Source organism: Salvelinus fontinalis, chromosome 32 (genome assembly GCF_029448725.1).
Source record: "Salvelinus fontinalis isolate EN_2023a chromosome 32, ASM2944872v1, whole genome shotgun sequence".
NCBI classification, from domain to species: Eukaryota; Metazoa; Chordata; class Actinopteri; order Salmoniformes; family Salmonidae; genus Salvelinus; species Salvelinus fontinalis.
The window spans coordinates 43,933,950-44,060,303 of NC_074696.1; the positions used below are offsets into that span (position 1 = coordinate 43,933,950).

The 126,354-nt window shown below is 42.3% G+C and overlaps 5 protein-coding genes and 3 long non-coding RNA genes across 12 annotated transcripts in view; 6 read left to right on the top strand and 2 right to left on the bottom strand.

Moving 5' to 3' along the window:
• LOC129831423 (uncharacterized) overlaps positions 1–1,213 on the bottom strand; it is a 2,088-nt gene extending 875 nt beyond the window's left edge. The window contains exons 1-2 of the long non-coding RNA XR_008755716.1: positions 576–1,213; positions 410–479 (exon numbers count right to left, since the gene is read on the bottom strand). This is a non-coding gene — a long non-coding RNA (uncharacterized LOC129831423). The remainder of the gene's footprint in view (positions 1–409; positions 480–575) is intronic.
• A 15,346-nt stretch (positions 1,214–16,559) lies between these two features.
• On the bottom strand, positions 16,560–40,168 carry LOC129831424 (cyclin-dependent kinases regulatory subunit 1). The gene is made up of 4 exons (XM_055894803.1): positions 39,975–40,168; positions 37,943–38,010; positions 37,670–37,797; positions 16,560–17,345 (listed from the first exon to the last, which is right to left on the bottom strand). The coding sequence occupies exons 2-4, from the start codon at positions 37,999–38,001 to the stop codon at positions 17,302–17,304; spliced, it is 231 nt and encodes a 76-aa protein (XP_055750778.1). The 5' UTR covers positions 38,002–38,010; positions 39,975–40,168; the 3' UTR covers positions 16,560–17,301.
• Positions 40,169–41,043: 875 nt separating this feature from the next.
• On the top strand, positions 41,044–45,284 carry LOC129831425 (uncharacterized). The gene is made up of 2 exons (XR_008755717.1): positions 41,044–43,037; positions 44,981–45,284. It is a non-coding gene; the product is annotated as an uncharacterized LOC129831425 (long non-coding RNA).
• Positions 45,285–51,890: 6,606 nt separating this feature from the next.
• Positions 51,891–84,556, top strand: LOC129831427 (pre-B-cell leukemia transcription factor-interacting protein 1-like). 3 transcript variants are annotated; one of them, XM_055894804.1, is made up of 10 exons: positions 51,891–52,153; positions 54,612–54,720; positions 67,499–67,580; positions 67,733–67,815; positions 67,993–68,605; positions 69,343–69,552; positions 77,190–77,227; positions 78,167–78,259; positions 79,557–79,737; positions 80,901–84,556. In XM_055894804.1, exons 2-10 carry the CDS (start codon positions 54,649–54,651, stop codon positions 82,013–82,015), a joined length of 2,487 nt encoding a protein of 828 aa, XP_055750779.1. In that variant the 5' UTR covers positions 51,891–52,153; positions 54,612–54,648; the 3' UTR covers positions 82,016–84,556. The 3 variants fall into 3 exon arrangements, with proteins under 3 accessions (XP_055750779.1, XP_055750781.1, XP_055750780.1); XM_055894806.1 differs by having other exon boundaries at positions 51,892–52,153; positions 67,733–67,806; XM_055894805.1 differs by lacking the exon at positions 51,891–52,153 and adding an exon at positions 52,280–52,395.
• LOC129831429 (uncharacterized) lies at positions 54,727–65,671 on the top strand. The gene is made up of 3 exons (XR_008755718.1): positions 54,727–61,267; positions 61,451–61,513; positions 61,739–65,671. It is a non-coding gene; the product is annotated as an uncharacterized LOC129831429 (long non-coding RNA).
• A 2,286-nt stretch (positions 84,557–86,842) lies between the features above and the next one.
• On the top strand, positions 86,843–88,189 carry LOC129831428 (protein S100-A11-like). Its single transcript, XM_055894807.1, has 3 exons — positions 86,843–86,951; positions 87,159–87,314; positions 87,871–88,189. Exons 2-3 carry the CDS (start codon positions 87,186–87,188, stop codon positions 87,997–87,999), a joined length of 258 nt encoding a protein of 85 aa, XP_055750782.1. The 5' UTR covers positions 86,843–86,951; positions 87,159–87,185; the 3' UTR covers positions 88,000–88,189.
• Positions 88,190–89,396: 1,207 nt separating this feature from the next.
• On the top strand, positions 89,397–105,896 carry LOC129831430 (uncharacterized). Of its 2 annotated transcripts, XM_055894809.1 has the most exons (4): positions 89,397–89,577; positions 89,664–89,809; positions 100,684–100,818; positions 103,917–105,896. In XM_055894809.1, exons 3-4 carry the CDS (start codon positions 100,699–100,701, stop codon positions 104,304–104,306), a joined length of 510 nt encoding a protein of 169 aa, XP_055750784.1. In that variant the 5' UTR covers positions 89,397–89,577; positions 89,664–89,809; positions 100,684–100,698; the 3' UTR covers positions 104,307–105,896. The 2 variants fall into 2 exon arrangements, with proteins under 2 accessions (XP_055750784.1, XP_055750783.1); XM_055894808.1 differs by lacking the exon at positions 89,664–89,809 and having other exon boundaries at positions 89,399–89,577.
• A 4,150-nt stretch (positions 105,897–110,046) lies between these two features.
• LOC129831431 (protein S100-A1-like) lies at positions 110,047–114,806 on the top strand. Of its 2 annotated transcripts, XM_055894810.1 has the most exons (4): positions 110,047–110,205; positions 113,345–113,393; positions 113,734–113,887; positions 114,069–114,806. In XM_055894810.1, the coding sequence occupies exons 2-4, from the start codon at positions 113,380–113,382 to the stop codon at positions 114,273–114,275; spliced, it is 375 nt and encodes a 124-aa protein (XP_055750785.1). In that variant the 5' UTR covers positions 110,047–110,205; positions 113,345–113,379; the 3' UTR covers positions 114,276–114,806. The 2 variants fall into 2 exon arrangements, with proteins under 2 accessions (XP_055750785.1, XP_055750786.1); XM_055894811.1 differs by lacking the exon at positions 113,345–113,393 and having other exon boundaries at positions 110,050–110,205.
• Positions 114,807–126,354: the final 11,548 nt, after the last annotated feature.

Sequence of the window (126,354 nt, forward strand, 5' to 3'; positions counted from 1 at the left end):
ATTGTAACATAATTAGTTCTGAGGCATAATGTTATGTAATATACCTCAATACATTCAGTACATAATAGGCATTTGCCCCCAGCAGAGTCACAAAGATGGTCTAGAAGACACTGTTGCAAATTGTGCAAATTAAATGCAGGTTGTGAAAATTAGACTAATACTTTGTATGAACAATTCATTGCCAAGAAATGAAATCTTGCATCAACTTTTTTTGTGTGTGGAATCAACCTTTTTTGGGGTGAATTTGGGGGTCTTTGGCGGTGGTGGGGGTTGGTTATGAGCCGCGTTAGACTCCTCAGAGTCGGTCTGATCAAATTTAGGATTTCGCCTGAGAAAGACAGCAAACATTGCGTTTTCAGAGCAGTAGTGTAGTGTTTACATTCCTTTTATTTCAAACACTAAATCTTACTTTCTCTTTCTTTGGTGAGACACTGGCTCTGTTTCCAGGCTTGAGCAGTCATGGGCTTTCTCATATGAATCTGAAAACATCACGAAACAGGAGCTTATCAGTTCATCTGTAAATGTCTGCAAACGAGACATTTAGTATCTTAATATTCAGTAATTAAAGTACTCACTCCTTGTCTCCAGTAATTTCATTGAATACACCTCCCATGTATCAATGTCTGGCCGTTCCTGCGACATCACTGCCTTCCTTAACCTCTCTTGGCTCTTGTATGGAGGCCAATAACACAGCTAAACTGTCATCTTCATTCGGGAAATTAACCACATCAAACATGGTACTGTGAACAAAAAAGCAAATAAGGGCACTCAATTACAGTTGAAGTCGGAAGTTTACATACACCTTAGACAAATACATTCATACTCAGTTTTTCACAATTCCTGACATTTAATCATAGTAAAAATTCCCTGTCAGTTAGGATCACCACTTTATTTTAAGAATGTGAAATGTCAGAATAATAGTAGAGAGAATGATTTATTTCAGCTTTTCTTTCTTTTATCGCATTCCCAGTGGGTCAGAAGTTTACATACACTCAATTAGTATTTGGTAGCATTGCCTTTTAAATTGTTTAACTTCCTGACTGATGTCTTGAGATGTTGCTTCAATATATCCACATAATTTTCCTGCCTCATGATGCCATCTATTTTGTGAAGTGCACCAGTCCCTCCTGCAGCAAAGCACCCCGACAACATGATGCTGCCAACCCCGTGCTTGACGGTTGGGATGGTGTTCTTCGGCTTGCAAGCGTCACCCTTTTTCCTCCAAACATAACGATGGTCATTATGGCCAAACAGTTCTATTTCTGTTTCATCAAACCAGAGGACATTTCTCCAAAAAGTACGATCTTTGTCCCCATGTGCAGTTGCGTCCCGTAGTCTGGCTTTTCTTATGGTGGTTTTGGAGCAGTGGCTTCTTCCTTGCTGAGCGGCCTTTCAGGTTATGTCAATATAGGACTCGTTTTACTGTGGATATAGATACTTTTGTACCCGTTTCCTCCAGCATCTTCACAAGGTCCTTTGCTGTTGTTTTGGGATTGATTTGCACTTTTCACACCAAAGTACGTTCCTCTCTAGGAGACAGAACACGTCTCCTTCCTGAGCGATATGACGGCTGCGTGGTCCCATGGTGTTTATACTTGCGTACTACTGTTTGTACAGATGAACGTGGTACGTTCAGACGTTTGGAAATTGCTCCCAAGGATGAACCAGACTTGTGGAGGGCTACAATTTTTTTCTGAGGTCTTGGCTGATTTCTTTTGATTTTCCCATGATGTCAAGCAAAGAGGCACTGAGTTTGAAGGTAGGCCTTGAAATACATCCACAGGTACACCTCCAATTGACTCAAATTATGTCAATTAGCCTGTCAGAAGTTTCTAAAGCCATGACATCATTTTCTGGAATTCTCCAAGCTGTTTAAAGGCACAGTCAACTTTGTGTATGTAAACTTCTGACCCACATGAATTGTGATACAGTGAATTATAAGTGAAATAATCTGTCTGTAAACAATTGTTGGAAAAATGACTTGTGTCATGCACAAAGTAGATGTCCTAACCAACTTGCCAAAACTATAGTCTGTTAACAAGAAATTTGTGGAGTGGTTGAAAAACGAGTTTTAATGACTCCAACCTAAGTGTATGTAAACTTCCGACTTCAACTGTAGATTAGTTTACTCAAACATTTCACAATAATAACATATAATTGTAGGAGTTTAAGAAAATCCTTTCAAGTAAATAATAACGTTTCCGTAATGTCTTTTACTGATCATTTACCTTGAAAAGAGATAACGTAAAATATTTTTAAAAATGTGTGCTTTGCATCCTACAAATGGAGTAATGGCATCCCAGCAAAGCCCTCTTTGCACGGGAGCAGAACAAACTTCCGTAGCGCATTTGTGGCTCGAGTGAAAAGAAGTTCGTCCTTCAATCCAGAGAGATGGAAAATATCAAGCAGCGATGACGGCAGGGGATATGCGAAAAGGTCTGTCTTGTTCCTAAATGTTTTGTACACTATCAAAATATCTCAATGTTCCTCTACCAGAAGCTTTTTGCATTAGGACAACCTCCTTATTCCTCAACTGGACATAGTTATTTCCAGTGGACATCTGTACGGAGAAGTGAGTGAACTGCATTTTTTAAATACTGCTCTTTCACTGTTAGACCATTTGGGACTGGGCCATTGTCATGCTGCTATAGTAGTGTTTTCTCTGCATCTGACTGTGTTGCTCTCATGGCCTCTCTTTCTGACAGCCTCCGTATAACCTGCTCTAAAGGCTTGCTTGGTTTTCTTATCATTCTTCTTAACTGGCCAAGAAAATTCCTGAAGGGGAAGCAAGAGATATTGTCAAGAACACCAAATGCGTGTTCTTCATGACTGAGATGGGTTAGGCAATACATGTTATATGTTATGTTTTCCTTCCCATACAGGCAGCTGCAGTGGTCCACAAACAAAACCAGGTTTCCAGCATAGTCTGCGTGGTCTGCACACAAGGACACACTTAGGAAGATGGTCAAGGTAACTGCAAGCAACATTAGGTTTTCATACATCACCCTTGGAATATTCCCTTTTAAACAATGTTCAAGAGAAATGTACAGAACTCAGTTGCCTTCCAACGGTCAGACTCATTCAGTGATCTGGGGTTTCTGTTGATTTCTGATGGAATGTGAGGTCTTAGGTCAGTCAACTGTGAAGATACATTTCTGCCAACAGTTGGACCTAAATGTGTTTTCAGTGGGCCTTTCTGCCATAGAGTTATCAGTTTCCATGTAACTCCCAAACATACCAGGTGCATGTAGTCAAGAGGAAACGGTGTCACCAAACCAATTGACAATGATCCTAAAGGTGTTGTCCCACTGTAATGAAAGTCATCAGTCAAATCATCAAACGTGTCGTGGTTAGACCTCAGAGGGGTAGTTGTTTCTGGGAAGGTCATACGATTCAGGTAGAAGACTCCCTTTTTGCCTGCAATTGTCACAGCCAAAGTAGCCATTGTGACCTTTTGCATTTCTGACAAAGGCCCTTGCTGGTGTGTCACAAATAATGGCAGAGATTTGGACTTTAAGATTTCTGACTCCAAAAAAAACTTCAGTTTCTAGCTGCTGCATTTCCTCAACAAAGTCATGCAAGAAATCAAGACTGGTTGGTTTCTTCTCCCCAAAGAACATCCCAATGACAAATGGTGACTTGTTTGTCTGGACCACGACTTTGTACATTTTTACTAGTCCTAAGATAGGCCAGAGTTGAGCATTTGAGCTCTTGTATAGAGGAAGGCCATCAATATTGATTTGGACACTGACTCAGACAACCTTGTATGAACAGATGTTGTAAGGTGGGACAGCACATCATGTTCAATGCCAGCGTGGAAATAAGTTCCCCCAGAGACTTCTTTAGTTTCCACCACTGGTTTTGTTTTCAACAAAGTCCGTGAATCTTTTGGTAGGACTAATTCGGGTATTTTCGTGGATAGACTCTTGAGTAGTTCAGTGAATGACGAATGTGGAATTTGTTTCCTAAGAGCCCAATCCGAAAGTAACTTTCTGAAATCCTCCTCCTCGTCTGTACTTTCATCAATGCTCTCCTCTGTGCTCTCAGTGAATCTCTGGTTAACCCCACCCTCACTACCACTTAGTGTGCAAACATCAGCTGGCTCAACTCTACTATTCGACTCCTGCGTTGGAAGAGCCACTTGCACAAAATTGCTTATGCCATAACAACCATGCCTCTCTTCCCTTTCCACAGATCCTGACTTTAGTTTTTGCAAATTTTGTGCAACTCCTCTGAATTTTTCTACGTTTACTGGACATTTTACCTGGAAACCTTGATTGTTATGGCTAGCTAGCTAGCTTTATGGGTGTTGTGACATGAGTATAAAATTGTAATTTGTGTTGTTTAATGTTTTAGGGACTCCTGAGAAAACCAGCACACCGGGCTGTCATTTGTGTCAATGCGTGTCAAAAAAGATACACGTCAAATAATACTGTTTGACACCTCAAATAAGCTTGTTGACCAATCAGGACCTGAATGTGACTGCACTTCACATAATAATTTAACACGTTCATACATTTTTTGCGTAGGTATTACACATTGATTACACTCTCACTCATATGTCACAATGATTCACCGATACGTAAAAAAGCTAGTTAGCTGATGGATGCAAACAATGTTCTTCCCCCAAAACATAGTAAAACGACAAATCTGTTTCAGTAGCTATAGTTTGCTAGCTAACTATTTAGCTAAGTGTCATCATCTAAAATATCCCTAATTGACTTTGATTGGGCAAAAACTGTAAACAAGTTGTTTACAGTTTTTGACCAATCACAAAGCAAATAAAATGTTAACGCCTCACAGATCACCCAAATACAAGCTTACTGCCTAGCCGTAGCGCGAACAGGGTTACCAGAAATGGTTTAAACTATTTTAGTGGGGTTTGTGGGGGGGTTCGTTTCAATTGTGGAGAGTTTAAGTGCATGGGGTTCTTGTATACACTGTAACAAGCACATGCAGATTTGTAATATGCTGAAAAGTGGACAAACTAAATTGATATTTTCCGGGCAATGGGCGCAGCCATCTTTGACTTTGTTTATTTGCATTTTATGCCACGTTCAAATCTGAGTTCTGACTCAGAAAAATACAAGGTAAAATCAGTGATCTTCAGGTCGGAGAAGTGGAGCTCTAGAAAGTAGCCCAAAGTTGGAATTCCAAGTCGGACGACCGTTCAAATACATTTTTCCCAGTTAGAGCTCATTTTTATCCCAAGTTCCCAGTTGTTTTGAAATCACTGAAGTCGGAGATTTCCGAGTTCCCAGTTGTTTTGAATGTGGCATTGTAGTGAATGGCATTCTGAGATTCTCACTTGTCAAACATAAACAAACATGGCTGTCATCATAAAGAATTTAGCTGCTATTAGCTTAGCTGACACGCATATATTTTCTAAACAACATTACAATAGTCCTTTGTGCTCACCAGAGATGTGGTACATTGTAAACAAGTCTAGCTGTTAGGTCGCTAACTTATGTCCAGGCTGTATCACAACCGGCTATGATTGGGAGTCCCATTGGGTGGCGCACAATTGGCCCAGCGTCGTCTGGGTTTGGCCGGTGTAGGCCGTCATTGTAAATTTGAATTTGTTCTTAACTGACTTTCCTAGTTAAATAAAGGCTAAATAAAATAAATAAATGTAGTTTTTTTTCAGCGCAACCTGTTATTTAGACTGGTTTATGGAATGAGTTTAGCTGTGGATGTGTTCCGTGTGATGCTTGGATGATGAAGTTTGCATTTATCTTTTACAATAAACGGCAAAGTTGAGGAATAAAGTTTAAGAGGTACAAAAGTCAGACAACGTTGTTTAGACGCGTTTGTTGCGTCATATGTTCGTTCGGTTGCAAATATGTGATTGTACATTTTAATGGTGGTCAGACCCACCTATGTGAAGCTATCCACAATAAGGAATAGCCACAATAGTGGAATTTGCGGTTTGCCTTCAAAATAAAGCTCTCTATGAAAGTTATGCAAATGAATACAAATAGCGGAATCATGGAACAGTTCATGCTAAATAAGGTTGGAATGTTATATAAAATTAACAAAAGACAATATTTTGTTAATTTGACAATCTGTTGAAATCACACTGGGTGTATTAGACTTTAGAATTGCTTTGGGGGCATACTTATTTCACAGTACAGCCTTACCTATGGATTGTGGATCAAGTCTACTCAGTGACACCCAGAGAACATTAGCGGTGTAGTTCTTATTGCGGGATTCTGAAACCACTGTGAATTGAGCCACATTTATTGTACCAGTAAACCTACAATGTGTATTGAACACTATTCCAGAGGAAAAACAATACATGTTTTGGAGTCTGATAACTCTGAGGAGGACTTAGGGGGAAAAAAGCACTTGGGTACTGAGTAGACTGATACTCCATTTCATTGATCCCCATTCCTACGGTAAGGCTGTACAGTGCAATATGAATGTCAATACACACAATAGGCTGAATGGGGAGGTGATTTCCCACAGTCAAAGTCCCGCAATAAGAGCTACAACGCAAAACATTTTGTAAACTCTACACAGTTGTGTTCTGTGGGTGTTACTGAGTAGACCGATACCACATTTCATTGCTCCGCATTCCAACAATTTGTTTAACATTATCTAGTCTAAATATGTCATGATTCCACCAATTGTAACCTTCTGCATTACTTTCAAAGATGGACTTTATTTTGAAGGCAAACGGCAAATTCCACTATTGTGGCAAGTCCTTATTGTGGCTAGCTTCACAACACATAACCCTCTCCGGTCAAGCCATACTAGCTAGATGAAGCTAGGTGGCAGCTTATTACGTTCGTTTTGGGCAACAGGGTAAAGTATCTGGCTAGCTAGTTATTTCAATATAAGAACAACAAGTGGCTACCTAGCTAATACTTACTAACACGGATTCCTAAATCATTGCTAAGAATATTGAAAATTAATCCAGAGTCTACTGTTCATTGTTTTTAGGCTGGTTGCATTGGTGCTAAAGCTAGTTAGATACAGATGTTATTAGAAATTTCTAGGGTATGAAAGATATTTGCATACATTTTTGTTTGATCCTGATCTAATTTCAAATGCTCACACGGACATTTTCCCATTCGGTCGAACAAATAATGCCTCATTACATTTTACATTTAAGTCATTTAGCAGACGCTCTTATCCAGAGCGACTTACAAATTGGAAAGTTCATACATATTCATCCTGGTCCCCCCGTGGGAAATGAACCCACAACCCTGGCGTTGCAAGCGCCATGCTCTACCAACGGAGCCACACGGGACCAACGCGGTATTATACAGCTTTGATAGTGAGCGTCAATACAGGGCTTGATTGAATCATACAGGGCAAGATTGAATCATACTTACACCGGCTCCGACGCTCGTCTTATATGGCAGGGCTTGCAAACTATTACAGACTACAAAGGGAAGCACAGCCGCGAGCTGCCCAGTGACACGAGCCTACCAGACGAACTAAATCACTTCTATGCTCGCTTCGAGGCAAGCAACACTGAGGCACGCATGAGAGAATCAGCTTTTCCGGGAAACAGTGTGATCACGCTCTCCGTAGCCGACGTGAGTAAGACCTTTACACAGGTCAACATACACAAGGCTGCGGGGCCAGACGGATTACCAGGACGTGTGCTCCGGGCATGTGCTGACCAACTGGCAGGTGTCTTCACTGACATTTTCAACATGTCCCTGATTGAGTCTGTAATACCAACATGTTTCAAGCAGACCACCATAGTCCCTGTGCCCAAGAACACAAAGGCAACCTGCCTAAATGACTACAGACCCGTAGCACTCACGTCCGTAGCCATGAAGTGCTTTGAAAGGTTGGTAATGGCTCACATCAACACCATTATCCAGAAACCCCCGACCCACTCCAATTTGCATACCGCCCCAAAAGATCCACAAATGATGCAATCTCTATTGCTCTCCACACTGCCCTTTCCCACCTGGAGAAAAGGAACACTTAAGTGAGAATGCTATTTATTGACTACAGTTCAGCATTCAACACCATAGTACCCTCAAAGCTCATCACTAAGCTAAGGATCCTGGGACTAAACACTTCCCTCTGCAACTGGATCCTGGAAATACTGACGGGCCGCCCCCAGGTGGTGAGGGTAGGTAGCAACACATCTGCCACGCTGATCCACAACACTGTTCACCCACAACTGCATGGCCAGGCATGACTCCAACACCATCATTAAGTTTGCAGACGACACAAGTGGAAGGCCTGATCACCGATAACGACGAGACAGCCTATAGGGAGGAGGTCAGAGACCTGGCCGGGTGGTGCCAGAATAACAACCTATCCCTCAACGTAACAAAGACTAAGGAGATGATTGTGGACTACAGGAAAAGGAGGACCGAGCACGCCCCCATTCTCATCGACGGGGCTGTAGTGGAGCAGGTTGAGAGCTTCAAGTTCCTTGGTGTCCACATCAACAACAAGCTAGAATGGTCCAAACACACCAAAACAGTCATGAAGAGGGCACGGCAAAGCCTATTCCCCCTCAGGAAACAAAAAAGATTTGGCATGGGTCCTGAGATCCTCAAAAGGTTCTACAGCTGCAACATGGAGAGCATCCTGACTGGTTGCATCACTGCCTGGTACGGCAATTGAACGCAAGGCACTACAGAGGGTAGTGCGTACGGCCCAGTACATCACTGCGGCTAAGCTGCCTGCCATCCAGGACCTCTACACCGTGCGGTGTCAGAGGAAGGCCCTAAAAATGGTCAAAGACCCCAGCCACCCCAGTCATAGACTGTTCTCTCTACTACCGCAAGGCAAGCGGTACCAGAGTGTCAAGTCTAGGACAAAATGGCTTCTCAACAGTTTTTACCCCCAAGCCATAAGACTCCTGAACAGGTAATCAAATGGCTACCCGGACTATTTGCATTGTGTGGTGCCCCCCAACCCCTCTTTTTACGCTGCTGCTACTCTCTGTTTATCATACACGCATAGTCACTTTAACAATATCTACATACCTCAATCAGCCTGACTAACCGGTGTCTGTATGTAGCCTCGCTACTTCAATAGCCTCGCTACTGTATATAGCCTGTCTTTTTACTGTTGTTTTATTTCTTTACCTACCTATTGTTCACCTAATACCTTTTTTGCACTATTGGTTAGTAAGTAAGCATTTCACTGTAAGGTAAAGTGACTATTTGATTTTTTGATTTGTTTGATTTGATAATAGTGGTGCTTGGCTTGCAAGTGCAAATTAAGCAGACAACATTCTATAATATAGTGTTATTTGACGTGTGAAATTAGAAGCTTATTTGACGTGTATATTTTTTGACATGCAAAGACCCAAACAGCATTCCAAAGCAAGCCAGGCTGTCGTCTATGGAACGCCGTTTGGGTCTTTGCGTGTCAAAAAAGACATGTCAAATAACACTATTTGACGCGTCAAATAAGCTTCTAATTTCACATGTCAAATAACACAATTATATTAGATCAGGAACAAAAATGTTTGCAAACTTCTGGGGTAACTAGCTAGCTTTAGCTTGGTACCTAGCGATCACCAATGCATGAGTCATTTTCAATATTCTTAGCAATGATTTAGGACTCCATGTGAGTAAGTATTAGCTAGGTAGCCACTTGTTAGCTAGCCTGCTACTTAACCCTGTTGCCCAAAACTAACGTTATAAGCATCCAGCTAGCTTAATCTGACTACTATACCATGGCTTGACTATGGTTATGTGTTGTGAAGCTAGCCACAATAAGGATTAGCCACAATAGTGGAAGTTGCGGTTCGCCTTTAAAATAAAAGTCCCTCTTTGAAAGTAATGCAGAAGGTTACTATTGGTGAAATCATGACCTATTTGGACATGATAATGTTAAACACGGTTGGAGTGTTGGAATGTGGAGCAATGAAATTGGGTATCAGTCTACTCGGTGACACCCAGAGAACACAACTGTGAAGAGTTAACGGGAAAATATGCGTCGTAGCTCATATTGCGGGACTTTGACTGTGGGAAATCACCTGTTTGCATCACTGTCAATTACATACCTTAATTTTGAAGGCTAACTGCAAATTAGGGTTATTTTACATGACACCCAGCTATATACTAGTAACTAGCTAGCTAACTATAGCTACTGAAACAGATTACGTTTTTATCACACCCTGATCTGTTTCACCTGTCCTCGTTATTGTCTCCACCCCCCTTCAGGTGTCGCTTTCCCCCCCAGTGTATTTATCCTTGTGTTTCCTCTGTGCCAGTTTGTCTTGTATGTCCAAGCCTACCAGCGGTTTTTCCCTGTTTCCTGCTTTGTCTTTTCTCCTTTTCTAGTCCTGTGGGTTTTGACCATTGCCTGTTCTGGACTCTGTGCCCACCTGCCTAACCATTCTGCCTGCCCTGACCTCAATCCTGCCTGCCACTCTGTACATCCTGGACTGATCTGGTTATGATCGTTGCCTGTCCACAACCATTATCTTGCCTATTCCCTTTGGATTTATTAAACATCTTAAACTCCAACCACCTGCCTCCTGTGTCTGCATTTGGGTCTCGCCTAGTGTTATAGTTATAGTTATAGTTTTTGGGGAGAACATTGTTTGCATCCATCAGCTAGCTAGCTTTTTTATGACCAGCACCTTCCAGAGCTTGGGGAAGGGCAGGTGCGCGAGACAACTTTACCAGCATCATAGCATACGCATCGATGAATCGTTGTGACATGAAATACAAATGATAGTGTAATCAATGTGTAATAACTACGTAAAATGAATGAACGCGTGACATTATGTGACGTGCAGTCATATTCAGGTCCTGATTGGTCAACAAGCTCATTTGACACATCAAATAGTGTTATTTGACATATCTTTTTTGACACGTTAAAGGCCCAAATGGCGTTCCAAATCATACAGCACACTCCCAAGCGAGCCACTCTGGGAATGGAACGCTACGATGCATACAGTTCCGTAAACTCTTCAGTTGTGTTCTCTGGGTGTCACCGAGTAGACTGATACCCCATTTCATTGCTCCACATTCCAACAATGTTTAACATTATCAAGTCTAAATATGGCATATCATAACTGCCATCGATAAAAGACAATACTGTTCCGCCGTATTCATCCACCTGGCCAAGGCTTTCGACTCTGTCAATCACCGTATTCTTATCGGCAGACTCAACAGCCTTAGTTTCTCAAATGACTGCCTCGCGTGGTTCACCAACTACTTCTCAGAGTTCAGTGTGTCAAATTGGAGGGACTGTTGTCCGGACCTTTGTCAGTCTCTATGGGGGTGCCACAGGGTTCAATTCTCAGGCCGACTCTTTTCTCTGTATACATCAATGATGTCGCTCTTGCGGCTGGTGATTCTCTGATCCACCTCTACGCAGACACCATTCTGTACACTTCTGGCCCTTCTTTGGACACTGTGTTAACTAACCTCCAGACGAGCTTCAATGCCATACAACTCTCCTTCCGTGGCCTCCAACTGTTCTTAAATGCAAGTACAACTAAATGCATGCTCTTCAACCGATCGCTGCCCGCACCTGCCAGCCCGTCTAACATCACTACTCTGGACGGTTCTGACTTAGAATATGTGGACAACTACAAATACCTAGGTGTCTGGTTAGACTGTAAACTCTCCTTCCAGACTCACATTAAGCATCTCCAATCCAAAATTAAATCTAGAATTGGCTTCCTATTTCGCAACAAAAAATCCTTCACTCATGCTGCCAAACGTACCCTTGGAAAACTGACTATCCTACCCATCCTTGACTTCGGCAATGTCATTTACAAAATAGCCTCCAACACTCTACTCAACAAATTGGATGCAGTCTATCACAGTGCCGTCTGTTTTATCACCAAAGCCCCATATACTACCCATCATTGCGACCTGTATGCTCTCGTTGGCTGGCCCTTGCTTCATATTCATCGCCAAACCCACTGGCTCCAGGTCATCTATAAGTCTTTGCTAGGTAAAGCCCTGCCTTATCTCAGCTCACTGGTCACCATAGCAGCACCCACCCATAGCACACGCTCTAGCAGCTATTTTTCACTGGTCACCCCCAAAGCCAATTCCTCATTCGGCCACCTTTCCATCCAGTTCTCTGCTGCCAATGACTGGAACGAACTGCAAAAAATCTCTGAAGCTGGAGACTCATATCTCCCTCACTAGCTTTAAGCACCAGCTGTCAGAGCAGCTCATAGATCACTGCACCTGTACATAGCCCACCTATAATTAGCACATCCAACTACCTCATCCCCATACTGCTATCTATTTTGCACCCCAGGATCTCTACTTGTACACTCATCTTCTGCACATATCACTCCAGTGTTTAATTGCTATATTGTAATTATTTTGCCACTATGGCCTATTTATTGCCGTATCTCCATTATCCTACTTCATTTGCACACATTGTATTTAGACTTTTTCTCTTGTATTATTGACTGTATGTTTGTTTATTCCATGTGTAACTGTGTTGTTTGTGTTGCACTGCTTTGCTTTATTTAGGACAAGGCACAGTTGGAAATGAGAACTTGTTCTCAACTAGCCTACCTGGTTGAATAAAGGTTAAATAAAAAGTAATTAAAAAAATCTAATTGGCATTCACATAACTCATAGATTTTCCACGTGGATGGGGATATTGGAAATGTAATCAAAGTTTACTGGAGGACAACTTATTTTTAACTAAGACAAAATAATTTATAACTGAATTTTTCCATCATAATATAGGATCAACAAATCCCCTTATTGTTTGGGCGACCTTTAAAATGTACCTTCAGAGGTCATTCAATTCAATATTCATCAATAATAAAAAAGCAGTCTCTGGCTAAAGAGACAAGACTAACAAGGGAAATCCATGAACTAATAGTACAGGTAGATAGCAATAAAAATGATACTACAGATACAAAATAAGTTAGAGGAAAAACAAAAAGAACTTGAGGAACTTATTCAAGAACGATCTAATGTAATCCATTACAAAAATAAAGCAAACTGAATGGAATATGGAGAAAAATGCACAGAATTCTTCCTGAATCTCCAACACAGGAACGCTAACAAAAATAATTTGCACAAACTCGTTACTGAAGACGGAGTCATCTATGATTCTCCGAATGATATTTTAAAAGAGCAATCTAATTATTTTAGGCAGATGTTCTCTTTTCCCTCTCATCCTTTCCCACTGAATGAAGATTATGGTATGGAATTCTTTCCAAATAATATAAAAAATGTAAAATTACCAAATGTACAGAAAGATCAGTGCGAAGGCCAAATTAGAGTGGAAGCACATTTTAAGGCTATAAAATCCTTTGTCTGGAAAAACCCCAGGGCTTGATGGCAAGTATTTTTTGATATACTAAAAGCTCCATTGTTAGATTGTTTTAACTGCTGCTAAAGAAATGGTAGTATGTCAGGTACTCAGCAGGAAGGTCTGATTTCTCTATTATTAAAACAAGACTCATATTTGCCATCTAAAGACCCAGTCTATCTAAAAAACTGGAGGCCCCTTACACTTCAATGTTGTGATGCAAAAATACTAGCAAAATGCATAACTCTTAGAATTAAAAGGGTTTTACCAGGTATTGTTCATCCTGATCAGACAGGTTTTTTTTTTACATGGACGATACATTGGAGATATGACAACTACTAAAAATAATAGAACATCTTGAAACATAAGAAGCCAGGAACGGTATTTACACAATTCATTTTGAAAAGGCATTTGATAAAGTAAGCCTGGATTTTATTTATAAATGCCTGGATTTGTTCAATTACGGTAAATCTCTTAAAAAATGGGTAAAAATAATGTATAGCAACCCCAGGTGTATAATAGTAAATAACGGCTACTGCTCAGAGTTTTGAATTGTCAAGAGGAGTTAAACAAGTGTGTCCGCTGTCACCATATCTATGTCCGTGTCCGCTGTCACCATGCTTCACTGTACAGATAGTGCCACGTTTCCTCCAGACGTGACACTTGGCATTCAGCATTTACGCCAAAGACTTCAATCTTGGTTTCATCAGACCAGAGAATCTTGATTCTTATGGTCTGAGGGTCATTAGGTGGCTTTTGGCAAACTCCAAGCGGGATGTCATGTGCCTTTTACTGAGGAGTGGCTTCTGTCTGGCCACTATCATAAAGGCCTGATTGGTGGAGTGCTTCAGAGATGGTTGTCCTTCTGGAAGGTTCTCACATCTCCACAGAGGAACTCTAGAGCTCGGTTCAGAGTGACCATCGGGTTCTTGCTCACCTCCCTGACCAAGGCCCTTCTCCCCCGATTGCTCAGTTTGGCCGTATGGCCAGCTCCAGGAAGAGACTTAGTGGTTCCAAACCTATTCCATTTAAGAATGATGGTGGCCAGTGTGTTCTTAGGGACCATCAATGCTGCAGACATTTTTTGGTCCACTTCCCCAGATCTGTGCCTTGACACAATCCTGTCTCGGAGGTCTACGGACAATACCTTCGACCTCATGGCTAGGTTTTTGCTCTGACATGCACTATCAATGATGGGATCTCATATAGACAGTTATGTGCCTTTCCAAATCATGTGCAATCAATTTAATTTACCACAGATGGACTCCAATCATAGTTATAGAAACACCAAAAGGAGCTCAATTTTGTGTCTCATAGAAAAGCATCTGAATAGTTATGTAAATAAAGTATTAAAAATTCCTAATTTTTATAAATTAGCAAAGATTTCTAAGAAACTGTTTTGGCTTTGACATTATGGGGTGTTGTGTGTAGCTTGATTAAATAAAAATCTCAGCAATTCTAGAAAGAGGCTTTAACGCAGGGGTGTCAAACTCATTCCACGAAGGGCCTAGTGTCTGCAGGTTTTTGTTTTTTCCTTTCAATAAAGCCCTAGACAACCAGGTGTGGGGAGTTCCTAACTAATTAGTGATGTTAATTCATCAATCAAGTACAAGGGAGGAGCGAAAACCCGCAGACACTCGGCCCTCCGTGGAATGAGTTTGACACCTGTGCTTTAACGTAACAAAATGTAGAAAAAGTCAAAGGGTCTGAACACTTTCCGAAAGGGCATTGTACATACTGTACACAGTAACAGCCAAAAGTAGACACACCTCTTAAGGGTTTTTATTTTCTAAAAAACCTATTTGACTAATAGTGAAGAAATCAATACTATGAAATAACACATAAGGATGTAGTAATCAAAAAGCGTTAAACAAATCAAAATATGAGATTCTTCAAAGTAGCCATCATTTGCCTTGACAGCTTTGCACTCTTGGCATTCTCTCAACCAGCTTCATGAGGTAGTCACCTGGAATGCATTTCAATTAACTGGTGTTCCTTGTTAAAAGTTAATTTGTGGAATGTATTTCCTTAATGTGTTTGAGCCAATCAGTTGTGTTGTGACAAGGTAGGGGTGGTATACAGAAGATAGCCCTATTTGATAGAAGACCATGTCCATATTATGGCAAGACAGCTAAAATAAGCAAACAGAAAATGACAATCCATCATTACTTTAAGACATGAAGGGAAGACAATACGGAACTTTTGAAAGTTTCTTCAAGTGCAGTCGCAAGAACCATCAAGCACTATGATGAAACTGACTCTCAAGAGGACCACCACAGGAAAGGAAGACCCAGAGTTACCTCTGTGCAGAGGATAAATCCCTTAGTCACCAACCTCAGAAATTGCGGCACAAATAAATGCTTCACGAAGTTCAAGAAATAGACATCTCAAAATCTACTGTTCAGAGGAGACTGCGTGAAATCAGGCCTTCATGGCTGCAAAGAAACAACTAGTAAAAGGACACCAATAGGAAGAAGAGACTTGCTTGGGCTAAGAAACACAAGCAATGGACATTAGACCAGTGGAAATCTCTCCTTTGGTCTGATGAGTCCAAATTGGAGATTTTTGGTTCCAAACGCAGTGTCTTTGTGAGAGAGTAGGTGAACGGATGATCTCTGCATGTGTGGTTCCCACCGTGTAGCATGGAGGTGGTGGGATGGTGCTTTGCTGGTGACACTGTCAGTGATTTCTTTAGAATTCAAGGCACACCTAACCAGCATGGCTACCACACCATTCTGCAGTGATACGCCATCCCATCTGGTTTGCGCTTAGTGGTACTATAATTTGTTTTTCAACAGGACAACGACTCAGCACACCTGCAAGCTGTGTAAGGGCTATTTGAACAAAAAGGTGTGATGAGTGCTGCATCAGATGACCTGGCCTCCACAATCACTCGACCTCAACCCAATTGAGATGGTTTGGGATGAGTTGGACTGCAGAGTGGGGGAAAAGCAGCCAACAAGTGCTCAGCATATGTGGTAACTCCAAGACTGTTGGAAAAGCAGGTTGTGAAGCTGGTTGAGAGAATGCCAAGAGTGTGCAAAGCTGTCCATGCAAAGGATGACTAATTTGAATATAAAATATATTTTGATTTGTTTAACACTTTGAGCACTACATGACTCCATAGTTATGTCTTCACTATTATTCTACAATGTATAAAATAGTTCAAATAAATAAAAGACCCTTGAATGAGTAGGTGTCCAAACTTTTGACATGTGAATTTGTAGATGGATAGACAGATTACTTTTAACACCACTATAAGCCAAACGGCAAATGTTAAGGTTTAAAAGTGCAGAACTAAATCACAATCTGTGAGAAGAATGTCAAATTAAAACATTTATTTCTGTGTAAAATAATTCATAAAAACTGAGCAGCTGATTTGTACAATCATAGACATGGCAACGAAGATATTGGGTCCCATTTTGACAGCTCTAAAAATACAGACAGTCTACAGTATAACTGCAGCAGGTCACGATTTATAAAATTTCAAAAATTATAAACTTTTTTTTCTTTTAACAATATCCGGAGGGCTATCATTTGTACAATGTAAGAGTGCATACACTTGCTGCAAGCTGCGGTAATCAAAATAAGTTTGAATCAAGTGCCATAACAGGTATTTGATCCGTAATTTCGGTAACATCCCTGCACATTTGTGCTGCCAAAATGCCACCTCCTGCATTTTAACATTTACCATCTTACTATCTGCCTTAAAATTAGATATGTCAGTCAACTCACAGCAGGTATTGTGGGTTAAAGTTTAGAATAATGAAAATGTGTTGCTAAAACCTCAGATTTTCCTTTTCTTCCCAGACGCACACATTGACAACATTATCAGGCTAGTACATATAGAGAAAAATATGAAAGGGGTCCAAGCAGGTCCAGAGGAAATGTGAAAGGCTTTACATTGAGTGAGGCAGTGGGTTGGAGGTCGACTCTGGCTCCACTGTATACCATGCAGTATTTACAAAATAGTCTATATCCATCCAACCGAGTTGTGTTCAACCATCTCCAGCCACCCTCTTATCTTCTTCCCTATGGGTTCTCTCTCGCCCTTTGTCCGAGAGATCAGGCTGCAGGCAGTGGACGACGGAACAGCAAGATGTGGGGCTCTGGAGGGAAAGAGAAAAACAGAGGAAGAGTGAGCGATTGTGAAGTTTAGAAACTGAATGGAAACAAAAATGGCAGGTTGTATCCAATATATCTGTCCTTCCTACCAAAGTATGCACTAGTTTACTTCCCTTCACTGATTTGAAAGAAAACTCATTCTAGCCCATACCTACAGTGCCTTGCAAAAGTAAGCAAGGGGCACCACCAAGCAAACAGCACCATGAAGACCAAGGAGCTCTCCAAACAGGTCAGGGACAAAGTTGTGGAGAAGTACAGATATGGGCTGAGATATTTTTTTTTAAATCCCAAAAACTTTGAAAAGCCCACGGAGCACCATTAACTCCATTATTAAAAAATTGAAAGAATATGGCACAACAAAACCTGCCAAGAGAGGGCCACCCACCAAAACTTACAGACCAGGCAAGGAGGGTATTAATCAGCAAGTCAAAGAGACCAAAGATAACCCTGAAGGAGCTTCAAAGCTCCACAGCGGAGATTGGAGTATCTGTCCATAGGACCACTTTAAGCCGTACACAGAGCTGGGCTTTACTGAAAAGTGGCCAGAAAAGAGCGATTGCTTAACTTCTACTTCATCACAATCCCGGATCCGGGAGCACCCCCATCAGTAAAAAAGCTGACTAGCATAGCGTCACAAGTAAATACTAGCATCTAAATATCATTAAATGGGGCGGCAGGGTAGCCTAGTGGTTAGAGCGTTGGACTAGTAACCGAAAGGTTGCAAGTTCAAATCCCCGAGCTGACAAGGTACAAATCTGTCGTTCTGCCCCTGAACAGGCAGTTAACCCACTGTTCCTAGGCCGTCATTGAAAATAAGAATTTGTTCTTAACTGACTTGCCTAGTTAAATAAAGGTAAAATAAAATAAAATAAAAATCACAAGTCCAAGACACCAGATGAAAAATACACAACTTGTGAATCCAGCCATCATTTCTGATTTTTAAAATGTTTTACAGGGAAGACACAATATGTATTTCTATTAGCTAACCACGATAGCAAAAGACAACTTTTTTCCCCCACCATTTCTTTCCTGCATAGGTAGCCATCACAATTTTTACCAAATAAAGATATAAATAGTCACTAACCAAGAAACAACTTCAGATGACAGTCTGATAACATATTTATTGTATAGCATATGTTTTGTTAGAAAAATGTGCATATTTCAGGTATAAATCATAGTTTTACATTGCAGCCACCATCACAACTCACCAAAGCAACTAGAATAACTACAGAGACCAACGTGAATTACCTAAATACTCATCATAAAACATTTATGAAAAATACACAGCGTACAGCAAATGAAAGACACAGATCTTGTGAATCCAGGCAATATTTTCAATTTTAAGTGTTTTACAGCAAAAACACAATATAGCATTATATTAGCTTACTACAATAGCCAACCACACAACAGCATTGATTCAAGCCAACAATAGCGATAACGAATAAACCAGCAAAAGATATACATTTTTTTACTAACCTTCTCAAACTTCTTCAGATGACAGTCCTATAACATCATATTACGCAATACATAGAGTTTGTTCGAAAATGTGCATATTTAGCGGCACAAAGTGGTTATACAATGAGAATAGTAGTGAGAATAGAATAGTAGCCAAGAATAGAATAGTAGCCAAGCTGCCAACAAAATGTCGGGAGAAATCTTGGGAGAGGCACCTAATCTAATCATTAACTAATCATAAACTTGACAAAAAAAAATACAGGTTGGACAGCAAATGAAAGATACATTAGTTCTTAATGCAACCGCTGTGTTAGATTTGTAAAATTAACGTTACTACGACATACAGCGTGCGTTAAAGCGAGACCGCACCGAAATTAATGGCGGAATAGGAGTTTTACATTTTTCAACAGAACAACGAATTAACATCATAAATAGTACTTACTTTTTGATGAGCTTTCATCAGAATCTTGTGCAAGTTGTCCTTTGTCCAAAAGAATCGTTGCTCGGTTGTAGATTGTCGCCTTCAACTTTGGAATTAGCAGTAAACATTAGCCATGTGGCCCAGACGTGCCCAACTCACTATAACGCAGCACAAAGAAATATCCAAAAATCGCAATATACTGATATAACTCGGTTTAAAATAACATTATGATGTCTTTAACACCTATATCGAATAAAATCAGAGCCGGATATATCTAAGGATTATAACGGGAGCTTTCCAGAACGCCATCCTGAGGTCTGTCTTGCGTCATGGCAAATGTAGAAAAGATTGCACCCCACGTTCCAAGACCCTTTATATGGCCTCAGATCTGCCTAGCAACACCATTCCAATTCTCACTATTTGCTGACATCTAGGGGAAGGCGTATGCAGTGCATGTCGACCAATAGAAGACATGCAAATTAATAAACTGACCCCAGAACAGCCTGCCTGATTTCAGATTTCTCACTTCCTCACAGGAAGTTTGCTCCAACTTGAGTTCTGTTTTACTCACAGATATAATTCAAACTGTTTTAGAAACTAGTGTTTTCTATCCAATAGTAATAATAATAATATGCATATTGTACGAGCAAGAATTGAGTATGAGGCAGTTTAATTTGGGAACGAAATTTACAAAGTGAAAACAGCACCCCCTATTGAGAAAAGGTTAAAGAAAAAAATAAGCAAAGCAAACACATTTGGTGCTCACCAAAAGGCATGTGGGAGACTCCCCAAACAAATGGAAGAGGGTACTCTGGTCAGATGAAACTAAAATTGAGCTTTTTGGCCATTAAGGAAACCGCTGTCTGGCGCAAACCCAACATCTCATCACCCCGAGAACATCATCCCAACAGTGACGCATGGTGGTTGCAGCATCATGCTGTGGGGATGTTTTTCATAGGCAGGGACTGGGAAACTGGTAAGAATTGAAGGAATGATGGGTGGTGCTAAATATAGGGAAATTCTTGAGGGAAACCAGTCTTCCAGAGATTTGAGACTGGCACGGAGGTTCACCTTCCAAAAAAAAAAAAAAAACACGCGTGGTTGAAGGGGAAACATTTAAATGTCTTAGTCAATGGCCTACTCAAAGCCCAGACCTCAATCCAATTGAGAATATGTGGTATGACTTAAAGATTGCTGTACACCAGCGGAACCCATCCAACTTGAAGGAGCTGGAGTAGTTTTGCCTTGAAGAATTGGCAAAAATCCCAGTGGCTAGATGTGCGAAGCTTATAGAGACATACCCCCAGGAGACTTGCAGCTGTAATTGCTGCAAAAGGTGGCTCTACAAAATATTGACTTTTGGGGGTGCAAGTTCTTTTTTGGGGTCTTATTTCTTGTATTAAAATAAATCTTCAAAAAGTGGTAGGCATGTGTAAATCAAATGTTACAACCCCAACCCCAAAAAATATATTTTAAATCCAGGATGTAAGGCAACAAAACAGGAAAAATGCCAAGGGGGTGAATAATTTCACCTCCAATGCTTTCAGATTTGTGGGAAGTAGTGAACAAAAGGAGATATTATTGGGACTCATTTTAAGTCATTTTGTGGACACCTGATAATTATTTCAAGTGTTCTAGTAGTCTCACGAGGCCAACATTGATCCTTCCAAATATCACGTTGACTCGATTATTGGAAATCTGGAGAACTTTAGTATTGGATTTGAATGGGAGCACTGGCTGTTAGTGTTAGTGTTTGGCCTCAGTGGAATTTAAGTTTCCCTCAATAGAGGCATTAACTTATGTATCCTTGTTTTGTCTGTGCCTCTTTTCCTAAAGTTGTACAGAAGGTTAAGTAGCCTGTGTTCACAAACACCACCAACGCAAAATGTTATTGGTTGGCAACAATGCTCTACTCAAAATTACAACCAACTAATTGCAGCATTTCCCAAAAAATGGAAGAGGCAAGTGGAAGAAAGTAAGGAACTTGCATTAAACACCTGCATTAAACACCAAAATTGGCTAAAGAAAATAGAAACCCAATGGGATGAGAGGACGACGATATAGAAAGTTGGATACCGCCTTACGTTCTGGTAATAATGATAAATAAAAAAAGTTAACCAAATTTGCACAAGTAATAGCAAATTTCCATGGAGGACACTATCAAAATTTGCTTAGGAGCGCAAACGAAAATAAAATGAATTGCAATGATAGGCAATCCAGCTCATAGTCAAACATATATAGGTAGGAGCTACAGAATGTAAATGTCCAAACTCACCAAAAATGTGAATGAGACATTGTGCAAATTAAAAGTTGACAGGCTTGTCTGAAGGAAAAACAGTAATGCCTCAGGAGCCGCATGTGTACAAGCTGTCTTTTTGAAATCTGGAGTTGCTAGGGCAATGGGTCTGCCTGCTCAGAAAAGTGGAGCAGCAGATGGGTCTTGAATGGAGAGAGAGAGAAAAAGAGAAGTTGCTTCATTATATCCACAATTTCTCTGCTTCATTATATCCACAATTTCCCTGCCTCATGATGCCATCGATTTTGTGAAGTGCACCAGTCCCTCCTGCAGCAGAGCACCCCCACAACATGATGCTGCCACCCCCATGCTTCACGGTTGGGATGGTGTTCTTCGGCTTGCAAGCCTCCCTCTTTTTCCTACAAACATAACGATGGTCATTATGGCCAAACAGTTCTATTTTTGTTTCATCAGACCAAAGGACATTTCTCCAAAAAGTACGCTATTTGTCCCCATGTGCAGTTGCAAACTGTAGTCTAGCTCTTTTATGGCAGTTTTGGAGCAGTGTCTCCTTCCTTGCTGAGCAGCCTTTCAGGTTGTGTCGATATAGGACTCGTTTTACTGTGGATATAGATACTTTGTACCCGTTTCCTCCAGCATCTTCACAAGGTCCTTTGGTGCGAAAAGTGCAAATAAATCCCAGAACAACAGCAAAGTACATTCACCTCTAGGAAACAGAACGCGTCTCCTTCCTGAGCAGTATGACGGCGGCGTGGTATATATACTTGTGTACTATTGTTTGTACAGATGAACGTGGTACCTTCAAGCATTTGGAAATTGCTCCCAAGGATGAACCAGACCTGTAGAGGTCCACAATTTCCCCCCCCCCCCCTGAGCTCTTGGCTGATTTCTTTTGATTTTCCCATGATGTCAAGCAAAGAGGCACTGAGTTTGACGGTAGGCCTTGAAATACATCCACAGGTACACCTCCAATTGACTCAAATGACGTCAATTAGCCTATCAGAAGCTTCTAAAGCCATGACATAATTAGTGTATGTAAACTTCTGACCCACTGGAAGTGTGATAGTGAATTATAAGTGAAGTAATCTGTCTGTAAACAATTGTTGGAAAAATGACTTGTGTCATGCACAAAGTAGATGTCCTAACCGACTTGCCAAAACTAGTTTGTTCACAAGAAATTTGAGGAGTGGTTAAAAAATGAGTTAATGACTCCAACCTAAGTGTATGTAAACTTCCGACTTCAACAGTATATATATATCATTGAAGAGTGTAACTGTCTTTAGGACAACTGGTTTTTAGTAAAGATGTGTTTAACGTAATATGTAATTGTTGTACTGTATGTGTGTATGTTATAGTTTGGTTTAATAATGTGTTAGTGTATGTAAGTTGTTTGGTCTAAAACGTTGTTCCCCTTGCTGCTATGGGACCAGGTCTCTCTTGGAAAAGAGATGTTATCGCAGTGAGAAAAACCTGTATAAAAAGGTTTACAAAAAAAGTTGAAAAAAAAGAAATAGCAGAGGCAGTTGTACAGGTAATTCATCCAAAGGGGATTTGACTTCTCAAACACGGCAGCAAGTGAAAACTATAGGATGCCCCATCTCCTTATTAATTCAGCCACTTAAGGGGAAAAAATGATAATTGCATAATTAATGTCTTGCTGAGTTTTGTAAACATATCTTAAAGGCTTCTTGTAATTTCTGCCCGGCATCAGACAAATTTTGTGCTTCAGTTGCACTTCACACAGATGAGAAATCCCAAATGGCCAATTTTAAAATCAGCAGAAAGCACTCCGACTGATGTGTAGCTACTTTTCTCAGTTAAAATGCAAGATTAATGTAGCCAACTTTGCTTAAAGTTAATTCTATGTAAAACAGAAATGGCCATGCATTGTTTTTGCAAAAAAGACCTTGCCTTATTGTTCGCTGATTTGTGGCTGCCAGCCAAATAGCGTTTCACTTCTGTTGTGAACTGATGAAAATGAAGCCATTTTCTGCAGAATGTGTTGCATTAATGTTCTGTGAAGAAACATGGTAGTTGCACGCCCCTGATCACTCAATTTAACCTTTAAAAATAATAATCTGACTTTCGATATAAAAACGCAACCCGCCAATACCCAGCTGGATTCACCTGCTCCTGCTGTACTATTTACAAACAGACGTGACAGGCTCAACTTCCGTTAGCTTTGTAATGTAAAATAATGTGACGGGTGAAAAGATCAACACGATCTGCTTTGTCTCCCGATATATTGCACAATTTGACAGCAGGTATTTACTTAAAAAATAGCTACAACTATAAAATTGTATTAAACTTCAAATAAATAGTTTCAACGGTATTGAAAAACATACCGTGGCTATATCCAAATATACTGCCCAATCAGGACTTATTTCTTTGTGTGAACGGTCTCTCTAATGATGCACATAAGGCAAGCTCAAATAAGTTAGTGACACCCAATGCAGCCAACCATATGTTCAATAGATGCCCTGTCTTAGCCAACTAATATCTGTGTTTTAACATCATGGCTGAAATGCTTGAACAACGTCTTGTTTTCAGGTGACAGACAAGAACAGATTTGTATTTGGAGACAAAACAGTAGGAGTCAGACCTCATGATTTGCTGATGGCAAGAGACCAGTATCAAAGATAGCAAGTAGCCTATAATACAAAAGGTCAATCCGATGGAGGCTGAGCACCATCTTGTGTTACAAACAGGGATCTTTGAGCTCAACATGAATGTACTGTATTCTAGGGTTGGGCGATGTCAACCTTTGTCCTAACATGATTATGTTCCTATAAAAACATTGTGATATACGATGCCATCACCACTTTTGTCCAACACCCAATATTTTATATTAATATCAAAAAACCTGCTAAAAACGCAGTTGGGCTATATCGTGAAATCGAAAAGCTATTGGAAGACGAAAGATAATGTTGAAAGCCTGGGCAGAGGCTAACCGCAAGAATTTGCAAATCTTCTCTGTGTCAGGGGCATAGGCACTGGGGAGCAAGGACCACCCAATCAAATTAAGCAAAAAAAAAAAAAAAACGTTTATGACCTTTACTTGTCAGTGTTTCATAAAGTACATTGTCTTTTTACCTAAACATGCAAACACAAATCAGATTGCATCCCTGTATGAATTCTAACTGGTGAGGGTTATTTTCTTGCACTGAAACATGTAAAGAAAATCCCTGCTAGGGGGAAATGCAGGTTAACTAATTAAACAACAAAGAATATCTACATGATCAGTCTGTGTAAAATAAGTGGTTCATGTGAACCTAACTCAGCTAAAAAAATAAATAAGAAAGCAATCCAATGTTATTTGTTGCCTAGACTTTACTGAAAATGACACTCAAGTCTTGAGAAAAACACATATTGCAGTTAGCCATAACAACCTTTGTAATAGAACGCCTGTGACCACACACACAATATATAAATATTGCACTTGGGGAAAAAACATCTTAAAGTACAAGTAGAATGAAACAGGCATTCTATTTTTGCTCTATTATAGTGGCCACAAGGCTACATGTTCAAAAATAACATTAACACGAGTAAAAAAATATATAATCCTCACACACACACACGTTACTGTCAAGTTCAACACAGCAAAAATATCTTTGGGCTACACTGCACATTATTACATTGTACACTTTCTGCTCGTGGACATCTGCAGCAGAGCATAATACCCTTTGTTGGCATAACTGATCTCTTTCAGGCAGATAGTACACCTGGTATACTCCTTTTTATCCACTGTATTGAAAAAGTGAGTAAGAAGGAAAGTGTGTGGTGTTTCTTTCACCTCTAGTGCCATCCAGCTTAAGCCAGGCCCAGCTCCAGCTACACTTGATCCCTGAATCCACTTGTTTAACAAGCAACACCTCATTTTCACCTAATTCTGAAAATTAACCACATACTGAACAGATAGATGGTGGTTAGTTCGTAAGCTAGTTTCACACAGATTGCCAGGGTCCAGTAAGCAACTAACGTTAACATGTTATAACTTGAGGAACGGCAAGGAGTCGTATACCAGTTAATAATAGTGAATTGGTTAGGTTACTAATGTTAGCTCATTTGCTATTGTAACGTTAGCTGTCTGATTTTATTAGCAAGCTAATTTTCACACCATAACTTCTCAAATAATTGAGTTTGTTGGCTAATGTTGTTCAACATTTCTCTGGCTAACTAACGGAGAATTCGATCCAGCTAGCAAGATACTTAACTATGCTAATACTTGTTCCACCACACTTTCCCCCTCACCTCAAACTTTCCAAATGCCAGTTGTTTTTCAGTTACAGCTCATGAAGTACGCTTCATCACCTACTCACTAACGTCTCCATGGTTAGGCTTCTCACCTAACGTTACCTCTTCGTTATCGCTTCCTTTCCAGAGCGCGTGCTGATACTGTAACTAGTAAGTGGGTTGACTCTTCGTTCTTAAGTCGTGTGCTGCGCTGCATGCTGTTATGTTAACGATTGGCTGAGCCTTGGACACAGCCAGTATTACTCCAAACGCACATCACTCGTTTGCTTACAGCCAGTAGTGATCCAGAAATAAAAAGCATTTTCCATTGATCTACACATCCCACCCCACAATTAAAACATAAAAATGAAATAGCTTGGTTGGATAAGTGTCCACCCCCCTTGTAATTGCAATCCTAAATTAGCTTAGATGTAAAGAATCACCTTCAAAATCACAATGTTAATTGGCCTCCACCTATGTTAAATTTGAGTGATGCACATTTTCAGGATAAATTCAGCAGTTCCTGTAGGTTCCTCTGCTGGGTAGTGAATTGCAAAGCAAACATGAGCACCAAGGAGCTTTCAAAAGAACTCTGGGACAAAGGCATTGAATATCCCTTGGAGCACAGTCAAGACTATTATTAAGAAGCGTAAGGTATATGGCACCACCAAGACCCTGCCTAGATCATGCAAACCCTCCAAAACTGGATGACCGAGGAAGTAAGAGACTGAGCAGTGGCTACCAAGAGTCCAATGGCAACTTGGAAAGAGTTATAGGTTTTTATGGCCAAGGCTGGTCAAAGTGTGACCATATAACAAGCACTCCACAAATCTGGCATGTACGGCAAGAAGGAAGCCACACCCACACTACTCAAGAAAGCCCACCTTGAATCCCGTTTGAAGTACGCAACAAAATTGTGGCAAAAGGTTGTGAAACTTTTTGGCCTAAATGAGAGGTGTTACATTTGGCACAAACCCAATACATTACCTCTACAGTGGAGCATGGTGGTGGCAGTATGTTATGGGGATGTTTCTTCTGAAACGGAAGTTCACCTTTCAGCATGAAACCGACCCAAAGCACCCAGTCAAAAAGGTACAGTGGAATGGCTATGGAATAAAAAAGTAAATGTACTTGAGTTTCCCCAGTCAGCACCCAGACCTAAATCCAATCCAAAATGTTTGGCAAGACTTGAAGATTGCTATCATTTCCCAAAGAACTTGACAAAACTTGAACAGTTTTGTAGAGAAGAATGGTCAAATATTGCCAAAACTAGGTGTGCAAAGTTTGTTGAGAGTTTGTAGCGTCCAAACTATTATGACCGCTCTATGGAAAGGGGACACTCACGAACACGATGTTCTCCGTTTTGCACTACAGTCCCCACAAGTGTCAGAATTCAGTACAATCGATGTGCCAACCTCTGTTTGGTAGCGTCCAAACCATTTAAACAAAATAATGGGGATATTCTTACGAAGACCATGGCGTTCTCCGTAACACATTTCAGCAGCCTGTAGTGCCACTTCCGGAGAGGATGAGGCCTAATACAAACAGTGCGTAATGACTGCTGCAGTACTTCAACAACTACAGTGGCAAGAAAAGTGTGTGAACCCTTTGGAATTACCTGGATATCTTCATAAATTGGTCATCAAACTTGATCTGATCATCTAAGTCACAATAAAAGACAAACAGCGTGCTTAAACTAATAACACACAAATGATTGTATTTCTATATTGAAAACATCATTTAAACATTCACAGTGTAGGTTGGGAAAAGTATGTGACCCCCTAGCCTAATGACTTCTTCAAAAGTGAATTGGAGTCAGCTAACCTTGAGTCCAATCAATGAGACAAGATTGGAGATGTTGGTTTGAGCTGCCTTGCCCTAATATATATATATATTTTTTAAATTTAAACAAAGGTTTGCTATTCACAAAAAGCATTGCCCGATGTGAACCAATGCCTCGAACAAAAGAGATCTCAGAAGACCTACGATTAAGAATTGTTGACCTGCATAAAGCTGGAAACGGTTACAAAAGTATCTCTAAAAGCCTTGATGTTCATCAGTCCACGGTAAGACAAATTGTCTCCAAATGGAGAAAGTTCAGCACTGTTGCTACTCTCCCTAGGAGTGTCCGTCCAGCAAAGATGACTGCAAGAGCACAGCGCAGAATGCTCAATGAGGTTAAGAAGAATCCTAGAGTGTCAGCTAAAGACCTACAGAAATCTCTGGAACATGCTAACATCTCTGTTGACGAGTCTACGATACATAAAACAAAACAAGAATGGTGTTCACCCAAGGACACCACGGAAGAAGCCACTGCTGTCAACAACAACAAAAAACTCTGCACGTCTGAAGTTTGAAAAAGTGCACCTGGATGTTCCACAGCAGCTGGCAAAATATTCTGTGGACAGATGAAACTACAGTCGAGTTGCTTGTAAGTAACACACAATACTATGTGTGGATAAAAAAAAGGCACAGCACACCAGCATCAAAACCGCATCCCAACTGTAAAGTATGGTGGAGGGAGCAACATGGTTTGGGGCTGCTTTGCTGCCTCAGGGCCTGGACAGCTTGCTATTATCAGAAAAATGTATTCCCGTATTCGCAAAAATGAATTCCCAAATTGATCAAGACATTTTGCAGGAGAATGTTAGGCTGTCCGTCCACCAATTAAAGGTCAACAGAAGTTGGGTGATGCAACAGGACATCAACCCCAAAAACAGAAGTAAATCAACAGAATGGCTTCAACAGAAGAAAATACGCTTTCTGGAGTGGCCCAGTCAGTGTCCTGACCGCAACCCGATTGAGATGCTGTGGCATGACCTCAAGAGAGCAGTTCACACCAGACATCCCAAGAATATTGCTGTACTGAAACAGTTTTGTAAAGAGGAATAGTCCAAAAATCCTCCTGACCATTGTGCAAGTCTGATCCACAACTACAGAAAACCTTTGGTTGAGGTTATTGCTGCCAAACGAGGGTCAACCAGTTATTAAATTCAAGGGTTCACATACTTTCCACCCTACACTGTGAATGTTTACACGCTGTGTTCAATAAAGACATGAAAATGTATAATTGTTTTGGTGTTATTAGTTTAAGCCGACTGTGTGTGTCTATTGTTGTGACCTAGATGAAGATCAGATCAAATTTTCTGACCAATTTATACAGAAATCCAGATATTTTCAAAGGGTTCACATACTTTTTCTTGCCACTGTAGGTAGGCACATCATAGTGGATTACATAAAATTGATAATTATTGCTAAAACGAAGGCCGGTGCTCTCTGGTGTGCAGTTATGGTATTTTTATTTTACATAAGGCAAAGAAGGTATAATATCAGATTATCTTTGTGGTTTACTACCTTCTTTCAGACACCCAGCTCCACCAACACCTTTTGGTCAACAAAACATTACTGTACTGTACCCCCTATCCCCCTATCACGCCTCCATGCTCTGGACACTACGCTGACAGACACAGCAAACCTTTTTGCCACAGCTCGCATTGATGTGCCATCCTGGATGAACTGCACTACCTGAGCCACTTGTGTGGGTTGTAGACTCCGTCTCATGCTACCACTAGAGTGAGAGCACCGCCAGCATTCAAAAGTGACCAAAACATCAGCCAGGAAGCATAGGAACTGAGAAGTTGTCTGTGGTCACCACCTGCAGAATCACTCCTTTTTTGGGGGTGTCTTGCTAATTGCCTATAATTTCCACCTTTTGTCTATTCCATTTGCACAACAGCATGTGAAATTTATTGTCTGTCATATATATATATATACACACACACACACACACACACATTGGGGAGAACAAGTATTAGATAACCTGCAAAATCGGCAGTGTTTCCTACTTATAAAGCATATAGAGGTCTGTAATTTTTATCATAGGTACACTTCAACTGTGAGACGGAATCTAAGACAAAAATCCAGAAAATCACATTGTATGATTTAAGTAATTCATTTGCATTTTAATTAATTCCAAGACTCGGCATGTGGAAAAGACGCACTCGCTGACTTTCAGTCCGACTCAGGAGGCGTGCACACCACCCACGGCTTACGAGTATGTTACTCGCTGATGTTCAGTCTCTGGATAATAAAGTTGACGAGCTCAGGGCAAGGATTTCCTTCCAGAGAGACATCAGGGATTCTAACATACTCTGTTTCACAGAAACATGGCTCTCTCGAGATATACTGTCTTGGTCCGTTCAGCCAGTTGGGTTCTCAGTTCATCGTGCAGAAAGGAATAAATATCTCTCTGGGAAGAATAAGGGTGGGGGTGCATGTGTCATGATTAACTACTCATGGTGTGATTGAATTCCTGTAAGTTATCACAAGTCTTTTGTTCACCAGACCTACAATACCTCACAATCAAATGCCGAACCTTACTACCTCCCAAGAACTCTCTTCGGTTATAGTCACAGCCGTGTATATCCCCCCTCAAGCCTATACCACAACGGCTCTCAAGGAACTTCACTGGACATTATTCAGAATGGAAACCACATATCCCGAGGCCGCATTTATTGTAGCTGGAGATTTTAACAAAGCAAATTTGAGGAAAACGTTACCGAAGTTAACACATTGACTGTAGTGCTCACACTGCTAAAAACACACGACCACTTATACTCCATCTTCCAGGATGCCTACAAGGCCCTCCCCTCGGCAAATCAGATCACTACTCAATTTCTCTCCTCCCTTCCTATAGGCAGAAACTCACAGGATGCACCCGTGCTAAGGACTATTCAATGCTGGTCTGACCAATCGGAATCCGCGTTTCAAGATTGTTTTGATCACGCGAACTGGGATATGTTATGGGTAGCCTCCGAGAACAGACAAATATACTGATACGGTGACTGAGTTTCAGGAAGTGTATAGGAGATGTTGTACCCAATGACTATTAAACCCCCCCCTAACCAGAAACTGTGGATATATGGCAGCATTCGCCCAAAACTGAAAGCGCAAACCATCACATTGAACCATGGCAAGGTGACTGGGAATATGGCCGACTACAAAAGTGTAGTTATTCCCTCCGTAAGGCAATCAAACAGGCACAACGTCAGTACAGAGTCAAAGTGGAGTTGCAATTCAACGGCTCAGACAGGAGGCGTATGCAGCAAGGTCAACAGACCATCACGGACTACAAAAGGGAAAACCAGCCACATCGGACACTGACGTCTTGCTTCCGGCCAAGCTAAACACCTTCACTCGCTTTGAGGATAGCACAGTGCCACCGAAGCGGCCCGCTAGAAAAGACTGTGGGCGCTAGTTCTCCATGGCCGACTTAAGACATGTACGCGTATTAACCATCGCAAGGATGCCGGCCCAGACGGCAGCATCCTCAGAGCATGTGCAGACCAGCTGGCTGGTGTGTTAAGACATATTCAATCTCTCCCTATCCCAGTCTGCTGTCCCCACATGCTTCAAGATGTCCATCATTGTTCCTGTACCCAAGAAAGCAAAGGTAACTGAACTAAATGACTATCGCCCTGTAGCATTCACTTCTGTCATGAAGTGCTTTGAGAGACTCGTCAAGGATCATATCACTTACATTTACATTTAAGTCATTTAGCAGACGCTCTTATCCAGAGCGACTTACAAATTGGTGCATTCACCTTATGATATCCAGTGGAACAACCACTTTACAATAGTGCATCTAACTCTTAAGGGGGGGGGGGGGGGTTAGAAGGATTACTTTATCCTATCCTAGGTATTCCTTAAAGAGGTGGGGTTTCAGGTGTCTCCGGAAGGTGGTGATTGACTCCGCTGACCTGGCGTCGTGAGGGAGTTTGTTCCACCATTGGGGTGCCAGAGCAGCGAACAGTTTTGACTGGGCTGAGCGGGAACTGTACTTCCTCAGAGGTAGGGAGGCGAGCAGGCCAGAGGTGGATGAACGCAGTGCCCTTGTTTGGGTGTAGGGCCTGATCAGAGCCTGAAGGTACGGAGGTGCCGTTCCCCTCACAGCTCCGTAGGCAAGCACCATGGTCTTGTAGCGGATGCGAGCTTCAACTGGAAGCCAGTGGAGAGAGCGGAGGAGCGGGGTGACGTGAGAGAACTTGGGAAAGTTGAACACCAGACGGGCTGCGGCGTTCTGGATGAGTTGTAGGGGTTTAATGGCACAGGCAGGGAGCCCAGCCAACAGCGAGTTGCAGTAATCCAGACGGGAGATGACAAGTGCCTGGATTAGGACCTGCGCCGCTTCCTGCGTGAGGCAGGGTCGTACTCTGCGAATGTTGTAGAGCATGAACCTACAGGAACGGGTCACCGCCTTGATGTTAGTTGAGAACGACAGGGTGTTGTCCAGGATCACGCCAAGGTTCTTAGCACTCTGGGAGGAGGACACAAACCTAAAACACTTCTACATTACACCCTAATTTTCTTACTGCCCCAAAAGAACCACAGACAAAGCCTTCACACTGCACATTGTAGAAACATCTCAAGGATGATCAATGGAAACAGGATGCACCTGAGCTCAATTTCGAGTCTCATAGCAGTGCCTGAATACTTGAGTAAATAAGGTACTTTATCTTTTTATAAATTTGCCAAAAGTTAACAAAAAACTTACCTTTGTCATTATTGGGTAAATTGATGGAATTTTTTCATTTAAACGTAATACATTTTAGAATAAGGCTGTAACATTACAATGTGGAAAGTTGGAAGGAGTGAATATTTTCCAAATGCACTACCGTTCAAAAGTTTGAGTTTGGGGTCATAAAGAAATGTCCTTGTTTTTGAAAGCAAAGCACATTTTTTGTCCATTAAAATAACAGCAAATTGATCAGAAATACAGTGTGGACATTGTTAATGTTGTAAATGACTATTGTAGCTGGAATCGGCAGATTTATGGAATATCTACGTAGGCGTACAGAGGGTTATCATTATCAGCAACCATCACTCCTGTGTTCTAATGACACATTGTGTTAGCCTTCTAAAATGATAAACTTGGATTAGCTAACTGATCATTAGAAAACCCTTTTGCAATTATGTTAGCACAGCTGAAAACTTATTGCTTCTTTATTCAGAACAACAAACTGGCCTTCTTTAAGACTAGTTGAGTATCTGGAGCGTCAGCATTTGTGGGTTCAATTACAGGCTCAAAATTGCCAGAAACAAAGACATTTCTTCTGAATCTCGTCAGGTCTATTCTTGTTTTGAGAAATTAAGGCTATTCCATGCCCGAAATTGCCAAGAAACTGCAGATGTCGTACAACAGTGTACTACTCCCTTCACAGAACAGCGCAACCTGACTCTAACAAGAATAGAAAGAGGAGTGGGAGGCCCCGGTGCACAACTGAGCAAGAGCACAAGTACATTAGTTAGAGAAAGTTTGAGAAAGACACCTCACGAGTCCACAACTGGCAGCTTCATTAAATAGTATCCGCATAATTACCACAATTACCTCAACACCGGTGCCCCTGCACATTGTACCAGTTACTCCTGTATATAGCCCCGCTATTGTTATTTACTGCTGCTCTTTAAAATAGTTTATCCATCTATTTTTTTTAAAGTTATTCTCTTAAAAATGCATTATTGATTAAGGGCTTGTAAGTAAGCATTTCACTGTAAAGTCTACACCGGTGGTTTTCGGCGCATGTGACAAATAAAATTTGATTTTCCTCAAAGGCCAGCATCCCGGAGTCACCTCTTCACTGTTGATGTTGAGACTGGTGTTTTGTGGGTACTATTTAATGAAGCTGCCAGTTGATGACCTGTGAGGCATCCATTTCTCAAACCAGACAATCAAATGTACTTGTCCTCTTGCTCAGTTGTGCACCGCTTTGGGACAGCACAGCGTTGTACGAGATCTGCAGTTTCTCACATGGAATAGCCTTCATTTCTCAAAACAAAAATAGAATGTCGAGTTTCATTTGAAAGTATTTTGTTTCTGGACATTTTGAGTCTGTATATCAAACCCACAAATGCTGACGTTCCAGATACTCAACTAGTCTGAAGGCCAGTTTTATTGAGTCTTTAAAATCAAAACAGTTTTCAGCTGTGCTAACAATTGCAAAAGGGTTTGCTAATGATCAATTAACCTTCTAAAATGATAAACTTGGATTAGCTAACAATGTGACATTGGAACACAGAAGTGATGGTTGCTGATAATGGGCCTCTGTATGCCTATGCAGATATTCCCTTTTTTATTTTTTTAAATAAGTTTTTTTTTTAAAGCCGTTTCCAGCTACAATAGTCATTTACAAGTCTACACTGCATTTCTGATCAATTTAATGTTATTTTAAATGAACAAAAAAAAATATTTAAAAGTGCTTTTCTTTCAAAAACAAGGACATTTCTAACTGACCCCAAACTTTTGAATGTTAGTGTGTGTGGTGTATAAATAAAAGTTGTAACTATTAGCTTAATGCACATGCATTCGACAGCGAGATAAACATTTAGCGCTGCTTTGGTGGAATTAGGTCTGTCTGACCTACAATCCGCTCTTGCGTTCCGTAGGCTATATAACAATTGTTGAAAATAGGCTATAGCAAATAGGAATAGGCAAATGACTCAGAATATCAGTTTTACACTGCTTGGCACCAGTCAAGTTATATATAGGCTAAACCATCGTCAGTCACATCAATGTCGTCACCGTCGACGATGGCTGTCCTAACCCTAACCCATTGTAATATCGCCCAACTTTAATCTATTCATTAGTGCAAGTCGTAGCAAACCATTGTGCAACGAAAAACAATGTATTATTGGACAAATGCAGGTAGGTCCATTTCAGCTCATTTACTTCCAAGTGAATACACCCAATGTTACATGATGGTTTGTAAAGCACAACGTCACAAGAGAATTAATTTGGCAACATGAGCTTTAAACATCTAAGGAGCAGCACAACCTAATCACCATTATTGACCCAAACTCAAGACCTGGGACAAAATGAATCCCCCAGGTCAGAGATAGTTCCGAGTACAGTAAGCTACAGTGTTTGTAGAACTCAACATTATGCTGCTGTATTTACCATGTCACCCTGCCTACTGTACTGATAAACCCCCCATGGCTATGCACCATAAGCACAACTGTAAAGTACAGTTCAGTGTTGTATTCCTCCATAGCCTATATGTTGCTGTATTCATCAGCACTTCACTCTTTCTACCACACTGAGCGTCAACACTAATACCGGGCTCAACATTAACTTTTTTAGCCACTTACAGGTCTGAGTATTCACTTGACAGAAAGCTGAAGCCACTCTCCCTGTCACCATTTTTTCCTATCCCCTCGTATTAGGCCCAGGCTACTATATTCATTTTAGGTAGGTTACACATTTCTAGAATATGGAAATAGGCCTTGGCCAACTACGCATCATTTAATTCTTCACTTTTCCTCAGCTGTTGCCTAAATTGTTACTCTTCATTCGATTTTTCCATCTTGGTATTGTTTGCTCAATTTCACTTTTTGTGACCTATAATATTTGTCATTCAAAATACATCTGTGAATAGCATAGAACCTGACTTGCAAAATTATTCCCAACTTTAGGACATTAAAACATAGAATAGTTTGGAAAATACTGTTCATAATTTGTCTTAATGCTAATGTTAATTTAGTTATGGAGCTGTTGTCTTATGCCTTGCTCAACTGTAATTTTTTTTGTCCCTCTCTTTTAGGCCTCTCATGTTTGAGATGTCCTAGAACTCTGTTAGATGTATTTGTTCATGAAATAGTGCAGCAGGAGAACTCTACCATGCATTGAACTGAAAAAGTAGCTTAAGAGGCCAAGTTCCATATCAAATGCAGAGAAAATAGAAAATGTGGGCTTCTATAAACAAGACACCGAAGTGTCCAATATAAAAAAATATACTGCGGCTATTGGCTCAGATCTGAAAAAACAAGAGAAAAATAATTTGCCTGGATATTTTGCGCCGCTTTGGTGTGACTCTTAGCTCTGTCTACATTGTTATCTTGCTTTGTGTAAATAACATTTATTGAAATAGGCTACAGTAATATACCTTTTTAAAAATCAGAACGTCAACCATGCACTGCCCCGCCTGATCCAATTATGATTGGAGTAATTGTCTGAATGTGATTTTTTTGTCCATTCCGACAACTGAAATCTACCGTGCAATCGGAAAGTATTCAGATCCCTTCACTTACACTTTGCTATTTTACAGCCTTATTATAAAATTGATTATATTAAATCTACACACAACCAATAATAAAAAGCAAAAACATTTTTGCTGATTTATTAAAAATAAAAACATTAGTACCTTATTTACATAAGTATTCAGACCCTTTGCGATGAGACTCAAAATTGAGCTCAGGTGCATCCTGTTTCTACTGATCATCCTTGAGATGTTACAACTTGGAGTACATCTGTGGTAAATTTAATTAATTGGACATGATTTGGAAAGGCATAACATACACACCTGTCTATAAGGTCCCACAGTTGACAGTGCATGTCAGAGCAAAAACCAAGCCATGAGGTCAAAGCAATTGTCCATAGAGCTCCAAAACAGGATTGTGTCGAGGCAAAGATCTGGGGAAGGGTACCCAAAAAAAATCTTCAGCATTGAAGGTCCCTAAGAACACAGTGGCATCCATTCTTTATTTAACCAGGCAAGTCAGTTAAGAACAAATTCTTATTTACAATGACGGCCTACCAACAGGCAAAAGGTCTCCTGCGGGGACGGGGATTAAAAATGACAAAACGCATCATGACAAGAGACAACACTACATAAGAGACCTAAGACAACATAGCAAGGCAGCAACACAACATGGTAGCAGCACAAAACATGGTACAAACATTATTGGCCAGAGACAACAAAGTTCAAGAAGGTAGAGACAACAATACATCACACAAAACAGCCACAACTGTCAGTTAGAGTGTCCAGGATTGAGTCTTTGAAGAGATTGAGATAATTGTCCAGTTTGAGTGGTTGTTGCAGCTCATTCTTTTTAAAAAATGGAAGAAGTCTAGAACCACCAAGACTCTTCCTAGAGCTAGACCAAACTGAGCAATCAGGGAAGAAGGGCCTTGGTCAGCGAGGTGACCGAGAAGCCCCAGAGTTAATTTGTGGAGATGGGATAATCTCTGCAGCACTCCACCAATCAGGCCTTTATGGTAGAGTGGCCAGACAAGCCACTCCCCAGTAAAAAGGCACACAACAGCCAGCTTGGAGAGCTCCAAAAGGCACCTAAAGGACTCCGACCATGAGAAACAAGATTCTCTGGTCTGATGAAACCAAGATTCACATTTTTGGCCTGAATGCCAAGCATTACGCCTGGAGAAAATCTGGCACTGCTCATCACCTGGCCAATACCATCCCTACGGTGAAGCATGGTGGTGGCAGCGTCATGCTGTGGGGATGTTTTTTAGCAGCAGGGACTGGGGGACTAGTCAGGATCGAGGGAAAGATGAACGGCGCAAAGTACAGAGAGATCCTTGAAGAAAACCTGCTCCAGAGTGCTCAGGATCTCAGACTGGGGCGAATGTTCAACATCCAACGACCCTGAGCACACAGCCAAGACAACGCAGGCGTGACTTCAGGACAAGTATCTGAATGACCTTGAGTGGCCCAGCCAGAGCCCGAATTTGAACCCGATCGAACATCTCTAGAGATCCCTCAAAATAGCTGTGCAGCGAAGCTCTCCATCCAACTTGACGGGATCCGCATAGAATGGGAGAAAATCTCCAAATACAGGCATGTCAAGCTTGAAGCGTCATAAAGTGCTTCAACAGAAGTACTGAGTAAAGGGTCTGAAAATGTATGTACGCGATTACATTTTTTAATGAATTTGCAAAAATTTCTAAAACATTTTTATTTTTCATTATGGGGTATTGTGTATTTTGAGGGGGGGGGGGGGGGGAGACTAGTGAATCCTTTTTGGAAAGGCTGGAACGTAACAATGTAAAAGTGAAGGGGTCTGAATACACTATGTTCTGGGTGCCCAACTTCTTTATTTTTGCCTAGGACAAGCCTTAATGACTAGCCCCGTAAAATCTGTCAGTGTACCTGGTTGATGAATCATGTAGTGTATCCAGCCTTGACTCTGCTGGACACCCAGGTTCCTCCACTCAGTCTCTGACATCAGATGGGTCTTGGGCACACGCTTGGCAATGTCCTTGGGCAGCATCACGTGCCTACAGGCAGTGGAGAAATGGAATGGTACTTTACGTTGTGTCAACATCACAGGGCTGGGAAGGAAGATAGCTGCAGGCAAGACGTGTCAATACTAGCTATATAGCTAGATCAAAACCGTTTGGCAAGAAAGTACCGTCAACTTACCTATACTCGAATTTCTCATCATCGTATTTGTCAGAGTAATATATCTGCTTCTGAGACATGATGCCAACCTGAAAAAGACAAAAGCAATCAGTTTAGTTAATCAAGTCCAAGGAAGATGAGTGAAGGAATGGATTAGTGGCGAACAAAAATAATAATGTGCTCGTGAAATCTAGTAAATCCATGCCCAGTTCCAACTTTTGTGGTTGGAGTGAAGGCTTTGGACCGATGGAGTTACCCGGGAGATCCGTTTGACATCTTGATGAAAAGCACTGAGGATAACAAGTGGGGTTATTTATTTTTTGTGCGTCTAAGGAGCATGCTTTGAACAAGATTTCAGATTGGAAGGTCGTGTGGATCTGTGAAGGGCGCCTATCAAGGGGGTTCTCTGGAGTGGCGCTAAAAGTGAGTGCAAAGGATGTAACTGAAAAAGTAGCTGCAGTTGTGGTATGGTGGCTGGAGAGAAAGCCCACTCATTCATTATTTTGGTCTTTAAAGAAGTCTCACAGGTATTTTTGGGTTGTGAGATATCCTGTACAAGACATCGTGCCCAAATCCACGCAGTGTGACAAATGAAAAATATTTGGGTGTCAATTGTATGTATAGGGGAGGATTGTCGTATTGTAGTTGAAGCGAAATGCTGCAATTGTGGTGTCGGACATGCGCCCTAATTCCTAAAGTGCCCTGTTACGTGAAAGCGAGAGGTGGCAAGAGTAAGCGCTGCTCAGCGTGTCTCCTATCCAGAAGCAGTCAGAAGAGGAACGTTGAAGAAACCATGTTAGTTAGAGACCAGGATCCTGGCATGTTAAAAAGGTGGACTTCGTATTGTTTATTGCATTGGTTATAAACTGCACAGTCGGAATTTACAAAATAGTAAATCCGAGAAAATAGACATTGTTGCGACTGCAGCTGAAAGGTTAGGGACTCGGGGATTTTACATTATAGGCATTACAAGGAACTATGACCGAAGGAGTGGGATGGGTTTATTTATGCATTTCTTTGTTTTGTTACCATGTTTTTCCGTTCACTACCCATGCAATAGGTGGCGGCAATACACCTAGTCGGTTAGTCTGCCAACAAACCACATTAAAGTAAACGCTAAGAGAAGGTAAACGCTAAGAGAAGGCAATAGAAATAAGACATAATTACAGGTTTGTCAGATCAATGCCCCTGCAGAGCGCATCATAAACTAAGGTAGCATTATTTGGCCAAGGCGACAAGCTGTGGCTACTAGCTAACAAACACATCTTGGTCAGCTATTTATCACTACATCATACAATGTTGGACACATTACATTTGTAACAAAGTTTAAAAAATAAAAATAAAAAAGTAGTTCAATGCATCCGCGGTGGAGCCCAGTTTCAAAATATGACCATATCCCAGCTGCATGCCCTAGTTTTGAAGTAATCATGAAAAAAACAGGCCTTATTTTAGGGCATTTTTCACCCTGCCAGGGTGATGTGAGCCTGGACAGTGTATCTCGTCATCAAACCGTAGACCAGAAATAGTCAGAAGTTGACATTATTTTCCTACTTCCTCGTTATGCAGACATAAGCACACCTGGCACCATTGAGATGCGGATGTTTACTTTCTACACGAGTTGTTATTTTTCGTCTAAAGAGCAGATTGTAGTGGTAAAATAAAAAACGATACATTTTTTTTATGCCATTTACGCTAAATGGAATTCTAAGCTTCACTCCAGTCAAAACAGGCTCTGCGAACGTTCGACTCCATTAATTTGCTATGGGCTCGCGCTAGTGTTCCAGCTTAGCCAACGTTCTTAAAGACGTGTTTGAGCCTTGGGTGAATTTTGACACGTTTTATTGTCCAGCCTAATTATACATAACTAGCTACTCATGTCAACCGTTGACTGTTCCAGCTAACATAGTTCTAACAAAATGCCATCCAACGACTGTTGAAACTAACTAAATTAGCTGGCTAACTACTCTAGTTAACGATAAAAATGCAGTAGCTAACTACTATAGCAGGCTTAGCTAGCTACTAGCTTTGACAACACAAGTAAAGCACAAATCACCTTTATCCACGTGGCTTGTTCCAAATGATTGTACTGGTGATTTCCTAACAAGAATCTAGATATATCACAAAATAACTGTTGTTTGTAGAATAGTGTCCTGCTTCTGATGTGGTCGATTGACCTTTTTGAAATTTGCTGCGAGTTTCCCTCTCTAATGTTAGCTACTGATCCGGCCTTTCACCATTCAAAAAGCCACCGCTGCTTTTCATTGGTCAATCCTCTCACAGAAATGATCATGTGATTTACCTCGGCCCTGTTATTGGTTAGAATCTCTATATATAGATATATAGATAGAAAGATATATATATATATATATATATATATATATATATAAATGAGGAGGTTCGATTAATCCAACGATATTAGATAAACGAGATACGAATCCCATTGGCCAATGAATGGAGGAATGTATAACGCCCCACCCAGCAGACTGTCAACAAATCATCATGCTGCGTCATAAGGTTGTAGTGATGGGCATTTCGGTTCTTTTCCGTGAGCCGGCTCCTTAGGCTCAGCTCACCAAAAAGAGCCGGATCTTTTGGCTCCCAAATATATGTTTTGTATTTTTTCAAGTCAAGCACTTCAGAGGGTAGTGCGTACGGCCCAGTACATCACTGGGGCAAAGCTGCCTGCCACCCAGGACCTCTACACCAGGCGGTGTCAGAGGAAGGCCCTAAAAATTGTCAAAGACCCCAGCCACCCCAGTCATAGACTGTTCCCTACTACCGCATGGTAAGCGGTACCGTAATGCCAAGTCTAGGACAAAAAGGCTTCTCAACAGTTTTTACCCCCAAGCCATAAGACTCTTGAACAGGTAACCAAATGGTTACCTGAACTATCTGCATTGTGTCCCCCCCCCCCCCCCCCCCCCCCCCCCCCCCCTCTTTTACGCTGCTGCTACTCTCTGTTTATCTTATATGCATACGGTAGTCACTTTAACTATACATTCATGTACATACTACCTAAATTGGCCCGGCCAACCAGTGCTCCCGCACATTGAGTAACCGGGCTATCTGCATTGTGTCCCACCACCTGCCAACCTCTCTTTTTACGCTTCTGCTTCTCTCTGTTCATCATATATGCATAGTCACTTTAACCATACCTACATGTACATACTACCTCAATAAGCCTGACTAACAGGTGTCTGTATATAGCCTTGCTTCTCTTTTTTCAAATGTCTTTTTACTCTTGTTTTATTTCTTTACTTACCTACACACACACACACACATACCTTTTTTCCCCGCCCCATTGGTTAGAGCCTGTAAGTAACCATTTCACTGTAAGGTCTACACCGGTTGTATTCGGCGCAGGTGACAAATAAGCTTTGATTTGATTTGATTTGATTAAGCCCGTCAGTGGTGACTCGATGAAAGATTTTTGTACTTTATGCCGTCGGGAATTCTCAATTGGCCATGGAAGGGAAAATGACCTCACTCAGCATGCATCCACAGAAATGCACAAGAAGGCCACGCTAGCTAAAGGTGCTAGCAATATCGATGCATTCTTCGAGACGTCTACTGCGGGAAATGACAAAATCACGGCAAGTGAAGCCTCGCATGTGTACCATACGGTTAAACACGGACTCGGCTACAACGGCACCGACTGTCTTGTTAAGCTCAACGGTGCTTTTGTTTCATGACTCAAATGTTGTGACGAAGGTGCACTTGGGAAGAACGAAAGCGGAGATGATTACAATGAATGTTTATGACCGAAGACTGTGTGGGATATTTTGGATGATCTGTCCCCGACCGAAGGCGAGCCCGTGTATTTCTCAGTTGCCAGTAATGCCTCAAACAAGGGAAAGAGAAACCTGTTTTCAGTGTGTGTGAGATATTTCTCTGTGTCTGATGGAGTGCAGTGCAAGTTACTTGACTTTTATGAAGACAGTGATGAAACTGCAAATGGCATACATCAAGCTCTGACGAACTGTCTGGAAAAACATGAACTGGATATTAGACACATCACAGCCCTATGCAGCAGATAATGCCAATGTCAACTTTGTAAAACACCTATCCGTTTACCAGTTATTGAGCGGTGCCAACAATCGCATTCTGAAAGCGAATTGCCCAGCTCACATAGCTCATAATGCCTGTAAGCACGCCTGCGATCAGCGGTCAGTGGATATTGAGACAATTGTTTTAATGATCTACAGCCACTTCTCAGTATCTGCTTCCCGAAGAGAGGAACTGCGTGCATTTTTTGCCTTTGTTGACATTGAGTGGCATGAAATTCTGCGATATGTTTGCACACAATGGCTCTCTCATCATCCAGCTGTCGATCGTCTCCTGCAAAGCTGGTCAGCTCTTACTTCATACTTCAGGTCCATTGGGGAGACCTGTCCTGTGGCACTGAAGAGTATTTTTGAGTATGAAGAAAAAAAAGAAGCTGCTGAGATTTATCTGTGCTTTTCCCACAACGTGGGGTGTTTTTAACCAACTCGTAAAAAAGCTGGAGGAAACAACACTCTGCATCACAGATGTTTTACGAGGAAGTCCAAAAGTTCAAACTGAAGATGCTTCAGCAGAAACAGGACAGCTTTTTTGGATACCAGACCAAGCAGCTGATGGACAAACAATTGTCAGACAAAGGTCCAAGCAGCAACAGGACATTGTGACGTTCTATGACACTGTCATTACATACATTGACAAGTGGTTTGATTTCTCACCAGAAAATGTAATGGTGAAACTAAAACCGATCGACCTCTATGAGGAGCTCTCCTTCACTGACCTGGAGCAGGTGGTGGTTGCCCTCAAAATGACAGAGACAGTCAGTATGGACCAACTCTATGAAGAGTTTTGTGCTAGCCGGGAAGACACACAGAGCCAGACAGGATACCACAAAATCCACCAGTGAGAAGTGGGTGGCAGTTTTCCAAAACCTAGGGAAAGCCAACTTGATCAACAAGCACAGAGCTGATCAAAAATTTACTTAAAATATCTGTGAACTGTGATTTGTCATGTATGTGATTTGTCATGTAAGGACTTCTCTCTGGCTATGCAAAAGGACAAAGGACTGCTTGAATCAGTCGAGCAGCAAAAAATATCCATGGAAAAAGTAGACTTGGTGAGTGACTCATGCCCCTCTTTTGCATTTGAAATGTTTTTTTTTTTGCTGTAGGGGTCCAAAGTTATTTCTTTGATCATTTGAGGTTTATTCACATAAGTTTACATAACGATAGTTTTAGTAAAGCTAAAGACTAAATAGAATATAAAAATGTTTTGCCTTTCCAATTGAATGAGAATATTCACTGTATATTCATTCACACAACACCATGCCTACACCGCCGTGGCGCCGTGCACTGGCACGCTGCCTTTTGTCCCTTATTTGGTAGTGAGACAGTTAGCAACCCTACTCCTCAGCCAGAGCGTCCAGTGTGTACACTCCAAGAGCGAAACGCTCTGAATTTACAAACAAACAATCTGACAACGCTCTGATCTAGGTTGCAATCAATCAAATCAATCAATCAAATGTATTTATAAAACCCTTCTTACATCAGCTGATGTCACAAAGTGCTGTACAGAAACCCAGCCTAAAACTCCAAACAGCAAGCAATGCAGATGTAGAAGCACGGTGGCTAGGAAAAACTCCCTAGAAAGGCCAAAACCTAGGATGAAACCTAGAGAGGAACCAGGCTATGAGGGGTGGCCAGTCCTCTTCTGGCTGTGCCGGGTGGAGATTATAACAGAACATGGCCAAGATGTTCAAATGTTCATAGATGACCAGCAGGGTCAAATAATAATCACAGTGGTTGTCGAGGGTGCAACAGGTCAGCACCTCAGGAGTAAATGTCAGTTGGCTTTTCATAGCCGGTCATTCAGAGTATCTCTACCGCTCCTGCTGTCTGTAGAGAGTTGAAAACAGCAGGTCCTGGACAGGTAGCACATCCGGTGAACAGGTCAGGGTTCCATAGCCGCAGGCAGAACAGTTGAAACTGGAGCAGCAGCACGGCCAGGTGGACTGGGGACAGCAAGGAGTCCTCAGGCATGGTCCTAGGGCTCAGGTCCTCCGAGAGAGAGAAAGAAATAAAGACAGAGAGAAAGAGTGAGAATTAGAGAGAGCATACTTAAATTCAAACAGGACACTGGATAAGACAGGAGAAATACTCCAGATTTAACAGACTGACCCTAGCCCCCCGACACATAAATACTGGAGGCTGAAACAGGAGGGGTTGGGAGACACTGTGGCCCCGTCCGACGATACCCCCGGACACTGCCAAACAGGCAGGATATAACCCCACCCACTTTGCCAAAGCACAGCCCCCACACCACTAGAGAGATATCTTCAACCACCAACTTACCATACTGAGACAAGGCCCAGTATAGCCCACATAGAACTCCAGCACACAGTCTGCGTCATATCAAACAACGAGCATCACATACACCGGGAATCTTTCCCCTCAGCTGGTCAACTTTTATATTTACTGCTACCCAGTTATCACTAATTGGTGCCCTTTTCTTGAGAATGAAATAATTCACTTTTCTTGCCCCCATTCGTTTTACTCCGAGCGTTATTATCCCTCTGACCAACAGAAAGACAAACAATTATCACTTGGCCACTAGACCACTTACCCTCACCGATTCCACATTACCCAACTCTTTTTTTTCACCCACGTGAAACCACAAATGGATCAGCCAAAAGGCAAGAGGCCACTTTTTCCATAAACTTCACTCCTACTGTCAATGACTTATTCCTGATCCTCGGTGTATATACCTCGGTCTCCAATAACTTCGCCACACCTACCACCTCCGATACATCACCCTCACTTCCATTTCTCCTCCTGTCTTCATCTCCCTCTGCTTACACGTTCTACCGTTCTTCTTTAACAAACCATCTCCCTTTTTTCGACCATTTTTATACGACTCCAGCTCACCCTAATCTTCCCTTTTTCTCTTAGACCTCTTCTCCCTCTCTTTTCCCCTCTATTCCTCCTCCGTTTTCCAAGTATACGTCTCCTTATGATAATATTGCACTACTCCTGACAACCATCTTGTTCTTGCTTTCTCTAGGGACTCCATTTCCACGACTAGTGACAGAATTGCATTGTGTCGACTTGCGCTGCAACAGACTTCCACAACGATTTTCCACGTTGCTACCAACGTTACTATATTGTCAAAAAGAAGGGAAAAAATGTTGTTCTCACACATTAGTATTATTTATCACTGTAAATTAAAGGAATGAGTGGTTTTGGGTGGATTTTTCCTTTAACATGACTGAAGTCAGAGATTAAGAGGCCCAACTCGGCGGGAAATCAGTCTCTTTCCAGCAGGTGGTGTACTTTCGTTGTGGTCAACAATAAAAATGTATGGTTTATTTGCTACGTGAGGTTTATTTGATCGAGTAGAAATTTCTTAATGCTTAAGTTGTTACGAGTGTACTGATATAAGTAGGACACGTGAAGTCCTGGCAACTTTGAGAAAAAACACTTTACGTCGGAGTTGTCTCCAGATGGGTATGCATTTTCATGACATAAGGCTAGTACCATGGCATCTCTCTCCATTGTTGACGTCAACAACCCTCATTGAATATTCAAAAAGTGATTACAATAATGAGATGTATCCACAGATCCAATGAAAGGATAGGAGGGAGCTAGACAGCCCGCCTTGCGGCTTCGTGGAAAACGAGTCCCATTAGGTCGGAGAGACATGTATCTTGTCAGTATATCCATATTTGCTGAAGAATACTCAAAGCTCCAACTCCATTTCATTATTATACACACAAACAGCCATCTTGGTCAGGGAGAAATCCAGAACCAGTCTAATTGGAATGAATGGCAGTAGATGCATAGGTGATGCTTTTACTTATGCAGGAAATTAAAAGTAAGGCATGTGACGTTTCAGAAATGTTGTAGGCCTAATGGAATTATAGTCAATGTAAACTATTGTCATATAATTATAAATACAGTTCATACAGGTTTTATACACATTTTCTGTCTAAATAGCCTCTAAAATATATGTAAACAGTCCATAAATGTCTCAGATTTAGTTTTCTTGGAAAGGTGTGAGTGCTACTATATTTATAGACATGATATTATTCAACCTTTATTGAACTAGGCAAGTCAGTTAAGAACATATTCTTATTCACAATGATGGCCTACCCTGGCCAAACCCTCCCTTAACCTGGACAACGCTGGGCCAATTGTGCGCCGCCCTATGGGACTCCCAATCCCGGCCGGTTGTGATACAGCCCGGGATCGAACCAAGGTCTGTAGTGACTCCTTTAGCACTGAGATGTAGTGACTTACACAGTTGCGCTCAAATCAGTGACCGGCTCAAATCAGTAGCCTACTAGTTGCATTTACAACTTGTTCTATTATCAATTGATTTGAGCCAGTCACTGTATGGCTGTGGATTGACTGCATTGTTTGAATGGAATGTTTGCATTGGCAGTTCATTTGAAAAATGTATGGTATCATACCTCTAAAACTGGCTGGCTAGCTAGCTAACACACATAGAGTGCAGATAAATTCTCCACATTCATTGTTGTACACTATCTTATCACACCACTGGCAAACCATGGTTGTCACAGTTGCGTGTATAAGTGGCAGGGAAGTCAGGCGCAGGAGAGTCAAATAGAGTGTAGAATGGAGTTTTTTAATTATAGTCCCAGTAACCTGCTCCATAACACTCATAGGAAAACATAAAACAAATATGGGTACGATGACCCGTCGCACACCTATACACATAAACACAACACTTGACAAAGAACAATCTCTGACAAACACATGAAGGGAAACAGAGGGTTAAATACACAACAGGTAATGAATGGGATTGACAACAGGTGTGTGGGAAGACAAGACAAAACCAATGGAAAATGAAAAGTGGATCGATGATGGCTAGAAGGCCGGTGAAGTCGACCGCCGAACACCGCCCGGACAAGGAGAGGCAATGACTTCGGTAGAAGTCGTAACAATGGTTGACCAAATCCCTGATCAACATGGCTGACCTTTCGACCGTCATAAGGTTCATGTAATTCTAGTATTCTAATTCCTAATTCACTGTAAATCAGGTCTAACAGTTCGTGCACATGTGCAGGACGTCAAATCAAAGGCACTCCTTCTGTCACGACTTCCACCGAAGGTGGCTCCCTTTCCTGTTCGGGCGGCGCTCGGTGGTCGTCGTCACCGGTCTACTAGCTGCCACCAATTCCCTTTTCCTTTTCTGTTGGTTATGTCTTATTGGTTTCACCTGTTTCTCGTTTGGGGTTAGGTTTAGGGCTATTTAAGCCTGTTATGCCCACCTGCTTTTCTGCAGGCTTGTTTCTCTGTTCTGTTTTGTGGATAGTATTGTTTGTATTTTTCCGGACTGTTTGTGTCCTGTTTTGGGCTGGTCATTTATTTGCCTGTTGTTTTGGCATGACCTTTTCTCACCGGAATAAATACGGTTTTCCTTAAACCTCTGCTCTCTGCGCCTGACTCCGCACCCACCACTCCTAGTTATGTAACACCTTCGATATAAATTTGTTTTGTTGAAAATTAAAATGTGTCAGTTTGTCATTTTCATGAGGTTGGAGTAATTAAGACATTTGCTCAAATCTGGGTTGCCTTTTTTAGATTCTTTGAAAATTAACAACTAAGGAAGAACTTCACTTCTCTCATTGACTTCTCAAACTCCAGAAGCAGACACTCCTGACACTCCTGTGACCAACCCAGCTGTCACGTTCGTTGAATGGAGGAGACCAAGGCGCAGCGTGATGTGAATACATTCTTCTATTTATTAACGAAGAAACACTAAACAAACTATACAAAACGAACGTGACGCTATATATAAACAAGTGCAGACACAGGCAACTGACCATAGACAATAACCCACAAACTAAACTGGAAAATGGCAACCTAAATAGGATCCCCAATCAGAGACAACGATCAACAGCTGCCTCTGATTGGGAACCAATCTAGGCCACCATAGACCTACATATGCCTAGACTAACTACACACACCTAGACATACATAAACCCTATACAATACCAAAACCCCATAGATATATAAAACCCCTAGACAAGACAAAAACACACCCTGACCTAACCAAAATAATAAAGAAAACAAAGATAACTAAGGTCAGGGCGTGACACCAGCAGTCTCTTCTCGGACCAGGAAATAACCTGGTTATGCAAACTCAACTAGGGGAGACCTAAAACAATAGGGTGCGTGGGGTTGTCTATAATCAAGTAGGTGATCTGTTCTGAATGAGTGTCCTGGGTCAACAAAGAAATAGGAACAGTAATGCGATTTACGAGCCCTGTCCCTTTTGGACGATTATCCAGGGCTCGAACCGTGCTTCTACACCTGCATTGCTTGCTGTTTGGGGTTTTAGGCTGGGTTTCTGTACAGCACTTTGTGACATCAGCTGATATAAGTAGGGCTTTATAAATAAATTGGATTGATTGATTCTCAGGGAATTTAACGGGAAAACACTAGTTGATTTGACAGACAAGGAGAGGAGACCTTGCCTCCTACCTGGGTTAGCGCAGGAGAATTCCCTGTCTTGTCACCTTCTCGCCTCCTATGGGGATAGAGAACAAGTTAGGGAGAAGTGACCCCTTTCCCCACTGTAGAAGCAGAGGCCAAGATTCCTCCTTCGCCTATGCTCTGCCTCGGGCATACGTGCCGAGTCCGCATCCGTCGGCTCTGGCCACGGAGCAGGTGTAGCCATGGACTCTGGATTCCTTGCAGGTTTCCTTCGGGACCGCAGGAGGTTGTCCAACCGGATCGCCATGCTGATGAGCTGGTCAAGTGACAAGATGTCATCACGGCAGGCTAACTGCAGCTGTTCCTCCTCCCGCAGTCCGCTGCAGGAAAACGGTGACCAGAGCCAACTCGTTCCAAGCCACGATGGTCTGGAACTCCAGGGAGAACTCCAAGGCGGTCCTAGCTCCCTGGTTTAGTCGGAGTAGACACTCACCCTCTACTTGTCCCTCCACAGGATGATCAAACACAGAGCAGAAGAGGAGGGTGAAGCGCTCGTAGGACTCGACCTCGGTTCCACCCATCTCCCAGACCGCGGCACCCCAGTCCAGAGCCCATCCAGTCAGTGCCGAGATGACGGTGGCAACCCTGTCTCTTCCGGAAACAGCCTCAGCGTAGCGAGCTAGGTACAGGTTGCATTGTAGAAGGAACCACTTGTATCTTGCTGGCACGCCGTCAAAGCGCTCCGGGAGGGACAGGGGTATTCCGCGGACCGGCTCCGATGGAACGCAGGTAGGTCGTGGTGTGGGAGTTGGTACCGGAATCGGTGCTGGAGACTGGAGGGACTGCACATTCCGCTCCAATGTGCAGGATAGTTGCCAGCACACTGTCCATGGTGACCCAGAGTCTGGAGAAACAGTCCTCGTGATGCTGTACTGTCCCTACAATGGTCGCAAGCTCGTCCTCCCTGCTGTCAATTATTCTGTCACGCTGTTATAAAGGATTTGGAGACAGGCAAAGGAATACATCACCTGGGTTTTTAATACACCCAAAACAAACACGTATACAAAACACTGGTTATGTACCCAAACAAAAGAGCAAGGGTAAACCTCGTAGAACGACACGGGAGGAGACCCGTAATACACAATGCCCAAAACACGCAGCACAGGCTGAGACACCGCATAGGTACCGCATAGGTACGACCAATGGACATGGAAACAATAATCGACAGCCCAATGGGGAAATGAAGGGCACATTTATACAAACACAATCAGTGAGGAATTGGAACCAGGTGTGCGTAATGACACAGTTCAGTGCAGCCTAGAAGGCCGGTGACGTCGACCTCCGGAACTGGTGAACAGAACGAGCAGCAGTACCGGGGGGATCTGTGACAAATACACTGAATTAAAGATCACATTTTTAAATGAGATGAAAACTTGGTGGAAAAACAAAAAGGTCCTGGGAATGGATAGACAGACACCAAGGTAAAGGACAACAAGGACAGGGAAGGGAGCTGGTTCAAAAGGTGAGAGAGACTACAGAAGGCCAGGGCATGGAACAAGGTGAAAAACGGGTGTAAGATAGGCAATAGATGGAAGACTGCCTGAAGAAAAGAATATTGAAAGATAAAAGATTAAGCTAAGAATTCTGATGGACAGAAATGCAGTAGGGGAAAGATTTGTGCTTATGTCACAATGTTAAGCAATTTTTTGTATTGTAGTTGCTTAATTTGATCCACATCATTATAGTCCTATAGATTTTCCAATTTGAACTTGATTACTATCTGGTATAGGAAGAATAGTGTAGTCGGCTCAGTGTAGTTCCACACTGAGGAAGAGGCGAAGAGAGAAGTTTTACTCCCCCCAAACTCCACAAACAGCCCACGAAGTGAGGAATTTTGATATGGAGGTCAGTAGCTAGGTTTCCATCCAATTGGCAACAGATTTTCATGTGAATCTAATGAAATCTGCATAAAGAAAATATGCACATTTTCCCACAAGTGGTGTGTTTCCACCAAACTGACTTGTTGCTGATAAAAATCAGTGCATGGTGACGTAGTACACACAAAATGTACTTTTCCGCTTAAATAAAACTTTTAGTATTGCATGCACATTTACTAAATGAAGAAAACCTATGTTATGCATGTATGTAATTGTCTTTAAAAAAAGTATTTGAACACAAAAGTCATGCATCTGTTACTTTCTGAAGGAGCACTAATGGTATCATTTTATACATATATTTATAAGATAGTCGAATGGACCGCTCTAAGTCCTCAAAGATGAAAATCAGGCGGGAGGAGGCGAGATCTGCTGTGACCATTCTAGCCAATGAGAGGACACGTACACCATTTAACAGCAGGCCACAGAAAAAGATAGGACTCATCGGTGACAGGTAGCCTAGTGGTTAGAGCATTAGACTAGTAACTGAAAGGTTGCAAAATCGAATCCCCGAGCTGACAAGGTAAAATTCTATCTTTCTGCCCCTGAACAAGGCAGTGTTCCTAGGACGTCATTGAAAACAAGAATTTGTTCTTAACTGACTTGCCTAGTTAAATAAAGGTAAAATATTTTATTTTATTCATTTATTTTACCGTTATTTTACCAGGTAAGTTGACTGAGAACACGTTCTCATTTGCAGCAACGACCTGGGGAATAGTTACAGGGGAAAGGAGGGGGATGAATGAGCCAATTGTAAACTGGGGATTATTAGGTGACCATGATGGTTTGAGGGCCAGATTGGGAATATAAGTATATATAAATAAATAATATATAAATAAAATCGAGATAGATATAGGCTCCATTACAGTCTGTGATAGCATGGGCAGTGCCATTGAGGTTATCTCCATTTTAAAGTGGTCAATTATCTTCTTTTTCATTGGCTGATTGCTCCCAATTTACAGGAATCCCCAAACAGTTGACTACTTTAAAATGGTAGAATCCTTCAATGGCAATGTCCATGTTAAATCAGGTCATAGCCATGATGAGTCCTGTATCTCTATGAAAATATTCTCCTTTTTATTCATAATCTCATTATGTAGATTAGCCTACGCAAAGCCTTCCCGCACTGTATCTGCCAGCTGTTGGCTAGAGCACACGTGCCAAGACGAGTAGGCACATTTACTATTTAACTTTCGTGACAAAACTATCGGTAGAGTTAAAAATGTGATGGAAACACATTGAACTTTAGATTTTTAAACGGTATATGAACTTAAGGAGGTCAAATGTGGTTTGGGATGAGATTTCATTGTTACAATAAATTACAATAGGCCTACAGGTGTCCAACACAGACAGAGACAAAACTGTACAGTTTATTTTAGAATCTGACGAAAGTAGGGGGCAATAATGAAACAGATAGACAATCTCATGCAACAGGGTTGAAGTGGGATAGCCAGGCTGGAAGTCCCGACAAATATAGCTCACTGCAAACACGTCAATGTAAGGCTGGTTGAAGTTGCCTCCCCTCCCGTATATAATGTGCGCATGCAAGCATCTTATCATCCGCGAAGGAAGGGTCTGTATCCATTACCTACCACTTTCACCTGCGCGCGTCAATCAAGCAGTTTTCCTGACACAACACTTCACCCTGGTTGGCTGTTCTGTTTGAGGGAGGTGACGCAAACGGCCATATTGACATCCCATTGGAAAAGACAGTGTGAAGCATTGGAGTGACGCAGTTTGGAATTCCCACATTTTCCGATGTTCACGACAGGAAAGCTGTCTGTAAAATAATACCAGGACTAATCGAGCTAAAACAGTGGAATTGAAGTGAAGTACGCGGGGTAAGAACAAGTCTAATATTACTTTGGGGAAATTATTTTGTGTGGTCAACGCTATTGGGAGCGGAAGAGAGAGAGGTTAACTGTGGGAGTGATTGCATTCTGCCTTTGTTTACCATGGTAAGCCGATCAAAATATGCTGCATGTGTCTACAAACATTTATTTCCTTTGAGTTTGGTGTCATGACTTCTACTCTTAGTTCACCTCTCGCTGGAGCAAACGGGGACAATTCATACAACTGAAATGTAAGTCTCTGGCTAAAAAGAGAACATGTCGTCCTGGTTTTGTCGAAGACTAATCCAAAGCTCAATTTTGTTTCGCTACCAAGCTAACAACTAGCCTCCAGCCTAAGTTCCAACTGGATCTGACTTTTTGCTCATATCTGAACGGCACAGATACGATAGATGTAATTTAGGCTACAGCGTGAGGCCCTAATAAAGCAAGAATTAGTTTAGTTTATTAGGAGCCTCATTAGCTACTGCAAATGCAGCAGCTACTCTACCTGGGGTCCGCATAAAAAGTACAAATATTGATGTTAATCTTTTAAACTAGGCAAGTCAGGTAACACATTCTTATTTAGAATGACAGCAAATGGACAGTGGGTTAACTGCCTTGTTCAGGGGCAGAACGACAGATTTTTACCTTGTCAGCTCAGGGATTCGATCTAGCAACCTTTCGGCTACTGGCCCAACGCTCTAAACCACTAGGCCCAACGCTCTAAACCACTAGGCTACCTGCCGCACTATGAAAGCACAGAACAGTAATAGACAAGATATGACACTAAATAAAATACAGTTGAAGTCGGGAAGTTTACATACACCATAGCCAAATACATTTAAACTCAGTTTTTCACAATTCCTGACATTTAATCCTAGTACAAATTCCTTGTCCTTAGGTCAGTTAGGATCACCACTATTTTAAGAATGTGAAATGTCAGAATAATAGTAGAGAATGATTTCAGCTTGTAGGCCTCTCCAGGTCTTACACCCACTGTGAAATTTGGTGGAGGATCAGTGATGATCTGGGGGTGCCTCAGCAAGGCTGGAATCTTTTGAAGGACGCATGAATCAAGCCACGTACAAGGTTGTCCTGGAAGAACTTGCTTCCTTCTACTCTGACAATGTTCCCCAGCTCTGAGGATTGGTTTTTCCAGCAGGACAATGCTCCATGACACATCCAGGTCAATCAAAGTGTAGATGGAGGATCAAGACCCTGTCATGGCCAGGCCAATCTCCAGACCTGAACCCCTTGAAAACCTCTGGAATGTGATCAAGAGGTAGATGGATGGTCACAAGCCATCAAACAAAGCTGAGCTGCTTGAATTTTTGCGCCAGGAGTGGCATAAAGTCACCCAACATCAATGTGAAAGACTGGTGGAGAGCATGCCAAGACGCATGAAAGCTGTGATTGAAAATCAGGGTTATTCCACCAAATATTGATTTCTGAACTCTTCCTAAGTTAAAACATTTGTATTGTGTTTTCTTTGCATTATTCGAGGTCTGACAACACTGCATCTTTTGTTATTTTGACCAATTGTCATTTTCTGCAAATAAATGTCTATTTTTATTTGGGAGAAATGTTGCCAGTAGTTTATAGAATAAAACAAACATTTTAATTTTACCCAAGCGCATACATATAGATAGTAAAACCAGAGAAACTGATGTGTGTGTGTGTGTATGACAGCAAAAATACTGTTTACACACTTCATATGTACATTTTAAAATACAGTTTAAATTGGATCATTAGAAATAGGAGAGGCGCTGTGATACGATATGTTTTTAAAGTTAAACTTGATTTTTGCCTGAGTAACCTCTTGTGCCAGACCATTCTATTATGACATGGCTCTACACATAACTAAGCGACACATTAAATGTATTTTTGGTATGGGTACCGTAAAGAAACCCATAGTGGCGTGTCTGAAGTGCGAATAGATGCGAATAGATTATACAAGTGAGAATACAAAAAAGGATCAGTCTATTTTTAAAATGGCCACTCCCTCTATCGCGATTCACTAACTATGTTTGCCAATGTTATCATTGTCTCTACATTTTTGCAATTTCTTATTTTTTGTAGGGAGTATAGGCATTTGTGTAGGTTACAGATTACAATTATTGCAGCTGGCGTTTAAGGTAGGCTATGCAGTCTATTTCTCAGATGGTTTTCTTAATTTCAAGTTCTTCACTGTAGCCCAACAATTGACATTTTGGTGTAATTGAATTTCTGATATGTTGGTTTGAAAAATGACTTTTCCAAAGCCGTGGTAATATGCTGTCGTGATATTTCTTCTCTACGGAGATACTTTATTAGGCCTATATGAATAGTTTGTTCAATTGCATAATGAGAACATGGTGCAAGTATATATGTAGAAACTGCAGACATTTTAAAACCACATAATGAGTTATTATTGGGTGATTCATAATGACATTTGTTACATGAGTCAGTGAATCTCTGTCCTCTGCAGATAAGTTGTAGTTGCTGTGCTGAGCATCAAGGGGGCAATGTCTGACAGCAGCACAGGCAGCAGCCGCAGTGGATCCTCGACCAACAGTTGGACCATGCTGTCCCCAGAGGTAAGATATACATCAGGGTTTCCCAACTGGTGGCCCCAACTTGTTTTATTTTATTTAACTTTATTATTTACAAAAATAAATACAAATAAAATACTTTTTGTTTCATAGTAGGACATAAGATTGTAATAACACCAGGAAATTGGGGGGGGGGGGAATTTTAATTTAAGAAATCTGTTCCCAAGTATTCCCATGAATAATAGTGACACATGATTGTATACAAATGTAAGCAAGGTTTGAAATGATTGTTTTATGCAAACATTATACTGTATCTGTTTGGCCTTCTTGTAGTCAATTTGCAGTCTACAAATTATTTGTAATTGTGTTCCGGCCCCCTGACCATCCACCCAAGAACAAATCGGCCCGCGGCTCAATCTAGTTGATGATCCCTGATATACACCCTGTACCAACCTATGGTGTGCCAGCCAGACCTGGGTTTCAAATACTTACATCTATTAATTACTTTGCCTGTTTGAGCTTGCCTTGTTTAATAAATCGATACTAAAGTCCCCAAACTGCAAACCCCGCTTATGACACTCCATGCCAGGTCTAGCTAAAATCTCTAGCCCAATGACCACTCAAACCTGCCCAAAAGGCCTGAAAACTAGGCCATTTTTTTACACTGCAAGAGAGGAGTTTATCCAATAAACCCTTTATCCATAGCATTGTCGAGCCAATTAGGAAAGAATATCAACGAAACTTGTAATGACTTCAGACCCAATTTTTGGTTTATAATTTGAAACAAAATCCCTTTTCTGCATGTGTATTTTGAAAGTATTCAGACCCCTTTACTTTTTCACATTTTGTTACGTTACAACCTTATTCTAAAATGGACTTAAATCTGGGGGGGTTTCTTCTCAATCTACATACATTACCCAATCATGACAAAGCAAAAACAGGTTTAGATTTTTTTTTACAAATGTATTAAAAATAACACTGAAATATAACAATCACATAAGTATTCAGACACTTTACTCAGTATTTTGTTGAAGCATCTTTGGCAGAGATTTCAGCCCCGAGTCTTCTTGGGTATGACACTACAAGCTTGGCACACCTGTATTTGGGGAGTTTCTCCCATTCTTCTCTGCAGATCCTATCAAGCTCTGTCAGGTTGGATGGGGAGCATTGTTGCACAGCTATTTTCAGACTTCGCTCAGGTTGGGCCACTCCAGGACATTCAGAGACGTGAGTGTCCCTAAGACACTCCTACATTGTCTTGGCTGTGTGCTTAGGGTTGTTGGCCTGTTGGAAGGTGAACCTTTGCCCCCAGTCTGTCCTGAGCAGGTTTTCATCAAGGATCTCTCTGTACTTTGCTCTGTTCATCTTTCCCTCGATCCTGACTAGTCTCTCAGTCCCTGCCGCTGAAAAACATCCCCACAGCATGATACTGCCACAACGCTTCACCGTAGGGATGGTGCCAGGTTTCCTCCAGATGTGGTGCTTGGCATTCAGGCCAAAGAGTTCAATCTTGGTTTCATCAGACCAGAGAATCTCTTGTTTCTTATGGTCTGAGTCTTTAGGTGCCTTTTGGCAAACTCCAAGCGGGCTGTCATGTGCCTTTTTACTGAGGAGTGGCTTCCGTCTGGCCACTCTACCATAAAGGCCTGATTGGTAGAGTGCTACAGAGATGGTTGTCCTTCTGGAAGGTTCTCCCATCTCCACAGAGGAGCACTTTGTGTGACCATCGGGTTCTTGTTTACCTCCCTGACCAAGGCCCTTCTCCCCTGATTTTACAGTTTGGCCGGGAGGCCAGCTCTAGGTAGTCTGGTGGTTCCAAACCTCTTCCATTTTAAGAATGATGGAGGTCACTGTGTTCTTAGGGACCTTCAATGCTGCAGAAATGTTTTGTTACCCTTCCCCAGATCTGTGCCTCAACAAAACCCTTTCTCGGAGCTCTACGGACAATTCCTTCGACCTCATGGCTTGGTTTTTGCTCTGACATGCACCGTCAACTGTGGGACCTTATATAAACAGGTGTGTGCCTTTCCAAATCATGTCCAATCAATTGAATTTACCACAGGTGAACTCCAATCAAGTTGTAGAAATATCTAAAAATATGATCAATGTAAACAAGATGCTCAATTGAGTCTCATAGCAAAGGGTCTGAACACATATGTAAATAAGATATCTGTTTTTTATTTTTAATACATTTCTAAACTTGTTTTTGCTTTGTCCTTATGGGGTATTGTGTGTAGATTGTTGAGAAAAAAATATATTGAATCTATTTTAGAATAAGGCTGTAACATAACAAAATGTGGAAAAAGTCAAGGGGTCTGAATACTTACCGAATGCACTGTATATATAAATCCGACAGGAGAGTTTGAGTGAAAGTTGGACAGAGGATCTCAATCTCTGCGCAATAAATATTTGGTAGAACTTAAACGGATGTTAGTGTATTTTCTGGCAATTGTGCCAGATGTTAAGACTACACTGCAACAAGTCAGCTTGTTGCAGTGTAGACAAGAAAAACGAGCAGTAAAATGGGGGAAATATTACTTAAAATAAGCAAAATGATTTGCCAACAGAACAGGAAAATTTCACTTGCCAGGATATTTAAAACAAGTAAAAAATATATAGTCTCAAAGAACGCACAGATATCTTAAAACTAGTGCGGCCAGTCTAAAGACGAGATATAATGATTATTTTCTCAATATGTAGGAAAATGTGCTTAAATTTAGCATCCAATTCTATTGCAATCGTCTTGAAATAAGGTTATATACCCTGGAATTTACAGAAAAATTGCATATTGTGTTTAAAATAAGTAAGCCTGACTAAGATAAATGTACTTGTACTACTAGAAATGAGATTGGCTTGCTTAAAGAAAGAATGAATCTCATTTCTTTTCACTTTACTGCGGACTCAGTATATCCAGAGGCTGATGTGGGCAGAACAAAGGATACAAAAACAACATGCCATTGGTGGTCAAGGTGAAAATGTAAGACCTATGGCAAGATAACAAACGTAACCGTGCTTTAAACCTTCTTATAATAAACAACAAACGCCCTGCCTATTTATTAAAGGTTCTCGGATCGGCCGATACAAAGTTCTGTTATCGGGACAGGAAATGAAAAAATTGTATCGTGCAACCCTAGTCAGTAATGAACTTTTTCCACTCGGCCATAGCCTTTTTTATATGAAGAAGTCATGTCCCGGGTTGTGGATGGCGTCCGAGAGGACTTCTGTCTGCAGCACAGAGAGGAGTGTCGCAATGCACTTGGGATATGTGATGTAAAGGTGTAATAACACGCCATGAGATACGTCACGCTGGCATAGATGTTCTCTTTTGGGAAGGTCACCACAGACATGGTTCCAATGGCCAGTATGCAGTTGGTTTCGCAGACAATCACGACAGGGCTGAAGAGTGGTCTCGCCTGAAGAAAGGTGTTGGGGTCTTCTGCAGACTGACACACACACACACACAAAGAGAAACAAAAATGACCTAAAACAATTCACACTCTTTGTATGTTATGGTCAAGTAATATGAAAATTCTAATACATGCACACATTTCTTACCTCAAGGATGTGAAGCATAGCCTCACTTGCATGTCCTAACTTCTTTGGAGCCACAGGTGATGGGAACATGTCTGGTAAAGCCTTCATCATGGCGATTGAGTGCTTCACTGTTAAACTAAAAGTCTCATTTGATTTACTGCAGCCAGTTATTGAAACAAACATTAATACTTTCATGGGAACATTAATACTTTCAAGTTCCCTCGAGCGAGGATCCGCCGGAGTTCATCCATAACCTGACACACACAGACAGACCGAGACAGAGTCTTAAACTATCTAGCTGGAGGCGTAGGAAGCATTAGCCTGGTTACTACCAGTCTGAATTCTCGCGAGCTCACTGTTTTACATTTGCCCGAAGTAGTTTACCTCCGTCCCTGCTATGGCTTCTCACGCTGCTCAGTTCCCACACCGTATCTCATTTTATATTTGGTCTGGTGTTAACCAGGCTAAGGAAGCATAGGCCTACTTAAAATGAATACATTTGCTTACATGATCCAGTTCTCTGAAGCAGGGATACGCTTGAAGTATCTTGGTAGGTCTGTCCTGCTCCTTGGTAGCATCAAAGTCGATGAAGCCCCGTCTTGCTTGGAATTCAAGGTCCAGGAGCTGGGAAACATTCTTCTGGTTGGGTCTGGCCTTGGTTTTGTACATCTCCTGTAGAGTTTTATGTCTCGCCTGGTTCTGTAGGCTCTCAGTAGTTTCTCATGCCAGAACGCATAATAAATAATTTGGCTGCCAGGTATCCAATAGGTCCCAGAGGAGGTGCCTGGTCTACACAGGTCTGATTCTTGACCCTGTATTAGACATAGATTTATTTAATGGTAATTATAAAGGCAAAGAACACCACACTAACAACAACCTAACAGCAAACACCAAAACGACTACATCTTTAGATACATGTATTGTGATGGCCAGGAAATGCTTCTTTGTTTTACAGGAAACACTGCCTGCATGGTTAGATTAAATGTCTCCCAAATGTCAAAATCTAGCATTTACTCATGGTGAAAATGAGACAGTCTCCAAATGGTTCTCCTTCTGAGGAAGTGCCCCTCCCGGGAGAGAGATCACGTAAATGCTCAGAGAGGCAGGGCAGCATGTATATTAGCAGCTGAAAAACACATTTAACCGCATGGTAAATAGTTAAGTAATTAGTTAATTAGTAAATAGTTAAGTAATAAGTAATTAATTATTGATTTACCAAGCTAGCTACTGTTAGCTAACAAAATTAGACTACCAGTATATCATTAACGTTGACGTTAATTACTTTAAACCAAAAGATAGTGCAAGCTAATGAAAATAACTTTAACGCTAAATTGTCGCCCATATTGAAAATCTTAGTTACATTAATCTTTGCTTGCCTCACTAAGATTGTAGACAATGACTGACACGTCGATAATTTAGCTTCGCCGTCTTTGGCGCCCTTTCTATTTATTTTCTATTGTCAACAGAAAGGGCGCCAAAGACGGCGACGCTAAATAATCGACGTGTCAGTCATTAGGGCACATTTACACTTTAACACTATTTCTGGCAATAAAGCACTATCAATCGAACCAAAGTTCAAGTGTTTTCAATAAATGGCCGTTCGTTCAGTTAACTTCTAACAGTCAACGTTACCTAGTTAAAATTAGCACGCTAACTTGGTTTGCCAACTTTCCAATTCAAATTAACGTTGGCTTGCTAAGGAGAAAGGTAGACGGTATAAACATATTGACATTACCTTTTAACACTGCGGTTGATATTTGATCCATGCCCGGATATGTGTAATCCATTCCATCTTCATTCATGGTGTTAGATGACTCAAAGATTTGGACCGTCTTTGACTTTTTATTTATAGGCCTCCCTTATGTAGTTAGATAATGTGACCGAGTGCTGAATATCAGCATGGCTGTGATTCGGTCGTAGGTACGAGGCCGTAGGCCGAGTGCTGAAGATAATAATCAGTGTAACAGCACAACCTCGAGTGTGATGTTGCTTTTATACAACAGTTCTACAAGCGCCATTTATTAGTTAACAGTAATAAGCACTAAAAGATTGATTTGTTTATTTGGCTCTGCTAACACACAGAGTTCCACAACTGGGCTGGACTGTTGCCAAGCACCACAAACATTTTCCTGCACACTAGCTTGCTACTTTGTGTAGGTCTACACTTACCGTCCTCTCCTGATGACCATTCATAATTTAACTCAAATGTTAGTGGAAATATGTTCATCTTTGCGGTGCGAAGTTTGTTAACAATCTAAGATGGATAACAATCGTTAATGTAATTAACGGTTACTAGAACACCTGTAAAGCGGAGTGATACATGTATAGTTAAAAGTCCATGCTGTTACACTCTACTCCAATCAAATTACTTGGTCGTATTATAAATACTTGTGAACATCATTTTCAGTTATTTACGCTCTTTTCATCGAAAGCAGTGGGACCGTTTTACATGCGTTTGCTTTTAGTAACGTTCAAGATGCTTTGGCGTTGCGTGATCTTCTGCGTTTTTATTACTTTTTCATTGAAACTGTTATTGAGCCATATCAATAGATTGCACAGTCGCAGCCCTGATTTCTGGTTGCTCTGTGGTATTGACGGAGGCACCGAGGAATATAGAGTGTACAATTCCTTCTATCATCATGTAAAGAGAAGACACCTTCAACACCTACTTGAAGGCACCCGACCAGGTGAACAGACATCGGGGGAAAGCAAAGTACCACCGGAACAAGTAAGTAGCTAGCTAGGATTTTTTTTCTTTTTGGATTAATAGTTTTTTTTTTTAAATGAACTATTCGATCATTTTAGCTATAATGGCTAAAGCTGGGTTAATGTGAAAATAATCAATGATAAATGGGAACAAAACACTTAAAGCTCTATTGGTGAAACTAAATACAATTTCAAATAATAATCTGTTTCTTTGATATGTGGTACACAGGACAACATTCATCCCGATCAGCTTCTAGCTAACTCTAGCATCACTGATCAGGAACTCCATACACCTGACTTGGATGAAGGGCAAAGGGGCATTGACCAACATGGCGCTGTCACAGTGCAACAAGTAAGTTACTCGGTTGGTGGCAATCTACTGAAATTGACCATATTTTTTGAAGTACTTGGCTATACTAATAGCATTCATAGTCTTCACAATCACTTCTGTCACAAACATTATACTTGTCATGAACTAGTAATGTCCAGCCTGCACAGGTCAGGATAGACCATTCAATGTCAACTTGTTTTTTAGGATCTGACAAAACATGCCACTGCTTTTGTGATAAATGCCAGAGCGAAGCATCGTCTCTCACAGGTAAGATGTTTTTTCTGAACAGAGCACAGCATTTGGTTAGTTACATTATGCAGAGAATTCTGTAGTTGTTCAGTGATGGTTGAGTTCATTCTCAATGCTAGGTTGTCCACCTTACTATTGTTGATCCCTTATGTTAATGCATATGTCATAAGCAAAATCTGTATATCATAAGTATACATGGTGTGTTCCAACCTCCATGAGCTTTCTCTCTCTCCTCTCACTCAGAAAGGCGTGAATGACATTGTTGCTGGGGTACAGCAGTATCCATGATCACTATTGGACAACCTCAGGAAGCAGATGGAGGGAGTGCTAAAGAAGCATTCAGGAAGCACATTAGGTCAGCTTGAAAAAGATGCAATGGATATATTTGACAATTTCTTTGACCCCTTTGCTGACGTTGCAGCAACATTTAGACAGGACAGTGTTTTTAAGAAGCAGTTCAGCTGTTTGGACGCAGAAGAAATTCCAATTGCTCGAACCAGATGCAGGATGAAATGTAGAGGCTCAAAATACTTTTTCATCAAAGACAAATTATTTCATTATGTACCATTAGTCAAAAGTCTAGAACAGTTCTTATCACACCCAAGGATTGTGTCTGGTTGAAAAGGGACCCCAGATGTGCAGGGAAAGTCTTTTTCATGACATTGTTGGTGCTCTTCTAAAATCACATGCCTTTGGTTTCTCTGAAAAAAAGGGATTGCAGATGGTTCTGTACATCACTAGGATCCTTTGCCTCAAAAAACAAGTTAATGGTGTACTACACCCTAGGAAATATAAATCCAAAATACAGGTCAAAAGTGGCTGATATCAGGCTACTTGCCATGGCTAGATCAGCAGACCTCCGTCAATCTGGTGTGGATGTAATATTGAATAGAATCAAGGAAGACATGGATGCATTGTACAGTGGGGTTAAAATGCAAACTTAACGGCGAGAGAACGATTTATGGTGCCATGGCCTCTCTCTGGAGACACCCTGGCACAACATGAACTATCAGGGTTCAAAGAGGCTTTGCCTACAGTAAGTGCAGACACTGAGTGTTCTTTTAAGGACATGCAGTCACACTTCAACGAGGATGCATATTCTAAAAGGACATTGGAGAAGCATGTCAGACAGTGTGATGAAATAGAAAAGGCAAAGACGGACTTGCTTCGCAACAGCCTAAGAACAACCTATGGGATCAATAGAAGGAGCAAGTTAGTTGAATTCTCAGCCTTTGATATTATACAACAAACTCCGCAAGACATTATGCATGGAATTCTGGAGGGCATAGCCCCATTGGAAATCAAATGTGCTTTGAATCATCTTGTTGTGTCAGGACAGATTGATCTGGACTCAAGTGATTTCTGCTATTCTTGGTTTCCCTTATTCCCCTCTAGATGTTAGAGATCGGCCATCCCCAATTTCTGTTAGTACATTAACGTCAAGTGGTGGTAAACTAAAACGGTCATGCTTCCTGCTAAGGATATTGCCATTTGTTTTGGAGAGTTTGGAAGCCAGCGTTCGAGGGCCCCTTGACTCTCAGGATGATACGGACTGGAGACCTGATGGGAAAATGCAGTGTCTTTAACACATCTGAGAACAGTTTTGACAAAGTTGGTTCCCTGATCAGTTTGGATTGCTTTAGGGAGTCCAAACGTAGAGAAGAACTTCACTAGTGCCTTCACCACAGTCTTAGCCGTTATAGTACTGAGGGAGATAGCCTCTGGGTATCGAGTAGCACTGCACATTGTTAGTAAGTACTGGTTACCTGACCTGGCTTTCGGCAACGGACCTACAAAATCGATTATCACTCGTTCATACAGTTCCCCCACCACAGGAATCGGGCAGAGTGGCGCACGAGGAACTGTTTGATTCGCTTTCCCAGTGAGTTGACATGTTTTACAAAATTAGACCACGTCAGACTTCAAACCTGGCCAGAAAAAATGTCGATGGACTCTGTTATAAGTCTTCGTGATCCCCAAATGTCCGTACCAGGTCTGGTCATGGGCGAGTGACAGCACCTGCTGTCGGAACAGTGTAGGAACAACCACTTGACACACTTCACTCCAGTCACTAACTGTTATGAGCTGCCCATTTACGCATCAAAAATACTGCTTCCATGAAGTCTGCGGTCTCCCTAGTTTTAGCCTCCTCAGTGGAAATAACCGAAGCAAAACACTTGAAGATTGTCTCCCTTTTGACATTCAATCACCACCTTGGGGGTAACGAACAGAATGTCATGTAATTGGTGCACGATTTCACTTTCCCCTGCCTTAGTTTTTACGGGGGTAAAAACTGTCTGCATTGCAGAAGGAATACTCGGGGCATTGTCTTCTACCTCAACATTCTCAAAAATGGAACTTGACAAATCCACCACATCTCCCAGCTTGCGAGATTGTGCCCTCGTTAACACACGCAGGAAAAACATGGGGTTTTTCAGCGATATTGTTCCCTAGTAGCAATGTGACTCCTTTTACTGGCAGTGTAGATGCTACACCAACATGGAAACATCCTGATACCAAGTCTCACACTAAGTGGACCCAGTGTAATGGTACAGGTACGTTTTTTGTTTCTATACCCTGTAATATGACATGCGAGCCACAATACGTTTCAGGAGACCAGGGTAAAGCATCAGTAACGATTAAGGACTGCGCCACCCCGGTGTCTCGTAAGATTTGTATGGGCTTTTGATCAGCTTGTTCTCCAGTTAAGATATGTCCCGGGTTCAAATCCCAGATGAGCCCCCATAATGTTACGCACGCCTCTTGGAGGAGGGAATGCAACACCCTGCTACACTTAACTCCCCGTGGAGTGAAAGAGGTATGGGGTTGCAGGTGCGGGTAAGGATGGCAGAGAACTTTACTGTTAACAGGGAATGTATTTCCTTCACGTGGTAATTTGGGGGAAAGGGGCTGGACGGAACTAAAGCAAAGAAAGTAAATGTTAGTCCTCTCTCCTACCTTACCTGCCTACTCACTACTTACCTAACCTTAACGCCACCTGGCACGCTAACCAAAATACAGGGGGTGGTCCGTCCAGGTCTTACCTAGTGTGCATAGACAGAGTACACACTACGGGTATATGTATGCCCACAGGCCTCTTGCCTAAGCACGCCCAAGGTGCCTTCCCCTTCCCCCCTGGGAACAAATGAAATAATTACTAACTTTAAAGTGAACAATTTCAATAATCACAAACGCAGTCCTTTTGGCATACACATACCTCAGCAGGACCGGCTACATAATCCTTTACAGACAGAAACCGGGGAACATAACATATACACAATTGAGCTAATAGAGATTGCACAGATAGTATTTGCACCTGTTCTTTCCATTGCGACTGTGTCTAGGTTGAAGTTACTCATTGAAAATCATTTGAAGCATTGGAAGGTGCTTTTTCCAGACTGCAATGTTACACCTAAACAGCATTATATGATCCATTTGCCATCACAGATAAAGTCATTGGGTCCATTGGTGTAATGGGTCCACATGTGTATGCAGTTCGAATCTAAACATTGTTTCTTTCAACAATGCGCTTCCAAGCTCAATTGAAAAAAATATTTTCAAGTGTTTGATCAATCAGAACCAAATATATGAAGCTGCCAAAATGTTGACAGTTCAATGCACCCAATTTTTTTCAAATGAAAGGGAGATGGGACCTGTATCAATGGTTGAAGGTCTACAATATTTATGTAGAACATTGAGGGACTTCCTAGGTTTCAATGACGTAAACCATGCTGTATCAGTCAAATGGCTTGTAAGAAATACATAACTCAGAAGTCCATGATCTTTGCAAAAGTTCTGAATGCCAGAATTTGGACTGGTCAAAAACATATTTCTTGTTGATTCGAGGCTTTATTGTTTGAAATATTAACCATTTCAAATGAAATGCTTTGATAGAAACATCATGGCTTGTCAAGTTGAGGTCCCACACCTTGGACAGGCCACTGAGTTAGCGGATGCTGAAAAGCTGGTTGATTTTACCTCATATTACACAATTAGCAACAAGAGCCAAACTTATGTACAAGTCAAATACCATCTTGGGGATGTAATAGAATTGTACAACAGTTCAAATGGCTCAGTGTGTTCCCCAGATATGAAAAGTGTACTGTCTTTGTTCTGTACTGTATTTTGTCTACATGATTGCTGTGTGTAAGATTGACAATAAAACAGTGAATTCCATGTGGTCATTATCTGTTCTTAATATGTGAAGCGATGAAAAGAATAAGATGCTTGAAACAAGAAATTCTGACTGACACAGAAGTTTTGTACTTGTCAGTGTTGATCAAACAGCTTTATAATTCTAGTTTAAAGCATTAAGTTACTCGGAACCAGTAATACAATCTCAGTAACAAGTTATATCTTATTAAAATAATTAAGGACAAAAAAAGCTTGAAACAAGTGAAATGCTCTAACATAACTTCCTGGTAAAAAGACATATCTTGTAAGACAAAAAACACGCATATATTGCCTTGATTTAAGGTATTTTATCTTACTTAGATTTGAATTTTTGCGGTGTATACAAACTGTTATAAATGGCTTGTTTGCAGACCCTACAGACCCCGATTAGGCCAATATGTAAGCTGAATGATTTAGCAGCTTGCTTAGTTCAAATTGACAGATTTAATTTATTCAACATGAATAGCAAGGCGGTTTCGAGGTAAGTGCTTGTCGCCCAGTAACCTGCTGGTATAGGCTACTGAGGATGGTGTTGTAATTTTAATCAAATATAAATAATATGGCTAGGAACTGAATTTGCTTGTCTACAACAGCCAGTGTTTTATTTTATTTTTTTAACTGTAACCTAATCTGACTGTTACGTCAATCTAATTGTTTTCTAACTGATCGGCAAATGCGATAGAGCTTTGACGACTTCCAATTTAATTAACTAAACATGGCCATTAATAATTGCCGATAAACAAAGGGCTACAACAACAATAAACTGAAGTTCTAGACTATTCAAATCTGTTTGCCATGTCCAAGTAGGCTACACAAGTGGCACACATTGATTTGAGATGGCTCAGGTAATGGCATCATTTGGACATTTATTGGATCAAATGATAGGCTCCAGTAGCCCACAATGGCATATAAATGAATAGGCTACAGATGCAAATGCATCATTCTCCACATTTTAATGTCAGTTTCATTGAGGACTTTTTCCTCCCATAACAGAAGCACGCAAGGGAGTTTCATAACTTCCATTTCAAATGGCCAGCCCCTCGAGACCCTAGAACTGAGCATGGGTAAAACACTTCACTTGACACGGCTTATAAGCAAAGTCGACATTGGAATGGAATTGAAACCACCTCCGAGCAAATGTATCTAATGCGCCCATAGTTGTTTTCCAGTGCTTTGTCGCTGTTATTTCTTGATGCACATCAGTTCTAGGTTAATGTTTTATGGAAAAAGGATTGGTAAAAAAAAGAGGTCTCCGTAAGAACAATCTAAATGTCCTACAACTGGTAAGAAGTTGTCACGATTGCACGCGTTCTGCTCTGTCCTCACTCACGCGACTAGTGGACTCGGCTGCCTGTTGCAGCGCTCTCAACACACTCTCGGACATCCCTCCAAGCCCTCCCCATCAGGCCCACACAGACACAGCAACAGCCTGCCTCACTGCCTTTAAAGATAAATGTCATAGCGGCTGCAGTGCAACTTAGAAGTAGCCCAAAAAAAACCCAACCAATACAATTTCACCCACGACATTGTTTTTCAAAGTAGCCCAATTTGTGGGAAACCGTGGCCATGACAACCCTGCTCCAGGCATACTCAAGCAAATGCTCAAAGTATTTGAAATTGAGGTCTGGTGCTGACACCTTGCCAAATGTTATGACAAAAGAATAGGCTGATCACCTCAACACAGCATTTGATTCAATGCTGTGAGTTTTAAATTACGTTTCCACTTTACCCACATATTCTGTATCAGTGGCAGTGTGAATGAATGAATGAATGAATGGTGAGGTGAATAGACAAAGGTTGAGTTGACCATGAGAACCCTTTGTCCCTCAGGAAGCTGCTGAGAGCGTGGGTCCAGTGGATGATGGGACTGAGAGTCTTTGTGATGTCCCTAGTCTGTCAGAGGAAGTCACAGGTACCTGATCTCAATCTTCCACTGATACTGTTTCTCTATGCATTCTGTGTGGATTATTCGCTTATTGTCCAAATATATGGGATGTTGCCTAATGAAGTTGTGTGGATGTTATTCATGTTATGTTATTAATGTTTTGTTGGATGCTGTTCCAGGGGCCACTGTGGAGTCTAAGCCAAGTGACCCGGAGTCTCCAATACAAACAGTTCTGTCAGAGGAGGGCCAACAGGTCTGTACTGTGAGTCCCTGATGAACACATTGCTTTCTGAGGGTATCGTTCTCACAGCATGATCTTTCATCATACAACGTTCAAAATGGTGTCTTGTGTTATATGGCATAGGATGTCTATGGTTATAACTCGTTATTACCAATTACTATAAAGGGTTTGTGCTTTTTATTCTCCTCTGATTCCCAGGTTTGCCAGGAAACGACTCCTGATATCTGCGAGGGCCCTGTCCCTTCCATCCCTACCCTGTTAAGCCCATCCCCGTCTAGCCATGCGCCCCTTGACCCTGACCTGGCGAGTCAGCCTGAACCCCCCATCATCCATGATATGGTAACCAGCTCCCCCACTGACAATGAGCAACTCGCAGCCATGCCCTTTGTCACTCATGTCGACCTGGTTGTGCCACTAAATGTTCCCTTCACAGAACCACCCCCCTCAGAGGTTGAGCCTGAGTTAAGCCCTGTCCCTGAGAGCTCCAACCTTGTTACCCACACTGTTCCAGGCCCTGTACCTGAGAGTCTTGCCCTAGAAACTAGTGCCGAATCTGACATAAGCATTCACACAGACTCTGTCACCCCAACGGGCTCCCAATCTGACACTGTCACTGATATTGGCCCCCTCCCAGAGAGCTCTGAGGAGCCTCTAAGTCCTGCCCCAGAACCCCATGCTGCTCCAAAAAGCCCAGCCCCTGATGGTCCTCCTCCAGAGACCATTGGTTCAGAGGAGTCAGCAGAAGAGCCAGCAGTGGAAAAGGAGGAGACTGAATTGCCTGAAAAAGTGACTGATATACCAAAGGAAGACGGTATGGATTCATACACTAGGTTGGAAATCAGAAAACATTTTCTGAGATATGGCATACAATTAACACTAGAACATCATGGTTTTTCATCCTACAAGTACCTGATAAAAAATGTTGTCTGGTGTCCCCTTTAGTCTACGCATCAGATTCCCCTACTGGGTTGTAATCAAACTGAATAAATACCATTGTTCAAAATAATAATTTGATTGAATGTAGTTATGTTTTAAGAATATTTAGTTTATATTGAATATTTGGATATTTTGAAGTACATAACATGCACGTACGAATATGTTCTATATTATTCTACAAAGGTCTACTGCAACACGTTTTATTTGTACATTTGATGAGTAATAGAATCATATCCAGTTAAAGAATTTGCCATAAACACCAATGGTTGATAAATAATGCAAAACAGACATGTGAAAGAAAATCAACATCAGAATCAGATGAAGACCCCACATTGTCTTTGCCATAGTCGATTTCAGGCTCAGTATCCGAGCCTCCATCCGACTCCAGCTCATCCAAATTCAAAACAAACACATGGGTGTTAACACACCGCGACTCAACGAACAGTTACAAAAACAAAATTTGCGTTAGAATTACACACAAGATATATCTACATTCAGAGCATTCTACCATCTAACACTTTTGTATAACATTTTCAATAGCTTTAGTGCATGATTTTGTTTAATTTAGCTTATCATCGATCTTTCTGTTCTTCTCGTCTGTCCCTCTGCTAGAATCTCCCAGTAGCTTTGACTTTGGAAGAGCTGACACGAGTTCAGAGGAAGGAGTTGCTCTGAGGAGGAGATATGTGGCACCAGAAATGGCATCGGAAGATGAAGAGGTGGAGTTCAAAATGGTAGAGAGGAAAGAGAAGGGCTTCTCTATGAACACATGCATTGTGTGTGGCCTTGTCCTGCTCTGTCTAGGGTCCCTCTTCCTCTCCGGTGAGTTCAACCTTAACCAGATTTTGCTAGTGTAATCTTTTTCCATTTCTTTTCTTATGGAATGGACATTTTTTAATACACACACAGACTGAACAATGCGTCAATTTCATTCTTATGATAAAATCTATGACCTAATGCATTCGGAAGTATTCAGACCCCTTGACTTTTTCCACATTTTGTTACAGCCTTATTCTAAAACTGATTCAATATTTTTTTTCTTATCAATCTACACATCAATACCCCATAATGACAAAGTGAAAACAGGTTTTTAGTTTGCTAATGTATTAAATATAAAAAAACAGATACCTTATTTACATAAGTATTCAGACCCTTTGCTATGAAACTTGAAATCGAGCTCAGGTGCATCCTGTTTTCATTGATCATCCTTGAGATGTTTCTACAACTTGATTGGTGTCCATCTGTGGTCAATTCAATTGATTGGACATGATTTGGAAAGGCACGCACCTGTCTATATAAGGTCCCACAGTTGACACTGCAAGTCAGAGCAAAAACCAAGCCATGAGGTCGAAGGAATTGTCTGTAGAGCTCCGAGACAGGATTGTGTCGAGGCACAGATCTGGGGAAGGGTACCAAACACTTTCTGCAGCATTGAAGGTCCCCAAGAACACAGTGGCCAACATCATTCTTAAATGGAAGAAGTTTGAAACCACCAAGACTCCTCCTAGAGCTGGCCTCCCGGCCAAACTGAGCAATGGGGGGAGAACGGCCTTGGTTAGGGATGTGACCAAGAACCCGAAGGTAACTCTGAAAGCGCTCCAGAGTTCCTCTATGGAGATGGGAAAACCTTCCAGAAAGATAATCATTTCTGCAGCACTTCACCAATCAGGCCTTTATAGTAGTGGCCAGACGGAAGCCATTCCTCAATAAAAGGCACATGGCAGCCGTCTTGGAGTTTGCCTAAGGACTGACCATGAGAAACAAGATTCTCTGATCTGATGAAACCAAGATTGAACCCTTTGGCCTGAATGCCAAGCGTCACATCTGGAGGAAACCTGGCACCATCCCTTCGGTGAAGCATGGTGGTGGCAGGATCATGCTGTGGGTATGTTTTACAGCTGCAGGGACTGGGAGACTAGTCAGGATCGAGGGAAAGATGAACGGAGCAAAGTACAGAGAGATCCTTGATGAAAACCTGCTCCAGAGCGTTCAGGACCTCAGACTGGGGTGAAGGTTCACTTTCCAACAGGACAATGACCCTAAGCACACAGCCAAGACAGAGCCGGAGTGGCCCAGCCAGAGCCCGGACTTGAACCCGATCGAACATCTCTGGAGAGACCTGAAAATAGCTGTGCAGCGATGCTCCCCATCCAACCTGACAGAGCTTGAGAGGATCTGCAAAGAAGAGTGGGAGAAACTCCCCAAATACAGGTGTGCCAAGCTTGTAGCGTCATACCCAAGAAGACTTGAGGCTGTTGTCACTGCCAACGGTGTGATAAACAAAGTACTGAGTAAAGGGTCTGAATAGTTATGTAAATGTAATTTAATTAAAATACAATTGTTTTTATAAATTTGTCCCAAAAAATGACCCCTTTTTTTCTTTGTCATTATGGGGTATTGTGTGTAGATTGAGTGGGGGGGGGAAACAATTGAATCCATTTTAGAATAAGACTGTTACGTAACAAAATGTGGGAAAAGTCAAGGGATCTGACTACTTTCCTAATGCACTGTAATGCCTAAAGTCTACAGCCCCCTTGGATTTCTTCACATTTTGTGTTACTAAGTTGGATTTAAAAAAATTGTCAATGATCTACACAAAATACTCTGTCAAAGTGTATATCAAAAAACAAACCTAATATAAATCAAATTGTATTGGTCACATACACATATTTAGCAGATGTTATTGTGGGTGTAGCGAAATGCTTGTATTCCTAGTTCCAACAGTGCAGTAGTAACTAACAGTTCACAACAATACACACAGTAAAATAATGGAATTAAGAAATATTTAAATATTAGGATGAGCAATATTGGAGTGGCATTGACCAAAATACAGTATATACATATGAAACGAGTAAAACCGTATGTAAACATTAATAAAGTGACTAGTGATTCCATGTCTATGTACATAGGGCAGCAGTCTCTAAGGAGCAGGGTTTAGTAACCGGTGGTAGCCAGCTAGTGATGGCCTTGAGATAGAAGCTTTGTCTCAGTCTCTCGGTTCCAGCTTTGATGCACCTGTACTGACCTTGCCTTCTGGATGACAGCGGGGGAACAGGCCGTGGTTTGGGTGGTTTGGGTGGTTGATGTCCTTGATGATCTTTTTGGCCTTCCTGTGAAATCGGGGGCTGTAGCTGTCCTGGAGGGCAGGCAGTGTGCCCCCGGTGATGCTTTGGGCAGACCGCACCACCCTCTGTAGAGCCCTGCATTTGCGGGCGGTCCATTTGCCGTACTAGGTGGTGATACAGCCCGACAGGATGCTCTCAATTGTGCATTTGTAAAAGTTGGTGAGGGTCTTAGGAGCCAAGCCAAATTTCTTCAGCCTCCTGAGGTTGAAGAGGCGCTGTTGTGCCTTCACCACACTGTCTGTGTGGGTGGACCATTTCAGATTGTCAGTGATGTGTAAGCCGAGGAACTTGAAGCTTTTCAACTTCTCCACTGTGGTCCCGTTGATGTGGATTAGGGGCATGCTCCCTCTGCTATCTCCTCAAGTCCACGATCAGCTCCTTTTGTTGATGTTGAGGGAGAGGTTAATTTCCTGCCACCACTCTGCCAGGGCCCTGACCCACCTCCCTGTAGGCTGTTTAGTCATTGTTGGTAATCAGGCCTACTACTGTTGTGTTGTCTGTAAACTTGATGATTGAGTTGGAGGCGTGCGTGGCAACGCAGTCATGGGTGAACAGGGGGTACAGGAGGGGGCTGAGCACAGACCCTTGTGTGGCACCTGTGTTGAGGATCAGCGTAGTGGAGGTGTTGTTTCCTACCTTCATCACCTGGGGGCATCAGTCCAGGACCCAGTTGCAGAGGGCGGGGTTCAGATACAAGGCCCCGAGCGTAATGATGAGCTTGGAGAGTACTATGGTGTTGAAAGCTGAACTATAGTCAATTAAAAGCATTCTTATGTAGGTATTCCTCTTGTCCATATGTGATAGGTTAGTGTGCATTGCGATTTGCAGCTACTGTGGACCTATTGTGGCAGTACGCAAATTGAAGTGGGTCTAGGGTGTCAGGTAAGGTGGAGGTGATATGATCTACCTTGACTAGTCTCTCAAAGCACTTCATGATGACAGAAGTGAGTGCTACAGGGCGATAGTCAATTAGTTCCGTTGCTTTCTTGGGTAAAGGAACAATGATGGGCATCTTGAAGCATGTGGGGAGGGCGGACTGGGATAGGGAGAGATTGAATGTCCGTAAACCCAGGTGGTTTTCAAAGTAAACACCCTTTGCCTTGATGATAGCTTTGCACACTCTTGGCATTCTCTCAACCAGCTTCACCTGCAATGCCTGGAATGCTTTTCCAACAGTCTTGGAGGAGTTAGCACGTAGGCTGAAATTTTGGCTGCTTTTTCCACTCTGCGCTCCAACTCATCCCAAACGATCTCAATTGGATTGAGGTCAGGTGATTGTGGAGGCCAGGTCATCTGATGCAGCACTACATCACTCTCCTTCTTGGTCAAATAGCCCATACACAGCCTGGAGGCGTGTTGGGACAAATGATAGTCCCACTAAGCGCAAACCAGATAGGAAGGCTTATCGCTGCAGAATTCTGTGGTAGCCATGCTGGTTAAGTGTGCCTTGAATTCTAAATAAATCAGACAGTGTCAGTGATGTTAAGATGTCTGTTGCTTGAACTCTGAAGCATTTATTTGAGCTGCAATTTTTGAGGCTGGTAATTCTAATGAACTTATCCTCTGCTGCAGAGGATATCTCAAGGTCTTCCCTTCCTGTGGCGGTCCTCGTGAGAGCCAGTTTCATCATAGCACTTGATGGTTTTTGCAACTGCACTTGAAGAATCTTCCAAAGTTCTTGACATTTTCCAGATTGACTGACCTTCATGTTTTAAAGTAATGATGGACTGTTTCTCTTTGCTTATTTGAGCTGTTTTTGCCATAATATGGACTTAGACCTATTTGGTAAAAGACCATCTTCTGTATACCACCCCTACCTTGTCACAACACAACTGATTGGCTCAAACACATTAAGAAGGAAAGAAATTACACATTCACGTTTAACAAGGCACACCTGTTAATTGAAATTCTAGGTGACGACCTCATGAAGCTGGTTGAGAGAATGCCAAGAGTGTGCAAAGCTGTCAAGGCATAGGGTGGCTACTTTGAAGACTCTTTTGGTGACTACATGATTCCATATGTGTTATTTAATAGTTTTGATGTCTTCACTATTCTACAATGTAGAACAATTGTAAAAATAAAGAATCCCTGGAATGAGTAGGTGTGTCAACTTTTGACTGGTACTGTATATATTTGATGTCTGATTTGTTATTGTTACCCATCTACCAATCACTGCCCTTCTTTATGAGGCTTTTGAAAATCTCCCTGGTCTTTTGTAGTTTAATCTGTGCTTGAAATTCAATACTTGCCTGAGGGACCTTTTTTTAAAGATGGACAGAGTAAGGGGTAGTCATTCAAAAATCATGAAAACCCCTATTTCACACAGAGAGATTCCATATAACGTACCGGTATGTGATTTGTTAAGCCAAATGTTACTTCTGAAGTAATTTAGGCGTGCCTAAACAAAGTGGATGAATACTTATGCAACGACTAAATCAAATCAAATTTTATTGGTCACACGCGTCGAATACAACAGATGTGGACTTTACAGTGAAATGCTTACTTATGAGCCCATTCCCAAAAGTGCAGAGCTAAATAAAAACAATAACGAAGGCTATATACGAGGAGTACGAGTACCGAGTCAATGTAATTTCCTCACCATCTTAAATAAGCATGCCCCCTTCAAAAAAATGTAGAACTAAGAACAGATATAGCCCTTGGTTCACTCCAGACCTGACTGCCTTCGACCAGCACAAAAATATCCTGTGGCGGACTGCACTAACATCGAATAGTTCCCGCGATATACAACTTTTCAAGGAAGTCGGGAACCAATACACGCAGTCAGTCAGGAAAGCAAAGGCTAGCTTTTTCAAACAGAAATTTGCGTCCTGTAGCTCTAACTCCAAAAACTTTTGGGACACTGTAAAGTCCATGGAGAATAAGAGCACCTCCTCCCAGCTGCCCACTGCACTAAGACTAGGTAACACTGTCACCACCGATAAATCCACGATAATTGAGAATTTCAATATGCATTTTTCTACGGCTGGCCATGCTATCCTCCTGGCTACCCCAACCCCGGTCAACAGCTCCGCACCCCCCGCAGCTACTCGCCCAAGCCTCCCCAGCTTCTCCTTCACCCAAATACAGATAGCAGATGTTCTGAAAGAGCTGCAAAACCTGGACCCGTACATATCAGCTGGGCTAGACAATCTGGACCCTCTCTTTCTAAAATTATCCGCTGCCATTGTTGCAACCCCTATTATCAGTCTGTTCAACCTCTCTTTCGTATCGTCCGAGATCCCTGAAGATTGGAAAGCTGCCGCGGTCATCCCCCTCTTCAAAGTGGGTGACACTCTAGACCCAAACTGTTATAGACTTATATCCACCCTGCCCTGCCTTTCTAAAGTCTTCAGAAGCCAAGTTAATAAACAGATCACTGACCATTTCGAATCCCACCGTACTTTCTCCACTGTGTAATCCGGTTTTCGAGCTGGTCACGGGTGCAACTCAGCCACGCTCAAGGTACTAAACGATATCATAACCGACATCGATAAAAGACAGTACTGTGCAGCCATCTTCATCAACCTGGCCAAGGCTTTCGACTCTGTCAATCACCGTATTCTTATCGGCAGACTCAACAGCCTTGGTTTCTCAAATGACTGCCTCGCCTGGTTCACCAACTACTTCTCAGACATAGTTCAGTGTGTCAAATCGGAGGGCCTGTTGTCCGGACCTCTGGCAGTCTCTATGCGGGTGCCACGGTTCAATTCTCGGCCCGACTCTTTTCTCTGTATATATCAACGATGTCGGCTCTTGCTGCGGGTGATTCCCTGATCCACCCCTACACAGATGACACCATTCTGTATACATCTGGCCCTTCTTTGGACACTGTGTTAACTAACCTCCAAAACGAGCTTCAATGCCATACAACTCTCCTTCCGTGGCCTCCAACTGCTCTTAAACGCTAGTAAAACCAAATGCATGCTTTTCAACCATTCGCTGCCCGCACCCGCCCACCCGACTAGCATCACTACTCTGGACGGTTCTGACATAGGTATTTGTAGTTGTCCACATATTCTAGGTGTCTGGCTAGACTGTAAACTCTCCTTCCAGACTAATTTTGAACATCTCTTATCCAAAATTAAATCTAGAATCGGCTTCCTATTTCGCAATAAAGCCTCCTTCACTCACGCTGCCAAACATACCCTCTTAAAACTGACTATCCTACCGATCCTCGACTTCGGTGATCTCATTTACAAAATAGCCTCCAACACTCTGTAAACTGTGTGCAGTCTATCATAGTGCCATCCGTTTTGTCACCAAAGCCCCATATACCACCCACCACTGCGACCTGTATGCTCTCGTCGGCTGGCCCTCACTACATATTCGTTGCCAGACCCACTGGCTCCAGGTCATCTATAAGTCTTTGATAGGTAAAGCCCTGCCTTATCTCAGCTCACTGGTCACCATAGCAACACTCGTAGCACGTGCTCCAGCAGGTATATCTCACTGGTCATCCCCAAAGCCAACACCTGCTTTGGCCGCCTTTCCTTCCAGTTCTCTGCTGCCAATGACTGGAACGAATTGCAAAAATCGCTGAAGTTGGAGACTTATATCTCCCTCACTAACTTTAAGCCTTAGCTATCTGAGCAGCTTACTGATCGCTGCAGCTGTACACAGCCCATCTGTAAATAGCCCATCCAACTATCTACCTCATCCCCATATTGTTTTTATTTACATTTTTGCTCTTTTGCACACCAGTATTTCTACTTGCACATCATCAGCAGCACATCTATCACTCCAGTGTTTAATTGCTAAATTGTAATTACTTTGCCAATACGGCCTATTTATTGCCTTACCTCCCTTATCTTACCTCATTTGCACACACTGTATATAGACTTTTCTATTGTGTTATTGACTGTACATTTGTTTATCCCATGTGTAACTCTGTTGTTATGTGTCACACTGCTTTGCTTTATCTTGGCCAGGTCGCAGTTGTAAATGAGAACTTGTTCTCAACTGGCCTACCTGGTTAAATAAAATAAAAAAAATATATAGCCTTGATATTTTGTTCTTTTTTTACTTTATTTAATAAATAATTTCTAAACTGAATTTGTTGGTTAAGGGCTTGTAAGTAAGCATTTCACATCAAGGTCTACACCTGTTTCATTCGGCGCATGTGACAAATAACATTTGATTTGATGTTTGGTCAGGCATGCAAATAGTCAGAGATTGTGCCAATGACCAAATAACTTCCCAACAATGTTATGCTCTGGTAGAGTAGTTAAAAATGGGCTTTGCCTTTTGGATGATCAAACATATGCAGGTGTGTTGATATACGTTACATAAGTTTGGAAAATGTGGTTTGATGTATTTTTTTACATTTTTTGACAGATGACTCGGATGAGCTGAGTGGGAAAGAACAAAACCAGGTCTGTTGCTCTATCCTACCTTCTCCGTCATCGTCACTTTCAACAATGTTGTATTGGGATGGAAGTTAAAGGAACTGGACAAACTTAGAGATAAGAATGTGTAATCGAATGATATAAAAGGGGCATACCCCGGAATGCTGCTTAGAATACCATTATCCCGGAGTCGCCTCTTCACTGTTGACATTGAGACTGGTGTTTTGCGGGTACTATTTAATGAAGCTGCCAGTTGAGGAATTGTGAGGCGTCTGTTTGTCAAACTAGACACTCGAATGTACTTGTCCTCTTGCTCAGTTGTGCCCCGGGACCTTCCCACTCTTTCTATTCTGGTTAGAGACAGTTTGCGCTGTTCTGTGAAGGGAGTAGTATACAGCGTTGTACGAGATCTTCAGTTTCTTGGCAATTTCTCACATGGAGTAGCCTTCATTTCTCAGAACAAGAATAGATTGATGAGTTTCAGAAGAAAGTACTTTGTTTCTGGCCATTTTGAGCCTGTAATCGAACCCACAAATGCTGATGCTCCAGATACTCAACTAGCCTAAAGAAGGCTAGTTTTATTGCTTCTTTAATCAGGACGACAGTTTTCAGCTGTGCTAACATAATTGCAAAAGGGTTTTCTAATGATCAATTAGCCTTTTTAAAATTATTAACTTGGATTCGCTAACGCAGCGTGCCACTGGAACACAGGAGTGACGGTTGCTGATAATGGGCCTCCGTACGCCTATGTAGATATTCCATTTTAAATCAGCCTTTTCCAGCTACAATAGTCATTTACAACATCTACAATGTCTACACTGTATTTCTGATCAATTTGTTATTTTAATGGACAGAAAATTGGCTTTTCATTTAAAAACAAGGACATTTCTAAGTGACCCTAAACTTTTAAACAGTAGTGTATATAATGCTGTGTTGATTGTCTGTGATTTGTATTCTGCTGGACAGGACTGGCTAAACGATCCTCAGGAGATGAAGGAGCTTTTGGATAAACTGGCACAAGAAAATCTGCAAATCTCCCAGTTAGAAACACAACTCCAGGTCAGCCCATGAACCATATAATTATTTCGGAATGGCTGTGGATCTGACTTTTTCAGGATCTCCAGTCTGCTGGACAAGAAGATCCGGAGCTTCCCGACGCTTCTGCGCATATGTGGATCACGTTCTGCGCGTGTGTATATTCTCTACTTTACGGGGCGAGAACAGGCTACTCAGGTGAATGGTGCTCGTTTTAATAAAGTTGGATCAAAGCTGAATCAATGTCTGCAAGATCGCATAATGATGACAGTATTCCACATAACAGAATAAATCATTACTATTATATTTGGTTCTGTTTTGTAGAATACTTTGATCATTATGTGATCTTGCAGACATGTATTCAGTATTTAACGAGCACCATTCACCTGAGCAGCCTGTTCTCTGCTCGTAGAGAATATACACACGCGCAAATTTTATTGGTCACATACACACGGTTAGCAGATGTTAATGCGAATGTAGCGAAATGCTTGTCATGCGCAGAAGCTTAAGGAAGCTCCGGATCTTTGGACTAAAAGATCCTACCTTACTAAGAATAAAGCAAAGTTTTCCCCATAGAGGAACTTGACAAATTACAATTCAACCTATTTCAATCCCACTTCGTAATGCAACATTTTTCAAAAGTATAGGCTCTGTATCTAGTAATCATCTGCAGACGTCATTGCAACAGGGAGTTCTGTTTCGTCCTGCAGTGCAGAGGACCTGAGGTGTAACGCAACTGTAAATGTGTTAATGATTTGAAAACTGAGATGAGACCAGTTGAGAGCTGACAAATGACCATTCAAGATCATGAATGCAATACAGCCTTCAGTCTTTTTATATTGGGAATCAACTCTTTAGTCAAGTGCCTCGGCGCCTGTAGGGCCCATGCAAAGACTTTGAGGCTCGATGACTAAGATGTGCTCTACCAACAGGTTGTTTCCCTGATCTGGATGACTAGGCAAGTGGAAAAATAAGAAATGTCAGTGTTAGCTTTTATGATGGCTAATTCTCACTCGACCAAAGGGCAAATCCTGCCTCACCCTTGAATACTGTGACCATTATGTGATCTTGCAGACATTGATTCAGTTTTGATCTAACTTTATGAAACGAGCACCTTTCGCCTGAGTAGCCTGTTCTCTGTGCATAAAGTAGAGAATATACACATGCGCCGGAGCTTCGTAAAGCTCAGGATCTTTGGACATCCTGAAAAAGTCTGATCGACAGGCTAATTATTTGACATTTATATCATTTTAGAATCTATATTTATTATTATGTCCTACCTTCCTAGAAATAAAGCAACATTTTCACCTCTCTGTTACAGGCCCATAAAGAGGAACTTGACTCCGTCCTAAATGCAGGATCCGCAAAGGGTAATGAAAACGGAAAAGGAGATCTGGAGCAAGAAAATGATATGAAAGAAGAGCTGTCATCCCTGCCTGGCCTGAAGGAGGAGCTGGAAACGCTGAGGGCTAGAGTGACCGAACTGTCCCAAATCACAGAAGGTACAGTATTTTCATTTCACTGTGAACACATTGTTTTTCATTAGTCTTTCTTCCGTTGATAATATCCAAGTTTGTTTGATAATCTATAAATATGTCAGTATTTTGGTTAATTTGAATAAGGCAGTTCATTCAGGAAGTGAACTGACATTCCAATGACTTCTAAATCAACTGAAAACTAGAAGCAATTTATTTCAAAAGTTGTAAAAATGTTTTATTCAAATCAATTCCTAAATTTGAATTTACCCCAACCCTGTTCAAAGTGAACTGTATGGTTCAGTGGAGGTTTAATTACTGTTGTGAATCTATTTTTTAACATGCATGTAACATAATTCTCTGGTATGGCAGCTGAATGCTGTAACTGTAACTAATGCACTTTTGTACATTTGACCTTTATTTTAGCGCCCCAAAAAATGTAATACTTCCAGGTCAACTGTAATATGAATACCATTGTAAAAGCACAATTGATCCCCTTTCCGGGTGGGGAAGTGAAAGCTACTGCGTCATAGTGAAAGGGGGGAGATATGTCGTGTGGGGAACCGGCTTTTTTCACAAGATTTGTCCAACTTATCACCTCTAAAATGTAAATAAAACACTATATAAAGAGTTTATATAATGTCTCATTACATACCTATTTGAAGGTTTGTGTCATTTGAATAGGGTTTTTAGGGCGGCGCTAAATTTATCTTCACAATTAAACTGGGTGTCATGGTTTTTGAGTCATGACGGTTCGCAGTGTTTACGCGAAAAATTAACAATTGATTGAATTAACTATTGATGAATTCACGAGTAATTAACTTTACACTCACCATTGATCATTTCTTGTTTTTAATCTGTGAGAGAAGCACTACACCTGGTGGAGAGAGGCTCTATGAAACAGAATGAGTTGCATTATGCTGCTGTACGTTACGTCGTGACACGTCACACTTTAACGTACAGCGTCAGAGTTTTTTTTCAACTTTTCTCCAATAGTATTGGTCCATTACCATGTCAATCAATGCTGAATCCAAACTTAGTTCACACCCCGGATTTTGATGCCAACATTCGCTATAGTCCCATTAGTTTTCATTGCAGCCTTGTTTGAATGCCGCGATTGCCCACATATGTAAGGAACGGAGTTAGCTACCGGTAACTCACTGATTTTTGTTCTGTTATGTCTACCTCAGCCAACAAGGAAACACCCCCACCTCCCTCAAGCCCAACTCCACCCCCTACTGGCCAACCTGGGATTAGCAACCAGAGTAGCACCACAGCAGGGCCCGAAAGGAGGAGGGGTCCGAGAGAGGGGGCCAGGGTGAAGGAAGAGCTTCAGAAGCAGAAGGTGCTTTTGGAGGAAAGCAGAAAGAGACTGGAGGGGATGAAGAAGGATGGTGGGTATAAGAAGGATGGTGGGTACCAGAAGACGGTGAGGGAGAGCCTGGCTGAGATCCAGAAGAGGCTCAGTGAGCAGGTGGAGAAGATGGGGAACAGGATTGAGGGCAAGAAGAAGCCAAGGGAGAGCGGGAACAAGAGGGACGGGAAGAAAGCCAAGGACAACAGCAAAGACCACTGGAAAAAGGAGAAGAAGGAGTGGAAGGGAGAGAAAGACTGGAAACACTGCAAAGACAACAAAGAAAAGAATGAGGGTGGATGCAAAGAGAAAGACAAGAGGAAGGACAAGGACTGGAAGGCAAACAAACAAAACTCTCATAAAGAGGCCTGGAGGAAATCCCAGGATGAGTGGGAGAGAAAGAAGAATGAGCGCAGGGTGGACAGGGATAAAAGAAAGCAGGAGAGGCCCTGGCAGTCCAAGAAAGACTACAAGAAAGAGTCCAATCATCGCCATCAACACGACTCCAACCATCAGCAGCAACATCACCACCACCACCAGACCCACCAGTATGACCACACCAGCTTCTGGAAGCACCAGGAGGAGAAACTTGGACGCAACGTTCGCCCCCTGGCGGGCTGTAGCGGTGTTGAGGACTGCGCTAGCCAGGAAGGGCTCTTTCCCGTGGAACTGTCTGAATTTGAGGAGTTGTTAGACGGCTACCTGAGCAAGCTGGAGAGGGCTACGGCGGACAGCAAAGCCGAGATTCAGAAGTTGGTCGGCATGTTTTTTCAAGACGGTGTGTTCGTCCATGACAAAGTTCTCTTCAGTGACTTCGCTGAAGATGTGGCGGACATTTTAGAGGACATGGCAGACATTTTGGAGGTTGATGGGCAGGAGGATGAAGCCCTGGAGGAGGCAATGGAGGAGTTTGAGCGAGAAGCTTTGTGGAAGTTTGCAGCCACTGCATAGATAGAAATAAACCAGACAAATGGAACACCAAGATACAGCAATGGTATTACATGGTGGTTAACAGCAGGTGTTGTTGCCTTTGAAGGGCTTCCTGCATGAGAAGGAGTGATCTTACATCTCGTAAACATGTCCCTAGCTCTGCATCTAATTAGCTGAAGTCATTCTTGTCTGTTGGGAATCAGTTGTTACCTACCTATGTCATGTCTTCAATGTCAAGTCCTACATATTGACAGTTGTGTGGAGTTGATTTACCTATAGTGTTTGGCACTTATAAAATTGAATGTCACAATTCAAGATCAACAATTAGATACACAGCAATGTGAACTCTTTGCTCCCACAACTGATTCCTGATCAGTCTCTTCTCCGTTGTTATGGTTAGGATCAGATCTAGTTGAACCGGTTCTGTATCAGCTCTGTTAGCTTCTGTTGTATCAGCTCTGCAAACATACAGTGCTGTGTAGGCGCTTGGCCCTTAGTGCTTGGTTTCTGGTTTTCACTAATTGTCTTACCCTTTTGAGTATAATTGTCAGCGAAAGCAGAACATTCTTGAACAATTTCAAGTTTAAATGTCACATGCACACGTACAGTGAAATGCCTTTCTTGCTAACTCAATACCCCACAATGCAATAATCAATAACAATGTATTACTAGAAAAAAACAATAATAGGAAATATGAAGTACACAATTAAGTAAGCATACTATATCCAGGAAATATTTTAAAGTCAGATCCAACACCATATTTTACATGTGCAGGGATACTGGAGGGATGGAGGTAGACCTGTATAGTGGTAAGGAGACTAGACATCAGGATATAAGAAACAGATTAGCAGCAGCTTGTATGTGAGTGGGTGTGTAGAGTCAGTAGAAATGTATGTGTGAGTGAGCAAATAATGGAGTGAGTGTTTTGCGTGTGTGTGTGTGTAGGGCCCTGTGAATGTGCATAGAGACAGTGCAAATATTGAAATAAAAGGTCAATATAGATACAAGGTAAACTCAGATAGTCCGTGTAGCTATTTATCAGTTGTATTGCTTGGGGATAGAAGCTGTTCAATGAGCTTGCTGATGTCAGACTTAATGCACCGGTACTATCTGAACAGACAGGACGACGGCCCAGCGCTACTGCCTCAATTCTTTTTGACACAAGCAGTAGTTCTTACCTCTTATTAACGCTGAGATCATGTTTGTGCTGTCCTAATGTAGCAGGAATCGGTTCTAATATATTTCAGTGTACTATGTTGTGCTGAGTTAGCCGTAGACTTATACAGTAGATTGAGTGCAAAACCGTATTGGCAATTTGACATATCTGAACTATTGTTTTTGACACGTTTTTGATCATTTAGATTTTCAATGAGCACTGTTATCGGTTGCATGTTCCTTTTTAATAAAGTTATTTTGGATACTGTGATGTAACCTGGAAAATACCCAATAGCACGATTGTTGGATGTGTCTATATAAGAAAGGTTTAACTGGTGTTTTATCAAGCAATGCCATTTACATCGAGTTTATGCCAGATTTGAAAGTCAAACTAAGTACAAGGTTAGGATATTAGTACATATTAAAAGTCCATGGTTGGTACTTTTACAAGAGAGTTGAATCTGTACACATTTCAGGATGACTGTTTCCCTTGTTTTTATTTTTCTCTGTTGTCACGATCACTATCAATTACATTAGGTGTGAAGTGTTTTGCTATCCTGATATTTAATTCAAGTTTTCATAGCTTATTTGTGTGTTTAAAAGACTAAGACTAAGCCCTAATTTTGCTTTTCCTGGCCTCAACACATTTATGGGTTTAACTTAAAACCAACTCTAGCTGTTCAAATGTCATGTGTCTGTCCCAGACAGTATATATTGTGAAAAAAATAGCTTGAAAGTCTACCATTTTATTTTGTGAAGATTTTGTTTCTGCCAGCAATGTGCCTTTTATAAATCCATTTTCACACTTGGTTTCAGTGTTTGACAGGCAACTAAATTGGTTTGATTCTGTAAGCTTAAGAATTCATGCTATTTGTGAATTTGATTGGCTATGGTCCGGTTATTTTATGGTATTTTATGAAGAGAGAAAATGTAGGTTACTCCATTTGGGAATTTAATTAAATATAGTAAGTCATCTTTGTTTTTGGTTGAATTTAAAACCTGTAAATGTAAATTAATTGTTAAAGCTTTTTTACCAAAGAAGTCTAGCTGATGTGGATAAAGAGTTAAAAAAGCAACTTGAGAGATTATAAACAAACTGCATAAACTAAGGAAATTAAGTTTAACTCCCCAAATGCACACAATAAAATGTTCAGAGTATATATTTTTTTGGTATTCATTCAGTGGAAGATATATATTGTTTTATCAAAATGTTCTTTTACAATGGCCATATAATTTAGGAGTCAGGACATATCCCAGTTTAGCATTTAATTGATACATGTAAAGAAAGTCCTGAATCCTGTGACTTGTACAATTTTGAGTTAAGTTGAATGAGTAGTCTCTGCAGCCATTTCTCCTTTATAGTGGGTTTGTGTTGGACTTGAAATAAAAAAAAATCTGAATCTTGAATGATATATGTTGTCATTTTTGTACGAATGATATATTTTCCTCTGTCTAAAGCCTTGTTCACACTGGTAGTTTGAAGTGACTCAAATTAATTTTTTTGGGGGGGGGGTATTAAAATCTGTTAATTTTCTTGTAGTCTGAACAGCCAAAAAGCACATGGAATCTGATATTTCAAGCCACATTTGAAAACCACCTTCATAGGTGGTTTGAAGTCAGATACAAATCCGATACCTGGCCATGCGACTTGTGACTGAACGGTCAAATCTGATTTATTTGCAGTCAAGTGATTTTTGGACTCATTTTGCATTTCTTGTTGCTTGCTAGCTACTCTGTTGAGTTTGACAAGAACACGGAGGTTGTAGCTAACTAGCTTGTTAATTGTTTACAAACAAAATGAGTGAATGTGCTAGAAAGCTGAACAGCTACCTAGCTATAGCTGACTGCTGTGACTAGCCAAAAATTACTCTTTCTGAAAGTTAGTGTTCTTACACTAGGATTTTTGAACATTCAAAGCAACTGGGAAACGTGTAAGGCAGGCATTGTTGTCACCTTAGCTTGCTACAGAACTTCTGAGGAGTAGGAAGCACGAGCACCACCAATCACCCTGCACCACTGCACATACACCTGTCGTTATGGCTACGCTATGACAACAAGCGTAGCCATGTCAGCAAATGACTGCTGTCTGAACACATCTGATTTGGTCACTTGTAACTTGCTGTTTGGACAATCAGCATTAAGGCCTGTAGTGTGAACAAGGCTTAAGTGTGTGTCACTTAGGCTACCGGCAGAGGGGGAAGTGCAGAAATGTGGGGAATTAATATTTTGTTGTGTCCATATTACTAGACAAAAGTATTTATGACACAGATTAATCCCTTGTAAGTAATAATTAAACCTTGTAAGCACCTCTAAGAAGCATGCGCACATACATGTCCACATGCAGCACACACCATTGGCACTGTGACTGCTTCTGAATTGGCACACTACAATTCCTTTTATAGTCCACTACTTTTGACCAGGGCCATATGGGTAGTCAGTTGTGTAAAGCACTTATGTAAAAATATTTTGAAGGACTACTTAAGTAGGTTATCTTGGGGGGGAGGGATAACTTTTACTTCACTACATTCATTTTCCCTTACCCAAAAGTACTCATTACATTTTGAATTCTTAGCCTCTGATCTGGTGATTCACTAAACACACATGCTTAGTTTGTAAATTAAGGCTGAGCCTTGGATTGACGTCTGGTTTTCTTTAATATAAGGAATCTTAAATTATTTATACTTTTACTTTTGATACTTCTGTGTATTTTAGTAATTACATTTACTTTTGATATTTAAGTATATTTAAAACAAAATAAGTTTAGACTTACTCAGGTAGTTTTTTACTGGGTGACTTTTACTTGAGTCATTTTCTAGTAAGGTATCTTTTTACTTTTACTCAAGTATGACAATTGGGTACTTTTTCCACCATTGTGGGTAGTAGTGGCCTATACAGGGAATAGGGTGCCGTTGGGGAGGTAACCTATGTGTGACTGAAGCAGTGAGTCTGTACCAGTCCTGATTAGATGAACTGATTAGTAAAGCTGTCAGTAATGATGGATGGTTCCTGTCCAACACTTTGAAACTGCCATACCTAACGTTCCACATCTCCCAAACACCTGATCAAGGAGAAGCTTTACTATTGGGCCTCCCCACTAGGCCTAGATACATAGTGAACAGGACTCCCATTTTAAAACCGGAGTAAACACCACCACACACCTTTTCTCAGAGATGCATACTCACACGCTCTCTCTCTCTCTCTTGCGTTCTCTCTCTCTGATATGCATACATTTGTGTGCAGACTTACACTCCTGGATCACTATCATTTGATGATGCAGCATTTTCTTTAAACTATTTTGTCATCATTGTAGGGTTTGAGAGATGTTATGTATGAATACATCTATGCTGATTTCAGGTTTGATTCAGGTTCCTGATTAAAATGAGCTGACAGAGATGTTATCGTAAGTCCACAACACTGCGAGGAAACCAACTGAAATAAATTGTCCTGTCAGCAAAATTGCAGAAGTTATTGGCTGACTTTTGATCAAATGTTTATAACATCAAAACTACAGAATAATATTGAATTGGACTGTAGTAAACTCCCATCATATCAATATATTTGTTTATGTCCATTGGTATGTAAAAGTTGTATGTGCATTTGGGTCTGGGGTGATTGTGTGCCCTCCAGAAGTTGTGATGGAAAATTAGAAAGCTAGATAAGAATATCCTGATGGAAACTTGTTGCTTTTCCGCTGACGTCTGCGTCATCAAGGGGGGATGGAGACAATAAAAGAGGAGAAGAAAGATTGGAAAGAGAAGACAAGGTTCTCCATACCTGCTGCAACCAGACCATACCTCACCAGGTGAGACAACATATGACTTGTTTTCCTTTAATACTGTTCTCTCTTTCTTCTCTCTGAATCTGATTTCACATGATTTTCTGTTTTTTTCATCATTTAGTTGCTGGCTTTATTTTAAAGTCTGCTTCAACAATGTATAAAAACATTGTAACAGCATTTATTGACAATTCATAAGCAGACCGGTCTCTTTCTCTTGTCATGTATTCGCAGTCAACTCCTTCATACAGACTCAATACAATGGAATCTGCCATCAATGTACTTGTCTCCCAGTTCAAGACCTTTGCTGGAAAGGATGGATCCTCAAACACCTTGAGCAAAGAGGAGTTCAGCAGCCTGGTGGCCTTTCAACTACCTACTTTTGTCAAGGTAAATCTTACTGAGTGTCAAATGGCACCCTATTTTCTATGTAGTACACTTCTTTAGGCCGGAGCCTTATGGGCGCTGGCCAAAAAGTAGTGCACTACATAGGGAATAGTGTACCATTTGGGACAGAACCTTAGTCCTCTTCAGCACCCACTTCGTACTTGGCACCCATTTCGCAATAAAGGATCTAGAGCAGTGAGTGAGTGGCTGAATGACATGTGATATCAAGCATCATATACGTTAGTGATAGCAGGCCAAATCCTTTTCTGTACCACTTCTATTGCTCTCGGAACAGGATGCCATTTGGGACTCAAGTCACCGGTATTTGCTCTGGCATGCTCACCAGGTGTTATGGCACAAACCTCCTTCCATTTTATTCTGCAAAACAACACTTTGCAACCAACGTTTGTGGAACTCAGACTCAGTGCCATTTGTTCTATAGGACTGTACTATTATTTACCATTAGATGGCAGAGTAGCCTTAACCATGCAGCTCATTGTTAACCCAGTCTGGGCCTGAATGGGTCACTGTCCACTTTCTCCTCTCTGATTGCCTGCAGAACGCCAGCGATCCAGCCGTGATCGAGCAGCTCATGGGCTCGTTGGACGAAAACAACGATGGGGAGCTGACATTTCTGGAGTTTTGGCAGCTGATTGGAAAACTTGCCAACAAGCAAGGGGGCTTTTAGCCAATAAAAAGACTTCATGGGAATCCGTTGGACTAAAGAGTGTGTAGCATTGCGCATTAGGCTACAGTCCAATGAAATGATCCTGTAGGTAGCTGTGTGGTAAACTTATGATCTGAATTGACATGCACAATTCTTTAGTTGATCATTTTCTAAAGCAGGTGACTTTGAATAAAAGGATCCATTGTCTTAACTCTCCTTCTGTCTTCTTTGGTTCACTGGCCTCAGTATATGACATCTATTACTCAGGTGGATGCCTAGAGGGGGGGAAATGGGCCTGTGTTAGAAATGCCGGGCTCAATCTCTGGTCCCAGTCCGGCTCTGTCCACCACCCTCTTGTCTCATTTAGTGTGGGTCTATTACGACCTTGATTTAATAGCATAATTGGATCGTAACCCGAGACTGCTCCCACAACTACACCAGGTACAGCAAAACTATTCCATACGGGTTTATAATGCCTATACAAAGCTGCCACGTGTTACACAGTGATGTAAATGCAGTCTACATCCCTGCTGCTATTTACCATCTCTGTGTCTCCATTACCAGTATACGTTTTTCCTAGGTCAACAACAATACATTGGATACAGGAGAGCTGCTTGGTGTCTGTACAAATGCTCCCTGTCCCTGTACTCTATTGTTTAATGAAGATGTTTGTTTAGTGAAAAGTCAAAAATAGTGCACTATATGGGGAATAGGGTGCCATTTGGGACACATTGACGGCTATTTTCTCTGGCATGCTCACCAGCTGTGTTATAGCATACACTTCCCTCCATTTTATTCTGCTAAGCGATGCATCACAAGTTAGACATTTCCATTGCCATTTTGATACTGGGCAACTGTAGACTTTGTATCCTAATTAAACACAGCAAGGTGCCAGTGTGGGTGTGGCTGATGACAAATGACTGTGTCAACTCTGACAAACAATGACACACACTGATACAGCATGAAACACTCCCTCAGGGCGGGTGTGTCTACATGCATTTGACTGGTGTGGTCCTGGAGTGGTCTGGATATGCTCCTGAGGCAGTTGCCACTCCCATGAGCCTGGGTGTATGAGGGGGGTAAAGATCACTACTGTCCAAACATACAGTAGCCTAATGGCTAAACTTGTGTTAATTTAATAAAAATGCAGCTGGAAGTCAATTTTGGATATAAAGGGTTAAAAGCAACTCAACACTCTAACCACAATGTCTCCTCTACACAGCATTCTATGAATTCGAAATATTGGCGTGGAACAATACAAATCACACATGACATAAACTAGCACCACATACCAAAGATAATAGAACAAAGAGGAATTAGGTTCCAAGGTTGTGATACACATTTATACCCCTCGTTAAAAAAAGTGTCTTATCTTTTCCACATTCCCCCTTTATTTGTCGCTCTCTCCCAGGTACACGCCCTTTGCCTTGTCAGGAAAAAAAGTTTAAGAAAAAACTAAATCACGGAAGAGATTATGCAGCGCTAGTTTGGCAAGTTTCTTTTGTGGTCTCAAAGCAGCAGAGATAGACGGAAAAGAAGGAAAACTAACACAAAGTTGGGCACATTTGATCTGTTCGCTTGTCCTGTAGGAAGTATATGGTGAGTTATATATTTTGTACATAATTTATTGAAAAGGTTTTGCACTGTAAACTTGCTTAAATCATTACGCGTATGCCACGTTTTAGATTCACCCTTGCAGGAACTTTCTATACGCTTTCATCAAGGGACCGTGCCAACGACGACGCTTTTGGAGACTCCAAGACTCGTTTTTTTACGTAGCAAGTAGTGGATAACGTTTGAATCCAAAGGGGGAAAAACGATTTAACTACATGTAAGTGCATTATTTATCATAAACGCATAGCTATTCTTGATCAGTCATAGCGTGTGCACACTCAACCAAAAAATACCTGAGATAAGTGTGCTTCTTTTGTAAACGGATCGATCAGCTGTTATCTAGCCTACCATGAGCCATATGAGCCTGTCTGGTTTGTACAACTGGCATAAAATGTATGGACTATCCTAAAGAACATATAACCTATGGGTAAACCTACACTGTAAATGGGTTACCGTGATTTTGACAGTAGTTTACAGGCAGCTCGGTGGCAAGTACAATTCTGTTTTTCATATTACAGTACACCCCTATACATTTTATATTGATGTGGCATTATAACCAGATATGAGTTAATTGGTACAGCATTCTCACTCACTGGTGCAACAAATATAGCGTTTTACATGGCATGCCTCAAAATATGTTAATGAGATAGAAACAACAATATCATGCACCCACTAATGGTCAAAAGGTTTTTTTGCACTCCAAAAATGTGGTACGGTAGTGTATTCTGTGGGGCGGAATTACAGTACCACAAGAAATACAGCAATTATTCCCCCCCCCCACAACATTTTCCCACAATGCACCATAATTTACAATATGCTGCATTAAAATGTTTCAGAGTATTATACCTTTGATAATACAAAAAAATTACTGTACCATTTACAGTTTTCCGTTACACTGTATGAGTAAGGGTGATAGACGCATTGCGCCTTGCTCCCGAGTGGCGCAGTGGTACTCGGCATTGCATCTCAGTGCTAGAGGAGTCCCATAGGGCGGCGCACAATTGGCCCAGCGTCGTTAGGGTTTGTCCAGGGTAGGCCGTCATTGTAAATAACAATTTGTTCCTAACTGACTTGCCTAGTTAAATAAAGGTTAAATATATAAAATAAGTTATTGTCATAGTCTACACACTACAACGTATTTCCTAAAAGATCTACAATGATGATAAATGTCCAAAAGTAAAACCTGTGTAAACAACCAGAGCTCAAGACACTCTTCAACTGGCTCAGCATTCTCATTCTTAGATTGGTGCACCATTGATGTTCAGCAGTATTTTAGTAGACCTATGTGATAAGTTAGAGAGGCACTGCAAGCCTGTTCGGAGCAGTATATAGCCACAACCTAACTTGTTCCTCTCTTAATATTTCATGCCACACGAGCGGTAGTATTGCCGTTACTCAGAACACATACTGTATCACATTCACCCATTTGGAAACACAGCACTCAATCTCCTTTGGGCTCTGGAGTGAAACGGGAAACCTCTGTCTATATTTAATTATTTGCTGAGTCGTTTTTTTGCCTTTTGCTTCAAATAATAGGGATTAGTTGGTGTGTGTCGGAACTGAGGCGGGGTCAGAGCTGTCCTTGTGACATTGGCTAAATAATAGAAGCTCTGTGTTCATTAATCAGATATAGGGAGTGATGCGTCTCGACACATGCTGTCTGGCGACCGTTTGGAGATGAGGTCGGCTGTCACTGACCCTGACTGTGAGAAGGCATAGCCAGGTTGCAGCCAGGCAAGGCCACCAAGTAAATAATACATGTAAGAATAGAACAGAAATGGAAATGCAAGAGTTGTGACTGTACCAATGCTGTTTAACTCCTATGTGGATATATCAGCATGAATTTAAAATGGATTAAATTGTTGTTTTTTATCACTGGCGTATACACAATACCCCATAATGTGGAATTATTTTATATATATTTTTTTTTTTATTAATAAAAAAATTAACTTCTTATGGCTGCAGGGCGGTGCCGGTACACTTATGACAACAGCCACTTCAAGTGCAGGGCGCGAAATTCAAAATATATTTTTTTTAAATATTTAACTTTCACACATTAACAAGTCCAATACAGCAAATGAAAGGTACACATCTTGTGAATCCAGCCAACATGTCTGATTTTTAAAATGTTTTACAGTGAAAACAGCACATATATTTATGTTAGCTCACCACCAAATACAAAAAAGGACAGACATTTTTCACAGCACAGGTAGCATGCACAAAGCCAACCTAACTAACCAAGAACCAACCAAACTAACCAACAAACAACTTCATCAGATGACAGTCTGATAACATGTTATACAATAAATCTATGTTTTGTCCGAAAAATGTGCATATTTCAGGTATAAATCATAGTTTACATTGCAGCTACAATCAGAATTTGCACCGAAAGCAGCCATAATAATTACAGACACCAACGTCAAATACCTAAATACTCATCATAAAACATTTCTGAAAAATACATAGTGTACAGCAAATGAAAGACAGGCATCTTTGATTCCAGACAATATTTTCGATTTATTAAGTGTTTTACAGCGAAAACACAATATAGCGTTATATTAGCTTACCACAATAGCCAGAAAGACAAGCCATTTCCCAGTAGCAAAAGTTAGCGATCGTAACAAACCAGTAAAAGATATATATTTTTTGACTAACCTTGATATTCTTCATCAGATGACAGTCCTATAACATCAGGTTATACATACACTTATGTTTTTTTCGAAAATGTGCATATTTAGAGCTGATATCAGTGGTTACACATTGTGTAACGGATGTGAAATGGCTAGCTAGTTAGCGGGTGCGCGCTAGTAGCATTTCAATCAGTTACGTCACTTGCTCTGAGACTTAAGTAGTGTTGCCCCTTGCTCTGCAAGGGCCGCGGCTTTTGTGGAACGATGGGTAACGCTGCTTCGTGGGTGACCGTTGTTGATGTGTGCAGAGGGTCCCTGGTTCGCGCCCGTGGCGGGGCGAGGGGACAATGTAACAGTATAAACTTTACGTCGTCCCCTCGCCCCGACACGGGCGCGAACCAGGGACCCTCTGCACACATCAACAACAGTCACCCATGAAGCAGCGTTACCCATCGTTACACAAAAGCCGCGGCCCTTGCAGAGCAAGGAGCAACACTACTTAAGTCTCAGAGCAAGTGACGTAACTGATTGAAATGCTACTAGCGCGCACCCGCTAACTAGCTAGCCATTTCACATCCGTTACACTAACTTAGCTACTTTTTCCACAACGTCTGAACAGCAACGATATTTTTCCGACACTTTTTCTGACACACATATTCTGACCAAATAGCTATTCATAAACACAACTAAAAAATACATGTTGTATAGGAAATGATAGATCCATTAGTTCTTAATGAAATCGCAGTGTTAGAATTCTAAAAAATAATTTCATTACGACATCCAGCTTCGGTATAGCTGAGTACCCCAAAGTTGGGCGCCGGCGACTAGTTCACATGCACGACAGCTATATGAAATAGCATCATAAAATGTTTCTTACTTTTGGTGATCTTCCATCGGAATGTTGGACAAGGTGTCCTTTGTCAAGAACAATCGTTGTTTGGATTTAGAACGTTCATTTTCCCTCTCGATTTAGCAAGCGCACTAGCCAAGTGGCACGAATCGCTCCATCGTCAACAAAGTCAGAGAACGGAACACGGCAAAACTCCCGAAAAATTTTCAATGATCTGATGAAACTATATTGAAAAAACATACTTTACGATGATATGGTCACATGTATCAAATAAAATCAAAGCCGGAGATAGTAGTCGCCTATAACGGCAGCTAAACAGAAGGCAAATCCAGGTACCGCCTCGCGCTCTCCAGAAAACCGGAAATGGGGGACACGTCATACAAAGAGCTTGTATTCCACTTCAGACCAAGATAAACACTAAATTTCTTCTCTCACCGCCTCTTGACATCCAGGGGAAGGTGTATGACGTGCATGTATACTCATACGTATCATGCCCATTTATAGGCAGGAAGTAGAACAGAGCATCGATTTCAGACTTTCCACTTCCTGGTCAGGAAGTTTGTGCCAAATGAGTTCTGTTTGACTCACAGATATAATTCAAACGGTTTTAGAAACTAGAGAGTGTTTTCTATCCAATAGTAATAATAATATGCATATTGTACGAGCAAGAATTGAGTACGAGGCCGTTTGAAATGGGCACTTTTTATCTGGCTACTCAATACTGCCCCTGCAGCCCAAACAGGTTAAAAGCTGAAATGACTTGATTCAAGAGAGGCAGGACTAGAAGGCCAGCATCCTGGTCTCGCCTCTTCACTGTTGACATTGAGACTGGTGTTTTGCGGGTACTATTTAATGAAGCTGCCAGTTGAGGACTTGTGAGGCGTCTGTTTCTCAAACTATAGACGCTAATGTATTTGTCCTCTTGCTCGGTTGTGCACCGGGGCCTCCCACTCCTTTCTATTCTGGTTAGAGACAGTTTGCGCTGTTCTGTGAAGGGAGTAGTATACAGCGTTGTACGAGATCTTCAGTTTCTTGGCAATGTCTCGCATGGAATAGCCTTCATTTCTCAGAACAAGAATAGACTGTCGAGTTTCAGAAAAAAGTATTTTGTTTCTGGCCATTTTGAGCCTGTCATCGAACCCACAGATGCTGATGTTCCAGATACTCAACTAGCCTAAAGAAGGCCAGTTTTATTGCTTCTTTAATCAGAACTACAGTTTTCAGCTGCGCTAACATAATTGCAAAACGGTTTTCTAATGATCAATTACCCTTTTAAAATGATAAACTTGGATTCGCTAACACAACATGCCATTGGAACACAGGAGTGATGGTTGCTGATAATGGGCCTCTGTACGCCTATGTAGATATTCCATAACATTTTTTTATTTCACCTTTATTTAACCAGGTAGGCTAGTTGAGAACAAGTTCTCATTTGTAACTGCGACCTGACCAAGATAAAGCAAAGCAGTTCGACACATACAACAACACAGAGTTACACATGGAATAAACAAACATACAATCAATAATACAGTAGAAAAATCTATATACAGCATGTGCAAATGAGGTAGGATAAGAGAGGTGAGGCAATAAATAGGCTAAGGTGGCAAATTAATTACAATATAGCAATTAAACACTGGAATGGTAGGATGTGCAGAAGATGAATGTGCAAGTTGAGATACTGGGGTGCAAAGGAGCAAAATAAATAAATAACAGTATGGGGATGAGGTAGTTGGATGGGCTATTTACAGATGAGCTACGTGCAGGTGCAGTGATCTGTGAGCTGCTCTGACAGCTGGTGCTTAAAGCTAGTGAGGGAGGTAAGAGTCTCCAGCTTCAGAGATTGTTGCAATTCGTTCCAGTCATTGGCAGCAGAGAACTGGAAGGAGAGGCGGCCAAAGGAAGAATTGGCTTTGGGGGTGATCAGTGAGATATACCTGCTGGAGCGCGTGCTACGGGTGGGTGCTACTATGGTGACCAGTGAGCTGAGATAAGGCGGGGCTTTACCTAGCAGCGACTTGTAGATGACCTGGAGCCAGTGGGTTTGGTGACGAGTATGAAGCGAGGGCCAGCCAACGAGATCATACAGGTCGCAGTGGTGGGTAGTGTATGGGGCTTTGTTGACAAAACGGATGGCACTGTGATAGACTGCATCCAATTTGTTGAGTAGAGTGTTGGAGGCTATTTTGTAAATGACATCGCCGAAGTCGAGGACCGGTAGGATGGTCAGTTTTACGAGAGTATGTTTGGCAGCATGAGTGAAGGATGCTTTGTTGCGAAAATGGAAGCCGATTCTAGATTTAATTTTGGATTAGAGATGTTTAATGTGAGTCTGGAAGGAGAGTTTACAGTCTAACCAGACACCTAGGTATTTGTAGTTGTCCACATATCCACATAAGTCAGAACCGTCCAGAGTAGTGATGCTGGACGGGCGGGCAGGTGCGGGTAGCGATCGGTTGACGAGCATGCATTTAGTTTTACTTGCATTTAAGAGCAGTTGGAGGCCACGGAAGGAGAGTTGTATGAAGCTCATCTGGAGGTTAGTTAACACAGTGTCCAAAGAAGGGCCAGATGTATACAGAATGGTGTCGTCTGCGTAGAGGTGGATCAAAGTATCACCAGCAGCAAGAGCAACATCATTGATGTATACAGAGGAAAGAGTCGGCCTGAGAATTGAACCCTGTGGCACCCCCATAGATACTGCCAGAGGTCCGGACAACAGGCCCTCCGATTTGACATACTGAACTCTATCAAAGAAGTAGTTGGTGAACCAAGCGAGGGAGTCATTTGAGAAACCAAGGCTGTCGAGTCTGCCAATAAGAATGTGGTGATTGACAGAGTCGAAAGCCTTGGCCAGGTGAATGAATACGGCTGCACAATAATGTCTCTAATCGACGGCGGTTATGATATCGTTTAGGACCTTGAGCATGCCTGAGGTGCACCCATGACCAGCTCTGAAACCAGATTGCAAAGCGGAGAAGGTACGGTGAGATTCGAAATGGTCAGTAATCTGTTTGTTAACTCTGCTTTCAAAGACCTTAGAAAGGCAGGGTAGAGTGAATCTAGGTCTGTAGCAGTTTGGGTCTAGAGTGTCTCCCCCTTTGAAGAGGGGGATGACCACGGCAGCTTTCCAATCTATGGGAATCTCAGACGATACGAAAGAGAGGTTGAACAGGCTAGTAATAGGGGTTGTAATAATTTTGGCAGATAATTTTAGAAAGAGAGGGTCCAGATTGTCTAGCCCGGCTGATTTGTCGGGTCCAGATTTTGCAGCTCTTTCAGAACATCAGCTATCTGGATTTGGGTGAAGGAGAAGTGGGGAGGTTTGGGCGAGTTGTTGTGGTGAGCGCAGTGCTGTTGACCGGGGTAGGGGTAGCCAGGTGGAAAGAAGGGCCAGCCGTAGAAAAATGCTTATTGAAATTCTAAATTATTGTGGATTTATCGGTAGTGACTGTGTTTCCTAGCCTCAGTGCAGTGGGCAGCTGGGAGGAGGTGCTCTTATTCTCCATGGACTTTACAGTGTCCCAGAACTTTTTTGAGTTTGTACTACAGGATGCAAATTTCTGTTAGGAAAGCTAAGGCTAGCTTTTTCAAACTGCCTGTGTATATTGGTTCCTAACTTCCCTGAAAAGTTGCATATCACTGGGGCCAAGGGCTATATCTATTCCTAGTTTTTGAATGGAGCATGCTTATTTAAGATGGTGAGGAAGGCACTTTTAAAGAATAACCAGGCATCCTCTACTGACGGGTTGAGGTCAATGTCATTCCAGGATACCCCGGCCAGGTCGATTAGAAAAGCCTGTTCGCTGAATTGTTTTAGGGAGCGTTTGACAGTGATGAGGGGTGCGTCGTTTGACTGCAGACCCATTACGGATGCAGGCAATGAGGCAATGATCGTTGAGATCTTGGTTAAAAACAGCAGAGGTTTATTTGGAGGGCGAGTTAGTTAGGATGATATATATGAAGGTACCCGTGTTTACAGATTTGGGGTTGTACCTGGTAGGTTCATTGATAATTTGTGTGAGATTGAGGGCATCAAGCTTAGATTGTAGGATGGCCGGGGTGTTAAGCATGTCCCAGTTTAGGTCACCTAGCAGCACGAGCTCAGAAGGTAGATGGGGGGGGGGGGGCAATCAATTCACATATGGTGGCCAGGGCACAGCTGGGGGCAGAGGGTGGTCTATAGCAAGCGGCAACGGTGAGAGACTTGTTTCTGGAAAGGTGCATTTTTAAAAGTAGAAGCTCGAATTGTTTTGGTACAGACCTGGATAGTAAGACAGAAATCTGCAGGCTATCTCTGCAGTAGATTGCAACACCGCCCCCTTTGGCAGTTCTATCTTGGCGGAAAATTTTATAGTTAGGGATGGAAATTTCAGGGTTTTTGGTTGTTTTCCTAAGCCAGGATTCAGACACGGCTAAGACATCCGGGTTGGCAGAATGTTCTAAAGCAGTGAATAAAGCGAACTTAGTGAGTAGGCTTCTAATGTTAACATGCATGAAACCAAGGCTTTTACGGTTACAGAAGTCAACAAATGAGAGCACCTGGGGAGTAGGAGTGGAGCTTGGCACTGCAGGTCCTGGATTAACCTCTACATCACCAGAGGAACAGAGGAGAAGTAGGATAAGGGTATGTCTAAATGCTATAAGAACTAGCCGTCTAGCACGTTCGGAACAGAGAGTAAAGGGAGCAGGTTTCTTTGCACGATAGCATAGATTCAAGGCATAATGTACAGACAAAGGTATTGTAGGAAGAGAGTACATTGGAGGTGAATCTAGGCATTGAGTAATGATGAGAGAGATATAGTCTCTAGAGACGTTTATGTGGGAGGTGGAACAACATGGTTGGTTAAGGCATATTGAGCAGGGCTAGAGGCTCTACAGTGAAATAAGACAGTAATCACTAACCAGGACAGTAATGGACAAGGCATATTGATATTAGGGAGAGGCATGCGTAGCCAAGTGATCGTATGGGTCCAGTGAGTGGTTGGGCTGGCTAGGGACATGGCGATTCCGACAGTTAGCAGGCCGGGGCTAGCAGTTAGCAGGCCGGGGCTAGCAAGCTAGCATAAGGGCCTTAGAGGGACGTCGCGATGGGGGAAAGTCTGTTTTTGCCTCCTCGTGCGGTGACGTCGATAGACCAGTCGTGGAATTAGTAGGGTTCCAAGTAGCAGAGGGGTCCAAGTCCAATTCGCAAAATGGGTATAGTGGTCCAAGAAACTGGCCGATGGATCAGCTAACAGTCCAATATGCTATAGATAGCTAGCAGGCCGCGGTTAGCAGAATGGGCCTTCAGGGGACGTCGCGCCTGAGGGGCCTGTTGGGATCCTCGGGCAGATTATGTCGGTATTCCAGTCGTGAAGGATCAGCAGGGTTCCGTGCCCCGTAGCGGCAGTAGAAGGGGTCCGGATATTGTAGCCGAGGAGTGGGCTTCAGGAGTAGCCCAGGAGCCCTAGCCGGGAGATGGGTCTAGCATGGGCTAGCTGCAGGCTAGTTGGTGCTTGCTCCAGGACGGAAACATTAGCCAGGAGTAGTCAACCCGGGTTGCGGTTAGCTAGCTGCCATGATCCAGATGAAAACGTTCAGAGTTTGCGGTAGGAATCCGGGGATATGGAGAGAAAAATAGGTCCGGTATGCTCTGGTTTGAAACGCGTTGTACGAACTGGCAAGAGCTTTCTGAGCTAAAGGTTAGCTGACTGATAGCTGGTAGCTAGTTAGTTAGCTAGCTTCATTTGAGGTATTCCAGTTCGGAGGTAAATAGAAATACTTTAGGAAAAAAAACAGATCCACACCACATTGGGTGAGGCGGGTTGCAGGAGAGTATTTTGAAGTTGAGGTTTAGGAAAAATATTAAAAAGAATGCGAAGATTTAAAAAGATATATACATATGGGACGAGACAAGACAAAGACGTCTATGCCATCTTGGAAATGCAAGATAATCAGCCGTTTCCAGCTACAATAGTCATTTACGACATTAACAATGTCTACACTGTATTTCTGATCACTTTGATGTTATTTTAATGGACAAAAAATTGTTTTTTTTTTCAAAAACAAGGACATTTCTAAGTGACCCCGAACTCAAAACCTTTGAACGGTAGTGTATGTGTGGTCAGCATGTTAGTAACACAACAAAATGCTCAACCATTTTGCAATGTCCTTTTGGTCTGTTTTGCCCTGTAGTTGCTGTAGTTTGGAAGCCTTTGTTAAAGCCTCTAGAAGTACAAGTGATATAAAACACCACATATACAATAATATACTGTGTTTGTTAACACTTTACCCAGGAGCTAACCTGCTTGCACCAATCCCTTGTATTTACAGGTAAATACTGTGAAATACAAACCCCTCCCCCTCAATGAATTGTATTAATTAATTCATATTCTTATTGATTCCGATTATGATAGCAAATACTTTTTTACAGTATAATGCAGTGAATTGTACGTATCGTACTGTGTGTCATTACACTGGACTTGCTCTGATACTGTATTTATATTTCAGTAGGTGTACTGTAATATGAAATACAGCATTTTACTTGCCACCGAGCTGCCTGTAAGCTACTGTCAAATTCACAGCAACCCCTTTACAGTGTATGCTTTTTCTTGGCGGACGTGTGTGTGTAGTTTGTGTGCTACATTTAAATACTAAAGTTGACAAACGAGTGAGGTTGGTTCATTAAACGAGCAAACATCTCTCTCCACTGCTTTGGGGCAAGCTAGCGTGGCCTGTAAATTCTTATCCTGTTTAAGTGTTCTCCTCTGACAGAAAGGAATGGAATTCCTGCATGGATATGTCACTCATTGGCATGCATTGTATCTTGTGCTCAGTGTGAGGGCCATCTTACACATACAGCTGTCTATTGTATAGGACACATCACGCATATCTCATTCAATCAGTCCAACACTCACGGGTTATATTACATACATACCGGATTACTCACATATAAAGTCGCATGCAGCACACACTAACACGCATGCACGCACACGCACACATACTAACATATTCACTATGTAAAATGTCTGTCCCTCAAAAAATCATACTTTTTTTTTGGTCACATGAGAGTGCATAAGGGCTGAGGAGGCAACAGAGATAAAGCAAGACAGATAAAGAAAGAGAGAGAGAGACATATAAAGAATGAGAGGTAGAGAGGCAGGTGGCAGGTAATCCCTGAGGTAATCTGAAACCTTGGCCCAATAGTGGCTTCAGTAGATCAGATGACCTATCAAAGATCAGAACTTCCATTGCGCATCGCCGCTTGTCTTCCAGTCAGACTCTCTCGCCCTCTTAGTTTATCGCACATCGCCTGTCCGTTGCGTACCTACCCTATTCTACCAAGGAGTTCCAGACTCAACACCTGAAACGACAAGCCTTTGTGTATATCAAGGACATCCACCGTTTCTTTTTCCACTGCAGTGTCCTATCGTTATCTCCTTAAATTAGATTGTAGATTGTCATGGAAAGAATTTTGTCAAATGTGCATTGCCTGTGTCACTCGATCAATATCTCGCACCATCTCTGTTTTCTCGCTCTCTCATTCCTTCTTGCCTGCTTCCTCTCCCCCCTTTCCCCCAATCACCCTGTTCATCCCTCTCTACCAAACCCTACCCCTCTATCTCGGGGCAGCGAGAGACAGCAGTCATGGAGTCAGCCATTCAGACGGTAGTGGGTGTCTTCCTGAAATCAGCCAAAGGGAAGGAGAGTTTGGGAGGGAATGACTTCCAGAAGCTGGTGAAGAGCCAGCTCCACAACATCATGATGGTCAGTCAGACAGCAGCCTCCACACTCACACTGGTTATAAACCAGCTATAAACACTACACCTTTTTGAACTCTTTGATTGAGCTACAGTCCATTTGGAAAGTATTCAGACCCTTTCTCTTTTTCCAAATGTTGTTACGTTACAGCATTATTCTAAAGTGTATCAAATCGTTTTTTCCCCCTCATCAATCTACACACAATACCCAATAATGACAAACTGAAAACATTTTTTTTTTTTTTTTTTTTGCAAATGTATTAAAAATTTAAAACAAATACCTTATTTACATATGTATTGAGACCCTTTGCTATGAGACTCGAAATTGAGCTCAGGTGCATCCTGTTTCCATTGATCATCCTTGAGATGTTTCTACAACTTGATCGGAGTCCACCTGGGGTAAATTCAATTGATTGGACATGATTTGGAGAGGCACACACCTGTCTATATAAGATCCCACAGTTGACGGTGTATGTCAGAGCAAAAACCAAGCCATGAGGTCGAAGGAATTGTCCTTAGAACCTTGAGACAGGATTGTGTCGAGGCACAGATCTGGGGAAGGGTACACAAAAATGTCTGCAGCATTGAAGGTCCTCAAGAACACAGTTAGCTTTCATCATTCTTAAATAGCACAAGTTTGGAAACACCAAGACTCTACTTAGAGCTGGCCAAATGGCCAAACTGAGCAATCAGGGGAGAAGGGCCTTGGTCAGGGAGGTGACCAAGAACCCAATGGTCACTCTGATAGAGCTCCAGAGTACCTCTGTGGAGATGGGAGAACCTTCCAGAAAGACAACCATCTCTGCAGCACTCCACCAAATCAGGGCTTTATGGTAGAGTGGCAAGACAGAAGCCACTCTTCAGTAAAAGGCACATGACAGCCTGCTTGGAGTTTGCCAAAAGTCACCTAAAGGACTCTCAGACCATGAGAAACAAGATTCACTGGTCTGATGAAACCAAGATTGAACTCTTTAGCCTGAATGCCAAGCGTCACGTCTGGAGGAAAGCATGGTGGTGGCAGCATCATGCTGTGGGAATGTTCTTCAGCGGCAGGGACTGGAGGACTAGTCAGGATTGAGGGAAAAATGAACGGAGCAAAGTACAGAGAGCTCCTTGATGAAAACCTGCTCCAGAGTGCTCAGGACCTCAGACTGGGGCAAAGGCTCACCTTCCAACAGGACAATGACCCTAAGCACACAAGACAACGCAGGAGTGGCTTCGGGACAAGTCTCTGAATATCCTTGAGTGGCCCGGCCAGAGCCCGGACTTGAACCCAATCGAACACCTCTGGAAATACCTAAAAATAGCTGTGCAGCAACGCTCCCCATCCAACCTGACAGAGCTTGAGAGGATCTGCAGAGAAGAATGGGAGAAACTCCCCAAATACAGGTGTGCCAAGCTTGTACCGTCAAACCTAAGAAGATTCAAGGCAGTAATCGCTGCCAAAGGTGCTTCAACAAAGTACCGAGTAAAGGGTCTGAATACTTATGTAAATGTAATATTTCAGTTTCTTATTTATACATTTTACAAATAAATCTAAAACCTGTTTTTGCTTTGTCATTATGGGGTATTGTGTGTAGATTGATGAGTAAAAACAAAACAATTTAAACCATTTTAGAATAAGGCTGTAATGTAACAAAATGTGGAAAAAGTCAAGGGGTCTGAATACTTTCCAAATGCACTGTATAGTTGTTAAGATTAAAATAACTTTTTTCATTAATTGTACACAAGGTCCAACCAAAATGTAATTTCCGCTTTATCCTAACCCCTCCAAAAGACACACATATAGAGTGGGGTTCGAAATGATTGACACCCTTGATAAAGATTAGTAATAATGACTGTATAAAATAAATAATTAAAATACTGAGCTGTATTGTATGCTAAAAAAAAGGTGAATTATATTGTTTTGTACTATTTCAATTACTCAGAGAAAGATATTTTGTTTTAATATTTTTGTATAACAAATCTCAAAAAGGTAGGGGTCCAAATAATTGACACCCCTAAAGATTCTTAGAAATGAAGTAGTCAAAAGTTTAGTTTTTTTTTTTTTTTTTTTTTTTTTTGGTTAGTATTTTGTTCCATATTCCTAGCATGCAATGACTACATCAAGTTTGCGACTTGTTGGGTGCATGCATTTGCAGTTAGTTTTGGTTGTGTTTCAGATTATTTGTGTCCAATAGAAATGAATTATAAATAATGTATTGTGTCATTTTGGAGTCACGTTTAATTATAAATAAGAACAGAATACGTTTCTAAACACTTCTACATGAATGTGGATGCTACCATGATTACGGATAATCCTGAATGAATGGTGAGTAATGATACGTGAGAAAGTTACAGAGGGTCAAAGATCATACCCCAAAGAAATGCTAACCCCTCACCATTAAAAAATAAGAGGGAAGGTTAGCATGGTTAGGGGTGACAATAATTTTGATCCCTACCTTTTTGAGAGAAAAAAGTAGTAATTGTTAACAAAATCTCTTTCTCTGAGCAATTTAATTAGTATAAAATAATTTAAATTCCCATTTTTTTTAAGCATTCGATATAGCTCAATATTTGAATTAGTTATTTTATATATTATTGCTCATATTTATCAAAGGTGTCAGTACATTTGGATGCCACTGTACATATACAGGTTGGAGAAGGGAGCTGTCATACTGGGTGACCTGTTGCAGTTGTTGTGGGAGGTTAAGTACCCTGCTCAAGGGCACAACAGCAGGCAACGGTGTCTAGGATTTAATACCAGCAACCCTCCGGTTGCCAGCTCACTTCCCACCAGATTTTTCCCGTCAGACCTGGGATACAAACTGGCAACCCTCCGGTTGCTGGCTTATTTCTCTAACTGCTAGGCTGCCTGCTGCACTAGTAAGATATGTATGGTATGTATGGAATAGGAGACACTACAGACCAACATATAAAATAGGGTGTGTTGCACCAACATGGATTAACTCTTAAACTTGGTTAAATCAAGGTCTATCTATTAATCAGGCTGCACAAAACAGTACTGTATTTTGTGATGTAAGGGGTCAGTTACTACAGAGGTCACCTCTGCTGGCGTCACCTTTGCGTCACGTCTGCCTGTCTCTGTATCTACTCTGTACCCAGGACACGGACAGCTCCGAGGCGGTGAAGAAAATGCAACAGGGCCTGGACGCTAACCAGGACGGTAAAGTCAACTTCGAGGAGTACATGAAGCTGGTGGGCTACCTAGCAACCTCCCTGAGCGTGCAATGCACCGCTGCTGTGGCGACGCCAGCTGAGAGTGCGGCCGCCACAACAGAGACCAAGAATGCACCGGCACCAGCAGCAGCAGAGGTAAAGGAAGAGAAGGCAGAAGCCGAGGCACAGCCAGAGGAGGCACCGGCTGAGACGGCCACAGCTGTAGAGGCACCAGCAGAGGCAGCCTTAGAGGCAGAAAAGGTGGAAGAAGCGAAAAAGGTGGAGGAGCCAGCACCAGCAGCAACCGAGGAGGAGAAGACAAAGGAGGCCTCATAGGAGTTTACCACCGGTCCAGTCCGGATATTACAATACACACCAACACCAAACTGACAGACACCTCACTACCCTAATACAAACAGGAGTGCTAATACCATAATAATAATACCATACAGTACAGTATATGTTGCAACACCACAATAGCACATTCATTTTCATTCACACATATATAAACCCAGTATTTGGTACTAAAATAAACTACACTACAATTACTTACATTGCAGCAGTACATGCCATTTAAATGTTGATATACTTCCCATTATATAGCACACTATACTTTATTATATGTATATACAATTCATTCTGCCATTCATTGATGTGAAATTTTGACACCCTCTGAAATTGACACATTTCCACACCTGTAGAGCTGATGAATCTTTATATACACTGACACACATGTAATATGAAATGTTTTTATATTTGCATTCCTTCTTTCTCCCTTTGCCCATCTACAATGACGCAATGCAACACTATACTACAGTATATTCCACAATGTACAGTCAAGTCAGGCCATCTCAAGTTGTTCTTCTGAGAAGCTTGTTTGGCTTAATGGCTTTGCATGATGCAAGCAAGCACTGATGCATGGTTGCATGACATTTGCTACACATCAAATTCTCGAGTGTTAAATTAACACTGACAGTGTTAAATCAACACAGATAGCGTTAAATTTAACACAGGTCCAGTGTCTAGACAGATCCACACTTTTCAGTGTTAAATTAACACACTCCTCAGTGTAAAGCCTTATTTGCATATTTCCCAGAGGGCCTTGCCTTTCGAGTGAAGTTTAGAGTTACCACCCATGACTGTATTTGTTAGTGACAGAGACATGGCTGTTGCATTCATCCATCTTCAGCCCTGTGACCTCCACCAAGTGAGATCCTAAGTGAATACATTATCATACCGTTTTTATTATGCAACACAATATATCATGTATTTCTAAAGGCCTTTTACCATTAAACAGTGACCTGAAACTCATGGTTTACAGGCCACATCAGGCCTGCAAGTCACAGTATGCTGGCTTGCAAAGCGATCTGTAATTTCTATAGGAATCCAGCCAGAGTGGGGATATTAAACATTTAGAATTTTGATTGACCCTCATCCTGCATTCAGAACAACTGCTGGGTTGAGAAGATTAAGATATAAGACCACCTTAACCATCTTAACTGGAACAACCATTTCAGTAATGGTGCGGAAGTCCAAGTACCAGATTGGATTAGTTTAGAAAAATGTATGTTAGTTATATTTGAGAAGAATAAGATTAATGAATTAATCAATGTACATGCAAAAACATAGATATTGAAACAATTCTAAAAATCTGTCTGCAGTAGAGCATGCTGGGAAATATGATAATGATGGGCATGGTTTTGGTTTAACACTGATTACTAACACCAACACTGAGATTCTTTTACACCAATGAGTGTTAATTTAACAATTACAGAGTGAATTTAACACATGCCTTAACATTAGAAATGTTACATTGACCAATGTGCTTTGCAAGATTGTCTAAGTGCTCTGCTCTCTCTGTCATTGAAATGAAGCTCTGACATGGCATGACATGACAATAAACAAATTGTGTTGCTAGGGTTCTTAGTTCAGACTAGTCTCTCTCTGTCGCTCTGTCTTTGCTTCGTCTATCTCGTTTCCTGAAAAATACAGGCAGGGCAGCATCTGGAGTTTAAGGACTCCTCTCCACTACTAGCTAGCCAATAGCCATGGATTTGGAGCTGGAAGATCAGGTGTGGTGTGTCCTAATAATGGCCTTCTAGTAAATAATTGAGGGCCCAGGATGGAATCAACACCAGAACCCTTGCTAGGATCCTTGCAGCCCAAAATAGCCCTTAAGCAGCAGGCCACTGACCCGGGGAGGCCACTAGAGGCCCTTGATATGGGTCACGAGCCGTTTCCATGCAACCCAATCCACCAGGACCAGAACCAAGAGGAAAGGAAAATGAAACAGACACCCAAACTTGAAGAAAATGGGCTCTTATAGCCTGTTGGAAGCGTTACACCTGATGTGAAAAGTCACAACAGAAACTTGACCCTTGTATAGGTATTGTGTTTGTATTGTTTCTACACTCTTAGAAAAAAAGTTGCTATCTAGAACCAAAAAGCATCCTTCCGCTGACCCCACAGGAGAACCCTTTGAAGAACTATTTTTGGGTTCCATGTAGAACCCTTTCCACAGAGGGCCAAACGGGTTCTATCTAGAACCAGAACGGATTATCCTATGGGGACAGCAGAAGAACTCTATTGGAACCCGTTTTTCAAGTGTATTTTTAGTTGTTTTCCTCCTGGTTCCGCAACCATCAGGTTTGCTGGGTTACCTGGTCACACCCCTGTTCTCTGTGTTGAGAGACCCTGTTTGACCTGAACTTACATCCTAGTGCTTAAAACCATTGACTTAGCCATGGCTTAAAACCATTACCTTAACCATAGTGGGCACACCCTTGGACAAAACCAACACAAGAGTTACTTGATTACTGATAGCTATCTGTGACTCATCTGAATTTCCTGAGATCCAACGAATTTGCCAGACTTCAAATACTATTTTAAATCTTTTAAATGCTGTGCGTGTTTGCTTTAGCCTGCCCGGAGTGCCAGATGGGCGGGGTTTGACGTTTTTGGACTATTCTATTGGTCCATTACACCAGGCAACCTTGGCAAATTATTTCAAAAAGTATTTTTAACCCAGGTCCGTAAACTGATTTAACCCTTAAACCAGTAGTGTTATAGAGAGTACTGTTCAAAGTCTTGGCCTTAAAAACATGAAATATACTGAGCCATCAGACATCTGAAAACTATGTAGTGGGATTGTTATCAGCATGTGACTATTTTTTACTATCTAATATTATGTTCATATTATTACCTTTTATTGATAAAACAGCTACTATTATATGATATTATAACTATTATTACTCCAGCCATTCTAATGGCTTGCATTGTATATTATACTCTATTCGCAAGTATAGTACCAGTCAAAAGTTTGGACACACCTACTCATTCAAGGGTTTTTCTTAATTTTACTATTTTCTACATTGTAGAATAATAGTGAAGAAATCAAAACTATGAAATAACACATGGATTCATGTAGTAAACAAAAAAGTGTTAAACAAATCCCCCCAAAAATCATATTTGACATTCTTCAAAGTAGCCACCCTTTGCCGTGACAGCTATGCACACTCTTGGCATTCTCTCAACCAGCTTCATGAGGTAGTCACCTGGAATGCATTTAAATTAACAGGTGTGCCTTGTTACAAGTTAATTTGTGGAATTTATTTCCTTAATGTGTTTGAGACAATCAGTTTTGTTGTGACAAGGTAGGCCCTATTTTTGAAGTTTCTTCAAGTGCGGTCACAGAAACCAGGTGTGTGATGGTGTGGGGGTGCTTTGTTGGTGACGCTGTCAGTGATTTATTTAGAATTCAAGTCACACTTAACCAGCATGGCTACCACAGCATTCTGCAGCGATACGCTATCCCATCTGGTTTGCACTTAGTGGGACTTTCATTTGTTTTTTTAACAGGATAATGACCCAACACACCTCCAGGCTGTGTAAGGGCTATTTGACCAAGAAGAAGAGTGATGGAGTGCTGCATCAGATGACCTGGCCTCCACAAATCATCTGACCTCAACCCAATTGAGACGGTTTGGGATGAGTTGGACAGAGTGATGGAAAAATAGCCAACAAGTGCTCAGCATATGTGGGAACTCTTTCAAGACTGTTGGAAAAGCATTCTAGGTAAAGGGTGGCTACTTTGAAGAATCTAAAATCAAATATATTTAGATTTGTTCAACACTTTTTTTGGTTACTGCATGATTGCATATGTATTATTTCATATTTTTGATGTCTTCACTATTATTCTACAATGTAGAAAATAGTAATAAAAAAGAAAACCATTGAATGAGTAGGTATGTCCTGAATTGGACCACTAACAGGTTTTGGAAGCCTTAAAATTACTCTCCAGTGAAATCTCACTTTTCAAAGCGCATATTCTGTTAACCCACACCCAAATAATGTTGTTGACTCGTCCTATACTCATTTTGTGGCCAAAGCATAAATTAGTATTAGAGGCCAAAACATAAATTTCCTAATTTAACGTGATGTCAAGTTGGCTTAATTTTTGCTGCCTGACTAAACTAACCAGAAGGGAGTGCTAGAAAGCTGGCCTTTTTTACAATACATTTTATGAAAATGTTTAATGACCGGTTAATACGCCTACACTATTCAAACACAGAAACACCTGCTTTTTAACTTTTTTACCATTTCTTGGAAGGAAAACTTTCATTCATATTGTAGGTCATATTTAACAGAAATCTGGAAACCCTGTACAGTAACTTTAATGGAACGCAGGGGTTGTACTGTACAGCCCAAAACTCGGGTTATTTACACCCTAGTAAATGTTTGTCGGATAGATACAGACAATTTGTTAATTGTAGTTTAATGTTTTTTTTAATTGTTCCTTCATTAATAATGCAATCATGGGAAAAAATCTTATGTTGCATCACGCATGAAACCACATTGCACCAACGACCGAGACGTGGAGATATACAGTATAAATACTTTTTTATTATGACAGGTTGAGCTTCAAACCCTTCGGTGAAATACAGAGGATGTCGACAAAATGTTGCACCTTGACACTTGTAAAAAGTCTTCCCTTTACTTATCCAAGCATTTTACTACACTCTCGCTCTTCTCTTACTATGCTACATTGCTTGCATGATTCATTTAAACTAAGGAAAGCAGAGGCTCATCGGGCATTCTTTACTCAGCCGAGCATGCTTTTTTTTCAAGAGCATATTTTGTACTGTAATATTATTTGCTGAGGAAACCAATGTATTTTACAGTAATGCACAACGACATTACTTTACAGTTGTCCTATCTCGACTATGTGAAAAACCATGCCACTCACTAGCAGTTAGCATCATGCTAACATCTCCTGCTAATGCTACAGAATGTACATAGGCCTCATCCAATAGCACAGTGTACTGTATGCATGAGCTAGCTGTGTACCCTCCTGCAGTTCCCCACAGTCTAATCATCAACACTATGCACACCTGTGTTAGAATTGTGTCCACTCAAGGATGATGAAACTATGACACTCTGTACCTAAATGCAGGTAGGCTGACACTATAGCTTGATAGACAATGTGACCTATCACACTGTGCCCTATCCCTGTGTATTCTAAGAACTCTGTATGTACCAGGGTTGGGTTCCATTCCAACTCAGCCAATTCAGTAGATTAATTGAAAAATCCTCACCAAAAATAAACAGCAATTCTGTGAATTGGCTTATTAACATCAAATTGACCCCAAATCTGATTTGTACAGGATACATTTTCTTTTCCGTTTCCAGGTCTCTTTTCCAGTGGTATACTATACTAAATAGACATAAGTAGTGTTTACAGGTAGACCACAAGCTCTATCACAGAGCCACTGCCATGCTCACCAAAAGCCATAATAAATGAACCACTATGCCAATGTTACACCTTCACAACCAATGCTGTATCCTTTTCGCTAAGCTACGCTAATAGTATTTACAGTATGTAACCACTGTGTAACGGCCCAAAATAAAATACTTTGACGCAAGCCTGTTGTCTGATCTGTCCTGATGCTACTGTTGCGTGCTGAGGTCAAGCACTCTGTCTGTATGTGTGAGCACCTGAGAAGAAAGGGAGGGAAGGGAGGGGGAGAGGAAAGAGTGAGAGAGAAATAGAATCAGGTATGGTGGTACGTAGGTGGGTAGGTGGGAGAAGGGAAGAAGACGGACGAGGGGACAGGTGATATTTAAGCCGCTGTCCACTCTCTCCTCATCTTTCTCATCCATCTTTCCTTGGCTCTCGCTCATCTCTCTCTCCCTCCCTCTTCACCAAAGACAAAGGAGGCCCTCCATCAGCACTAAGGTAAGATTGACAGTTTAGAGGAAAGTTGTGCCCTTCTCCTTATTTCTTCTCTGTAACTGATGACTGTTTTCTGGGATCAGCTTTACCCATGTTTTTATATATGTGCCTTATTGCGAATAGTGAAACACTTTTTCACAGTGAGATACCCAGGCGAGCACCTTCGTATCCAGAGCAATAAAACTTATGGGCCGATAATTTGAGCCCATCACCTCAAACTACAATTGGTTTGCCTGTTGTAAAGGAGGTTTAAAACGTTTAAGTTGGACAGACCAAAACCTGTGAAGAAAATTGTTTTTTCTATATAATGCTCAGAAAGTCAGTTAACTTGTTCCAGCAATGCTAATATATGAAATAGATTGTCTTAAATTTAAGATAATCTATGTAATATAATACAAAAATCCCCATCGAAATCCATCAGTTTTTTTGCATGGGCTGCGTCTCAATCTACCACATCCGTCTTTGTCAGAATTCTTCACCTGTGGTGTTTGGACCTTCAGACTTCCCGAAAATCGGTCTTCTCACGAAAACGTCTGTAGAGTCGGAAACGGTTTGGCCTACAAACTAATACCACTCTATGGAAAGTTAAGACTCTCACAAACACGATGGTGTTCTCCGTTTCGCTCTACGAGTGTCACGGGACTGGTCTAAAGGTAACTCCATACTGGTTTTAAAAAATGGAAGTATGGAGGTAGTTTTGTGCCAACAACAAAAAAGAAGTGAAATATGTTTCCCAAAAACAAAAGCTTTCTTACATCTCCTAGTTAATAGGACAAACACCTCAAAACCTTATTCCTTATGATATTTTTTGGGACTGTTTTGCCATTTATGAACGTGTTATTCAATGTGTTTCTATGGGCTATAGTAGTAAAGGCCAAATTCTATATTTTTGTAAAAAAATGTTTTTATACCGCCCAGAATTCAAAATCAAATAGCTAAATGATCCATGGTGTAACCATCTTAAAACAATTCCATCTGTGATCTTAGGACAGAGGTCTTCAACAGGTCGATCGCAAGCTACCAGTATCTCGCAGGCCACCTATGAGTTGCTCGCCAAACAATTCTGAAAGTACATGCAATTTTCACGTTCCACCCAAACTGTCGTAAACAACTCTCACAAGTATCAGACACCGCAAGCTCCAGGCTGCTATCTAATCAAAGCAACATTGACATTATCCCACCCCTGGTTAGCCACTATTGGCTTAAAAAGCTACACGAACACAATATCTGCCAATTAATTTCCAGCAATATTGCCCCGGTCTGTCTGTGTGGTGCGCACGTTTGTCTATTACTCAGTGTGTAGCCAGTTGATGTGATAACCATCTTGTGGGTTGACATAAATACTTTCCCCAAAACCTTCTCAATTAAATGTTAACTGCAAAGTAGGCTTACCTTGCAGAAGTATATCAGGAGGAAGTATATCATTTGCATCTATTATTTGCAAACTTTGCCATGAAATGAGCAGCAGCAGTATAGAACATCACTAGACCTGCATATTAGAAGGCACATTTCACACTTGCTAGACACTCAATCACTTGCTTGACACTCAATTAAAGGGCCAGATTGTTGTTGTTTTTTAGATCAAAACAAAAAATGGACTTCTGATGTGATTTAAACATTGGCATGGACTCAATTTCATTGTTTCATTATGGACAATTGTAATTTTAAGAGTGATCTTCTTAAGTGATAATGCCCGAGAAGCCGATGTTTGCACCGCCTTCAAGTGCATTATCACTTTTATACAACGAGTTACCAACATATTCAAATAATGATTGACATATTTTCATTAAAAACGTTATTTGGATTAATTTATTCATACTATTTCCTCCTTCCACAAGATATAGTCCTGACTCAAATCTAGGGTTGCTACCCAAGCCGGCTGGTCGTTTGTTCTATTGGTTCTGTTGCCAGAGACGTGACCCAGTCGTTCGTTCTAAATGTTCCATTGCCATACTGGCTAGCAGCGTTCTTATCCCTTGCTTGCTAGCTAGCCAACTACGGCTAACTTACAGTCACGTCAAACGTCAAAAAGAATAACAGTAGCTGCATTTGCATTTGTTTAAGCTGCTTTCCAGTGACTTTTATTTGGATGCATCCGTACACAATGAGCTAATGAGGCGCGATTTCGCCTGGCATAGAAGATGTGCTCACTCGTCAAAAGTGACACTGTTGTTCAGAGGAGCTAGCCAACAACATAGCTAACACAATCACTTCAAACTGAATCTGGAAAGAATGCAAACTAGATGCCCTTAATTTTATTTGACCTTTTTTCAATTGACATTTCAAATGTCGGAGAGACAGAAGGCAAGGCTTATACAAATCTCCGCTGTTAAAAACGAAATGTTATTCTAAAAGAAATGTGAGATAATGTCTAGAAACTTTTTATAGCGGAGATCAAGGTTATAAATTGCCTGGCTGGGCTGATGAGAGTGGATTGCACAGTCAGATGGAACAGAGTAAATAGGCATTTTAACATCATAGATTTAGCCGGTGGTAACTTGTGGAATAGACACCAGCTGGAATGCCCTTTAAACCAATCAGCATTCGGGATTAGACCCACCCATTGTGTAATGCCTGTCAATGAGACAGATGACCCCTATGACAGAAACATTTTATAACCAGACTTTTTTATATATACTTCAGTTATTTGATTAAATTGAATTCCTTAGTTCTGTATTATTGATCACACAGTCAACATCTGCAAAGGAATATTTTTCAGAGTTTGGAATGACTAGAGACAGATTGTGTGTGTGTGTGTGTGTGTGTGTGTGTGTGTGTGTGTGTGTGTGTGTGTGTGTGTGTGTGTGTGTGTGTGTGTGTGTGTGTGTGTGTGTGTGTGTGTGTGTGTGTGTGTGTGTGTGTGTGTGTGTGTGTGCGTGCGTGCGTACGTGGGTGCGTGCGTGCGTGCCTCGGGTTACCAGATCACCTGGCCTGAGTTCCTGATTGCCAGGTGGTTTATCTGCATTTTGACAGTTTTGTGTTTCACTTGTGGTTTCCTTCTGTCACGTGATTGATATGATTGTGAAACCCTGAAACCTCCATCTGAAGTTACCTCAGTGACGTTATCTTTACTTAACAAGCTGCTTACAAGTCTGTCAACTGAGAGAGATTAAATTACCTATCTGTGTCTGTGTGTGCACAGTCTCTCCAACGAAACCAACTCAAGAAGATTCTAAGATGCCGGACACAATGTGTGTAAGACTGTTGCTTTTAAAAAGCTGTCTCTTCATCTTTCATCCATCACATCTTTCACATCAAACCAAGTAAGGTTACAAAACACTGTCCAGTGGCAACAGTATGTCGAGACGGAATAGCTCATTTGTAGCCTGTAATTTAACCTCCCAATATAGTAGCCTAGTCCTAGAATTAGGACACCTCTTTCTCTAGTTTGCTGATCTTCTTCCGTCCAGCGTGTATATTTCACTCTGTCTTGGTGGAGGCTTCACACCCATGTCCGTCATGTGACCGCACATGCGGTTTGGATGGAGCGTGCATCCTGTCATAGTGTCTGACCTCTGCCCTTCCCTCCAGTATGTCCAAAGAACCCTCTTCCAACCTGGAGAACGCAATGCAGATGCTGATCAAAACCTTCCACAAGTACTCGGGGAAGGAGGGGGACAAGTACACTCTGAGCCGTGGAGAGCTGAGAGAGCTGTTAACAGAGGAGCTGGGGAGTTATCTAGGGGTAAGAGGAGTGTACAAGCCGAGAGAGAGAGACACACACACAGACACGCAAACATACACAAACACTCACTCATAGGCAAAGAAAAGACATGTACTGACAAGAATACACACAATTCTTCAACCCCTCTCCCTCCCTCCCTCCCTCTCCCCCTGTCCCTCTTCCTCTCCCCCTTTTCATCCAGAATGCCCGGGATGGAGAAGGGGTTGAGAAGGTTATGAATGACCTGGACGCCAACAGTGACGGTGAGGTGGACTTTACAGAGTTCATCATCCTCATGGGAGCCCTGACGGTGGCCTGCAACGACTTCTTCATGGAATATAAGCCCGAGAAACTCGTCCACACGCCCTTCAAAACAAAGGAGGCAACGATAGAGGAGATTAAAGAGTGAAGGAAAGATGGGAGGAGGGACTGGGAGGAGGGAAGGGGGAGGTGGATGTGAAGGGTCCAACTGTAGAGCAATAGTGAAAGGGTATAATTTATGGTTGTATGGTCATCTTATGCAATTTCTAAACAGTGCAACTGCAATGTGTGAAAAGAGGCTGAGGGAACGCCACTGTGTTAAAGTAAGTAAAGTTTCGCAGACGGACACTTAGACAGGAAAAACAGTGTTTTCCCTCTGCAACTATCCAAATACTTTTCATACCACAGTTAAGTCACAGATCAGTTACTCTGTCCTCAAATCCATGAATGGCACTGTATACCGCAGGGGTCAGCAACAGGCGCCTCGGCGGGCCAAAATCAGCACGTGAGTAATTTTATTGGGCCCCCCCCAAAGTTTTTAGTGGATTTTATTTTAATTTTATTTATTTTTTGGCAACGTATGAAGACTGTAAAATCACCAGGAATTTAGGAAAAAATGTGTATAACTTAGGAAATCTGTTCCCAAGTATTCCCACAAATAAAAACATGTGATATGTGATCAATGTAATCAGTGACTGTTATTTTAAAATAATGATTTTTTGGGGGCCTATTTGTGGTCAATTTGCAGTGTACAAATTATCCTAATTATGTTACGGCTCGCAGATCACCCTCTCAGACAAAAATCAGCAGTGGCTGAATCTGATTGCCCTCCCCTGGTATTCACAGTAGCATGTGTGTGTTCAGTTGTGTTCCCTATACAGCCTCAAATTCTAATTCAAATGTGCTTTGGTTATATATTCAGGATAGATTTCATTGAAAATGTTCATATTTTCAGTGGATGTTATTGTAACACACTACCACCAATGGAGTGAGATCGGGCCTGAAGCACAACAGGGTGATACTCTGAGTCTCATGAACATAAAGATTACATATCATAGATGTAGATATTATATGTATAGATATAACTTATTCAATCAATATTTCTGATACTTATTACGTATTCAGTGTTGAACATTTTAATATCATGAACCTTTTTCTTTGCACATATTTTGTAATTACCAATGTGTCATTCTAAATACTAAACATAACATTTAACCAGCTATCAATCAACATTTCTTGGTCTTTTCTGTGTCAAAACTGTGAACCTTCCCAGCCCGATAGTGATACACACCAACTAAGTGTGAAATGGGTGATGGATTTGGGTTAACTACAAATCAGATGTAAGCCTTCAATAACCCAGGGCTGTAGAGTGCAAATACATCATAGAATATAAGAAAGCAAGACGTTAAGTGTGTAAGATGATCCACAGAATGGAGAGAGTTGGTCAGCACTGCAGTATATACACAGTAAGGGAGATTGGTTGTCACACTTCTACCTGCAAATAGCGGTTGTGCTGCTCGTGGCTCATCCTCAGGTGAGGTCCCCTCTTCATTAGCTGTTTCCGCGCTGCTTACTACACCTTCTGAACACTATCGTGTTGACCATGCACGATCTGAGCCAGGTTGGCTTAAGGCGGTTACAAACTCCACTCCGTTGATCTATGCATTGAGTGGAGACATTGTTTTGGGGGGGAAAGCAGACACTTTTTTCGTTGCATTCCCCAGAGAGGAAGTCTGCCTTGTGTAGTGTATATCCACTAGAGGGCTTGGGGAGCCAGAGTATCTTACTTAGCAAAAGGGGCCAAGACACTTTTTTTTTTTACTCTAGCTAGTGATGACATCTGAACTTCTGATCCGGTGTTCTGCCTGTTTACAAAATAATAACTAGCTACATGTCAGCCTAGTCTGGTGTCATACGCTTTACGACACTACTTTTTATCCCCAGACGTAGAAGTGAACACGTCACTTTTTGAATTGTAATTGCTGCAAAAGGAGCAGAAATCGGCAGAGATTTTGTGGATCGTTGGAATTCTCAGTTTCGTGCAGGAGCTGCCGATGGAAAACAATTTTTGGATCCGAGCTCTGGCAAACTCGGGCAGCAAGTACTAAAACTACAAGGGCTTTTTCGCAATGGTCCTGATGGCAGTCTGAGATGCAAGGTACAGCTTCACCATATCGACATCTCCCTCCCCCCCTCCCGATATTGTCTTGAGGGAGATGAGGGAATCTTCTCGCGAAGCAAGTTCGGCTCCTAACTCATTTCAGGCCAGCTGCCGCTACCTCGGCCAGAGGGCTTGCCGGAGACCCAAACACCATGCCCATATGTCTTTGTCGGATACGAGGCATTCCCTCTGAGGGGAAACCGGATGCGACTATATAAGATACTCTAAATACAGTTGAAGTCGGAAGTTTACATACACCTTAGCCAAATACATTTAAACTCAGTTTTTAACAATTCCTGACATTTAAGGTAAGTAACAATTCCCGGTTTTAGGTCAGTTAGGATCACCACTTTATTTTAAGAATGTGAAATGTCAGAATAATAGAAGAGAGAATGATATATTTCAGCTTTTATTTCTTTCATCACATTCCCAGTGGGTCAGAAGTTTACATACACTCAATTAGTATTTGGTGGCATTGCCTTCAAATTGTTTAACTTGGGTCAAACATTTCGGGTAGCCTTCCACAAGCTTCCCACAATAAGTTGGGTGAATTTTGGCCCATTCCTTCTTACAGAGCTGGTGTAACTGAGTCAGGTTTGTAGGTCTCCTTGCTCGCACATGGTTTTCAGTTCTGATCACAAATATTCTATTGGGTTGAGGTCAGGGCTTTGTGATGTCCACTCCAATACCTTGACTTTGTTGTCCTTAAGCCCTTTTGCAACAACTTTGGAAGTATGCTTGGGGTCATTGTCCATTTGGAAGACCCATTTGCGACCAAGCTTTAACTTCCTGACTGATGTCTTGAGATGTTGCTTCAATATATCCACATAATTTTCCTGCCTCATGATCTATTTTGTGAAGTGCACCAGTCCCTCCTGCAGCAAAGCACACCCACAACATGATTTTGCCACCCCCGTGTTTCACGGTTGGGAAGGTGTTCTTCGGCTTGCAAGCGTCCCCCTTTTTCCTCCAAACATAACGATGGTCATTATGGCCAAACAGTTCTACTTTTGCTTCATCAGACCAGAGGACATTTCTCCAAAAAGTACGATTTTTGTCCCCATGTGCAGTTGCAAACAGTAGTCTGGCTTTTTATGGTGGTTTTGGAGCAGTGGCTTCTTCCTTGCAGAGCGGCCTTTCAGGTTATGTCAATATAGGACTCGTTTACTGTGGATATAGATACTTTTGTACCTGTTTCCTCAAGCATCTTCACAAGGTCCTTTGCTGTTGTTCTGGGATTGATTTTCACTTTTCGCACCAAAGTACGTTAATCTCTAGGAGACAGAACGCGTCTCGTTCCTGAGCGGTATGACGGCTGCGCGGTCCCATGGTGTTTATACTTGCGTACTATTGTTTGTACAGATGAACGTGGTATCTTCAGGCGTTTGGAAATTGCTCCCGAGGATGAACCAGACTTGTGGAGGTCTACAATTAGTTTTCTGAGGTTTTGGCTGATTTCTTTTGATTTTCCCATGTCAAGCAAAGAGGCACTGAGTTTGAAGATAGGCCTTGAAATACATCCACAGGTACACCTCCAATTAACTCAAATTATGTCAATTATCCTATCAGAAGCTTCTAAAGCCATGACATCATATGTCTGTAATAAAGCCCCTTTGTGGGGAAAAACATATTCTGATTGGCTGGGCCTGGCTCCCCAGTAGGTGGGTCTGGCTGCCAAGTTGGTGGGCCTATGCCCTCCGAGGCTCACCCATGGCTGCGCCCCTGCCTAGTCATGTAAAATCCATAGATTGGGGCCTAATGAATATATTTAAATTGACTGATTTCCTTATGTGAACTATAATTCAGTAAAATCGTTGAAATTGTTGCATGTTGCATTTATATTTTGTCCAGTATATATTGTCTGGAAAGCTGTAGTATACACTGAATGTACCAAACATTAGGAACACCTAAGTCGAGTGTCACGTTCCTGACCTATTTCTGTTAGTTTGTTATATGTGTTACTTGGTCAGGACGTGAGGTTGGGTAGGCATTCTATGTTTTCTGTTTATATGTTGGTTTATGGGTTGCCTGGTATGGCTCTTAATTAGAGGCAGGTGTTTGGCGTTCCTCTAATTAAGAGTCATATTTAGGTAGGTGTTTTCACAGTGTTCGTTGTGGGTGATTGTCTCCTGTGTTTGTGTATGTCGTTACGCCACACGGGACTGGTTTCGGTTTGTTTTGTTCAGTGTCATTTATGTGTAGGCTTTTTCCCTGTTCATGCGTTCTCGTGTGTTATTGTGAGTCCGTCTACACCGTTTATTTGTTTTGTTAGTATATTAGTCGAGTTCGTGTTTTTTGTTAATAAATCATGTCTACAAACTCAGCTGTATTTTGGTTCGATCCCTGCTCCTCCTCTTCTGATGAAGAGGAGGAGGAAAGCCGTTACAGAATCACCCACCAATCCAGAACCAAGCCGCGTGAAGTCAAGCAGGATTATACACAGGAATCATGGACTTGGGAGGAAATATTGGACGGGAGAGGTCCATGGGCACAGTCGGGAGAATATCGCCGCGCTCGTGAGGAGATGGAGGCAGCGAGAGCCCAAGAGCGTTGGTATGAGGAGGCAGCAAGGAGACGTGGCTGGAAGTCCGAGAGGAGACCCCAAAAATTTCTTGGGGGGGGGGGGCTAAGAGGTAGTGGGCCAAGGGCAGGTAGGAGACCTGCGCCCACTTCCCAGGCTTACCGTGGAGAGCGGGAGTACGGGCAGGCGCCGTGTTACGCAGTAGAGCGCACGGTGTCTCCTGTACAAGTGCATAGCCCAGTGCGGGTTATTCCACCTCCCTGCACTGGTAGGGCTAGATTGGGCATTGAGCCAGGTGTCATGAGGCCGGCTCAACGTGTCTGGTCTCCAGTGCGTCTCCTCGGGCCGGCTTACATGGCACCAGCCTTACGCATGGTGTCCCGGTTCGCCTACATTGCCCGGTGCGGGTTATTCCACCTCCCCGCACTGGTCGGGCGACGGGGAGCATTCAACCAGGTAAGGTTGGGCAGGCTCGGTGCTCAAGGGAGCCAGTACGCCTTCACGGTCCGGTATTTCCGGCACTACCTCCCCGCCCCAGCCCAGTACCACCAGTGCCTACACCACGCACCAGGCTTCCAGTGCGTTTTCAGAGCCCTGTGCCTCCTCCACGCACTCTCCCTATGGTGCGTGTCTCCAGCCTAGTGCCTCCAGTTCCGGCACCGCGCACTAAGCCACATGTGCGTCTCCTAAGTCCTGTGCACACTGTTGTTTCTCCCCTTACTCGTCCTGATGTGCGTGCACTCAGCCAGGTGCCACCAGTGCCGGTACCACGCACCAGGAATATAGCACGCTTTGAGAGTTGTGTGCCCTGTCCCTGCTCCCCGCACTAGGCTTGAAGTGCGTGTCCTCAGTCAGGTGCCTCCAGTTACGGCACCACGCACCAAGCCTACAGTGCGTCTCAGCCGGCCAGAGTCTGCCGTCTGCCCAACGGCGCATGAACTGCCTGTCTGCCATGAGCCTGCAAAGCTGCCCGTCTGTCATGAGCCTACAGAGCCTTCCGCCAGACAGGAGCAGCCAGAGCCTTCCGCCAGACAGGTGCAGTCTGAGCCATCCGTCTCCGCAGCGCCATCTGAGCCATCCGTCTCCCCAGCGCCATCTGAGCCATCCATCTCCCCAGCGCCGTCTGAGCCATCCGTCTCCCCAGCGCCGTCTGAGCCATCCGTCTGTCCTGAGCCATTAGAGCCGCCCGTCTGTCCCGAGCCGTCAGAGCCGATAGTCAGTCAGGAGCCGCTAGAGCCAGTTATCAGTCAGGATCTGCCAGAGCCGCCAACCAGACAGGCACTGCCAGAGCCGCCAACCAGACAGGATCTGCCAGAGCCGCCAACCAGACAGGATCTGCCTGAGCCGCCAACCAGACAGGATCTGCCAGAGCCGCCAACCAGACAGGATCTGCCAGAGCCGTCAGTGAGCCATGAGCGTCCAGAGCCTTCAGCCAGCCATGAGCGTCCAGAGCCGTCAGCGAGCCATGAGCGTCCAGAGCCGTCAGCAAGCCATGAGCGTCGAGAGCCGTCAGCCAGCCATGAGCGTCGAGAGCCGTCAGCCAGCCATGAGCGTCCAGAGCCGTTAGCCAGTCATGAGCTGTCCCTTAGCCCGGAGCGGCTATTTACCCAGAACTGCCCCTCAGTCCAGAGCTGTCTCTCTGTCCGGAGCTGCCTTTCAGTCCGGAGTTGCCCCTCTATCCTGATTTACCTCTCTATCCTAAGCTACCTCTCTATCCTGTTCTATCCCTCTGTCCCGGTGCTGCCCTGGTTGTTGATGTTACCAAAAGGATTTTGTGGGGGTAAGATGAGGGTGGACATTCATAGGGGGAGATGGAAGCTGGGATTGACTATGGTGGGGTGGGGACCTCGCCCGGAGCCTGAGCCACCACCGTGGTCAGATGCCCACCCAGACCCTCCCCTAGACTTTGTGCTGGTGCGCCCGGAGTTCGCACCTTATGGGGGGGGTTATGTCACGTTCCTGACCTATTTCTGTTAGTTTGTTATATGTGTTAGTTGGTCAGGACGTGAGGTTGGGTGGGCATTCTATGTTTTCTGTTTATATGTTGGTTTATGGGTTGCCTGGTATGGCTCTTAATTAGAGGCAGGTGTTTGGCGTTCCTCTAATTAAGAGTCATATTTAGGTAGGTGTTTTCACAGTGTTCGTTGTGGGTGATTGTCTCCTGTGTTTGTGTATGTCCTTACGCCACACGGGACTGGTTTCGGTTTGTTTTGTTCAGTGTCATTTATGTGTAGGCTTTTTCCCTGTTCGTGCGTTCTCGTGTGTTATTGTGAGTCCGTCGTTCAGATCTGTCTACACCGTTTATTTGTTTTGTTAGTATATTAGTCGAGTTCGTGTTTTTTGTTAATAAATCATGTCTACAAACTCAGCTGCATTTTGGTTCGATCCCTGCTCCTCCTCTTCTGATGAAGAGGAGGAGGAAAGCCGTTACATCGAGTAGGTGAGTCTTAAAAAGCCGCCTGTCATTTTTAATAGCCGGGCATCGGCACACATTTCAGCAAATAAATGCCTGTTTCAAATAAAAGCTGTGTTAATTGTTTACTGGTGATCTGTGATGGATTTGTTATTATGTTTCTGGTCATACTGGTCTCAATAAACAGTGGGGGAGTATTTTCAAGATTTCATTGAGCAAAAGCTGTGTGCGTTAAGGAAATAGACTCCTGGCTCCTGTCTCTAATAAGAGCTGGTTGTGTTCAGTGATTGAAGCAAACAAATAGCAAATATTAAAAGTTTTACGGTAAATCTCTTGGGGACACAGAGCGATTACCTGTCACGCTCGTTGAAATGAATGGACCAAGGCACAGCGTGCGTAGAGTTCCACATATTTTAATAAATCGAAACTCACCAAACAAGCACAAATGAAACGTGATGTTCTGGACTGCTCACAGGCAGCTACACAAACGCAAGATCCCACAAAGCACAAAGGGGAAATGGCTGCATAAATATGATCCCCAATCAGAGACAACGATAAACAGCTGCCTCTGATTAGGAACCATAACAAGCCAACATCGACATATAAACACCTAGATGACCCACCCTAAATCACACCCCGACCTAACCAACATAGAGAATAAAAGCTCTCTATGGTCAGGGCGTGACATTACCTAACTATTTACAAACCAAAACAATTGAACCAGCACCTAATACAAAATACTCAAATGCACATTTGACCTTGACCAGGACCTTTCACTCAGCTGCCTGTCTTTATGAGTATTTTAATTAAACTCAAGCGATAGGGCCTCCCGGGTGGCGCAGTGGTCTAGGGCACTGCATCGCAGCGCTAGCTGCGCCACCAGAGTCTCTGGGTTCGCGCCCAGGCTCTGTCGCAGCCGGCCGCGACCGGGAGGTCCGTGGGGTGACGTACAATTGGCCTAGCGTCGTCCGGGTAAGGGAGGGTTTGGCCGGTAGGGATATCCTTGTCTCATCGCGCTCCAGCGACTCCTGTGGCGGGCCGGGCGCAGTGCACGCTAACCAAGGGGGCCAGGTGCACGGTGTTTCCTCCGACACATTGGTACGGCTGGCTTCCGGGTTGGAGGCGCGCTAAGAAGCAGTGCGGCTTGGTTGGGTTGTGCTTCGGAGGACGCATGGCTTTCGACCTTCGTCTCTCCCGAGCCTGTACGGGAGTTGTAGCGATGAGACAAGATAGTAATTACTAGCGATTGGATACCACAAAAATTGGGGGGAAAAGGGGGTAAAAAAAAAAACCTCTAGTGATAAAAGGTAAATGCAATTTTCGTATATTCGTTCACTGTATCACCGCGCAGGGTAAAACAGAGAACTCTGGAATGTGCTCACACAACAGTTTTTATACTATAACAGCTTTAGTTCCAACCTGTCCGTTGGCCTATCACAGTAGAGGCTGTGCGCGGTTTAAACTTTGCTCAGCCTATCGCTGGCACTCGGACTGGTCCCAGTCCCTTGGTGCTCTCATCTGTCCACATCTGGTCGTTGCGTAGATTAGATCCGTCTTGTGTCTCCCCCCCGATTCTACACTCAAACAGTTCCTTATTTGGTATTGTCCAGTGTCCTACCCTGCCTGGTTGGCCTAGAGATATGCACCCCTCCCCTCTCCAGATTGACCACAGCTTGTATAGCCTGTCACTCTATGTTTTTTTTATTTATTTATTTTCTTTTTTTCTTTTTTCTTTTTTTTAAATTTTTTTTTATCCAATTTTCTCCCCAATTTTCGTGGTATCCAATCACTAGTAATTTCTACCTTGTCTCATCGCTACAACTCCCGTACGGGCTCGGGAGAGACGAAGGTCGAAAGCCATGCGTCCTCCGAAGCACAACCCAACCAGCCGTACTGCTTCTTAACACAGCGCGCCTCCAACCCGGAAGCCAGCCGCACCAATGTGTCGGAGGAAACACCGTGTACCTGGCCCCCTTGGTTGGCGCACACTGCGCCCGGCCCGCCACAGGAGTCGCTGGAGCGCGATGAGACAAGGATATCCCTACCGGCCAAACCCTCCCTACCCCGGACGACGCTATGCCAATTGTGCGGCCGGCTGCGACAGAGCCTGGGCGCGAACCCAGAGACTCTGGTGGCGCAGTTAGCACTGCGATGCAGTGCCCTAGACCACAGCGCCACCCGGGAGGCCCTGTGTCACGATCGCGTTGATATGAACGAGAGGACCAAGGCGCAACATGATTTGAATACATCTTCTTTTTTAATAACAACGACGAAGATGAACACTACACACTTATACAACACTAACGAAAACAACAAACGATCGTGAAAACTTCAAACGTAAGTGCACACACAAACTACTTACGTCGAACTATACATATACACAAACAATGACCCACAAACAGCTAAAGCCTATGGCAGCCTTAAATATGGCTCCCAATTAGAGACAACCAAAATCAGCTGTCTCTAATTGAGAACCCATTCCGGCCACCATAGACTTTCCTAGAACTACACCCAACATAGACACAGCTAGACACATACACTCAACACAAAACCATAAACTACAACAAACACCCCCTCTACCATATAATACCCCCAAAATACACACATACCCTATGTCACACCCTGACCTAACTAAAATAATAAATAAAACAAATAATACTAAGGCCAGGGCGTGACATAACCCCCCCCTTAAGGTGCGAACTCCGGACGCACCAGCACATAGTCTAGGGGAGGGTCTGGGTGGGCTTCCTTCCACGGCGGCGGCTCCGGCACTGGTCGTGGTCCCCACCCCACCATAGTCATAAGGGGCAGCACCGGGATAAGGGGCAGCACCGGGATAAGGGGCAGCACCGGGATAAGGGGCAGCACCGGGATAAGGGGCAGCACCGGGATAAGGGGCAGCACCGGGATAAGGGGCAGCACCAGGATAAGGGGCAGATCCTGGCTGGATGACGGCTCCGGCGGATCCTGGTTGGACGGCTCATGGCTGGCTGACAGATCTGGCTGCTCATGGCTAGCTGACGGATCCGGACGCTCATGGCTGGCAGACGGATCTGGACGCTCATGGCTGGCTGACAGATTTGAACGCTCATGGCTGGCTGACGGCTCTGGCAGATCCTGTCTGGTTGGCGGCTCTGGCAGGTCCTGTCTGGTTGGCGGCTCTGGCAGGTCCTGTCTGGTTGGCGGCTCTGGCAGATCCTGTCTGGTTGGCGGCTCTGGCAGATCCTGTCTGGTTGGCGGCTCTGGCAGATCCTGACTGACGAATGGCTCTAGTGGCTCCTGACTGACTAATGGCTCTGACGGCTCGGGACAGACGGGCGACTCTAATGGCTCTGGACAGACGGATGGCTCAGACGGCACTGGGCAGACGGATGGCTCAGATGGCGCTGGGGAGACGGATGGCTCAGACGGCGCTGGAGAGACGGATGGCTCAGACGGCGCTGGGGAGACGGATGGCTCAGACGGCGCTGGGGAGACGGATGGCTCTGGCCGGATGAGGCGCACTGTAGGCCTGGTGCGTGGTGCCGGAACTGGAGGCACCGGGCTAAAGGCACGCACTTTAAGGCTAGTGCGGGGAGAAGGAACAGGGCATACTGGACCCTGGGAACGCACATTAGGCCTAGTGCGTGGGGCCGGAACTGGTGGTACCAGACTGGGGACACGCATCTCAGGGCTAGTGCGGGGAGCAGCAACAGGATGCACAGGACTCTGGAGACGCACAGGAGGCTTAGTGCGTGGTGCCGGAATTGGTGGTACCGGGCTGGAGACACGCACCATAGAACGAGTGCGTGGAGGAGGAACAGGGCTCTGGAGACACACTGGAAGCCTGTTACGTGGTGTAGTCACTGGTGGAACTGAACTGGGGCGGGAAGGTGGCGCCGGAAATACCGGACCGTGCAGGCGTACTGGTTCCCTTGAACACCGAGCCTGCCCAACCTTACCTGGTTGAATGCTCCCCGTCGCCCACCAGTGCGGGAAGGTGGAATAACCCGCACCGGGCTATGTAGGCGAACCGGGGACACCATGCGTAAGGCTGGTGCCATGTATACCGGCCCGAAGAGACGCACTGGAGACCAGACGCGTTGAGCCGGTATCATGGCACCTGGCTCAATGCCCAATCTAGCCCTACCAGTGCGGGAAGGTGGAATAACCCGCACTGGGCTATGAACACGTACAGGAGACACCGTGCGCTCTACTGCGTAACACTGTGTCTGCCCGTACTCCCGCTCTCCACGGTTAGCCTGGGAAGTGGGCGCAGGTCTCCTACCTGCCCTCGGCCCACTACCTCTTAGCCTCCCCCCAGGAAATTTTTTGGGCTGACTCACAGGCTTCCTACCGCGTCGTCGTGCTGCCTCCATTCGCCGGTATCCCTCCTCACACTGCGCCAGAGAATCCCAGGCTGGCTCCGGCACTCGCCCTGGGTCGATCGCCCACCTGTCGATCTCCTCCCATGTAGTGTAGTCCAGATTACGCTCCCATTTCCATTCCTCTTTGTGCTGCTCCTGTTGCCGCTGGTCATGTTGCTTGATCCGGTATTGGTGGGTCATTCTGTCACGATCGCGTTGACATGAACGAGAGGACCAAGGCGCAACATGATTTGAATACATCTTCTTTTTTAATAACAACGACGAAGATGAACACTACACACTTATACAACACTAACGAAAACAACAAACGATCGTGAAAACTTCAAACGTAAGTGCACACACAAACTACTTACGTCGAACTATACATATACACAAACAATGACCCACAAACAGCTAAAGCCTATGGCAGCCTTAAATATGGCTCCCAATTAGAGACAACCAAAATCAGCTGTCTCTAATTGAGAACCCATTCCGGCCACCATAGACTTTCCTAGAACTACACCCAACATAGACACAGCTAGACACATACACTCAACACAAAACCATAAACTACAACAAACACCCCCTCTACCATATAATACCCCCAAAATACACACATACCCTACGTCACACCCTGACCTAACTAAAATAATAAATAAAACAAATAATACTAAGGCCAGGGCGTGACACCCTGTCACTCTATGTTGATCAGTCTTTACACACCTACACACACACACACATCTGTTTTGTTTGTGTGTGTGTGTAACAAAATAATATTCATCTTCA

Coding starts and splice junctions, on each gene's coding strand:
- LOC129831424 (XM_055894803.1), bottom strand. CDS start 38,001: ATGTCTCAGAAGCAGATATATTACTCTGACAAATACGATGATGAGAAA. Junction 37,798..37,942: donor GATGAGAAATTCGAGTATAG/GTAAGTTGACGG, acceptor CACTGCCTGTAG/GCACGTGATGCTGCCCAAGG. Junction 17,346..37,669: donor CTACATGATTCATCAACCAG/GTACACTGACAG, acceptor CTTTCCCTCCAG/AGCCCCACATCTTGCTGTTC.
- LOC129831427 (XM_055894804.1), top strand. CDS start 54,649: ATGTCTGACAGCAGCACAGGCAGCAGCCGCAGTGGATCCTCGACCAAC. Junction 67,816..67,992: donor AGGGCCAACAGGTCTGTACT/GTGAGTCCCTGA, acceptor TCTGATTCCCAG/GTTTGCCAGGAAACGACTCC. Junction 68,606..69,342: donor TGATATACCAAAGGAAGACG/GTATGGATTCAT, acceptor TCCCTCTGCTAG/AATCTCCCAGTAGCTTTGAC.
- LOC129831428 (XM_055894807.1), top strand. CDS start 87,186: ATGGAATCTGCCATCAATGTACTTGTCTCCCAGTTCAAGACCTTTGCT. Junction 87,315..87,870: donor AACTACCTACTTTTGTCAAG/GTAAATCTTACT, acceptor GATTGCCTGCAG/AACGCCAGCGATCCAGCCGT.
- LOC129831430 (XM_055894808.1), top strand. Junction 100,819..103,916: donor AGCTCCACAACATCATGATG/GTCAGTCAGACA, acceptor CTCTGTACCCAG/GACACGGACAGCTCCGAGGC.
- LOC129831431 (XM_055894810.1), top strand. Junction 113,888..114,068: donor AGCTGGGGAGTTATCTAGGG/GTAAGAGGAGTG, acceptor CTTTTCATCCAG/AATGCCCGGGATGGAGAAGG.